The sequence below is a fragment of the Podarcis muralis genome, chromosome 6 (assembly GCF_964188315.1).
Source record: "Podarcis muralis chromosome 6, rPodMur119.hap1.1, whole genome shotgun sequence".
Classification (NCBI taxonomy): Eukaryota; Metazoa; Chordata; class Lepidosauria; order Squamata; family Lacertidae; genus Podarcis; species Podarcis muralis.
Window position 1 is genome coordinate 5,517,366 of NC_135660.1, and position 125,393 is coordinate 5,642,758.

Genomic DNA, 125,393 nt, shown 5'->3' on the forward strand with positions numbered 1-125,393 from the left:
GGAGGAAGTGCCTTTCTCTGGGGCACAGATCCCATTTCACAGGTGGCAGCTGAGGTTCCAGGAATGTGGACCACCAACAGCTGTGGCCTGAGGGGGGGCCAGGATCTCGTTGGGAGTGACTGGGATTGAAGGGCAGGCGTGAAGGCGTCAAGCTGAGGAGGATTCCTGCTCCCTTCAGTGACACCATCACTGGCTCAGTCGGGGGGGGGGGGGCGGCGTATTGTGGTTGCGCTCACTGATCCCCTCAGCTTCTCGATAGAAATGATAGAAATTTATTTGTTTAATTGGAAAGAAGAAGGAGCCCCTACCAGAGAGGAACGGCAAACTAAACTGATGGACTACGCCAAAATGGCAAAGCTGACTGAGAAACTCAGGAACCAAGAGGACAAAAAGTTTTTAAAGGAATGGGAAATTTTTAATAATTTATTTAGGAGACCACTGTAAGCAGATGAAAACATTAGCAGTGTATTTTTTTTAAAAAAAAATTAAATATATCTTTATTAATTTAAAATAAATACATTTATGAAAAAACAGGTGTACATACAAGTAAACAAACATACAATCAAACAAACAAATAACAGAAAAATCAAACAAACCACCACACTATAAGATACAAGAGGATTAATATAATTATCATCATATATACTCCTGATACTGAACTCAATTATAAAACTTATAGAGAAGAAATTTAAACATTAGCAGGGTTTTAATATCACTTGTAATGTAACAGGTATTATGGATAATATGGATGAATACAAAAGATAGATTAGGAAATAATATGTAGTTGAAAATGTTTACATTAGGACATGGTGGGGATGGGGGGAAGTCACAAGATTCAGAGAAATCTCTTTATATAGATACGTAAGTGGTACTGTTATAAACTCATTTTTGTAAAATCGAATAAAAAATGAATTTAAAAAACAAAATGTATTTATTTAAAAGCATTTATAAACTGCTTAATTATTTTTTTTCCTGAGAGGCATACAATGCTTTCTTTCTTTTTCTTTCTTTTTAAAGCACCATTAAAGAATAATAAAGCCTAAAGCCAATAAAAAGGCATTATAAAAGCATATAAAACAGGCCCCATACCAAGCAGGGGGGCTGCTGCTAGCAAAATCGGAAGTTGCCGGGAGGGTGGAAGAAGGACTGTGCTGTTTATAGGAGGCCTAGCGGAGCCTCCAGGGACCTCTCCCCCCCCCCCCCGGGGTAAAAAAAAATAAAATCCTAGGCTGGGTGGTATTTTTGCCACCAGGGTCAGAAGAGCGAGGCTGCTTCTACTACACACTGAACACATGCAGAGTGGCTTCCATCAGGCAGCTCCAATCTCCAGATGTCCAAGATTAGGGGTCAGGCTTCTAATACAAAGAACTTGAGCGAATACATGCCAGGCAAGTTTGAATTCTACTCTCCGCTTTCCCCAGAAATTAAATAATGATAAACACCGAAACAACTGGCAAGCACATTTCTCGGTGTCTCCTGTTGGCAGAATATGGCACTCAGATAAGGATGGATGAATCTGTCAATTTCAGTTCCCTTATTCCGTCCGTCCATCCGTCCCCTTTCCAGTCCTGAATTCAGTCCTCTACATTTCTGCAGCAATTTCCCCTGGTTCAACTCCTCTTTGTACCTTACTATGCATTTTATGCAACTCTCTCCCTAGTATGCACCCGTCTACCTACTGTTTAGGGACGCGGGTGGCGCTGTGGGTAAAAGCCTCAGCGCCTAGGGCTTGCCGATTGAAAGGTCGGCGGTTCGAATCCCCACGGCGGGGTGCGCTCCCGTTGTTCGGTCCCAGCGCCTGCCAACCTAGCAGTTCGAAAGCACTCCCGGGTGCAAGTAGATAAATAGGGACCGCTTACTAGCGGGAAGGTAAATGGCGTTTCCGTGTGCGGCTCTGGCTCGCCAGAGCAGCGATGTCACGTTGGCCACGTGACCCGGAAGTGTCTCCGGACAGCGCTGGCCCCCGGCCTCTTGAGTGAGATGGGCGCACAACCCTAGAGTCTGTCAAGACTGGCCCGTATGGGCAGGGGTACCTTTACCTTTACCTTACCTACTGTTTGGTTGGAGAACCGTTCTGCAAAAATTCAGAGATGTGTGAATTCCAAAGGGTAGCTTGTGTTTCAAGATGTGTGAATCAGGTAAAGGTAAAGGGACCCCTGACCATTAGGTCCAGTCGTGGCCGACTCTGGGGTTGCGACGCTCATCTCGCTTTACTGGCCAAGGGAGCCGGCGTACAGCTTCCGGGTCATGTGGCCAGCATGACTAAGCCGTTTCTGGCGAACCAGAGCAGCGCACGGAAACACCGTTTACCTTCCTACCAGAGCGGTACCTATTTATCTACTTGCACTTTGGTGTGCTTTCGAACTGCTAGGTTGGCAGGAGCTGGGACCGAGCAACAGGAGCTCACCCCGTCGCGGGGATTCGAACCGCTGACCTTCTGATCGGCAAGTCCTAGGCTCTGTGGTTTAACCCACAGCGCCACCCGCGTCCGGTAGTTTCTCATTAAAACGCAAACAAAATTGAATTTTCCCTCCATCCTTATACTCAGGTAGAATAGACGGGGTGGAAGGTGTCCTCAGCTAATCTGAGGAGTTCCTATCATGCAACATATAAGTCCTTCTCTTTGATCATCTATGGAGAAAAAGCCTTCTCTCATCTCACCTCTGTAGGCAAGCCTCTGTTCACTGCAATCTTTTGGTATGAAGCCCCTCTGAAGTGGGCAGAAATTTCTCGGAAATTCTGCTGCCGGAGGCTGGTCGTCCTCTTTGTTCCTATAAATAGGGGCCCTGACCGCTTCCCTGATCACACAATGCCCTGGGCACAGACATGTTCCTGGCACTGTCTCCTTGCTGCAGCTCTCCCCCAGCCCCATTGGGAAGAGATGACTGTGCTCAATGGCTCAGTTCGGCTTGCATGCCCAAGGGGGTTGGCAGGGACGGCCAGTCCCGTCCCCCCCGCAGCCTCACCTTCTCCACTCTGTTTTTCCAAAGGCAGTCGTCCATCACCATCAAGGAAACAGCTGACAATGCAAGCACTCGTGGGACAGCTGGCCTGCCAAGTGGCTGAAAAGGAGGGTGGGGGGGATAGGGGGGAGGAGGAGGATGGGAGAGGTGGGTTTCAGCTCAAAATAGCCCTCCCAGACCCTCCCAGACACACACACACACACACTGCTGCTTGGGGTTAGGAAGGGAGACTGATCTGCACCACTGGCATGGGTTGGTCTAGCCTGGTCCTCGCCTTCACCTTCCTCACAGGTAAGGAGGCTCAGCCCAGGTGGAACTCCTGGGCTCATGTTGATGCGCTAAAACGGAACTGGGAATCTTTTCCTTGGGAGCGGAGAAAGGGGAGGAATTGCTTGGAACTGAGATGAAATGCGAAAGCAGGAAACTCTTATGGGGAGTCAGATGGTTGGGAATGGTCTACACAGCTGGGCAGTGGGTCTCCATGGTTTCAGGCAGGGGACGGCCCCAGCTCAACCTGGAAGTGCAGGTGGGGGCTGATTCTGGGACCGTCTTAATGCAAAGCGGATTCTCTGCCCCTGAGCTATTGCCCTTCACTCATGAGCAGGCAAGGGATGTGCAGACCGGATGTCAGAGGGATTTGTCATGGACACAATGCAGTTGTGGGGAACTAGGCACAAAATTTCATGGACTGGAGATGATAGATGATAGATACATAGATGATAGATAGATAGATAGATGATAGATAGATAGATAGATGATAGATAGATAGATAGATAGATAGATAGATAGATAGATAGATAGATAGATGATAGATAGATAGATGATAGATAGATGATAGATAGATAGATAGATAGATAGATAGATGATAGATAGATAGATAGATAGATAGATAGATAGATAGATAGATAGATAAATAGATAGATAGATAGATAGATAGATAGATAGATAGATAGATAGATGATAGATATGAAACTGGAACACAGGTAAGTGACACTTAAGGAGCATTTACAACACCTTTGTCCCTTTCAGTTTTAAGCTGTTCCTACCACACTGTGGGTTAAACCACAGAGCCTAGGACTTGCCGATCAGAAGGTCGGCGGTTCGAATCCCCTCAACAGGGTGAGCTCCCGTTGCTCGGTCCCTGCTCCTGCCAACCTAGCAGTTCGAAAGCCCGCAGTGTAAGTAGATAAATAGGTACCACTCCGGTGGGAAGGTAAACGGCATTTCTGTGCGCTGCTCTGGTTTGCCAGAAGCAGCTTAGTCCTGCTGGCCACATAACCGGGAAGCTGTATGCCGTCTCCCTTGGCCAGTAAAGTGAGATGAGCACCACAACCCCAGAGTCGTCCGCGACTGGACCTAATGGTCAGGGGTCCCTTTACCTTTACCACACACACACACACACACACACACACACACACACAGCGCAAAATTGCATTTATATAGCACTTTTAGATGATCAAATATTTATTTATAATGTAACAATTAATTACATATACTCTGCCCATCCAGCTAAGTTGCCCCAGCCTCTCTGGGTGGCTTCCAACATTATACAAAAACACAGTATAAAATCATATTGTCTCTGCCTGAGTTATCTTTACAACAACCCTGTGTGGTAGGTTAGGCACAGAGTCTCAAGGCAATCTAGTGAACTTCCTGGCTGAGTGGGAATTTGAACCCTGGACTTCCAGGTCCCACTGCACAACCACATAGGAATGGGGCAGACACACAGGTGAAGAAGCATACAAGTTTGCCTCCTGCCACACACCTCTATCTTGGTCCTCCGACTCACTGCATGAGTTTTTATGAGGTCCTGCGATGTATTCTGTTTCAGCGACACAATCACGGAATTGTGGAGTTGGAAGGGATCCGTGGGTCATCTAGACCAACCCCCTGCAATGCCATGCTCCAGGGGTGCCCTCAGGGGCGAGGGTGGCAGGAGACCTATGCCTTCACCAAAGTGCTCACCAACGAGGGCCGGGTTGCAGAGGCAAGACAATCCAAACAGAGAACCAGCCTAAGCCCAAGAAGGATCCAGAGATAAAGTCAGGCACGAGTCTAAGGTCAAGATCGCAGGGAGGTTGTGCAAGGAACAGCACTGCAAGGCAGCAAAACCAGACTTGGGAGCAAGGAGCCAGAGAACGCCATCGTTTCCAGCAGCTGGAAATCTCAGGAGGGATGACTTAACTGGGCCAAACTTGGGCTTCCTATTGATCAGCCACCTGACATCACAATGGAACGAGGTGCGAGGTGCTTTGAAGTCCCAAAGTTGGGATTTCCCCTTGCAAGACCCTGATAAAAGGGAGGTCTTTCTCCTCCCTTCCTGAGTCCAGAACCATCCAATTATGGCAAGGGAATGACTATTCAACCGCTGCAGCATAGACAGGTCCTAAAATATCCTAGGTAGGAGCAAGGCCCCTCTGAGGAAAGGCTGTGAAGTTTGCCTTCCTCCCTCAAAGTCATTGTGGATGGAGAGTCCTGTTTGGGGGAGAGCAGCTGCTGGCCATGTCCATTAGCAAGCAGGGGGGTGGCAGGTGCCAGCCGACAGTCACGTTAAGAGTTTTCCAAAGTTCAGTCTCCCCTTGGAGCCGCCCACTCATCCTCTCGACCCTGCCTGGCTCTATAAACTCCTCAGTAGGCAGCTGCAATTACCCTAATGAAGGCAATTTGCCAGCACTTCTCCCACACACGTCCCTTTTAGATTTTATTGGGCAGTTATCGTGGGCTAATAATTTGATAATGTACGGGATTAAAAAATAGTTAGCAAGGTAACCATCTGTGGACTAGACTAGACAGGGATAGATGGCAGGCGGAGCTGAGGGGGCTTTAATATTAATCCATTATTATTTATGGAATGCATTCCACCTGCCTCATTAAATTCCCATTTCTGCCCAGGGATGGGAGTAAGTTTGGATTTGTGCAGGGGGCGGTTTTTCGCTTAGGGAGGTGGGGGAAGATAAAGGTGGAACGTGATAAAGGTGTATGCAAGTATGCTGGGTGTGGCGGAAGTAAAAAGGGAGAAGTCAGCCTGTCACTAAAAACTCAATTTGCTTTGCATTTAAAGGTGAACTCATCTAACCCAGGGGCATGCGGGTGGCGCTGTGGGTTAAACCACAGAGCCTAGGACTTGCCGATCAGAAGGTCGGTGGTTCGAATCCCCACGACAGGGTGAGCTTCTGTTGCTCAGTCCCTGCTCCTGCCAACCTAGCAGTTTGAAAGCACGTCAAAGTGCAAGTAGATAAATAGGTACCGCTCCTGCGGGAAGGTAAACGCTGCTCTGGTTCGCCAGAAGTGGCTTAGTCATACTGGCCACATGACCCGAAAGCTGTACTCCGGCTCCCTCGGCCAATAAAGAGAGATGAGCGCCACAACCCCAGAGTCGGCCACGACTGGACCTAATGGTCAGGGGTCCCTTTACCTTTACCATCTAACCCGCACTTTCTGAAAGAAGATTCAAACCGAAACACGGGCATCTTTCAGAATCCACACTTCTCCAGATTTTGCAATGCAATTTGCCAGTCAAGCAACGTTTACAAAAAAAGGCATGTAATAAACAGGGTAAAGCGTGCATGGCAATACATATATCACCATCCAAAAATGCATTATATGATGGGAAATTATTTGCAAAAAAAAATAAAAATGAATTGAATTGTAGAGTTGAAAGGGGTACCAAGTATCACCCAATCCCTGCAATGCAATAATTAGGTAACATCACATGCAGAAGTGTGTATATTAGGAGGAATTTACATTAAAATGCTGGTTTAGGGTTGTTGGTTTTTTTTTAAAAAAAGAATGCTGATGAAGAAATGCAGAGAACTGAAATTAGAAAAATGAGAAACTGAGAGAAACCAGAATTTTCAGATTTGTCTGTTCCTCCTCAGACGTTTCCTGATGAGATTGAACGGCAGTAAGCACTGCAGAAACAAAAGAAGGTGATTTTCCTCACTCAGGACACAATTCATTCCCAGAACTCTCAGAGCCGGCCCTACCGTTGGGTCGAGTGAGGCAGCCGCCACATTCAGTAGATGCCTGATGTCGGGGAACAGCCATGAGATGTTGGAGGACAGAGCTGGGTGCGCCACACAGCCAGCCCTGCACCCTGTGGCAACTGTCTGGTCCACACCTGGTCTTCTCTTGCCTTGACCACTATAACCTTCCGCTCTCAAGTCTCCCATTGTCCCACCTGGTTCCCCTCACAGCTACCCATCATTTAGCTGTCATTCACTCCTCTCATTACTCTGACGCCCCTCCTTAACCTGGCTTTCTGTCCACACCAAAATCCAGCACAAGCTCCTTCTCCTTATCTCCAGGGCCCTTGTCCCCTTCATTTCTCTGCTCTCATATCCTGACACATCTCTGCCTGGGGTCTTTGTTCTCAGGCTCCACCATCCTCAGGCCTCCTGCTCCCCTTGCAAGGACCCCCCCCCCCCCCGCTTTATTGCTTGCTGCTCCCCCTGTCTAGAGTCACTTTCCCAAACACCTGTGTGATGCCACCTCCTTCCCTTCAAATGCTTTCTCGAAACCCTCCTTTTGCGTGGTGAGTCCCCCCCCCCCCACAGTGGAAATAAAGACACATGACACAATTATTAAGTTTAATGGGCTAAATAAGGCCACAACATTTATTGGTTACAGGTGATGAGCGGTATTGGCTTAGGCATTGGTCCTAACCGACTATATCCGACTTCAGCCCGTCTGCTAGAAGTCTGGGAAGGGTTAACCACCAGTAGGGGGAGTCCTGCTGATGCACATCAACTAGGAACTCCCCTGGGGTCACTGATAGGGGGTGTGCCTTAGGTCCTCACCTCCTTTACCGGACTACCCTTCAATATGTGGGGCAAGTGATGGCGTTACCTCCCCTCTTCCATCTACAGTGCAATACCAATGCCTAACCGCCAATACCCAGAAAGTTGTGACGATTTGCTACAAGGTAGGTGGAAACCAAGTGGCTGGTGCCAATTTGCCAAGTGGAAAAATTCCTACCAGATCTCTCAACGGCGACCAACCAAGGTCCATAGCAAGGTCAAAGAATGAAAACCTTATAGGGCGGGGGGGGGAGCAGGAACAGCTGGTAAGCAGCAAAGAGGGAGATCCCTGGCTGCTCCTGCTTTAAATAAGGCAGGCCACACCCCCAGAGCCAGCTGATTGGCTGGCCAGGAGGTCATGTGGCCGGGAATCCCCCCAGTCGCGCGGGGACTGGGTTCCAGCCGCCGCATGCGTGGTGGGGCCGTGAAGCCTGCAACTCCACCTCCTCCGAAGGGCGGAAGTGGCTTTCCAAGGCACCTTTGGCTCTCCGTACATAACAAAGAGTTGCTTCTTCATTGTCTTTCTCCAGTGGTCCTGAGCCGAAACCAGGAGGAGAAGCTTCTCAATGACCTGATGGCCAACTATGACCGCAAATTCCGCCCAGCCAAGGACGAGAGGGACATTGTTGACGTTTCGGTCAAGCTAACCCTCACCAATCTCATCACACTGGTGAGGAAGGAAGGAAGGAAGGAAGGAAGGAAGGAAGGAAGGAAGGAAGGAAGGAAGGAAGGAAGGAAGGAAGGAAGGAAGGAAGGCTTTATTTCCTCTCCCCCATGCAACATATAGCTAAACTATGGAACTCCTTTCCACAGGACGCAGTGATGGCCATGAGCCTGGATGGCTTTAAAAAATTAAATTCATGGAGGAGAGGAATATTGATGGCTATTATTTAGGGCATGTGACTGATTCTTGGGGACACTGCAGAGGGCCCTACGACTGTCATGTAGAATGGAAAGTAAGAGGTGGATGCCGAATTTTGGCATTTCTTATGTTCTTAACATCTCATACCTAAAATGTACATTTCAGAATTCTGTTGCTCGCTAGCAAGGCTGCATGATCCAGTTCCTAAAGGAAGCACGCATGCATCTGCAGCAAGCTCCAGTAGCAGGTGGAGATTTAAGGCTCAAGACAGATATATCATTTAAAAAATCACAGCAGGCTCTTCACACATGATGTGAGCTTGGCTTCCCGACTTGCACAGCGAACACACATTATATCAAGCTGAATGTAGCATCAGCCTCCAGTCTTGCCTCTCCTTTTAGCTTTAAGTATGTTCTCCATCATTTTTATTGCTCAAAGCACCCAATGTACATTTATCGGCTCGTACATTCAACCTTAGCCTTGTTTTCAAAAATGAAAGGAGGGAAACGTTTATAAACAGTCGCAAAAGTGGCGGTGCCTTGAGGATGTCGTCATGGGTACAAGCCAACTGGCACCCTTATTTATTTATTTTATTTTATTAAACTTACATACTGCCCTTCATCCGAGGGTCACAGGGTGGTTTGAAGCCAGCTCTTGCTGCTTATTTCCACTGAAGTAGTCTCACTAAAGGCCAGGATGCAAAGATGACAGAGACTGCCTCTACAGCCCCCTGTTTGCTGTCAAAAGGTGTAGATTATAGAAGTTTGGGGTAAGTTGTAGCAAGACTGGATCAATGTTACAGTTGTCCAACTGTGAGGGTGTCTCCACCTCCATCGTTCAGCCTAGACACTGAGGGCCCGCCTTGTGGAACGCCCTCCCTGTGGATATCAAGGAGATAAAGAACTACACAACTTTTAGAAGACATCTGAAGGCAGCCCTGTATCAGGAAGTTTTTTATGTTTTATGCTGTTTGTATATCTGTTGAAAACCGCCCAGTGGCTGCAGCAACGCAGTTAGATGGGTGGGGTACAAATATAATACAGTGGTACCTCCAGTTGCGAATGGGATCTGCTCTGGAGGTCCGGCCAGATCCCAAGGTTTCTGCAACCCGAGGAGCACTGTTCTGCATATGCGCACAGGGCGGTAGACCGCTTCTGTGCATGCATGTGCGCGAGGCAAAACCCAGTCCAATACTTCCGGGTTTGCCACTTTTGTAACGTGAAGTTTATGTAACCAGAGGCTTACATAAGCCGAGGTGCTACTGTAATCATAATAACAGCAGCAGCAGCAACAATAACAACAACAACAACAACAACACTCACCTTTTCTCTGCTCTTTCCAGGCATGGCCCACTCTTTAAAGTTCTGTGTATGAGCATCATTCTCCTCCGCTCCAGAGCTTTCTCTGTGGAAACCTGCTCTTTGAAGCTCAATCGGAGCAAATGGCAATTGACAGAAAAACTGAATTAGCATTTGCTCCGATTTAGCATTAAAGAGTGGGTTTTCCTGGAGCAAAAAAACAAGTGTGCTCAATCATGGAACTTTTAAGCATGGACCTGTGCCTGGAAAGAGCAGGGCAAAAGTTAAGTGTGGATAAGACCTTAGATCGGTGTTTCCCTAACTTGGGACTCCAGCTGTTTTTGAACTACAATGTCCATCATCCCTAGCTAGCAGGACCAGCGGTCATGGATGATGGGAACTGTAGTCCAAAAACAGCTGGAGACCCAAGTTTGGGAAACACTGCCTTAGACGGTTTTCAAAGGAGGATTCATGGAGGATAAGGCTCCAAGGCACGACCTAGATGACTTTAAAAGGGAGAGAGGGCTCTTGTGCTCAGATCCTGTTGTGGGTTTCACACAGGCATCTGGCTGGCCACGGGGAGAACAGGATCCTGCACTAGATGGACCTGATCCAGCTACCGGGTTCCTCTTACATTCGAACTCTGTCTTCTCTCTTTTTCCAGAATGAGAGGGACGAGGCTCTCACCACCAACGTTTGGGTAGAACTGGTAAGAGAAGCAGCCCAAGCTTCACCTGTTATCTTTTATGTGTTGCAAATTATGGACCCTTTAACTCCGATTTTCCTCCCCTGGAAGTCTTAAGAGCTAGTAACTTAATTTTTAGGTAGGTGGGGGGTGGGAGACAAATCCAGGGACACTGATGATTTTCCTAGCATCCTGGATTCTGGGTTTGGGAACTCTAGTTGTGCCTCTACAGTGGTGCCTCGCAAGACGAAATTAATTCGTTCCGCGAGTTTTGTCGTCTTGCGATTTTTTTTGTCTTGCGAAGCACGGTGTCGGGAAAGTTTTGGAAAAGCTTCCAAAATCACCAAAGTCTTTAAAAACCTCAAAAAAGGCTACCACACCGCGTTCTATGAGTTGCTCCTCGAAGTCAAGTCGCAACTGTATTAACGGTGTTAAGAAAAAGGAAACAAACTTGCAAGACCATAGGGAAAATCGTCTTGCGAAGCAGCTCAAAAAACAAAAAACCCTTTCGTCTAGCGAGTTTTTTGTCTTGCGAGGCATTCGTCTTGCGAGGTACCACTGTAGTTGAAATTTACCCTGGATTCAAATTTACCAGGAAGGAAGTCAGCCTCAAGACAGTAGCATGTTCCATTGTGAAATATCCACCAGGCCGGCCAGTGTAATTAACTGATTTCTTTGTTGGCAGAAATGGCATGATTACCGCCTGCAGTGGGATGCGGCTGATTACGACAACATCAAGTGTTTACGAATCCCCTCCACCATGGTGTGGCTGCCAGACATTGTCCTGGAGAACAAGTCAGTATCCTAAAGGGTTGTTCTCTTCCTCCTCTTCCTCCTCTTCCTCCTCTTCCTCCTCCAGCTCATCTGCCAGCTGACTGCAGGTGAACTTGGGATTCCCCTTCTGTAGATAGGAGATGTGACCTAGCATGTCTCCTTGTAGCCAGGGAGCTTACTTGATCTTCGTGGGGTCCTCCTGGGCTCTTTCCACAAATTAGTTCCCAGAGAAATTGCTGAGTTTTTTGGGGGGAAGAGTAGCCTTCACCCAGAAGGAGGCAGTGTCTTTCTCTAGTTCAAAGAATCGTGAAATTGAAAAGTTGGAAACGACCTCAGGAATCATCTAGTCCAACCACTGGCAATGCATGAATCTTTTGCCAAACATGGGGCTTGAACCCACAAACCTGAGATTAAGAGTGTCAGGCTCTACCGACTGAGCCCTCCCTCATGAACTAATTAGTAGGAAGAACAATTAAAACAGAGCTTACACGCAGCATTTAAGATTGCATTATATGAGCTAGCAATGTCCTTCCTCATAGAAGATCCTTTTAATAATATTGGTTGGGAACCTTCAGCCCTTGAGCGTATTTTAGGTCCCAAAAACATCTGGATTTGGCCCACAAGGGCTTTTGGGGCAAACTATGCCCACCTGTCTGTTACCAAGCAGATGCCATATGACATTAGACCAACCTAGCGGTTCGAAAGCATGTCAAAGTACAAGTAGATAAATAGGTACCGTTCTGGCGGGAAGGTAAACAGCGTTTCCTTGTGCTGCTCTGGTTCACCAGAAGCGGCTTAGTCCTGCTGGCCACATGACCCGGAAGCTGTACGCCGGCTCCCTCGGCCAGTAAAGCGAGATAAGCACCGCAACCCCAGAGTTGGCCACGACTGGACCTAATGGCCAGGGGTCCCTTTACCTTTACCTTAAGCCCACCTGTCTGTTATCAGGCAGATGCTATACGACATTAGGTGCAGAGAGCTGTCACATCTTATCTAAGTATGCTGATCTTGGCACTAAGCACCACACAACTATGACTGGAGATAATCTTATCTCTGATCTTAGCGCTGTGGCACTTAGTGCTGAGATCAGAGACAACCCCATTTATTTGACTATAGACTGCCAAAAGGATCTTAAATAGTCTTAGAGAGCCAGGAAACAGAAAGGAATCACAAGGCTTTCTTGTAAAGGCCCCATAGCAGAGGGCAGAAGAGGCCCTTTTCCAAAATAAGAAGAGGGCTCCCCCCCCCTATTTTCCCACTCTGTGGCAGCTCTTAGCTAGAAGGTGAGACTGCTCTCCTCTGAGACCAGCGCTAGGATAGGGAAGGAAAAAATATGCCGAGTTGCCTCCCCACAGCAGCACTGGGGCCGAAGAGGAACATCTCCTATCTCAGCGCTGGTACAGAGAAGATGAAAACACTGTTTTCTCACTCTTTAGCAATGAGTACAAGAGGAGCATCTCCTCCTATCTCAGCGCAGGTGCAGAGCAGAGGGGGAAAAGTGTTTCCTCACTCCATAGCAGTGCTGGGGCAGGAGAGGAGAGTCTTCTGTGTGTGCCTGCCTGCCTGCCTGCTTGAATGTGCTTGTGTTGACCATGCCCACCTCTGCCAAGCATCCCTCTCAAGAGTGACCAACCTTCACTGCAGCCCTTGGGTCCCAAATGGCAGGAGAGCTCTGCTGCAAGAGGGTGGGGAAAGGGATCCTGGCTCTCCTGACCTCTTCCTGGAAGCAGTTGGATAGATGGCGGCTAACAGATTGAGGTTGAATCCTGACAAGACAGAAGTACTGTTTTTGGGAGACAGGAGGCGGGCAGATGTGGAGGATTCCCTGGTCCTGAATGGGGTAACTGTGCCCCTGAAGGACCAGGTGCGCAGCCTGGAGTCATTTTGGACTCACAGCTGTCCACGGAGGCGCAGGTCAATTCTGTGTCCAGGGCAGCTGTTTACCAGCTCCATCTGGTACACAGGATGAGACCCTACCTGCTGCGGACTGCCTTGCCAGAGTGGTGCATGCTCTGGTTATCTCCTGCTTGGACTACTGCAATGCGCTCTACGTGGGGCTACCTTTGAAGGTGACCTGGAAACTACAACTAATCCAGAACTCGGCAGCTAGACTGGTGACTGGGAGCGGCCGCCGAGACCATATAACACCGGTCTTGAAAGACCTACATTGGCTCCCAATATGTTTCCGAGCACAATTCAAAGTGTTGGTGCTGACCTTTAAAGCCCCAAACAGTCTTGGCCCAGTATACTTGAAGGAGCGTCTCCACCCCCATCGTTCAGTCCGGACACTGAGGTCCAGCTCCGAGGGCCTTCTGGTGGTTCACTCCCTACGAGAAGTGGTTACAGGAAACCAGGCAGAGGCCCTTCTCAGTGGTGGTGCCCTCCCTGTGGAACGCCCTCCCATCAGATGTCAAAGAGAACAACAACTACCAGACTTTTAGAAGACATCTGAAGGCAGCCCTCTTTAGGGGAGCATTTAATGTTTGATGAATTATTACAGTATTTTAATATTTTTTTTTGGAAGCCGCCCAGAGTGGCTGGGGAAGCCCAGCCAGATGGGCGGGGTATAAATAATAAATTATTATTATATTATTATTATTCCTCCCCTTGTTCCCCTCAGCATCGACGGGGTGTTTGAGGTCGCGCTGTACGTCAACGTCCTGGTGTCCCCCGACGGCAGCATCTCCTGGCTCCCCCCGGCCATCTACCGCAGCGTCTGCCCCATTGTGGTCACTTTCTTCCCCTTCGACTGGCAAAACTGCTCCATGGTGTTCCAGTGAGTACTAGTTGGAGCCTCCTGCACCCGTGACAGTTCCCTGAGTGATTTAGAGGGTGGAGGGGGGTGTCTCAGTGAGGGTGGAGAGGAAGGCAGTAGATGAAGGGGGACTTATCTTGCTCATTCATGTTCCCAGCCCCCCCCAAAAGAAAATGCTACTTGTGTTGGAAATTTTAATGTCTGAAGGGGACTAATAATATATATTCATTTCTAACTGTGGGCACATTTTCTTTCTGCATTTATATCATATTTTTAAAATTAATTTTTCATATGCCAACATATATTTGTTTGTGTTTACTTATTTAACGAAATGTATCTGTCGTTTGATTGTTAGCTCCCCACTTCTAAGCAGTTGTATAAATTCAAAGTATGCAGCCCTATACACTCGAATTACTTTAGAAAATACCTATATGCATTATAAAACATACACCGAAACAATATACATGATAATGAGAGGATAAACAGGTATTTTAAATAATCATTTTATCCGTTCGTACATTTACTTATATTAGCATGTAACCTGATATCTAAAGTTTTCTTTTTATATCTCACACAACCGGTTCCCAGCAGTCTAACATTTCTCTAAAATTTTCATATTTCTTTAACATGAATAATATCAATTTAACAATTGCCACCTGCTCCCATAAAGCACTAACTAATTCTTCCTTATTCAGTTTAAGGCCATCCTTCTAAGTCCTTCTTGCCAGAGCTGAAAATATCCAACACTTGAGTGTGGATATTCTTCTGTATCCTTTGATCATTCCCATTGCTCAAAAGGCATAAAGAGGGATCATTGGTCTACCTCAGTCCAAATATTTCATTTACAGCCGAAATCACAATATGCTGATAACATCTGGCCTTCCAACAACCCCACCAGATGTGAACCATGGTTACCGAGGACTCGGATCTGATGAACCTTGGTTATCTGTATATTGTAGCGCAGTAAGGGATTCTGCTCTGGTCTAGAGGCCTCTGGAAGTGATTGGCTGAATTGCGCTGGTGTCATAGAAGGCCTGGCAGTAGTTCTCTGGCAGGAATCATGGCTAAAGAATCCTTGACCAATGTAAACCAACTTCTAGTTGAAAGCCCTCAGTTGAAAGTCCCCCACTTTCCAAAGGAATCCATTCCACTGTTGAACAGCTCTTACCATCAGAAGGTTCCTCCTAGTGTTTAGTGGGAATCTCCTTTTTTTTGTAATTGGTTCGGCTCCTACCCTCTGGAGCAGCAGAAAAAAACCTTACTTGATTTGGCCTTACTGGGTGATTTTATGTTTAAGGTCACAGACCTACAATGCCCGTGAAATCAACCTGCTGTTGACCGTCGAAGATGAGCAGACAATAGAATGGATCTTTATTGATCCCGAAGCTTTCACAGGTAACCCCACCTGCATGCAAGCCGAGGGGGACAACGGGTGCAAGGAGGTAATGATGCTGTCCAAATCCTTATAAGAACATCAAAAAACATAAGACTAGTCTTGTTGCATTGCGTTGACTAAATTCAGCCTCCAGTTTCCTGCAGCAGTGAGTTCCATGCCTTCTCGAAACCTGCAAACTCTCAAAGGAAAAGGGACACCCTTCCCCTGTCGTTTGTTCCCATCATTTGATATTTACAGTTAAATTGCCCCTTAACATGGAGGCTCCATTTAATAGTAACTGATAGATATATCCTCAGTGTCAAGTTATTTTTTAAGGCTTTCTAAGCAACCATCCGTTGGCGCTGTGAGTAAAACCTCAGTGCCTAGGACTTGCCGATCGTATTGTCGGCGGTTCAAATCCCCGCGGCGGGGTGAGCTCCCATCGTTCAGTCCCAGCTCCTGCCCACCTAGCAGTTCGAAAGCACCCTTAAGTGCAAGTAGATAAATAGGTACCGCTTTATAGTGGGAAGGTAACAGCGTTTCCATGTGCTGCGCTGGTGCTGGCTCACCAGTGCAGCTTCGTCACGCTGGCCACGTGACCCGGAAGTGTCTCTGGACAGCGCTGGCTCCCGGCCTCTTAAGCGAGATGAGCACGCAACCCCAGAGTCGGTCACGACTGGCCCGTACGGGCAGGGGTACCTTTACCTTTACCTTTAAGCAACCGTCCGTACCTGCAATGAATCCCACGAGTTGAATAAAGAGGAAGCACATCTTTTTTTTTCTGGTCCTGATCCTACTGCCTGCCAGCTTTGCTGGCAAACTCCCCTGATTTCTAATGTTAGAAAATGTTCAAGGGATCTCTCTCTCTCTCTCTCTCTCTCTCTCTCTCTCCTTCCACCTGGCATCACACTTTAGGAAATGACAGGGCTGCCTGGAATCCTGAGGGCATTTGGAGGATTTAGAAAACAAAAGCATTTTTGGCACAGATACCACAAAGGCGAAGCATCATTTAGACCAGCGGTCCGCAAACTTTTTCAGCAGGGGGCCGGTCCACTGCCCCTCAGACCTTGTGGGGGGCAGGACTATATTTCAAAGATGAAAAAATGCCCCACAATTCCTATGCCCCAGAAATAACCCAGAGATGCATTTTAAATAAAAGCACACATTCTGCTCATGTAAAAACACACTGATTCCTGGACCGTCCATGGGCCGGATTTAGAAGGCGATTGGGCCGGATCCGGCCCCTGGGCCTTAGTTTGCCTACCCATGATTTAGATGCTCCTTGGCCCTGGCGGGGGCAAGGCAATCGAGTAGTTCTGAGTGGGCGAAACGATTTAGCAGGGAAACTGTTTAACTATAAACCATAGAATCATGGAAGCAGAGAACCTGAGGGCCATCTAAGCTCTGTCCATGAGGTGTAAGTCAGGGCATTTCGTATAATCAATTTGACGTACCAAACATGAGAAACAGATGGAATAAAGAACTGGAGGTTCCTATCTCACCCAATCAGTGGGATAATGTTTTTAACTTTGGTAGCTAATGTGTCGTTAGATTATGAATTATGTATTATGCAACAAAAAGTAATATTTAGAATTCATTGGGCTCTACTACACTTGCACAGAAAGGGATGATCTACGACAACATGCTGCACATAATAAGGAAATGTTTCTTTGAAACATGCTTATGCAGTATCCGACGCTTGCAAATTTCTGGAGGAAAGTATTAAGATGTATAAATACTACTTTGGGGGATATTTTAAAATTGTCATAGGATAATATTATCCTAAGCCACATACCAACCATATGAGGTTTGACTGCGTCAACATAAATTAGGGCTGGGTCAACATAAATTAGGGCTGCCCTATGTCCGGGTTTTCCTGGACGTATCCAGGATTCATCTGCCGGAAATAGCGTCCAGGCGGAATTTCGAAAATCACTAAAAATGTCTGGGGAAACCCAAATAATAATAATAATAAAATTTATTTATACCCCACCCTCCCCAGCCAAGACCGGGTTCAGGGTGGCTAACAACCGATAATAAAAACAAATTGATTAAAATGCAATTTAAAAAACAAGATTAAAATACATCATTAAAACATTAAGATGCAGCCTCTTCACAGGAGGAGAAAGGAAAAAGAAAGAGTGTCAACCCACGTCAGAAGTGGGCAAATTTCCTTAAAAGGTCAACAACTTTTGTGCCCAGGTTCCCACTTTTAGAAATATGGCAACCCTAATGTAAGTGGACTCTTCATGCCCTTATTTCTGCTAAAAGACTGATATCAAGACATTGGAAAGATAATACCATGGCCCCCCTTTTCCAGCTGGAATGGGTAACATTCCAGGGGCCACAATCCAGTGGTGAATGGGGCCACTGGCAAAAGGTGGGTGGAGCAATGCATGCAAATTTCCCCTTTCTAGAGTAGGGTAGTTTCTACACAAACTCACACATCCTCTCCTTCCTCCATCCAGACTGGCAGGAGACATTATCAGAACTCAAGGGCACATTCTAGCCAGGCACAAATCCTTGGGTTGGGTGTGAGGCAGGGCTGAGGAGGAGGTGTGGCTAAAGAAGGGGGTGGGGAGAGTCCTGAGGGCTTGGGGGGCTCCACTTGGGGTCCCTCTTCAGCTTTGCACCTGGGAATCACACCTGTCACCTGTTTGCATCCCCCTCTTAATGGCTTCCAAGGTTTGCCTCACTTTGCTCTCTGGCCATGTGTCGTCCCCCACCCTGCTTCTGTGGGTTATTAATAAGAATCACTGCAGGAGAATGTTTGGCATTTGTCATTCCCCCCCCCCTCCTTTGTTCTGCTGGCTCCTCTCCTTCCCTCCCAGCCACTCCTAAAGCTAACAGTTACATTTCAGCCAATTGATCCAGGAACGCAGCCGTCGCCAGCAGCTGCCGCCGCCATTCTCCATCATATTTTAATAGCATCTCGGAGGTGGAAAAGTTCCTCTTTGGAAGCGAGAGGCTTTCTTGTTTTTTCACGATGGGGGACAAGCCAGTTATTTTGCACGGTTAAAAATCTATCTCTCCCGCAGACGGCGGGGGGAATAAACAAGAAAACACCAGCTTAATAACGTGTCACGCTTGGCTTCGTGTTGCAGCCCAGAGAGAGAGAGAGAAAGAGAGAGAGAGAGATAAATGTGGGCTTTTATATGGCAGCAGGGCCACTGGAGGCCTTCGGGACCAAACACATGGCAGAATCAGCTCTCTCTCCATCAGATTCCAGCTTCTGGCAGAAGTCCCTCTGGGCTGCCAGGCAGTAAGCTGGCAGCTCCTGGCATCCTGGCCCAGATGATCGGATGAGTCTTGCTATTGTGGATATATCGTTCACACAGGGCTCTAAATCCTCATTCAGATCCAGGGCACTTTTCTCAGGGATTCTGTTGTGTCAGTTCTCTCTCTCTCTCTCTCTCTCTTTCTCTCTCTCTCTCTCTCTCTCTCTCTCTCTCTCTCTCTCTCTCTCTCACACACACACACACACACACACGCACACGCACACACACGCACACACACTCCAGGTAGGAAAGGGATTTCTCTCTGTACCTTTATTGTTTGCACTCGTTTCCCCAGCAGCTCCTTCGTCGCCAGCAGCTCCCTTCCCCCAGGCTCCGTTCCTCGTCTCAACGTGGCAGCCTGGCTTCAGATCGAGGTGGCCGCCAGGACCAGACTTGGGGACCCCCAAAACAGCGGCAGCTGGTGCCCACTGGGAATAGTGGGGGAGTTGGCAGGGAGGTCAACAGTAGGGGGCGCCAGAGCTAAGGACAGGCAGAGCAATTTAGACAGGTTTTGTCCCCTCCTCACCTTCCTCTCTCTTGATTTCTGCAAGGGCAACACTGAGACTGTGGAGAAGGGGGAAGCTGCTGGGCAAAGTGGGTGTGTCTGGGGCAAACTGAGGTTGGAGGGGCCTTAGTGAAACAGGCACTACTGCCCACAAATGTTTGGAAGATGGGGAGCTCAAGGTGGTCTGGAGGCAATGGGTGATGCTTTCTTTTCAGGTGCGTTATTAGTTGGGCAAAGGCAACCTTTCTCATCAAAGAATTATTTGATAGGCTTTTGAGATCTCCTGTTGGAGACTATCTCCGCTGGAGAATATTCTGCAGAATAGCCACTCCAGTTTGGCAAAGCAAGAATTTTGGGTGCTGCTGTGACCCAGAATTAATATCATTTACTGTTATTTCTGTATTGTTGAAGGAGGGCTTGAAACTTGGTGTGCATGTGTTTGTTTTAAAAGGTTGGGGTGTGAGAATTCATGGTGATGCCAAAAATAGGGAATTGCAGAAAAGTGTGACAGGGAGAGCTCTGAGCTGCTGGTCTCAGAAGCTCCATAGTTAATGTGACCGATACTTGTGTGTAGGAAAGCTCCTACCCACATGACGCTGCCTTCTCCCTACAGAGAACGGGGAATGGGCAATCAAGCACCGGCCAGCCAAGAAGGTTGTGAACGCTCACCACTTCACGCCAGATGACATAGGGTACCAGCAGATCATCTTCTTCCTCATCATCCAGAGGAAGCCACTCTTCTACATCATCAACATCATCATCCCTTGCGTGCTCATTTCCTCGGTTGCTGTGCTGGTGTACTTCCTCCCAGCGAAAGGTCAGCGCCAAAAGTATCGCTGTGGACTCAGCTATACAGCTTCAAATAAGTGTGTTGTAAAGTGCAATATACAAATGTGCCACCAGATGGCGACATTGAGCTATGGCAAATTCAATGTATTTTTCAAAACTTTTTTTAAAAAAGCATTTTCACAGCGTTTTTTAATATGTTTGTGGATTCCACCTGTGGTGCTTTGGTTGGCCTGGGTTAGGTCCTGTAGTCTGTGGCCCCCCAGGTGTTGATGGATGATGGGAACTGTAGTCTGGAAAGTCCAGCTTCCCCCACCCTGGGCTAATGATTCAGCACTCTGGACAGCTCCCAGACTTTGCTTCACAGAGAGGCAAGGAACCGGGTTGGTCAAGAGGAAGTGGAAATTGGTGGGTCTTCCGATGCGGCTGAACTCCAACTCCCATCAGTCCCAGCCAGCACAGTCAGTGGTCAAGGATGATGGGAATTGTAGTCCTGCAATAGCAGAAGACCATCCAGGACAGGGGGAATTAAGTGTGTGCCTGCTGGTTTTTGCAGCAGGCATGTGTTTAGCATGACACGGGCTACAATCACCTCCAAATTTGCACTATCGAAAGCCCTCTCACGATTTCCAGGCCTATTTATTCATTTCATCAGATATCTAAGTTGCCCCTTCATCCAAACAGACTGCAGGCAGGTGTAAATTAGTAAACACAGGGTAAACTATGCTTGGGTCTTTGGCTCCTGGGGTGTCCATTTTCAGGCCCCCCCCTTGCTTTCTATGACTGCATTTTTCTCAAGCTTCTAGTAAGAACCACCTCCACCTGACGATAAAATATAAAACCCGCATAAAAGGCGAAGTGCAGAAATGGAACATAAAGCATGAAACAGATCGTAAAACAGTATCAAAATCCTAAAACCATCGAGAATTAAAAACTGCAGGAATAAAATTTGGGAAGGCTTAGGAGAAAAGAAGCGTTTCAAAAACTGGTATAACAACAGCAAAGTGATGACAGAAGAAAAGCCTCCTGGATCAGGCCAATGATCCATCTAGTCCAAAGTCCTGCTTTCTCAATCCCATGTATAATTTTATAAACTTCTATCATGTCTCCAGGGACGCGGGTGGCGCTGTGGGTTAAACCACAGAGCCTAGGACTTGCCGATCAGAAGGTCGGCGGTTCAAATCCCCGTGACGGGGGGAGCTCCCGTTGCTCAGTCCCTGCTCCTGCCAACCTAACAGTTTGAAAGCACGTCAAAGTGCAAGTAGATAAATAGGTACTGCTCTGGCGGGAAGGTAAACGGCGTTTCCGTGCGCTGCTCTGGTTCGCCAGAAGCCGCTTAGTCATGCTGGTCACGTGACCCGGAAGCTGTACACCAGCTCCCTCGTCCAGTAAAGCGAGATGAGTGCAGTAACCCCAGAGTCGGCCACGACTGGACCTAATGGTCAGGGGTCCCTTTACCTTTACTACCATGTCTCCTCTAACTCAAAGGCCCCAAGGCTGCAACCTTTCCTCTTAAGAGAGTCACTCCCTGAATCTACAGGACCCTGAATTCCTCAGCACGATGAGAGAGGAGGAAAAACTTTTCTCCATCGAAACAATGTACAACAGCACACAGTGGCAGGTTGAGAATCCCTCCCTCTAACCTGATAGATCAACTATCTGGTTAGAATTTGCTGCCAAGGAGTGTGGTGGAGTCTCCTTCTTTGGAGGTCTTTAAGCAGAGGCTTGACAACCATACGTCAGGAGTGCTCTGATGGTGTTTCCTGCTTGGCAGGGGGTTGGACTCGATGGCCCTTGTGGTCTCTTCCAACTCTATGATTCTATGATTCTAACTACTGCCTGCCTTGCCACCTCTGTTTAGCAGAAAAGAGCTGAGAAAGTGCAGAGCAAAACTGGGTCCCATCTCAGCAGGAACAAGGCCAAGAGGCACCCATGTGGCCTAGTGGCAACTGGTAGTTTGATAGATGTTGTTGTTTAGTCGTTTAGTCGTGTCCAACTCTTCGTGACCCCCTGGACCAGAGTACGCCAGGCACTTCTGTCTTCCACTGCCTCCCGCAGTTTGGTCAATCTCATGCTGGTAGCTTCGAGAACACTGTCCCACCATCTCGTCCTCTGTCGTCCCCTTCTCCTTGTGCCCTCCATCTTTCCCAACATCAGGGTCTTTTCCAGGGAGTCTTCTCTTCTCATGAGGTGGCCAAAGTCTTGGAGCTTCAGCTTGATAGATAAAGCCCCTCATCCCCTAGCCTGCGATTAGGCAGTGGAAACACCTGCAGATGGGACTCACAGAGCATCCTGGTAGGACAGAGTTGTTTTTAGGGTTCAGAAGACACAGGGTGGAAGGTGCTTTGCATTTTGAGGGCTCTGCCTCTCCCATCTCTCATCCTGGTGCCGATGTGAGGGCTGGGGCAGGGCAGAAGCAAGATTGGGAGCAGTGCTGGCACACAAGTGAGAGGGGCCTGATCCAGCAGCAGCCCTGCTCTTCCTAATGTCTCCAGGACCAAGACTGGAATTGAGTTGGGGAGGCTCATAAGGAGCTCCTGTCTAATCAAGGTCAGCTTGGTGGGAGTCAATCATGACTTGGTCCAGAGGCTGAGGTCTCTTTCCCTGATAGTCTGGGGTTTTGACTGCTGAGAACCAATCAGCGAAGCATCCCTTTCTTTTAACCCTGTGGCAGTTGGAAGGGGGCATGGTCCTAAAGTTTAGAGAGGAAGCCCCTGGTACTGTTTCAGATGCAGTTAAGAACTTAATTCGTTCTGGAGGTCCATTCTTAACCTGAGACTGTACTTAACCAGAGGTACCACTTTAGCTAATGGGGCCTCCCGCTGCCACTGCACCTCCACCGAACAATTTCTGTTCTCATCCTGAAGCAAAGTTCTTAACTCGAGGTACTATTTCTGGGTTAGTGGAGTCTGTAACCTGAAGCATCTGTAACCTGAGGTACCACTGTATTCCCTGCCTGTCAACTGCTGAGAGGAGGACAATAAGTGATACTTCTGCATCCCAGGCCTCTATTTTCAGAGCAACTAGGCATTCCTTGGGTGGACCTTCTTGGGACGGGGCGTGAGAGCAGATGATGAAGCAAGACAGAAGCCTTATTGCGCCTCTCTCTCTCTCTCTCTCTCTCTCTCTCTGCAGCTGGTGGTCAGAAGTGCACAGTTTCGATCAACGTCCTCCTGGCCCAGACCGTCTTCCTCTTCCTGATTGCGAAAAAGGTCCCCGAAACCTCGCAGGCAGTGCCGCTCATTGAAAAGTAAGCAAACGATGTTTAGGGAAGCTTTTAATGTTTGATGCATTACTATATTTTAATATTTTGTTGGAAGCCGCCCAGAGTGGCTGGGGAAGCCCAGCCAGATGGGCGAGGTATAAATAAATTATTATTATTATTATTATTATTATTATTATTATTATTATTATTATTTGGTAGGTGACAGTGATGGCCTCCAGCTTGGGTGGCTTTAAAGGAGAATTAGACAATTAAATAGTTTCCAAAAAGCCACTCCTTTCATTTTAGCAAAGATTCCCCTGGATTGGGGCATCGGCATGTTCCTGATGTTATTACACCAGTTCATCACTGAAGTGGCAACTCTTTGCGAAAGGGAGTTGCGGAATTTATCTTCCCAACACTGTTGCGCGACAGATAATGGATAAATCCATTTTGCCGGTGGGGAATGAGGGAGAGGTAGCAGCTTGTCCAAGGTCCCCTGAGAAGCCTGCGAGAGTGGCAGGACGTGAGCTTTAGATGTTGGATTTGATCTCTGGCTGTTGGCATGGCTTTATTTGATTATGGTGGAAGCTCTTGTGGGCTAGCAGCCACTTCATCAGATGTTATCCTGATAGATGCATGACTAAGGCTGCCAAGGGGGCGGGGGGGGGGGGGCGGCTTCACAGAGCTGCTTGCTAAACCACTGGCTGAAGCACCTCCCTCCTCCATTAAACTTCACTACAGCCACGTTTGATGGGGAGGGGACTTTGCAGAGTGCTCTGTGAAGTGCTTCTCCCCCTCCATTCAGCAACTCAGAAGTACACATGGTTGGTGGTCAGGATAGAAGGGAAATTTGGTTCTGTTTGCATTTTTAGGTGGGCCTTCCTAATTTGCCCCCCCCCCAAAGACACAATAAGTTAAACACAGCTGTCCTTCAGAATTCAGAACTCTCTGAATTTTGTGGTGCATTTCTCTATAGACAGAAACTGGGTATACCAGGGGAAAGGTTGCCTACAAATGCATATATTCACAAATGCATTACAGTGGAACCTCAGTTTTCGAACGTCTCCATTGACGAACGTTTCGGAACCGAAACGCCATAAACCCAGAAATAAATGCTTCCATTTTCAAACGCACCTCAGAAGTCGAACTTCCAAGGCGGCCTCTGTTCTCAGTTTCCTTGGAGCCAGTGTGGTGTAGTGGTTAAGAGCGGTAGTCTGCTAATCTGGGGAACCGGGTTCGCGTCTCCGCTCCTCCACCTGCAGCTGCTGGGTGACCTTGGGCCAGTCACGCTTCCTTGAAGTCTCTCAGCCTCACTCACCTCACAGAGTGTTTGTTGTGGGGGAGGAAGGGAAAGGAGAATGTTAGCCGCTTTGAGACTCCTTAAAGGGAGTGAAAGGCGGGATATCAAATCCAAACTCTTCTTCTTCTTCTATTAAGGCTTTTGTATTCAGTTTCCAGTTTTCGAACATTTCAGAAGTCAAACAGTCTTCCGGAACAGATTATGTTCGAAAACTGAGGTTCCACTGTATATCCGCGTTTGGGGTTTTGGGGTTGTTGTTTTTTTGCAAAACTGTGCCTACAAATGCATATTATTAGTAAATGCATCATATATGGGGAAAGCGTAAAAATGCAAAAACATAGACAAATTTGCATACTGATATGTGTGCATTAAAGGGGAGGCATTTTCCAATTACTTAGAAGAACAAATTCTCAGACTGATGAAGAATATGAAATGGTTGATTTTGCCACTGATTAGGTTAGGTGACCAGTGTGCCATTTTCCTTTTTCTCCCCAAAGGTACTTAACTTTCCTCTTGGTGGTTACTATTGCCATTGTCGTGAACGCTGTCATTGTGCTCAACGTTTCCCTGAGGACCCCCAACACGCACTCCATGTCCGCACGGGTCCGGGAGGTAGGTCCAGCGGATGCTGCCCAGAAGCTCTGGGCTGGCCCCCTGCTCACGTTAGACCTCCTTGCACCGCTGAGCCCCAAGACTTGGCCTTTGCCTTACCAGGGAAACTGCCTTATCCTCAGACCACAGGTCCCTCTAGCTCAGCAATGACCACACTGATTGGCAACAGCTCTCTGGGGTTTTATGCAGGTGTCGTTCCCAGTCCTACCTGGAGATGCTGGGGATCAAACCTGAGACCTCCTGCACACAAGGCAAATCCTCTGCCACTGAGCTACGGCCCTGTCCCCTTCCTTCTTAAAGAGCCACAGCCCTAGCTCAAACTGAAGACCCTGCCCTTTCATGCAGCAACCCACTTGGAAACTGCCACAGACTGGTTGCGCACTAGGAGTGCCAGCTTGGCCCCGTGACCTCAGGTGCCCGGGGCCATGGGTGTCATGCAGTGTGCCTGGCCCTGGCATCGAAGTCTGTGGATGCCACAAACTCTCCGTGGGGAATTTTGTGGGTGCTTGGGCACCCAGGGCCCCAGGGAGATGGCAGAGGAATGGGCGGAGGGACCAGAGTCTGGGGAATGGTGGTGGGGTGGCAATGAGTGGTCAGGAGGAGGAGGTTGGGAGGAGGAGGTGTCAGAAGCTGAAGGGGTAACAGGGCTTAATAAGCAAGGAGAGAAGTTCAGGAACAGAAGCAGGAGAGGAGGGAGGAAAAGAGGCAGAGATGAGTCAGGCTGGTGAAGAGTCTTGGGTGTCTCCCCCTCCTGCTGCAACAAGCACCCCTCCCTGCTTGTCTCCCAGAACCAGGAGAGGCATGAAAAGAGCAGAGGAGAAGTTGGAGGCACAGTCTCCGATTGCTTGGGAAAAGCCATGGCGAGGAGGGGACTTAGGCAGCTGAGGGGAGGAAGGGACCTTCAATCTGGAGAGCCAGTGTGGTGTAGTGGTTAAGAGCGTTAGACTCGTAATCTGGGGAACCGGGTTCGCTTCCCCGCTCCTCCACATGCAGCTGCTGGGTGACCTTGGGCCAGTCACACTTCTCTGAAGTCTCAGCCCCACTCACCTCACAGAGTGTTTGTTGTGGGGGAGGAAGGGAAAGGAGAATGTTAGCCGCTTTGAGACTCCTTCGGGTAGTGATAAAGCAGGAGATCAAATCCAAACTCTTCTTCTCTTCTTCTTCATCTCAGCAAGAACTTCATGGAGGCAAGACCTGCCGGACATGAGTTGCTGTGCTCCTTAGGCCTGACACTCCTGTGCCGATCCTGTTTTGTCTGATAAAGCATTAACTCCAACTTGCTCTGTATGGTTTTCTGCCGGCTCACTGCTGTCAGAAACCCTCCTGGGTAGCCTCCCTATTTTCTTCCCCCATTTCCCAGGTGTTTCTGAGGCTGGTGCCACGCTACCTGGGCATGCACATGCGGCGTGTCGACGCGCCCGTGGGGAATCGTCTCGTCCGCCGGCGGAGCTCTCTGGGGCTCATGGCGAAAGCAGACGAGTACATGCTGTGGAAGGCGCGGAGTGAGCTCCTCTTTGAGAGGCAGAGGGAGCGCGACGGGTTGGTGAAGATGCTCCTGGCGCAGATAGGCAAGTCTTGGGCCGACCGCGAACAGCAGAGGGTGGTCTGTTGTGGAAGAGAGCAGATGGGGGGATGTTTCTTTTTTTATAATAATTTTTATTCATTTTAAAACATATTATTTATCGTACATACCACAAAATTTCACATCTTATACAATCTTTTTGGACTTCCATCAGCACCTCTGATGATCATTTTTATGATTTCTTCTGCACTTTTAAAATTTATATTGCCTTTAATTATCTTAACTAACATCTTCCTTTTTATCCAGTTATGCAATAATTCAAATTATTCACCTCACAAAATTTCTTGCAAACCTACAAATGTAATCTGATCATCACAATTGCTTTTCAAATAGTCCGTAAATTTACACTAATCTTCTGTGAATCTCTGGTCCTGCCGGTTTCGAATTCTTCCTGTTAATTTGTCTAATTCTGCGTAGCCCATCAATTTCATCCTCCAATCTTCTTTCGTCGGTAGTTCTTCTTGCTTCCATTTTTGTGCCAACAATATTCTTGCTGCCGTCATTGCATATAAAAACAGCTTACATTCTTTTCTATTTATATCATCTCCTACAATGCCCAGTAGAAATGCTTCTGGTTTCTTAATAAATGTATATTTCAACATTTTTTTCATCTCGTTATATATCATTTCCCAGAAGTTTTTCACCTTTTTACATTCCGGGGGGGGAGGGATGTTTCAAGTTCTTCCTCTTCCCCCACCCCTCAGCCTTCAGGAGCTCAGAGCCCTCTTCGAGTTGGACTGGGGAGCCTGTGTTCTCTTCCCACAGGTGTCAATAGACTACAACTCCCATCATTCCCTGAGCAATGCCCTTGCTGGCCAGGGCTGATGGGAGTTGGAGTCCAACAACAAACTCTTGTTTTAGAGTCCCAGTGCTTTCTTTCTGGGGTACTCAGTGGGATACAGGACTAGCACATTTCCTCCCAAATGTGTGGCACTTACTGTAACAACTTCATGGTGAGGACCAGCACCCTTTTTCCTAAAAAAAAGAAGGGGGGGGGGGGAGCAGAGCACTGCTAGAGACTTATAAGGTTTCTTTTTCTTTTATTGATTTATAATAAAAGCAAGGAAGACTAAGCCACAAATTGCAAGAGCAGGGCAGGAGTATAGCGAAAAAGAACATAAGACTTACAGTATTTTTAAAAGTGCATTTTAGCACACAGCAGGCGGTGCTAATCCGCAAACAGCATCAGTCCCCTTTAAATCCCCAGAGCTGCTTCTGCCAGCTCGCTGTCCTCCTCTTCCTTGCTCTTTCTGGGCAGTTCTTCTGAGCTAGGCCACGCCCTGCAGGCGGATTGCCTCTTCATCATGTGGAGGAGACTTTAAAAATGCTATTAAAACCCATCCTTCTCTATTATTTCAACTGCAGTTTACTCATACCAGGGGCTGCCAGAAGACTTTAACTTTTTAAAACCAGCATCTTAGTGTTATGCAGCCCTCTGTCTTTCCTGCATGCTCTTGGGTCAAGTGTGGAAGCTGTTTCGGCCCCCAACTAGATCTCCCCTGTTCAGATTCTTCCTCTACAATCTTCACAATTCCCCATTCCCAGGAGGCAGCTTAGAGAACGGAAGTCCCCAGGAGATTTGCAACAGTCTGCGCCGTGCTGCTCCGGAGATCCAGGCCTGTGTCGATGCCTGCAACCACATTGCTAAGACTTTGGAAGAGAAGAAGGACTTTGACAGTGTAAGTTGGCATCTCGGGTGTACGGCTGTTTAGGGACCTGTTCACACAGGCAGGTTCGTCTCTTGCTGACTGTGGCATCAAGCAATGTTTTGCATGTGTGAATGCGCAGTCATAGGAGAAGATTGATTGATTGATTGATTGATTGATTGATTTGTGCTCTGCCTTTCTCCCTGATATCATTTCAAACGTATTTTTAAGCAGAGGCAATTAACACATTGTTTAGGTATGCATTCATTCATTTAATTAATTATTTTATGTAACACTTAATGCCGAAACAGGTTTCTAAGCGGTTTACCATTATTGTTTATGGTTATTTATTAATTTATGTACTGCTTAATGCCAAAAAATAAGGCTTTTGAGTGGATTGCAAAGCATGAAATCCCAGCTACTCACACGTTGAAACATCCCTTGTTAAAATACGCCATAAAATAATTCTGCTACAATATTTAAATAAAAGCATAACCCATAATCGAAAAGGGCAATAAAACAATCCCATTAAAACAGCACGGCGATTGAAACGGGAGGCCTGGGTCGGGAGATCAAGGGAATGCTTGTGCGAACAGGTGCGATTTCAAAAGCCGTCGGCATGCCAATGCAGATGGCGCCTCTCGTATTTCATTCAGCTGCGAGCTTTCATCTTGTCTAACCAAAGCCCTCTTCAGGCATTTCTCTCCACACTTCTTCTTGTGCTCTTCAGTGCATCTCCGGGGTATGTGGTGCTCCCAGCGTTGCCCAACTGAGGAGGGCATATGCCAAGCGGGGATCTATGGGGTGTGGCAGGCCCTTAGGTAACCTGGTCCCTAGTCATTCAGGGCTTGTAAGTGCTAAGAGTAAAGCCTTGAATTGTGCCCAGTAACATATCAGCAGCCAGTAAAGCGGCTCCTTGGCAGGGGTGTTATCTATGGCATTGACAGACTGTGCAAGTCAACAACCCAGTTGCTAAAATCTGCACCAGCTGCAGCTTCCGAGTGAAACCCGACCGAATAATGAGCAGGCCTTCCGCTGCCCCAAATGGTGGGGAGAACCAGGAGATGAAGGGGTTGTGGCCGCAGCATAAGCCAGAGGGCTGAAAGAATGAGCTAAGGAGGCAACCTAACCATCCCCAGGAAACCCATACCAGGGGGCCATGAATCAGTGGAGACAGTGGCGTAGCATGGGGGGTGCAGGGGGGGCCGGCCGCACCGGGCGCAACATCTGGGGTTAGGGCAAATCCACAGGTTAGGGGGCGCAAATCCACGGGTTAGGGGGCGCAAATTACTTGCCTTGCCCCGGGTGCTGACAACCCACGCTACGCCACTGAGTGGAGAAGGAACACCAAGACCCCAACGTTGTGCTTTGGAACTGATAGAGGACTTACAAATCAGTGGGCAAGACAAGAGCTTTATTGTCCCTAAAGAAAAAGAATGGAACAGACACAGGAAACTCCACCCAGGTACAACTAAATCCAGCGCCACCCAGTGACTAAGCTGTATAATGACACCATTCTTATTTTTATTAATTAAATTTCTATGCAGCCCTTCATCCAAGGATCACAGGGCGGCTCACAGTATAAAAACACAAAATCAGAAACCAAACAAGACCGCCCCATACTGTCCACACACAAACACACTCTCTCCTCTGTTCAGAGGCTCCAGGCAAAGACTGTGTTGAGAATCCTCCATTGGGAATGTTCGCCATGAAATTGGTTGGGGAGAGAGGGGGTAACTGTTCCTCCTCACCCCTGGTTTCACCTCTTTCCACCACTACAACAGTCCCCTGGGTAATTTAATGCTAGTTTTAATTTCCCACAGGTCCCGTGGGCAAGGGTGCTGCAGCGTCCTTCCCGGTAGGATTCTGAGAAAATAAGCTTTGGCTGCCTGTGGTTGGGGTGACAGGCAAAAGGGGACGGCTTTGTTTCAGCCCTGCTCCTGTCTGTCAGGCTTCAGAAAATCCGATCTCTCCCATGGTGGGCAACCAAGAATTAGATAAACAAGAAGAGTTCTTACCAAGTCTTTTATTCAATATTAACAGAAAGAGGCTTTGAAAAGTGCCTCTCTTGCAGTAATGGTTTTGCTCTGAGTAAAACTCCACACCTTCCATCTCTCCTATTATATGTCATCCCTACGTATATAGAGCCAGTGTGGTGTAGTGGTTAAGAGCAGTAGACTTGTAATCTGGTGAACCGGGTTCGCTTCCCTGCTCCTCCACATGCAGCTGCTGGCTGACCTTGGGCCAGTCACACTTCTCTGAAGTGTCTCAGCCCCACTCACCTCACAGAGTGTTTGTTGTGTGGGTGGAAGGGAAAGGAGAATGTTAGCTGCTTTGAGACTCCTGAAGGGGAGTGATAAAGTGGGATATCAAATCCAAACTCTTCTTTTTCTTCTCTTCTACGGTGGCTGATCTGTGCCTTCTGCCTTTGAGCTTTCTCTTCTCCTACTCTCAATGCCTGCCAGGTCCTGGGAGAGGGGGGATCTGGTATGCTTTCTAAAGACACTGAGTCTGTCAGCTGTCTCTCCTCCTCCTCTCCCAATATTTCCCAGCTTCTCCCCTCTGCAGCCTCTGAGCTAAGACCGTCTGCAAACAACTGTTGTAAATCTATGCTGTCTCCCTCTTCTCTGAGAAGTGCCAGAGGAGGTGGGGGACGGACTCCACCATTCCTCCTCAGTCCCGTCCCTCACACTGTCAGGCCCGAAGGACCCCTGTGGCAGCCTCCACGCCCTCTTCCGCTGGACAACTTGCACACCTCCGAGCCACCGAAAACAATTCTAACGTGCATCCTGTCTGGTGTCTTCTTCTTTGCAGGAGAATGAAGAGTGGATCTTGGTGGGCCGGGTCATTGACCGCGTCTGCTTCCTCTTCATGGCCTCCATCTTCATTTGTGGGACGCTGGGCGTCTTCCTGATGGCGCAGTTCAACCAGGCTCCCGCAGAGCCCTTCCCAGGGGACCCCAAGCTGTACCTCCCCTAGGAATGAGGTGTAGGGGTGGCGGCAGCAGTGGCAGCAGCAGCGGCAACCCCTCAACGGCCACGTGTCGGCGCCGTCTCTCGACTGAAACCTCTGTGCTTGGTGGACTTCTGTGCTGGGGGCCAATTATGTCCAATAGGAATGCAAGAAGACTCCATATCCATTGGTCCATCTATCTCAATATGGTCTACACTGGCAGGCAGCAGCTCTCCAGGGTTTCAGGCAGGAGTCTCCTCCAACCCCACCTTTGAAAGGGGATCTTCTGCATGCAAACCATGTTCTTTATCACTGAGCTCTGGCCCTCCCTCAAAGCCACAAAGCCTTCTTGTTTAGGTTAGTGTCTGCTAACGTGTTCTAGCAGGTGGGCACACCAGGACTGCCTATTTGGGTGGGTTGCAGGTTTGCCCGTCAGTGCTTTCCCAGGTTCCTCAGCCAACAGCTGAAGCTAAGAGAGGCAGACAGTCCTGTCCCATCCCTGTGAGACCGTTGGAAAAGCTGCAGCCTTAAAGGTAGTCCATTACCTGGGGCTCGTCCATTAATCAGATATTTGACTGCCTTCAGGCAGCACTTCATTCCTCTTCCCCAACATTTACTTACCTGATAATTTCTGCGTTTTATGTGCTCTTTCACACGACGTGAAAGCTACTTCTGGAAACCTAGCAAAAACTATAGCCCTCATTTCCATGTCCATTGCTTTTGGAAGCAACCAGTTCGCAACCCCTTTGCAGCTGTTTCTAAAAGAAACCAACATGGAAATGAATATCACAGGAGTTTTGCATTGTCATTTTTTCCGGACTTTGTGGAGGGAATTTGGGGTAGGGATCTGGCAGAGCATTCCCTCCTGCCGTTTTCATGAATGGATTGCACACATAAAGAGTGGCAACGTGTCCAATGGCAGGTGCAAACAGAATTGAGGCACAGTGGCACCAAATGTCCAAAGGCCGCAGTTCCACAAGGCAATGTGAAAGGAATGTGAGAAACTCATGCAGATGCCCAGTGGAATTGCCAGCAGGAAAATAAACAGGATGGACCCCCCCCACACACACACACACATCTGAAGGTGGCCTTTGTCTCCCAGCAAGGGCTGGGGCTGGGAAATAAAAGTAAGATGGTTGTTTATTGCCTTGACATCTGGTGGGAGGGTGTTCCACAGGGCAGGTGCCACTACTGAGAAGGCCCTCTGCCTGGTTCCCTGTAACCTCACTTCTTGCAGTGAGGGAACCGCCAGGAGGCCCTCGGAGGTGGACCTCAGTGTCCAGGCTGAACGATGGGTGGGCTCCTTCAGGTATACTGGGCTGAGGCCATTTAGGGCTTTCAAGGTCAGCACCAACACTTTGAATTGTGCTCGGAAACGTACTGGGAGCCATTGAAATCCTTTAGGACCGGTGTTATATGGTCTTGGCGGCCACTCCCAGTCACCAGTCTAGCTGCTGCATTCTGGATTAATTGCAGTTTTTGAGTGACCTTCAAAGGTAGCCCCATGTAGAGAGAATGGCAGTAGTCCAAGCGGGAGATAACCATAGCATGCACCACTCTGGCAAGACTGCTGCAGGCAAGGAGGGTCTCAGCCTGCGTACCAGATGGAGCTGGTAAACAGCTGCCCTGGACACAGAATTAACCCGCGCCTCCATGGACAGCTGTGAGTCCAAAATCAGTTGTATGTCCCTAGGTCCAGCTTTACTTCAAATGCTCTGTGTTTCTTTCTTGCCTGGGATGCGTCCTTAACCCGGATGCGATAAGAACACAAGGTGAGGCCTGCTATAGGAGCAAGGAGGGGCTGTGGTTCTTGGGCAGAGCAAACTCTTGGACAGATCAAGGCCTGCAGCCCTGGCTTCCTTGTCCTCTGCATAGCTGTTTGCAGAGGCAGGAGAGACAAATTGCATTGCCGCTTGCTCCTTCAGTCCCCAGCTCCTGTTCCTCTCCAGTCAATAGCGAAAGACGATTAGCCATCTCTCAAACCCTGCTCCAGTCCAATGAGAGGCCTCCTCCTTTTATCCCCGCACCCTGCAGTTAACGCCACTTCCCTCGCTTGGGCCCAAAGCTTATTTTCCCCGTTGCTCTATCTCGCTCCTGCAGCCCCCGACTGGGGCTCCTCAAACACGGCCATTTGGACAGGTTGGCGTTGCTGCTGTCAGAACAAGGCCCCAAGGCCAGAGCAGCTCTGTTTCCCGCTGCCCCCGTGCCGCTATATTGTCCTGGCCCCTCTCCAGGCCTTGTCAAAACAGCCGTCTCACAGGCCCTCTCTGCGGATAACTCTTCCGAGGACCTGCCAAATCGCCTGCCTGCCGCTCCCCGGAGCTGTGGCAGGTGCAGCAGGCCCGCAGCGGTAATGACAGCGAGCGAACGAGAGGCAAAGAGAAGGGTTTAGATAAAGTCCCCGTCATTAATCCAGACTGATCCTGGGATTTGTTGCTCCCGCGTTCTTGAAAGGTGGGCTGCTGTCGTTTCCTGAGAGGGAAAGAGCGTTTAGAAACTGACTCTCTCTCTCTCTCTCTCTCTCTCTCTCTCCAGTCCGCTTAAACTTTAACTGAGTTCCCTGCATTTGCAGGGGTCCCTACAATTCTATGATTCTATGAAACCACAGAATTCGCAGAGGGCAAGATGGTGTTGTAGCCATGGGGGCTTCAGGACACGGACAATACAGCAGTGGCAACTGGTGACCACTGAGGCTGGTGGGGCGGCTAACGGTAGGCGGAGTCTGCTGGGGTAGGCGGAGCCCTAGATCTTAGGAGGAGGAGCCAACCAATCAAGGTTTTCCCTCCACCTTCCTTTTCAAGGACAGCAAGGGAAAGAAATTCAGATCACGTTTAAAGACACATCTATCGGTTTTGTTGCCAGTGTGGGAATAATAATAATAATAATAATAATAATAATAATAATAATTTATTTATATGCTGCCCATCTAACTGGGTGGCTTCCAGGAAATGAAAACATCAAACACTGTAAAGCACCAAACGTTAAAAACTTACCTGTACATCGTTATACAAAGCAATCTGAAATGCACACTAATTGAATTTTGCAGTGCTTACAAAGATGCATATTATTACGAAAGTTGCACATTCTGAATCTCTGCCGAACAGTAGCAAAATTCCAGGGGGTTCCAGGCTCTCACCCAGGGTTGTGTTTCCGTTGGGAAGTTGAGGCACAGCAGAGGCTAGTGTCTTTAAGAAATATGGTTTACTTTACACATATTTACACCTAAAACCTTCAGTGCAGGGGGTACAGAACCTTACGCCCCAAGAGTGTCTCTCATTGCTCCTCCCAGAGCTTCAGGAAGGTTGGGTCCAATGCAGTGGTCAGTCATGGCCCCCGGTCTCCCTGTGCAGCCTCTTCCAGCCAGCGCTGCATGGGCATCTCCCCAGAGCCTCCTTCTTCTTCCCAGAAACCATCATTATAATGTCATGAGAGAGGAAGAAAAGCATCTCTCCGTCCACTTTCTACACACCATGCATAAATTTATACACCTCTAATATGTCTCCTCTCACCTTTTCTCTAAATGGAAGAGCCCTAATTTTTGTAATCTTCCTTCACCCTTTCCTGCACTATTTTTTGAGGGACATCCTATGTTGTCAACATGGCTGGGAGCTAGACTAGAGGACCTCTGGGTTCCCCTTCCAACATGGTGGTTTTGGGGTTTGCTAAGGACTGGGACAAGATAAAGAGAATGGGGCCTAGGAAGCAGGGAGCAATAGAATGCGTGGAATATGTGAGGATTCAACACCCCCACAAATAATAACTCCCCACCATCATAGACAAGCTGGAAGGTATGCAGAGGAGGGCGACCAAGATGACCAAGGGTTTGAAAACCAAGCCTGATGAGGAACGGTTGAAGGAGTCGGTTATGTTTAGCCTGGAGAAGCTTATATGGGAGCCGTCTTCAAGTATCTCAAGGGCTATCACATCAAAGATGGAGCAAGCTTGTTTTCTCCTGCTCGGGAGGGTAGACTTGAACCAATGACTTCAAGTTACAAGAAAGGAGATTCCAATTAAACATTAGGTGCGTCTCCACCCCCATTGTTCTGCCTGGACACTGAGGTCCAGCTCCGAGGGCCTTCTGGCGGTTCCCTCGCTGTGAGAAGCCAAGTTACAGGGAACCAGGCAGAGGGCCTTCTCGGTGGTGGCACCCACCCTGTGGAACGTCCTCCCACCAGATGTCAAAGGGAACAACAACTACCAGACTTTTAGAAGACATCTGAAGGCGCCCTGTTTGGGGAACCTTTAATGTTTAATAGGTTATTGTATTTTAATATTCTGTTGGAAGCCGCCCAGATGGGTGGGGTATAAATAATAAATTGTTGTTGTTGTTTTTGTTGTTATAAGAACTTTCTGGCTCAAAGAACTGTCTGACAGTGGCATGGACTGCCTTGTAAGGTGGTGGACTCTCCTTCATTTGTGGTTTTTAAAGAGAGGTTGGGTGGCCACCTACCAGGGAGGCTTTAGCTGGGATCCCTGCATTTCAGAGGGTTGGACTAGATGACCCCCAGGGTCCCTTACAGCTCTACAATTCTATGATCTCCCTGCCGGGGCGGAATTTGGTAATCTTTCATAATACGGCGCCCTGTGCGAGGCCAAAATGTGGTGCCTCAAAACAGATCTTCTGAGTTATGGATCTTCCCGATTTTGAGTACCCTTGGCACACTAGCCTGTGTGGTGGAACCGCCCACACTGCCCAAATCCGGTGCTGTCCCTACCTCTGGAAAGTTTCCTTTTGCCGTTCATGCCCTCTGCTAGCTGACCTCCTCATCTGATGCATATGCCCTTCTGCGCTCCAGTGACGCCATTGTCCCCGCACAACAGGGCAGATCCGGGTAGTTGGCATGGGAACACTAGGAGGAATGGGGATGGAGATTAGAGGCTGGGTTTGCTGGAGGTGGCAGTCTCCGTCCTAGGCTGGGCCAACCGTCTGGGTTTCTGCGGTCTATGTTTCTTCTTTCCTTCTGCCTCCTCCTCCTCCCTGGTCCGGGGCTGTTGCTTCCAGAGCCCCACATCTCCTCGAGATGTCTGTGATAAACTCCCAGCCTTCCCCCTTTGGACACCTGACACGGGAGAGACACATTGAATCCATGGCCAAGCCACTGAAGTGGGACGATGGCCCAGAGCTCCTGGCTGGGGAGGCATCTCAGGGCTGCACCAGTGACGTCTCGGCTACTGGGTCAGATTCAACACGGCTTCAGAGGCACCCCCTGCAGGTAGTCAACACATGGGGCATCAAGGGGTACAACTGCAGCACAGAGGCTTGGATGTGCTATGAAACAGCGCCCTCCAGAACAAAGTGCCAGGGTGCCCTGGGTTTACCTCTGGTGCCACCAGCCTACGGAGGGGGTCAAGGAGGAGAGCTGGGTCCCTCGTGGCACCGAGAGGCTGGCCCTCATCCTGGACTGCAGTTACTGGCCGGGGCCCAAGAGCTCTGCATCACCTCCAAGGCTGAGCGCCACGGTAAGTACCCGTTCTGATGCCCAAGGAGACTCGAGCAGGGGGTGGGGGATTTGAAGCCCAGGGGGTGGGTCAAGTGGCCCTCCCAGCCACACTATCTGGCCCTCGGGTGTCTCTCCTGGTCACACCCCTTCCCAAAGCCACACCCCTTACTGTCTCAGTGCTTTCAACTGGCTGAGATAGAATAATAGGGTAAAGCTAAAGGGTCATTGAAATGTAGTCTTGATTGCTTGCTTGCCTGGGTGAAGATAGGTGTGTGTGTTTGTGTAGAAACCTATGGTTTGTGCATGGCTGGAATGTATCCTTCTGTACAAAGGCAAGAGTCACGCCCATTGCTCCACCTACTTTTGCCTCTGGCCCCGCCCACTGCAGGCATGTGGCCCCCAGAGAGGAAATATGGACCTCAGATTGAAAAACTGAACCCTCGCCTAGAGTTAACGGTCACCGCCTGATAGGACGGCTTCCCTGTTTAAGCATTCCTTTATAGCATAGGGTTACTAGACGTCCCCAGTTCCCGGGGACAGTCCCCGGATTTGCAAATCTGCCCCTGGACAAATTCCGTCTCTGGAATGTCCCCAGATTTGCAAATCTGTCCCCGGAAACATGGAAGCAGCAGCCTCAGCAGCCCAGAGCCAGCCTGGTAGCGCAGTTGGCTCTGGCTGGCTTCAGGATCTGCTCGCTGCCGTGGCGCCTGCCATTGTTCCTGCACCACAGCAGCGAGCAGCTTCTGAAGCCAGCCAGAGCCAACTGCGCTACCAGGCTGGCCCCTCCTGGGCAACGGCCGCCCGCCCGTGACTCCCAAGCCTCCCCTGATCTGTCAAAACAAAGGGGGAAGGGGGAAGGAGATCGGGGAAGGCTCAGGAGTTGCATGTGTGTGGTGTGCCGTTGCCCAGTTTTTTTAAAAAAAAACTCTGCGCATTTATGTTTCACAGGGTGCGAAAGAAGGGCATTGCACCTTTATACAATATGCATGTGTGCTTGGGCCCAGGGTCTTTTGCCTCGCCATCCCCACTACTGACTCCCTGTTGCTATTCAGCTAAAAAAAAAAAAAAAGGCTCCCCAGATTCATTGAAAAAAATCTGGTAACCATATTATAGCAGGGATGCCAAAGGGAAATGACTAGGGCGGGGTGTTGTCTTCCTCTGTCGGCAAATGCTCTGGGGGTGATCCCACAAGTCAGAAGGACATTTGTCCTGCAAAGCCTAGGATGACCGGTTCCTTGACCCTGAAAATGACTGACTTCAGAGCCCCCAGAAAGCCTGGCAAGGACCCAGAACTGCTGGTTAATTTTTTCTAACGCATTGTGTGAGCACGAGAACGTGAGCAAGAACCTGGCTGTGGAATCAGGACAAAGGTCCATTTAGTCCGGTATTCCGGCCCAGTCTGGAGAACTGCTGCCAGTCAGTGTAGGAAGTACTGAGTTAGATGGACCAATGGTCTGTCTCGGCCTAAGGCAGCTTCACGGTGTCTTTGTGCCCCCTTCTTGCTGCAGGACTTGTCAGCAGCTCCCAAAGAAGCAGCTACATCATCAGAGGCGCAGCTGGTGAAAGGGGACTCCTGCTGTTGGCCACTGAAGGTTAAGTACAGACTCTGAATTTCTGGGAGTTCCCACATCAGAAAGAGACAGAGAGGAGGTTCAGCCCCCGGGCAAAGCAGCAGCAACAGCAGTAGTAATAGTAATGATAACAGTGTAGAATCATTGAATTGCAGAGTTGGGAGCCCAAGGGTCATCTAGTCCAACCCCCCTGCAATGCAGGAATCTCAGCCAGAGCATCCCTGACAGGTGGCCATCCAAACTCTGCTTAAAAACCTCCAAGGAAGGAAAACCCACCAGCTCTTGGGAGAGTCTGTTCCACTGTCAAACAGCTCTTACCGTCAGAAAGTTCTTCCGGAGTCTGAGTCGGAATCTTCTTCCTTGTAACTTGAAGCCATTTTCTTCAAGCAGGAGAAAACAGTAGTTGTAATAACAAATAATAATTTGCTTCAATCCTAGTATCATTCTGTTTATTGCCTGTGTCCATTTTGCAAGAGTTCATTCATAAATCCATCCCACACACACACCCCTTTCTGTATTAATCAGTGGTTTATTTATTTTTTAAACAACCCTGCAAAAAATTATACTTAAATACCGGTAATGTTATGCCAAAATACAGACAACAACCACTACAGTTCTGGTATTTAATATTTTTATTGATTGTGTTAAAAAGTGCAAACATAACAAAGAAGAGAAGAAAAGAGAGAGAGAGAGAGAGAGAGAGAGCCCGGAAAGACCTAAGTACAAATTGCAGTGCAGTATCTGTTCATACAAATATTCCCTTTACAAATAACAAAGATCTGTAAAAGTAAATAAGGAGATGAAATAGAATGGATAATTATAATTATATGCAAGAAAAGAGGGTAAAATATGGAATGGGGGGGAGTCTGAGGGCTTTGTATAATCCCAGTATTATATATATGGAAAATGTTTGGAGTGTATGGAAATAATGTTAACATAAAAAACTGCAAATAAAAAATTAAAAAAACAAAGAAACAAAGATATGTAAAAATATTCTCCTCCCATGAGTCCCATCATTACTGAGAATAAAGCCAATGCTTTTTTCTGGGGGTACGTAGGGCTACGCATACCCCTAAACATCTTGTGAATCTTCGTACTTTGGTCCATTTACCGTATTTATTTTTCCTGATTTGAGCTATAAAATGGTGGTTTTCTTGAGTCAAAATGAGAGTACCCTGAAACATTTTTAATTTTTTAAGCACTGGAATAAAGGTTCTGTAAAGTCTTAGGTGCTCTGGCGTGCTCTGGTCCATGGGGTCACGAAGAGTCGGACACGACTAAACGACTAAACAACAAAGTCTTAGGTGAGCCAGACGTTTGCAGGTAGGGGTGGCCCTGAGAGTTTGTGTGTCTCGATATCCATATAAGAAATCGGTACAATTCTGTCAGCAGCAGCAGCAGCGGCAGAGCCATCAGCTGAAAAGGCAACCAGCCTCTCTTGCCCAACACATAGCAGTCCCTGCAGAACAGCACCCCCTTTGGGGCAGGAGGGAAATAGGTTCCATGCCTAAGCCGTGACCGTGCACCTCTCTCCTTCCCTCTAAGAATGCAACAACTGCTGCTTTCACCTGTGTGGCCCTGCCCGCCCCTGCCACCTTTGCCTCCAAGATGAGGAAGGCCACGTCGTCCTGTGGTTCTGCAGACCTTTCCGACTGGGCCTCAGCTGTCTCCGTTGCTGCCAGATGGAGATGGTGGCTTTCACCGGCGATAACCAGCTTATCGGCACCGTGCGCCAGAGGTGTGTGTGTCTGTGTGTCTGTGTGCAGCCAGTTCAGACAAGGACGGCGGGAGGGTACAGAGGTGAGCGGTTCTCCATTGCCATTGGAACATGCATGAGATGCCCAAATATTCTCGGCTTTTACATACCCCGAGCCTAACTTTTAAGGCAGCCCTGTTCTCCCATCATCCTTGATTACTGTCCCATCTGGATCAGGGTGAGTCCAACAATATCTGGTGGCTCTGCTCTGATTTGAAAATGCAGGGCCTGATCCTTGGGCCTGATCCGGAAGCTCCAGCTGGAGCAAAACTCTGCATCTGGACTGTTGATGGGGACAAACCATTCCAGCACATTAACCCGGTGCTCAAAAGCTTGCACTGGCTGCCCGTACGCCAGCAGGTGAGATTCAAGGCCCTGGACAACTGAGTTCCTGGATTCTTTGGGGACCGCCTGATCTCTTATGTTCTTTATTGATCTCCTGAGGTTTACAGGTGATTCAATGTTAGGGGTCCCCCATGGCTCGGATAAGGAGATTTGCATTTGCTATTGTGGGTCCAGTTTTGTGGACTTCCCTTCCAGTTGATTTCTGAGAGGCAGGGGTGCTAACTTGAATAAAATATTGCAGGGGCCCAAATAAGCCCTGCCCTCAATCACAGGATGCAATGCATACGCACTATTTGAATGGGAATGCCCATCAGCTTTCTTGGGGTCCGGCCCCCTCAAATATTTTATTATGCCTCCACGACCCCTATGAGTTGACTCCTATGCTGACAAGACTCCTCCATTTTGAACTTCAGGCATCGCTGAAGACTATTTATTCCAGCAGGCTTTTGACGGAATTCTAATTTTAATCATTCTAACTCTTTTATTCCACAGTGGAACCTGGGTTTTCGAATGTAATGCATTCCGGAAGACCGTTCGACTTCCGAAACGTTCGAAAACCAAGGCACAATGGGCAGTCGGCAAAATCCATTGAGAAAATAGAAAAGCACGCAGCGGAAACTGTTTGACTTCTGAGGCACGTTTGAAAAGGGAAGCAATTACTTCGGGTATTTGGCGCTCGAAAACCAAAACGTTTGGCTTCCAAGATGCTCGAAAACCGAGGTTCCACTGCACTGGGTCTTAGAGACCACTGTAAATTAAGCAGGATATAAATTATCAAAATATACCAATGAAATGAAATGTCTTGGGGTGTGGCTATGGACCTGAAAGGGTGGACCTTGTAGACAAGGCCAATCTCAGTTCCCCAGGTCTGTGTTATCGTCGACATTTGAACAAAGCAGTATGAACTGACCCCCTGTTGGAGGTGGGTGGGCTTCCTCTATCCTGTTGGCTTGGAGATTTATCCCAATCCCCACCCCACAGCTGCTCCCCTCTACTGTCTCTGTGCCTCCCCCAAGACTCACCCGCTGATGTGCTTAGGTGCGGCACCTTCTCCCATTTCCTGGAAGTCAGTGATGCCTGTGGTTTTGCCACCATGAAGATCTATGGCTCCTGCATTCCTAGACGGTGCTTCTCCGAACAGGAGTTCCAGGTAGGGAAAGAGGTCGAGGGGCCCATGACAGATGGGAAACAAGGCATCTCAGAAGGGGAAAGTAAGTTTTGCTTTGTCAGAGAGATCAACACTCCTTCCAGGGCGGAAGGTGGCGGCCCAGGGATGGAAATCATCATCATCATCATCATCATCATCATCACAGAAATTTACCATGGGCCACAGGGTGCAGCTGAACCAGGTTCCACAATAAAGGATCCCATAATAAATTACACACACACACACACACACACACACACACACACACACACACACACAATAATAAAATAGTAATAATAGAGATTAATTATATGTACGTGTAAAAACAAGATTCAGCCATGCTGAACTTTATAAAGTAATTGTAAAAGACAATATTGAGTATGCCTTTCCAAATGTAGACGTTTGCTTTCATACATTTTTTAACGTTAATGGTCACAAATTGCTCAGCTGAGTGTTCGTTTTCTTAGCTGAAGTATATTAAAAATCCTAACAGAACAGCTGTGCCACAAGGCAGGCTGGGTGCCTTATCTCTACTAAGCATAGAAACAGATGTGTGACATTAGGTTAGTTTTAAGGATCAGGTCAAAGAACTTCACAATTACAAAAAGTAGGAGAATTTTTTTCATGTACAAAGTATACAGACATAAACAATATCTTCCATCTTACGGCAGGTTTCGTTTTGTTTCAAAAAGTAGAAAATTATTATACAGTTTATTATGGTTCATATTTTGAATCATATTTTGAATTTGATATACAGTGGTGCCCCGCAAGACGAAATTAATTCGTTCCGCAATTTTTGTCGTCTAGCGAATTTTTCGTCTTGCGAAGCACGAAATCCCATAGGAATGCATTGAAAATCAATTAATGCGTTCCTATGGTCAAAAAAAGTCCAAACAAAGCCAAATTTGGTACAACAACAGTTTATTAACTGCTCTTTAAAGTCACACATACTGTAAAGAGCAGTTCAAAAATTGAAGGGAAAATAAATTAACTTTATAAACAAAACATGTCTTTGTTTTTAGACAAAGAAAACAAAGTCGCGAGACGTTTTCGTCTTGCGAAGCAAGCCCATAGGGGAAATTCGTCTTGCGAGGCAAATCGAAAACGGAAAAACCTTTCGTCTAGCGAGTTTTTTGTCTTGCGAGACATTCGTCTTGCGAGGTACAACTGTATATGGGGGCACCAGAATCCTTTCAGTGCTTATAAGGGTGTTAATCCGGCCCTGAGAAGGCCCCTTCCACTCATCCAAGTCCCAGCGGTGCTGTTGGAAATAAGCCACCACATCAACCTTTGCCAACCCGGTGCCCGCCAGATGTTGTAGTCCAAAACATCTGGAGGGCACCAGGTTGGCGAAGGCTGCCTGAAAGCAAGGGCAGGGAACACTCCATTCGCTCTCATTATCTTCCCAATGACACTTCATCATCACCACAGCTCTGCTGACTTGATGTGATCATTCACCCATGGATGACAGAGTGTCACTTCAATTCAAGAGCCCTGTGATCTTGCCATGGGCTGTTGACGCCTTTCAAAGTTAGCTCCACACCCTTGACTTGCTCCTTCGATGAAAGCCCGGCTGGAGCACCCTTGTCTCAAGAAGGGAGAGCCCAGGGTGCTTGCTCACAATGACATCATTGTGGGGAGATGGTTTCCTGTAGGTCCGGCCCTACCGTTTGGCAAGGTCGGGCATCTGTCTCAGGCGGTACATAATGGGCAGTGGCACTGAGTTTTTGGAAGACAGAGCAGTCTTTCCAGAGCTTTGAAAGCTAGCCTGCTTCCATCAGGTGTGGAGGACTTTCTCCCACTACCATTGCCGATGTGAGGGTCAGCAGCCATCTGAGGCATCTTGTTCTCTGCCTCAGGTAGCAAAGTGTCTTGGCTCCCAGCTCAGCGCAGCGTTCAAGGAAAGCTTCTTCCATGTTGATAATTGAGCATGACCTTTGCTCCTCCAGGTCCTCTCCTCCACTGACAGCGTAGTAGCCACTATTTGGAAGAAGTGGCCGGGATTCAAGGAGGAACGCAACATGGATCATGAGTCCTTTGGAGTGGACTTGGGTAGGAGAATTCCCGTCCTCTTTTGGGCAGAGCACAAAACATTGTGACCTGATTGTCAGCTGCGACATCTACTTGCTGTCTACCTATATTATGCTAATATCCTTTAAAAAATCAGAGTCCTTAGTTTAGCATTTGCAGAAGTGCTCAGGGTGCCTCTAAAATGTTGTTAGCATGCTAATGTGGCGAGGAGAGGGGAGAGAAGAAGGGTGAACACTTCTTACCTCTGATGCACGTATCACAGAAACAAAACACTGGAGGGAACTTTGTAGGGCAGAGATGGGGTAAAGGTAAAGGGACCCCTGACCATTAGGTCCAGTTGTGGCCAACTCTGGGGTTGCGGCGCTTTACTGGCCGAGGGAGCCGGCGTACAGCTTCCGGGTCATGTGGCCAGCATGACTAAGCCGCTTCTGGCGAACCAGAGCAGCGCACGGAAACGCCGTTTACCTTCCTGCCAGAGCGGTACCTATTTATCTACTTGCACTTTGACGTGCTTTCAAACTGCTAGGTGGGCAGGAGCAGGGACTGAGCAACGGGAGCTCACCCTGTCACGGGGATTCGAACCGCTGATCGGCAAGCCCTAGGCTCAGTGGTTTAACCCATAGCGCCACCCGCTGGGCATAATCAGGCAAGCCAGACCTCTCCATCTGGACCATGAGGCTGATTCAGGGAGGCTATGCCCACCCGCCCTACACGTGACATCCGACACCTGGGGGGAGGCAAGTGAGGGTGGGGCTTGTTCAAATGGACCTTGTGGGTGCTGATGATTAGCTGTGCCTGCAAAGCCTCCTTGTGCAGAGGATTTTCCCACCTCTCCTCTGGCCCTGTGTCCCTCATGTAATCCCCAAATCAACATCTTTGGGGGGGGCACCCCACAACAAATTTAGGGGGTGCCCTTAGGCAAGGCATTTTTGCATGCCTGTTTCCACTAATATGTGTTTTAATGCACGCTTTATGTCTTTATACACAACGCTTGGCTGGAGAACTGTACTGCAAAATTCGGAGTAGTGCAAATGGCGGTGTTTCAGTTGGCATATTGATTCAGAAAGTGTTCACCTGTCGGATTCCCTCCCCTCTACATAGAAGTACAGTGGTGCCTCGCAAGACGAAATTAATCCATTCCGCGAGTCTCTTCGTCTTGCGGTTTTTTTCGTCTTGCGAAGCACGGCTATTAGCGGCTTAGCGGCTTAGCAGCTATTAACGGCTTAGCGGCTATTAACGGCTTAACGGCTTTAAGAAAAAGGAAACAAACTCGCAAGAACTCGCAAGACGTTTCGTCTTTCGAAGCAAGCCCATAGGGAAATTCGTCTTGCGGAACGACTCAAAAAACGGAAAACCCTTTCGTCTAGCGAGTTTTTCGTCTTGCGAGGCATTCGTCTTGCGGGGCACCACTGTAAACCCCTTATTCAGTGGAGCTCAGTAGCAAGCAAGCGGGCAGTTTATGCCTGCACCAGCTCCCCAGAGAGAACCCCCACATTCTGAGGTGCCCAGCCAACAGAGCATGAGACTCTTAAATGTCAGGGTTGTGGGTTCGAGCCCCAGGTTAGGCAAAAGATTCTTGCATTGCAGGAGGTTGGACTAGATGACCCTCGGGGTCCCTTCCAACTCTACAGTTTCTATGATCCAGCCACCTCACAGTTTTCTGCCTCTGCGACAGATTTCTCCTGTTATCTAAGCGGCAAAACTGACTCCAGCAAGTTCCTCTAGCCCAGCTCTTAGCTTTGAAGGATGTTGCCTTTCTCGGACTCTGATGGGTATTCCATTCCAATAGCAGGAGAAACATTCCCAGCTCTTATCCGTCAATCCTTTGATGCATGTCCACTCGCTCTTTGTCATCCAAATGCCTTTTGCTGGGCTTTGAGCGTTCTTCATTTATGCTGCAGCACTCAGAAGGCAGCTTCGCGGAGCTCAGGGACACTTACTCCTCTTGGGCAAAGGACAGGAGATATTCAATTTCGCTTCTGCTTGTAAGGGTGAACCGTCCTAATTCGCACTTCCAGAAACAACACACAAGCTTCAACAACAAAACAGGGCTGTCTTTCGACATGCACACTTGTCTGAATTTCACAATGAGTTCCTCTGGCCAAGTAATGCGTACCAAGACGCATAGGGTGTGCACAGAATGCATACATTGGTGAAGATAACATTTAAAATGTGCTATATTGGGAGAAATGGCTATGCAGAATGTATACATTGGGGGAAATTGCATAGGAACTTATATACATTAGGAGAGTTTTGCTGGTGGGGTTTAATGAGGATTTTAAAAAATAATGGAGACTGATTTGGAAATTTGGCAAATGTAACTTAAGACTGGGGAACAGAGAAACTGAGAACCGGCCTTCACTAGATAGGATTTGGCTGCAGGCTTTAACCTCCAAGGGAGAAAGTCGTCTGAGCTCTAGGTGATTTCCTTATGGGGGAAAAAACATGCACAGGAGTGACTGTGAAAGTGGCAGAAGAGAGCTCTAAATTTCTACTAGACCGGGAGAAGGTGTGCAACTCTAGGAAAATGTAGAAGCCTCCATATTGTCAATCAGTATGGAAATGGGAGCGCTTGATTCCTAGCCTTGCACTGATAAAAAAGGAGAGAATGGCATCTCTTGAACCCAACAAAACACAAATGTTGGAAGTTGGAAGAGAGGTTTCTCTTCCCAGTGCTTAGAACCGACCCATTCCACAACACAGCGAGACCAATTTCACACTTTGAAAACATTAGATCTAGCTCAATGCAGGCTCCCTCTTCAGAAGAAAGGCTCTTTGTGCATGCTCAGAGATAACTTCTACCTTTAACTTCACCCCACTCTTGAAAAAGATCCCCCCCCCCCCCCGCTTCTCAGGGGTCAGGCCATCTGCGCATGGTCAAAGCTATTGGAAAACAAAAGTTGGCCTTAGCAACCCCATCCCAGGAGTGAGCAGGGAAGTGTCCTTGGTGTGGCAATATTCTGTCCTCTTGTGAATAATACCCAGTTCTCTTTCCGGCAGTTGCAGCAGACCTGAGCACTGAGGAGAGGGCTTTGCTCCTGGCTGCAGCATTCCTGCTGGTAAGTGGTGAAGCTGCGGATCGTTGCCACTGTGTGTCCTCGGTGAGTCAGTATCCCAGCCAGGCAAAAACACTTGGGGGGCAAAGCAGAGTCAGTGAGGAGTGTGGCCCCCCCCAGAGACTTCTAAGAGCCAGGTGGAGAAGACTAGAGGGCAGCATCTAGAGACCCTGGGACTGAGGTTCTCTAGTCTGGATTCAACAGTGTTATGATACTGGCTTTCCCCCCAAATTTATTCCTTTAAACCCCTTTCCTAACAACAGGGAAGAAACTCCTGCATCGTCAGCCAAATATTGGCTATGGGTATGTATCTTCCCTGACCCATCCTGCATAACAGGCTCATAGCGCCCTCTGCTGGCTGCCTTTTGCAGCCACAGATGCACAATCAGAGTCAAGAACAGCTTGGCACCTTTTTTGCACTGACTCGCTTTCCCTTTTCCCCTGAGAACTGGACCCAAGCTGGTCACCCTTCCCCAATGAAATGTGTATGCCCATTTATGTTACTCTAGCTCATGCCTCTCGGTTTATGACGAAAAAGAAGACTGCAACCTCCTTTTTGTGTTTTGTGTCCCAGAACTTCATGTTCTTTGAAGTGAGCTGACGGGCGGCGCTAAGAGAAGACGGAAAGGAACTTTTGTGGCTCAACCCCGTTCTGAACCCAGACTACTCCCAATTGTAACGTCTTGCCGTGGAGAAGCTCCCACAGTGCCTCCGACTAAGAAGGGGGTGCGAACTTTGTACTGAAATGCCTGCACCTTTCACAGCTGCCTGGGATCCAGGCATCCAACAGGAGACGCTACAAGAGGAAGCCTCACCTACTAAAGATCTGTGTGTCAGGCAGTTGTGAAAGGCCCAAGAGCCAGTGCAGAGAGAAAAAAGTTGGCAGCCCGGTCACAGAGGCACCCTGTTTCACTTTGGGGCGAGGACATTCGTCCCCCACCTTCTCCTTATGCAGAGGATGGCCATGGAATTATAGAATTGTCAAGTTGGAAGGGAACCCAAGGGTCATCTAGTCCAACCCCCCTGCAGCGTGGGAATCTTTTGCCCAAGGTGGGGCTCGAACCCACAACCCTGACATTTAGAGGCTTGTGCTCCAGCCTTGTGCATCCCAGGTGGTGATCTGCAATTCTTTAGCTGCAATTCCTGCTTTGCGGTGGGCTGGAATAAATGGGCCTTGGGCCCTTTTCAATTCTGCAATACTATGACTTGATGCCAGTGGAGGCTGCTGGTTCATGAGAGAGAATGGGGCAGTGCCCAATGAACCCGTTTGCCCTCACTCGGCCCCAACTCCCCGTTTACCTTGCTATTCAACCAGTCCAGGGAGTGGGGGCACTGCCTTTCTTCCCGTCTCAGAATTGCCCTTGTAGAGTTCAGCAGGGAGGGAGAGAAGCAAGGGGACAAAACTGGAATGAGTTGGCTCTGCCTGTTCTTGGCTTTGGCGCCACCTGCTGTTGGGCTCCCTGCCATCCATCCTACTAGCCTCAATGGGCAGCATGAGCCGCCATTGCATTCGGCTCCTTGAAAACAAGATTCCTCGCAGAGACCAGGAAAGGTGGATCAAGAGCCATGAGGCCAGAATTCAGCAATTTGCAGTCCCCATGTTCTCAGGCTTTTGGCACCAAGGATAACTACTGAACTTCCTTCTGGAGCTCCTTAGAAGCCAATTTGCAATATAAATGGCCTATAAGTTGTAATTAAAATAATGTTTAGCATGGCATCTGCTATTTGAGGATAGTTGGGTGGCTTTTAAAAACTTTTTCATGGTAGCTTTTGTTGCGTAAAATAATTTGTGCTGGATACTTGCTTCAGTCTTCAGCTTCTAGTGGGAGTTTTGTAGTTTTGAAAGCTGCTTTATGTAACTTGTACATTGCCCCTAGAGAATCTTTATTAGGATGCGGCTAATAAATTTAAATGCACAGCATGTGAGGATTATGCTGCAAACCTTTTTGATGAAACTTGCTGATGAGTTTGTTTGGTGAAAGTGTCCACTCAGACAGAAAGTGATGCTTCCTCAAAGAACTGACTTTGCTCGTGGCAGTGTCAGCTCATAACCAAATCTGGGTGGCTAGGCAGCATCATGGCATAACCCCCATGACATCACCAGGTAGCGAGATATGCTTTGCTGTGTGGTGTCATCATATAACCTCATTCGCCGCCTGACCTCCGACTGCCTGGAATTTCCCTTGACTAATCGAGGAAGATGATGTAGGAATAAGAAGTTTGTTTGTGGTAGCAGCACGGAGGTTAAAAACGGCAGTGAGCCTCCTCAAAAGAAAAATAATCGTATATTGGGATGATGATTACTAGCCCCCAATCCTCTGGGATGGTAGCCGATTGATCTATGCTGGTGAACAAGGCAGCAAGCACTGGGGCCTACCAATCAACATTGGCCTTAAGAAGCTCGGGTGAAATATTGTCTGCACCAGGAGCTTTGCTAGGTTTAAGAGACAAGGAGGTTAAAAAACAGCAGTGAGCCTCATCAAAGGAAAAATAAACATTCATAGAGTTTAGGATTTCACCCCCAGAAAATGCTTTGGAAGTTAGCTACCTGCATGGGGGACGGCATGGAACTCAGGGCTGGCGTTAGAAGTGGGATTTTTAAAAGGTGCATTTGGTCCTTGGCTGCTGCTCTCTGAGGATACCGAGTGTTGAAAGTTATGCACTCTCCTGAGTTTTAGACGGAGGCCCTTTCCTATCCCCAAGATGCAGCAACAGGAGGTGCCCAACTTGGGCCCGCTTGGCATCGAGACAGCCAAGCTGTACTGCTTCAGACTACCAGTGGGGACTTGCATGGCTGAATGCTCCTCCCATATAAAAATGACCCGGCACAAAGAAAGCTGAGATGTCAGGGGGAAGCTAGGCTAGAGCTCTTCTCTCCAACATCTAGGTTTACATTGTAATGGGCAGAGATGATGTTGTATGAACACGCGATTGTGTGAACCTGCACCAGCAGCCTGAAGTGGTACAGGTCGGGCAGAGGCTGCCCTCCCCAGTGACAACTGGGCCCAGGAGGACCTTCTGCATGCCAAACATGTGCTCTGCCATCAAGCTGCGCCTCCTCCCCAAAGTCGCCAGCCGACTGATCCATCACCAGGGGCCCATTTTCACTCCAGGGTGGCTTGCGTTCCAGCTTTGTTACAGATGGGAGGAACCACCACCAAACATACTTCAGTGCTGCTTAAAAAATCAAAACAAAGAGGCAGCAAATTATTAAAGCGGTTCTGAATGGAAACCAGAGGGTGAGCAGAGAGAGAGAGAGACACCTCTGAACCCCATATTGTCATGGTAGGCGCTGGAGGGAGTCTGCGTTTTCAGATTGAACAGCAGGCCTCGTCTCTTAAAGCGGAGCTCACGAGCAGACGAAGCAACAGCAACTTCTTTGGCACACAGCTGGGACCTCGAGCGAGACTAAATCCTTAAGTGCCATCATTTGCAGAACAATTAAGGCAACATGGTGGGCAGGAAGCGGCATCTGGCGGCTTAAGCTCCCCTTCCGTGGGTATTTTGCTGGCTTACTGCGCCCAAGTGCTATTAGGATGGAAATCAAATCCCACTCCTGTAACCAATATCGGAAGCGGCAGGGGTCGCGTGTTTATCTGAATAATAAATGTCGAAATGCGGCGGCTGTGCCGACTCATGATCCCGTAAGTAGCAGGAAAACCACAAGCCGCGTCTAGATGGGATGCGATGTGCGCCTAGGAATGCAGATTGCCCCGTGGGAAGAGAACAGGGGGGCCTGGGCCAGAGGAGGAACCGACCCTGATGGTCGGAGGCAGCAATGCGTCTGAACGCCATTTGCTGGAAGCCACAGGAGAGGAGAGGGCTGTTGCGTTCTCACGTCCTGCTTGCACGTTATCTGGCCGGCCCCTGCGAGAACAGGGTGCTGGATTGATCCAGCGGCCTCTTCTTAGGAAGGGCGAAGTGGAAAGAGAGAAACACACCAGGGCTGAATGAAGACACACCAAGATTCTAGGTCATGTCAACATTCAGAGGAGAGGAGGCCCCACACCACAAAAATAAAGAGAAAACAGTGCCCTCTTCTCTGCAAAGACAAAATGCACCTCTGTTAAAGGAGCTGCTAAACCACAGGCAGCCTCTCCAGCACTCCCTTCTGAAAATTCCTCATTTTTTTAAAGACCCCTCCCATAAATGTCCCCACTGTGAGGACTGTGGAGTTGTTTTCTGCCACCCTAAAAAATAAAAAAAACCCCGACTCCCATAGGTCCTGAGCTATGATAATGATGCCGTGTCTTTTCCTTGTGGTCTCTGAGGTCCGCCCCCCACCAAATATCCCCATTTATTGTGGTTTCACTATTTGTTGGAAGCTGCCAGAGCGGCTTCGCCCCACGGACACCGCTTTCCAATAATAGCTCAGTGACAGGTGTCATACGTAGCCCTGGTTTCCAAGCTAGCAGAACCAGAAGAGGTGCTTGCTGATTGTCCCTGGTCTGTTTTCTTAATAACCCTTGAATTCTTGCTCCTGTTCTATTGCACTGCCATGGCCAAGAGACCTTAAACACCTGTCATGTTTGACTGATTTATTAGCTCAATTAACCTTGCAACTGGGGCAGCTTGAAGAGAACCTGCACAGCCCCCCCCCCCGAGTGTAAATGCGCGGTCATGCACACATGCACATTTAACCTGCTTATAGCCCCAGCCCCAGCCTGTGGTCTCCCAGAAGTCAAAGAGAGAGCTCAACTCCTCCCCTTATGGTCTTCCAAGCAGGTCGCCCTCTCAGATACCTGTTAAGCAGACACGACGACAAGGAGGAGGGAGTAGAGGCCTAATCGTTTATTGGCAGAGGTGAAATGGGGGCACCTGCCAATCGCCGGACTGCCTCCGCCTCTGCAGCAGACATCCGGTTAATACTGGAAATCCCTGGGCAGGAAGAGCCACTTAGCAGGAGGACCCTCCACATCGAAGAGAAACGAGGCGGTAGGGCACCCGGGCTCCGGTGTGGAATGCAAAGTACGGTCACCCACTGGGCTGGACCAAGATGCTTGGGTGCCGGAAGGTCAGTCTTTGGCACAGGGGTGAAAGCCATTGTGTGTCAAAATGCCCAGGCCATCCTGCGAGCCTCCTCAGCCAGCGGACACATGCACACAGAAAAACCCTCCTCTCCCCCTGCCCCCCTTTTCTGGGCCAGGCTGAGGAGGAGCTGAGTGCTGTATCCCCTCCTCCTTCTGCTCCTCACAGTGCAATCTTGGTATTTCGGAAGCTTGAGTTATCCCTGAAAGACAGAGGAGGGAAGGCGGTTAGCAAATGTATTCTGTCCAGGGAAAGCAGCTGCAGTTTGGTCTACGATGCTCAGGGGCAATTCAGTAGTCAAACATGTTCAAGTTGTGTCGTCCCCCGTCCCCCCCGATGCAGCAAAAACAAAAAAAGTTGCTGAGTGAACAAGTGCAGGGCATGAATTTCGGCCACAGGTAGGCCCAGGAAATCCAATAATAATAATAATTTTTAAAAGGCAGCCTGAGACCCTGTCTATCACAAGGAACTGCATTGCTTGAGATATCCCCCAACTCTTCACTGATGGGAAGAGTGACTCCCATGCACGTAAAGACAAAAAGTGAACAGAGCAGCTTGTGACCCGTAGTATCAGCAGAACTGCAGGTAGGTGGATCAAGGAAGAAAAATTGGATTCTGAACAGCCCTTCCTTCAATCGAATGGTTGGTGCTGTTAGCCACATGCATCCAATATGATTCAATTCCCTATCAAAGTGTACATTATCCTCCCAACTGCATTTCCAACACAACCCCACTCCCCCAGCAACCATTTCTGCTTCTGTTCAAAACGTTGCCCCCTAAACAGGCCATCGCTCCCCTAACAACAGTAAAGGGGGTGGCCTGTGTGTCTGGGAAAGGCGAGCCTAAGAATCTGATCTGGGAAGACGCAGCTCTGCTAGATCAGGGGAGGGAAAATGAGATGACCCAGAAGTGGAAGGGGAGGTAAAAGATCTCCCCACCAGCAGCCACGTAGGATGCCACAAAAAGCCTGGAATGGGCTTGGTAAGATGCTCAGGGAGCAAACTCCACTGGGCAAGCCGACCCAAACGGGGACAAGGGCGACTGGAGAAACCCACAGGGGGGAAATACAGGATTGGCCTGGCCTGCAAAACTATTGCAAGGCTGTCAAAAGCAAGGCAGTGTGAGAAGATATGGAGGACCTGGGACAAGAGGCAAAGGTAAATGTGCCAGGTCCTTCAGGCGCAACCTTGCACCATGCTTGATAAACAGGTGCATGTAAAGGGGGCCTCTGAACATAACACTCTTGCTGCTCTGCAGGCCGCACTGCAGAGTGGCGAGGAATGCACATCTCCTCCCCAGGAACCAGCGGGCCCCAGCCACTGTGCGTCAGGGCAGCAAGCTCACATCTGCCTGTGGAAGGAGACACAAATCTCCACCTCTTGTGTTTGTGCTTTGTGACACGTGGCTTAGACTGTGTAAAATGTTTGCAGGACTGGGGGGCCCTCGCTCTGCTCCCTGCTCTAACAGCTGGCATCCACCCAACACAAGCAAGTGGGAGACGTACCTCTCAGCCTCACAAGGCCTCCCCCCTCTGGCACAGCGACCTTTGCAAACAGGCAAAGGGGCTGTCTGGAAGTGGGCAGCTAACACACAGACATTAAGAGAACCCGGTTTCCACTGTTGGCCTAGGCTCATAAAGAGCTGATATTACTGAGTGGAAGACTGACCACAGCAGATGCAGGGAACCTTTGGCCCTCCAGATGTTGCTCAACTACAACTCCCATCAGCCCCAGCAAGCATGGCCAATGGCCAGGGATGAAGGGAGTTGGGCAGGTTGCTTTTCATTCTTCTTCTTTAAATTTCCCCAGAAACACCCCCCCCCCCAAATTACATTAGGAAAACTTGGATTCTTGTACACGCAATACAACTTATAACAGTACGCATCTCTCCTACACATCCTTATTAAGTGATCCACAAGCTATTTCAAACCTTTGGAACTGGTCTTTAGTTTTACTGGAGAACAAACTAAAGCTCCACCGTTCTCCCGCCAAGGTGTCGTTGTGCTTTGTTTCTCTCGCCAGCCTTAATTAGTGAGATAATTTTCCCATAAGGGCTATACGCCACACACTATTGTACCAAGCATTCAAGTTCGTGCCTCTTACATCCTTCCAGGATGTGGCTATAACCATATGAGAGAAATCCGATTTATCCACCAAGTCCTGATTCTCATTTAAAGACAGACTCCATAATGGGATGATGGGAGTTGTAGAGCTGAGCGACACCTGGTAGGCCAAAGTTTCTCCAGACCTTGTCTACAGGTAACGTTGACAAAGGTCTGTTTTGTTTCCTTTTTTCCCCTTGGAGACCAGAACTGGCTTCACGTAGGTCAGCCAAGGCGAGCAACACTTTGTGGTCTGCTCTGCAAGGCTGCTGTGGAGCAGTGTTAAGAATCGCAGCAAATCTTGTCGACAGAGAAAGGCCAATGGGTTGTCCCGGCAGTGGGACAAGGGAGGCTCAGGCTGAGAGTGACCAAGAGTCTATGCTGGGGAGGGAGAGAGGGGAGGGGAGGGGGGGCTCTGGCTGAGAGGTGCATCTCGCAATCGTGTAAGAAGAAATATGAGGCCCTACCCTGGGTGTGTGAGAGAGGGAGGAAGAGCCCCCGTTCAGCGACCGCCGCTGTTCACCAGCCCATGAAACTCCTCCCAGGCCCTGGCAAGCCAGAGGGGGTGGGGGGACGAAAATGGGAAGGGGGGGGGAGAAGAGAAGGGGATAAAACAATGATGACAACACACACACACACAGAGGAGAGGAAAAGAAAAGAAAACGAGCACTTCAAACCAAAGGCTTTAACTCTGAACAAGAGCAAAAGAGCAATCGTGTGCAGTTTTAAAGTGCTTGCCCAGAAGGCGCGAAGCAGGCTCCTAACAAGGGAAGACGATTTGAAAATGCAGGCCGGGCATCTCAGGGGGTCAGAAGGCAGGTCAGGAGCTCCTCACCGTGTGCCCCAGCCCCACGACACCCGAGTAGGTGGCCTTTCATCCATTTGCCCCTGGCCTCGCCCACTCCTCCCCTCCCTCTGTTGGAAGCGAGATTGGGGGGGGGGGCTCTTGAGACAAAGATCCGTGCTGTTTTTAATCTTCTGTTTCTCTGTAAAGTTCCACGCATACCGAACATGGCGCAAATAATGGTATTCAGAGACACAAAGAAGTACATCGAGCTACCTTGTATGGATACAGACCATCAATCCATCCAGCCCCTTGTTTTCTGTCTGGGAGCGGCTCCCCACAGCTTTCTGGGATGTGTGCCTCTCTTTCCCAGCCCTGATAGCTCTGATCGCTAGAGGGGGCAGGGTTTGAACCCAGGACCTCCAATAAGCAGCCCTGTGCTATTGAGCCATGGTCCCTCTCCACCAACTTTCACTGAGCCACCTGGCAATTGGTCTGGCTGGCTCACAAGTGGAGAACCTCTTTCCAGCAGAGGGCCGCTTTCTCTTCTAGGCAACTTCCCAGGGGCCACAAGCCAGTGGGGGCCAGCAGGGCCAGAGGCAAAAGTGGGGGCAGCAACACGTGTTAATTTGCTCACACTCTCCTTCCTCTCCCCTATCCAGGCACGTCTCGTGGCCAGATCAAAGGAAGTAATAGCACTGCTCTATTCTGCCTTGGTTTGATGACACCTGGAATACTGGGCACCCTAGTTTAAGAAAGATATTGACAAGCTGGAAGGTGTGCAGAGGAGGGAGACCAAGGTGATCAAGGGCCTGGAAACCAAGCCTTATGAGGAACGGTTGAAGGAATTGGGTATGTTTAGCCTGGAAAAGAGGAGACAGAGAGGAGGCATGATAGCCCTGTTCAAATATCTGAAGAGCTGTCCCATGGAAGATGGAGAAAGCTTGTTTTCTCCTGCTCTGGAAGGTAGTACTCGAACCAATTGCTTCAAGTTACAAGAAAGGAGATTCAGACTAAACATCAGGAAGAACTTTCTGAAAGGAAGAGCTGTTCAGCAATGGAACAGACTCCCTCAGAAAGTGATGGGCTCTCCTTCCTTGGAGGTTTCTAAGCAGAGGTTGGGTGACCATCTGCCCTGGATGCTTTAGCTGAGATTCCTACATTGCAGGGGGTTGGACTAGGTCTCTCCCGATTCTATTATTCCAAGACAAGAATCCTTATCGGAGATCTAGGGCACATTACAGCCAGGCAAAAGAACTATCGGAGACTATAAAGCAGAGCAGGGGAGGGTTGCAGCCCAGGTAGAGTCCTGGTGGTCACACACGAGTTTTGGATGCCCACATGCAACTGAGGTTGCCCAACACTAATCTAGCTCAATATGGTCTGTTTACTGACCACCACCACCTCTCAGTGCTACATGAGGTCCTTAACTGGAGATGCCAGGGAGACAGCATAAAGCATGGATGCAAAGCATGTGCTCCTCTACTGAGCTATGCTCCTCCCTTCCTACCCTATGGTCCATGGGTTCGAACCCCACGTTGGGCTAAAGATTCCTGGGTTTCAGGGGGCTTGACTAGATGAACCCCATGGTCGCTTCCACTCTACTATTCCACATTTCTGTACAGGCCTTGCCATGCTCACCTTATTTCCAATAGCTCTTCTCCCTGCCCCACTATTCCAGGATATATAAGAAACCGCATCTCATTGTCTCAGAGCAACTGAACACCTAGTCTAGCATGGCCAACAGAGGCCTCAAAATCCAAAGGCTCCAGCTGGGAGATCTCTGAACCCCTAAAACCTGAAGCCCTTTAACTGGGAGAGAGACTCCCCAGCAAGCTGATATCTTGCTTTCACTGCCTAAAACCTCTTCCCCTCCTCCTCCCCCCCCCCCCGCCGAAAACATGGGAGAGCTTACAAGCGATGAAATTTCTCCACCACACTCAGGCCTGAGAAGAACCCTGGGCAATGCATCACGCTGCATGCTGAACACAAGTCCGTTAATAGAGCCATTTTTTGATTGGAAAGCGGAAGCCAATTGTTGCCAGTCACGTCCTGCCTTAAATCTGCTTAGCTAATGACACCCACAATAAACATAAAAGCGCGATCACTATCTGCAGCAAAAGTGCTTTCAGATAAATCTCGGGGAATGGGCCTAATGTTGCCTCCTCTGGCGCTATTTTTCTCACTGATGGGCCAAGTGAGCAGGAATTGGGGGGGGGGGGACCTGCTTGCTTTGCGGAGTCAGACAAATGGAGGCGGAATTGGGAGAGAAGACGATTACCTTAACGACTGCCCCTTCGCGAGGCTTTCTGCTGCCAGAAATACTCTCTTCTCTGAAACTCTTCTACAGCAACACAGTTTTCATAATCTCTACACCCCTTCACTTGTTTCTCCCCTGTAACGCTACTTTTCAGGCTGGAGAGCAAGCTTTACCGAGTCACGACACATTGGTTCACCTAGCTCAAAAATATCTGCACTGGCTGATGGTGGTTTTCCAGGGTTGGTTCAAGCCAAACTACGGATTTTCTCCAAACCCCTCGCTCCTAGATCTCAACAGATCTGCTGCCTCACAACTTGCCCGCAATCCCGCCTAGGAGTCACCAGTGTTGCTCCCTCATGACCAAAAGAGGTGCAGATTTTGTCATCACGATCTGTCTACATCACATGGTTTTTCTAAATCACAACCCTTACTTCTATTGCTTTGAGATTTGCCTGGAGAACCCCAGAGGCTTGTGTGGGGTGAGTTCCTTCTATCAAATGGCAGACCCTTCTCCCAAGTCCGCTTTCCTTCCATATAAGATGAGCGTGGGATGAGCGTGTTCCTAGTAATCCTGCAGCCAGAATCCCAGGGAGTGTCTTTAGGAGGGGGAATGTTTCTGTGGGACCAAGGGAGAAGGCCGCTCGCTTTCTGTCAGCTGGAGCTGCAGAAGCTGCCACGGGGGCCATTTAATGCCTTGCTGTGAAAGGGCTCAATTAAGAAGCATTGTTGACTCAAGCTGGAACAACTTCAGTCAATTCGCTTCTCCCCTGCCTGCCCCACGAGCTGGCCTTTCCTGTCCCTCTGGCTCCATGCAATGTGGACGGGAAAGAGATCAATCCCGCTGCCCCACAGGACCACTTTGGTGCAGAAGCAAAATCCCCAGCCCTGCTGCCATGCTCAGGATCAACTGGAACGGGTCCTTTTGCCGGAGCCTCCTGGAGACAAAGAAGGATTTGCGCTGCAGGGAGGACCGAGAGTGCAAAGCGATTCCAGAGCTCAGACACTTCTGACTCCCGGGGCTGAACTCTCTTCGAGCTGAAAGTGGTGTGAGAGAAGGGAGGTGGGAGCCTTCAGTTTAAAGCTGTTAGGCCCAGCCTGAGAAGCCCTGCAATGGCCACCAAGAGCAAACTGGCATTTCTAAGTTTCTCATGGGGGGGCAGAGGGCTGGGAGGAAAGAGGGCATGGAGGGATGGCGACCACTGACTTGGAACAGAGGTGGGGAAGTGGTGGCCTCCCAGCTGTTATTGGATTCCAACGCCCATCGCTGGCCATGGAAGGTGAGGCTGATGGGAGATGCAGTCCGAAACCATCAAGATCAGCGGCTCCCAAAGTGGGCAGCACTTGTTGGTGTAACGTGAACAATGGGTTAAATTGCACAGTGCTTGGTCTGACATCCCCCATGACCAGATGTTTGGAGATAAGGTGCCAGGTGCACTGGGTTACCATAGCAACATCACCGAGGTCAAGTGTATGGCTTGTTGAGCCATGCACCCTCCCCACTGGTTCAGGAACGCAGAGACGAGTCCAATAGTCTCTAGGGTGTTGCTTTTGTTATGTCCTGGCAGGTCCTTATTCTGAAGTCCTGTCCTGTTTGCTGTTCAGGGTCTGACTCTGAATATGCAAGAGTTAGGGGAAGAGGCTGTGGCTTTGACACAGCAACATTAGCTAGCATGGTGAGTTTTTGTGGCCCTGTGATATGTATCTTGACTTCAAAGCCCTGAAGAACTGTAAATATTAGACAGTAAGGTTTAGCTTTGTCTTGCACCAGAAGACAGTAAACACTTTGTTGCTTTGAGCTGTGCGGGAGAGGAGTTTTTCCCTTAACCGGGAACTCTGGAAGAAGCTACTCTGATGGGAGCAGGAAATCTCTGAAGACTCTGCTGGGGCTCCCCATACTCAGCTGATGCGTCACATGGCTCAGTACCACCCCGTGGGGAGCCACAAAGAGCCAAGCGGATGGAAACAGGGCGCAGAAGGTGCAAATGACTATCACTGGAACTCGCTCATGAATTTTGTAGATATAATTAAACTAAATAGGTTTAACTGGATTTTGAATAGACGTGCAATTAATTGCCCATTTCGAATTTTACTGTGATGTTACCTTCCTTAGCGGGTTGTGAAAACTGCTCATCCAAGTAAGGCTTTTTTATAGGGTAGGGGGGCATTGGAGAGGTATTTATGGAACCAAGGGGGCAGGGACCCCAAAAGTTTGGGAACTACTGATCTATTTAGTCACCGGCATGCTACCCCAGGCTTGGGAAGTGCCACATGACTTGTTTCTGTGGCTCTGGAAGAGAGCCTTGCACCCTCACCACAAATGATTGTGGCAAGGGGTCTGTTTCTTCCACAGTGAGACTGCATGGTTTTGGAGGAACGCCCTTGCAAACAGGGGTTGATGGAGGCACAGGAAAGTGTGCTCGCATGAAGAGAAGACTCAGGCAGCCCCCTGCGCCAGCTTACCTCTTCATTTTGATATTCAAATCCTTTTAGTTTGTGTTTTTAATCACAAACCACCGGGGGAGCTCTAATGGCTGGAAGGCAGCCGGCAGTCAGCTAACACTGCCAGTAAATGAGCAAAACAGTCAGCGCAGGGCAAACTTCTGTGGATTGCTATCTCCTGAGTCACCTTCGCAATGCAAGGAAGGGTTCAGAGCTGAGCCCGCCAGAGGGGGTTATAAGCGGCAGCTCAGCTGCCCTGAGAGGGAAGGCTGTGAGACCCGGGAATTCACATTATCCCAAACTGGGCTCAGGGCATAAATAATGAAGTGATGGGAACACAAATTACCCCCCGAGCGAGCAAAGGTACCGTAAAGCAGGCAGTGAAGGCTCCATTAAAGCAAAGACCAACAGGCACACTTCCTTGCTGCATGATGCATTTTCCATCAATCTGATAATAAAATTCAGGAGATTTCTCTCCCCTGCAGTGCCTGGTGAATCAGAGGCCTTAAGTCCTTATATGCTGGAGTTCCAGGAAACTGATGGGGATCCGCTACTGTGCAGCGGATACTGGAAAATTTGCCTCATCTATTCTGCTGCTCTCTAAAACTCAGCTGTCACCTGTTTGTGACGAAATTCATTCCCTGTCTACCCTAGCTAGTCTGCATATGTCTATACATACATTTGTGGGGGGGGAGGGAGGGGGGGACTCTGGAATTACCAGTTTCGCAGCTTCATTTGTACTGACTACAAGGGGGGTGCAGAATCAAAATCTGATTTATTTTAGAGCTGTGATTCACTGAATTTATTCTATTAGCATTGCATTTTGTTGAACTATTTTACAGTATTGAGTGTGGTGCACTGTGTGTTGGGTCTTTATTCTTAACCCCCACTAAATGTGCCCCAACTTCAGTTGATTATAAGCCTGCAGAGTAAGTCTATGCTATCTTTTCATTATCAAAAAAAAATAAACCAACATGCAATTTAGAGGCACATTTTTACAAATAATGGATCAACACCTGAGCAACGACTACTCAATGCAGAAACAAAAGCAGATGGGTGATGGGCAGAACAGTATCAGAATCCTCCCCCCCCCCCAAAAAAACCCCTTTTGTTCTATATTGATTGCAAAGTTAAATAGCCACCCATGCAATCGCAACACACTCACATCCAGAAATACCATCATGGACACCAGGGACTCTCGATGAAAACTGGCAACCATCTCAACATGAGGTGCTCCCCCGCTCCCTGATTTTTCTTGTGCAACAGTCCCAACATGAATCACTTTCTCCAAAAATAAAAGGACTCCACAAACTTCCCTAGATAAGCTGCACCATCAAGAAAAGACTCTGCCTCCCATCACCCCACACAAACACAATATTTCACCCAAGCCAAGGTGGGGGACCTCTGGCCTTCCTAATATTGCTGGACTCCAACTTCCATCGGTCCTAACCACTGGCCATGCCGGATGGAGCTGAGCAGAGGCTCCCATCCCAGATTTGAAACGGTAGTGTTCAATAGGTGGGTCTCATCGTGATCCGAAGCAAGCTGCACCAGGAATGCTACCACTGGTTTTCCAGTGTCACTTGGGGGTTTTCATTGGGGTGGCGGAGAGGGAGAGAGAGAAACGAGGTGGGGGCGAAATAGGAGAATTACAGAGAGACAGACATAGGGAGAAAAAGAGGGAGGAGAAAGATGGACATATGGTAAATAACGAGAAATGGGTCCTACATTGCAGGATGCAATTACAACGCAAGTCTGAAAAGGGTCAAAGTTGCCAGTCTAAATGAATCCTCCTGCACTTAAACTCATTACTAATTGCCCTCTTCTCACTAGATACAGGGTGGGAAATGTTTCTTCATCTTTCCCCATATTTGAAAACCATCAAATTCATCACCTCCTTCAAAGATCCGAAAAGAAAAGCCCCCTCCCAATAGGGAGCAGCTGCCTTGGCTCTTAGCCGCCATCTGACTTGTCCTGCGCGAAGTTGCCAATGATGCACTGGCTTGGGATGGGCAAGTTCAAGATTCTACTACCTGGCAGCTCCATCAGGGCAGAGAGTACCTAGCTTAGGACTGGATGTGGAATTGCTCCTGCCTTCCAACCCGCTTCCTAACAGCCTACAGCTCAGGCAACTTGCAAATGAAGTCTGCCAACCTCCCGGCATTAATGGATGTCCTCCATGATCAGGGACAGTATACCTTGGAGAACCGGAAGTTGAAGGACAAGTAACAGAAGGGATGGCTGTCTCCATCCCTGCTCATGAGTTTTCAGAGGCAGCTGGTTGGACACTTGTAAACACAGTGCTGAACGAAAGAAACCTTAGGTCTCATCTAGCCAGGCAATTCTCTCTCTCATTCTCTCTCTCTCTCTCTCTCTCTCTCTCTCTCTCTCTCTCTCTCTCACACACACACACACACACACACACACACACACACACACACACACTGTTGGCATCTGTCAGTCTCAAGAGACAACGGAGTGTGCCTCCCAGGGTGAAGTCAAACTGCCTCCCTGGGGCGCAAGCCTGGGCAGTGTGTCTGGAGGTCCCGGGCTACCCAGACAACAAAACCCCCCTCCTCTTGGCCTCAATGATGTGATCCAAATACGTTTGGCCCCAGTGTGGCTGCAGTTGTTGCCTGAAGGAGGTGTACCAGATGCCACCCAACCGCCTTAGGGACTCCACTCCGGATATGTGTAGAGTTTACTCCTAACCCTTTTCTCCTCCCAAAGATATCCTGCAAAGCAGCAGAGGTTTAGGATGAGTTTTCCTCCTCCTTGATGGGTTACCTTCCCAGGACGAGTTCTGTCTGCCCCTCGCTTCCCTCTACAGCATATGCAGAAACCGCCTTATTGACTGCTGGAAACACTATTGGTCTCACTCGCTCAATCCGCTGGAACCTGTCTTTGCATGGAGGGGAAGTCCCTAACTCACTGATGGGTTTCGAACCCATTGACTACCGTTACCTGGTTTAGCCAGCCGGTCAAAGCCGTTTCCCGGGGTGTAGCCACTGTTGCATGCTGACAGCTTCTGAGAACCACAGGTGAGAGCGGAGTGCAAGATGGGGACCAAAGGTGGACAAACTACCCCAGAAGGAGCCCACCAGTGGTACTACCCCTCCTTTAACGCCCTCCTCTGGGATGGTCTTCCTTCCTTTCCTCCCTGGGATTCTGGTAGCCAGGGGAAAAGAACCAGGTGCCATTGCTGCATCCTTGCTCACTCACTGGACCAGAAAACCCTCTTACTGCTGAGTTCTACTTCTGCATTTTATTCATCTGTCCTCCCTCTTCCTTGGCTACGTTAATCTTCCAGCCTCAGCCCACGCGCCCCAACCTGCATCTTTGCTTATAGTGCACTTAAGTGAAAAGGGTTTTTCACATTTTTCACCCCCAATCTGAAAGCTCTTAAATATGCAGCGATCCTTCATCACTTTGCGGGAGAATAAAAGTCATCTTGAATGGCCTGGCCTGGTAAACTATAACGGTCTCATTTAAAATACAGCTGTCCTCTCCGTGTACTATAATCCTCTGTTCTAGTTAAAGGGCCTCTGTCACCAGGGGGGCTGGGAGGATTTAATATACAGCATTTATTATGATTAGAAATCATTTGTACAGCACAGTAAATTTACATAGCGCCTTCCTGAGAACATTTATAAATCTAATGGGTCTATAAATCCCCGTTAGTCTCTGTGTTTTATGTCTCCAGGAATGCAGTGCACTCAAATCACACCCCCTCCCCTCCTGCCACCTTGGCTTGGAAAAGGGGGAGACCCACAATCCCAGCCCACTCTACCAAGCAGCTACTGGAGGGCCAAGGCAGGTTTTGGGGAACGCTGGCATTCCTTGAAAGCTTACTGACAGTCAAGCCACCTTCAAACTCACCACTAGCGAGCTGACTCCGCAGGGCGGTGCTAAAGGAGGCACTCTCAGTTCCTGGCCAGAATCCTAAGTGAAGCAGATGAGAATCTTTCCCAGAATCCTCCAGGGAGAGGAGCCCATCTGTTGCCGGACTCCCAACTCCCATCATCCCCAATCAGCTTGGCCAATGAGTTACGAGATCACAGTCTTTGTACTTTGCAGCACCTGGAGAGGACAAGGGTGGCTGCCCCTGCTCTGGAGGATGCTGGGACCCCTGTGGCAGATGCCCAAGGGTTCCTTAGCGGACCAAGCTCCATCGGGCCTCCTGTTCCCACAACTGCCACCTGGGAAGCAGAGCTTATTCCACCAGCTCTGCTGCAAAACACTAGCTCCAACAGTCACCTCCTGCCCTGAACTGTGCCAGATGGTAGGAGCAACTATTCAGAAACTGGTGCCTGAGCTTTGATTCCGATTTTCCTCTTCCCTCCCTGTTCCTTTTCCTTGTGTGCTGTGCTTGTGGGTAGGTACTGTTTTGCTCCGATTGAACGCAAGCTGCCCTGGGAGCCTTTTCTGGCTGAAGAGTGAGGTACAAATGCTCTACATAAATGAACAGGGTCCCTTGAAGGTGGAGAGCACTGAAGCCGGTGAGCTAGGCCAGCAGGCAGCAAGAAGGCTGTGCGTAGCCCTCAAGGCAACACATGCCAGAACAGAAGAAGCTATGTGAGACACCAGAAGTGTCCCAGTGTGGTGACAGCACTCACAGCTCTACAGGACAAGGAATGGCTCCCTGCGTTAACACGGCAGACACAGAGGCAAGCCCATTACAGCCAGTGCTCCCCTCCCCCCTCGCCGCACGTACTTGATGCTGTCCGTGTGGGTTTTGTATTCCATGATGGTGTTGGGGGGCAGGTTCAGCACTCGCCGGAGCGTGTCCCGTATCCGGGCCGTGGTCGCTTGGTCGCTGGCCGTCTTGTTCCATATGGAGATGATGTCCTCCTGCAGGGCGAATGCCGGGAGGTGAGCAAAAGGGGATCTCCCACGCCTCAAGACGGCAAGGCTGGTCCCGCGACACCCAGAACGCGCCTTACCTGGAAGCGGACGGAGACGACCGCCCCGCAGATTTCTTCGCCCACCATGAACTGCTCTCCCAGCATTGCCAAGATGAGGTTCTCCCAACACCGAGACGCTAAGCCCTTCCGGAGACGGATGATCCACTTGCCGCCGTTCTTGTTGGCGTCATCCTGTGAAGACGAAAAGGAAGAAAATGAGGCCAACTTTCTCACTGCCCCAAACCAGGGAGGGCTTTTCTTGCCCCAGCTACCTCTGCAAAAGCAGTCCTTGCAATCTTTTAGGCTGTACCCAGTAAAAGCAGCAGGTTGGGCCAAACAAGAGCAATACGGCACCTAGGATATAGGGGAAGGACAAGGCCTCAGACCATTTCTTTTTCCTGAACAAAATCATATATTGAGAAAAGGGATTATTTCAATGTCATATTAGCTATGTTAATAGTGATAAAGTTTCTCTTAGACCCCCCAACGACTCTATTGGCACCTGCCCTGGGATTTTAGGGTGAAGGCTGGGAAATAAAGTAGAGGGGATATCTCAGTTGAATGGCATGAAGATTGCAGGACTTTATTTCTGTATTCTGGCATTTTGTCTCTTCCAGCAGGCCTGTTTAATATCTGGTTTCTTTTCTTGCATTTAAACCTCTTAGGTACAACTTAGGTAAAGGTAAAGGTACCCCTGCCCATACGGGCCAGTCTTGACAGACTCTAGGGTTGTGCGCCCATCTCACTCAAGAGGCCGGAGGCCAGCGCTGTCCGGAGACACTTCCGGGTCACGTGGCCAGCGTGACATCGCTGCTCTGGCGAGCCAGAGCCGCACACGGAAACGCCGTTTACCTTCCCGCTGGTAAGCGGTCCCTATTTATCTACTTGCACCCAGGGGTGCTTTCGAACTGCTAGGTTGGCAGGCGCTGGGACCGAGTAGCGGGAGCGCACCCCGCCGCGGGGATTCGAACCGCCGACCTTTCGATCGGCAAGCCCTAGGCGCTGAGGCTTTTACCCACAGCGCCACCCGCGTCCCTAGGTACAACTTAGAAAGCTATATTTTTACTTAAATGAAAGGAGTTAAAAGTTTTAGACGAAATAGTCTTAGGAAACAGTAACTGATTTCCTAGTTTGAACAATTACCCACTAACAGCAAATAAAAAATTAACAGATGTAAGTGCAGCCAGTGAGACCTATTACAGACCCATCTACACCCCTCAGCTCAGCTTCTGCGTCCTTTTTGTGATCGTCTCCTGTTTCCTTCCTACTGCAGCACCTGTCAGGACTCACCTCCCACATGGGTTTAATTCCTTCTTTGAAAAGGTGGAAGTCGCTGTGGCCCGTCAGGTCCCCGGGACGAACCATGTGGCTATAAAATCTCCAAAACTGCTCCACCTGCAACAAGAGGAGAAGCACAACCAATTCAGACAAATCTTCCAGGAGCCAAGACAGGTCTTCCTTTTCAGATTCTGGCTATGGGTGGTTGTAAGACAGCCAAGTCAGGAAAGCGTGACAGCAGCATCTCTTGTAATACTGTAAATGTCCAAGGGTAGGTTAAAAAAGCAAACAGTGACAGGCAAGACCCCCTTCCTTATTCTAACTCCCACTCTCTGCTAAATGTGTCTGTCCCTTTGCACTTATTTTGCCTCCACATTTCCAGAGAACAGCAACCAGCCCTACCACTCCCTGACTCACTTGAGCCACTGCCTCTTTCTTGGAACTCAGGCAACACTTGAGGCAGGTGACCAAATCACAGCATCATTGTGTGGTTGCTGTTTCCAATGCAGCTCCCCACCAGCGACTGAAGCTGGCTTGGCATCAGACCAACCAAATATAGGTTACATAGCAGAAGTGTGTAACAGACCGTTGACTGGTAGTATTGTGAATGACTAACTGGCCACTGGAACCCCCACCTTCATGTTGCGGGTGCAAGTTCAGGAAGAATGGGAGCAGGAGTAGTGGCAAAATGGGTGCCACTTGTAACAACAACAACAACCACATGGCAAGTCCAGGGGCCTCGCAGGCGCTAGTGATCATACGGGGCACTTAATAGTGTCCAAGAAACTGAGGAGGAGGAAGAGAAGGAAAGCACCACTTCTCTGTTCTGCAGCAAACTGCTTTGCATCTCAGACTATTAAAAAAAAAATGCCCAAAGCTGCGGCAAATTTTAAAAGAAGTCCCCTTTGCCAGAATGGAATTCAGATACAGCTCACGTCCCTTAAAATTCCACACCTACAAAGCATTTTGTGGTGCTATATAACATGCATTATTACATCATTTGCAGAAAGGGGTTTTGAGCTTTTAGGAACTAGATGGGGAGTTACACATCTTAGGCAAATGAATAAATATGCCACCCCTGGAGATCAATTCATGGCAATAACTGCATGCCAGCGGTTCTGGAGTGCGCTGCTGCCCTCCAGTGGCCCAGACACAAGCAACTGCAGGCTTGCAGAAACTGTGCTGAATTATGCAGAGTAGAACTTGTCAGACGAGCAAGGCAATCTTCTGCATCATCTACTAGGAAGAAAGTTCCACCATGTTCACAGAGGCTTACTCTCAAGTAAGGGCGCCAAGGACTGCTGGCTAAGGCTCAGGTTATATGCAATAGTACCAGAACTACTGGTGCAACACATAAAGTACTAGGTGGATGCAAGGTTCTCAGTGGGTCACTCAAATGACAGTAATGGGGAAAGGAAAACGGGTCACATGCTTACTATCAGCTCATGGCTTCTGTTCTGAACAGAGCTACTGAGAAACAAGAGGATGGTATCAGGAAGGTTGGGGAAAGCTATGCAAAAGCACAATAAATCATTAGTAATTAAAATTATTAATAATTATAATACAGTTTCTTATGGTCCCAGGGTCGGTTGCACCAATTTAAAAACACAATGTTAAGCACAGTTTTAGACAATTTACTGCCACAAGAATAGAGAGGGCCTTATCTACCTATCTATCTGTCTATCTTAGGAAAAGACAGCCCCAAAACAGCCTATTGAGGACTGAGCATGCTCAGCGGTCACAGAAATGCTGGATGTCAGCCTGGAGAGGAAACAGAAAAATTGATTTTGGGGGGAAGAAGAATGGGATGGGTTGGAGTATCCTGAAAAGAAGACATGTCTGCCTGGCACACTAAACAGGAGCACTCCTCACCGCAAAACTTTCCCACTTGTGGCTTCTACTGCAATCTTCCCATTTGCTCATATACTACAGTAATTCCAGCTGCTCATTATTTTTGGTTTAGGGCATTGGCTAGGCAGTCATGAAAGGGAGGTGGGCTGGGCACAAGTGTCCCATTTGATTGGTTAAACAAGAAAGCCAGAGAGGAGGGCCAGTAAAATTCTCTCCTCACCACCCCTCCCCTTGGCTACAAAACAATCCAGGCACCTGCGGTGCCACCCAAAGAGTTTCGGCACTGCAAACCTGCTCAGCCAGCTTCTTTCCAGGGCTGAGCATATGCTGGAAGTCCTGCTCCCTGCCTTGCAGGCCTTTTCCCATCCGACCTGGGAGGATGAGGCCTGGACTGACTCCACCTACAAAAGCTAAGGCTGCTAACAGCTGCCTTTTGCATCTTTATTTTAGATATTGTTGTGATTTATGCAGAAACTGTTCAGTTTGGTTTTGTCTTTTTTAATGTTTTATTTACTGTTTATGACTACTATTGTTCTGTTGTAGCTATGTGTAGTTTTTTCATGTTGTAAGCAACCTTGAACATGCCCTGAACTGTGGAAAGGTAGCATACAAACAGAATTATATATGTATGTCAAGATTTTAAAATGAGACACACAACCACACAAGAGAAGGCCTTCTTTCAGAACCACGCCCTGCCTTTGACACAGGGGCATGTTGGGCGCTTTAGACCAGGGGTTGTCAACCTGGTCCCTACCGCCCACTAGTGGGCGTTCCAGGATTCTAGGTGGGCGGGAGGGGGTTCTACAGCACAAGCTGAATCCTCCTTCCATCAAGCACTGGTGGGCGGTAAGGAAATTTTACCACCAAGAAAGATGCATTAGTGGGCAGTAGGTATAAAAAGGTTGACTATCCCTGCTTTAGAGAAAAAGGAACCCCCTTTCTCTGGTGGGGCAATGAGTACAGGAAGCGCTTAGGCTAGGACACAGGATAGCGGGGGGCATTTTGAGACGCCTGGAAGTTGCCTGTGTGGCTGTTGAAAAAGGAGGGTGGGACCTAATATCAGATCAAGAGGCCCATAAACTCCAGCATCCTGCCTCCAAAAGTGGCCAGCTAGATGTCCCTCGGAAGACTGGAGGCAACTGCTCCAACCCATATTCACAAAGCACCTGGTATCTACCAGTGAAGCTCCATTTAGCTGCCATGGCTACCTAGCATAAAGAGATGTGTCCCCCATGAATTTGTCTTTTTAAAAGCTATCTAAACCATTGGTCAATCCCTGTGGCAGTGATTTCCACAGGGTGATGAGAGAGGAGGAAAAACTTTTCTCCATCCGTACAACGTAAAACTGCACACGGTGGCAGGTTCAGAATTCCTACGTACAAGATGCAAGGGAGCCACTGCCACTCTGAACCCCCTATCGGTCCAGCCTAACTCTAAACATGACGCTGCACACATACTCACTGCGAACGTAAGAGATATACAAAGCTGCCCTTGGCCCCACTACCCCGATGCTGCCTGCTTGGACCGTCAGCCGCCCTCTAGGGTTTCAGAACAGGAGATTGCACCAGGGATCTTATCCATGCTGAGAATGTGCCCGATGGCTGAGCTGTGGCCCCTCCCTGTTTGCTTCTCATGCGCAGATAACACCTGCCCCCCAAGCTGCACTGAATCCAGTTAAACGAGCGACAAGACAGAAATGCAACTCACGGAGGCGAAGGTGCCAATTTGCTTGATGTTCTGTTCGTAGCTCTGAGAGCTGGTGGGCCTCCCGGGGGTCCGCCTGGAGTACCAGAAGGTGTAATTATACTGCAGGGGGTGCTCAGCCGGCCCTGGAACCACAGCCTGTGTGCGGAATTGAAACAACTCATTTGTCCTTACGCATTTCTCTAAAGAGAAGGCTGAAAGATGTTTGCAGCATTAGAAGCCTGCCTGTTCCTGCCATCACGGAGCGTGAAAGAACATTTTAGCCTCATTTTCTTCCTGAAATTCCATCTCTGCTAATAGCTTGAAACACACCATTAGTCTGGCAGGAATTGACTATACTTCAAACGAGAGATTAGCAATCCTCAGCATGCTTGAGCTTCTCCAAGCTGGCAGAGGACGAGCCCCATGAGGGACGTTTTGTGTTTCTCAAAAGCAACTCATCAGACGAGGCCAGTTCATGAACTCCGCCTACATGCCTTTATAGGTCTCCAATTGTTAGGATAACGGATCTTAACGGGGGCGGGCAGTGGGGGACTCCTCTGTGAGGCAATGGAGAAATCTATCCCCGTTCCAAGCAGGGGAAACAGATGGAATTGAACATTTCAAGCGAACCAAGAAAACCAAATGTCGGCAACACATACATTAGAACCAATGTGCTCGTCTTTACAGCTTTCCAGGGCCAAAACATCATCCAACTCAGCTCCCAGCTAACAAAAGGCAAGCCAGCAAAACCTGGGCTTCATCTCTCTCCCACCCCAGAAACAGCTGCACTGAAATAACCCCAGGTATGAAATAGCCCAGCTCCTTCCTGCCAGGTACACAACTTTTGAACACAGGATGGGCTGGAGTGGGAAACTCTCATTTCCTTCAAAATGCCCACTACTTTGGCTTGGGGGGGAGGGGGCTTGTTTGCTGAAGGGAGCCCAGGAGGAATTCAAGGTGTCTCTAGCAGGTTTTTGCACCTCCCCAGCCCCCAGCCAAAAGGGATCAATGCAAATGAGGACCAGAAGACAGCATCTCTCTTTCACTGTCAATAGTATGATCAGGTTCAGCAATTTGAAACTGGAGAACACCTCTGTTAGAGGATAATGCTGCTCCCTGGCTTGGGTTCAGCTATTTGGTGTCAGAATCTCGGCCGTGGGGTTCTATATATAACAAGCAAAATGCTGGTTATTCTGACAGGGAGAGGAAGAGTACACCTATACCGCAGAAGTTGGGTGTGCTTGATTTTGCTGGGTGTCCACCCCCCTTTTTTCTTCCCAACTGCAACATGTTTCCTTCGCCCCTTATAATTTGAAGGAGTTCACCAACATTCAAACCTACTTCCACCTTTTGGTCCATTTGATCATGCTAGAGTGGGATGCAATTTCTACACAAAGGTTCTTTTTAAAAGGATGATGTGCCTTCCTCAAGGCCTGCACACACCTTACGTTCCAAGCTCATGGCTGTTGTGCCAAAGGGACACAAGGCACCTTTACCTTGCAGTAATTGGAAGCTTAAGGGGTGAGTACAGACCGTTCCCTACAGGTGTGGGCCTCAACCACAGCAGCTCTCTAATGCAAAGGGGAGGGCAGGAACAGATGGGCTAAACTACACAAAAAGCATTCTCAAGCCCAGAGAAGAATCTCTGCCAGAAAAGAAAAGGTATTCTATTAGGTTACATTTAATCAAAGGAACTTTGGGCAGTGGAAACCTTACAGAAAAGAACAGACCCAAAGTCCACAAATGAGTTTGCTTGAAAGGCAGGCAAGTGCCCCCTTTCCAAAGCAGAGAGGGGCACCAGTCCTGCTGCCTCTGTAACAAAAACACCTCTAAACCAGGGGTGGTGACCTGCAATTCACAGCTAGGAATAACCCCTTTCCTATCTCACTGGGTGCCATCTGCTTTCACTGCTGCTGGTGAAGGCAGGAGAGAGCTGAGGAAGCACAGGCAACAGGCTGGATAGGGAGGGAAGGTGGGCAGCCACTTCTGCAGGTTCATGTGCGCTTGCGCCAGATGGAGTCAAGGAGGAGCGCAGTTCTAATATCAAATTTATCTACAGCTAAATGTCTGCCATTATTGTCAGGTAGCATGTTCTTGCAGAAAGAGGGATTATCTATTGCAAGGGACTTTGGCAAGGAGAGGATACAGACTTCCTGTAAGTGCCGCCCAAGGTTTCAGTTGGTATTAGGAGTGTTAGGAAACTTTGCCTTCATGACATGTTCCTAGCCTCAAGGAACAAATGGCAGCCATTTGCTTAGATAGGAGAACATAATGGGTTGTCCACGTGGAAAGTCATTAATGCTTTAGGGCTGAATTTGTTCCCAACTCCAGAACTGTACGGATGAATGGAATTGTTTGTTATCAGTCAATTCTGCTTTCAAAATAAACATTTTCAAATAATTCATATTTTCTTTAACAAAGGAAAGGCATGGAAACTAGGGAGGGTCTTAGTCAAAGTTAACCATAGATATTCTCTGGACACCGGAGCTATAGGCTAATGCCCCCACTCCCTCAGAATCATCAACCGAACACTCCAGTCTGGTCTAGAAGGAAGAGGAAAGAACGTACCTTCCTCTTGCTGCTACTTTGGGGTTTGTCTCTATCATTTTTTTCCTTCTCACCATCTTTCTGTGTGCTGTTCTCTTCATTCTGGTCATGATCTCCACTGTCATCATCCTTCAGACTGGCAAAGAAGTAAATAAAATAATGAGTTTGAAAGCTCATGACTGCTGTTGCTTCTGTTAAAAAAAAAGTCTCAGTGTCCTCACATCAGCAAGCAATTGAGGAAAATGTTTTTCTTTTTTTTTTAAAAAAGAGAGGTAATGATCCCACACTGCAGGTACCTGTAAACGTAATGCCATCTTGGAATAAAAGGAAGAACAAAAGACTTGCACTTCCTTTTTTTCCTGCCCTTTTTTGTATTGTCCGAAGAACTTTTGTAGCACATCCCTGGAAACCAATCCTATAGGAAACGGTTTTAAAAGCTGGATATGTTTAGCCTGCCCTATATTTGCCATCTTTTAAAATAAATAAATAAATAAATAAATAAATAAATCCCTGACACCAGTTTAAAACTGTAAACTTATTGGGGCTAGAGACCTGTTTACACAGTTTATCAAGAAAAATAAAACATCACACGCATTGATGGTCATGTGAAATGGAGTTCCTCTTGCCTTAAACAGTCTCTAGCCTATCATCCAGCAAGGTCCCAGTCTCTTTCTTTCAGAGTTATTTTTCAAAGTGTTATTGTACGCCACTAGTTCACTACGAATTCAGCGCTTTCTTCTACCACATCTGCACACCCTACTACATCCCCCATGATACTTCTTTCCTGTGTCCTGATACATGCCACCATACCGGGGAAAGTATGTCAACAGTGCTAAATAAACAGTGGCAGTTACATCAGGTCTTAGTGGAGTATTTGCTTATAGATGAGAACTGATTGTCTGCAATAAGAAACAAGTGGGTATCTTGAGGCTGGACCCAAAGATGACAGTTGGGGGTTTGAACAGACAGGTGACGATCTCTTTGCCAGTTACAGGTGCATATCAGGCAGATACACCTGAGGTACAGTGGGGGAGAAACCCACCTCTTGATTTTTGCCTCTTAAAGACAGTGCCTGTGTCTGTTGGAAAAGTGGCAAGACTTGTGAACGTCAACAGTGAGATACAGCCCCTTTCTAAACAAATGCAAACTGTCACTCAACCACATTTTTTCTTTACCAAAGGGCAACACAGCTCAGTGACAGAGCGCCTGCTTTGCATGCAGAAGGTCCCAGGCCCAATGCACAGCATTTCCCGGTGGGTCTAGGAAAGCTTCTTGTATGAAACCCAGGAGAGCCACCACCAGTCTGTGTGGACTGGGGTTGGGCAGAAGGCAGAATGGGATTGATTGACAGATGGTTTTCGGTAGCTCAGTAAAGGGCTCTCTCAACAAGACAGATAAATTTTAAAGAATAAAAACAAAAGGCTTCCTCTTCCCCTGTTTGGCTGTCAAAATTCCTGATCCGCAGTGAATTTACACACAACTGCAAGGTGGCAGACTTTGAGATCCTTGCAATAAACCCAAGTAGTTCCCACAGGCTTGAAGACTGCCCTTGCCCTCATTACTGAGCTCTGCCCCACATAGGAAGAGACCATACCTGCGGTAGCTCACAGGATCCAGCTGCAGGAAGGCCCTAGTTCAATCCCCAGCATCTCCAGATAAGGCAGGGAAAGGCTTCATCCTGAAGCCACTGTGCCTGCTACATCTTTTCCGCTGGACTCCAACTCCCATCATCCCATGCCACTGGGAGCCAGAGTCCAGCAACAACCTGAGGGCACCACTCCAGCTCTCCCTGCAGAGATGGCTGACTTGGAACGAGGCAAGCAGCTTCATTTTTGCTCTGGCCACTGATGACTCTCACCCTGCAGCCTGCACTGTGCTCAGAATGCAGAGAGGCTGTGAACAGCCTCTGCTGGATCAGGCCAACAGCCCATCCAGTCCAGCACCCAGGGCCAGCCCAAAGCGCTTCAGCACTTAAGGTGGACCCCAAAACGGCTCCCCTACCCCAGCCAGGGAAGCAGGGGTAAGGGAAGATCTACACCGCGAACAAGGAGGGCGGGGTGGGGTGAGAGAAATATCTACCTCGGGATCTGCTGCCGCTTCACCTTGCCTCATGCCTGTCCTCCACAGGGGCCAACCAGGGGCCCATTACAGTGGTACCTCTGGTTACGTACTTAATTCGTTCCAGAGGTCTGTTCTTAACCTGAAACTATTCTTAACCTGGAGCACCACTTTAGCTAATGGGGCCTCCCACTGCCACTGTGCCACCACCGCACAATTTCTGTTCTCATCCTGAAGCAAAGTTCTTAACCTGAGGTACTATTTCTGGGTTAGCGGAGTCTGTAACCTGAAGCGTCTGTAACCTGAAGCGTCTGTAACCTGAGGTACCACTGTACAGGGAAACCCTCACGCGGGGTCCCACCACAAGAGTGACTCTCTCCCCTCCCGAGTCTTCCAGTACCGGCAACTGCCATTCAGGACCATTCATAGGAGCCAAATCATCGGGCTGAGATCCCTTCAGCACCACCAACCCAGTAAAAAACTAATGGGCATTGCCATTCAAAGGGTGTGTGATCTTGTGATCAACTGTGCAGGGTGGTACTTACCTGCTCCTACCCGCCCCGCCCCCCACCAACACAGTGGTACCTCGGGTTAAGAATTCGTTCTGGAGGTCTGTTCTTAACCTGAAACTGTCCTTAACCTGAAGCACCACTTTAGCTAATGGGGCCTCCTGCTGCTGCCGCACCGCTGGAGCACGATTTCTGAAGCAAAGTTCTTAACCCGAGGTACTATTTCTGGGTCAGCGGAGTCTGTAACCTGAAGCGTGTGTAACCTGAAGCATCAGTAACCTGAGGTACCACTGTATTTTATTCAGAATGGAAGCATTCACGGCCTCCAGCTCTGAGGGCAGAGCAGCAGCCCCGTCCTCCGTGAAGGGAGACCCCAACCCTCTTTCTGCTGGCCGAGGGGGGATTTCGCAGGCGCAGCTTCTCCCCCCCTGCAGCCCCGGGCGCCCCACTTGCCGTCACGGAGGGCGGCCTGCCTCTCCGCCCATCTCCGGCCCCCTCCGCGAGCGCAACGGCGGTTGGGGGCCGGGCCGAGGGCGACGGGGAGCCGCTTTGCACGGGGACCCCCCTCCGACTAGGCCTCAGCCGCGGCGCCTCCGACTCACGCGTCGAATTTGTTGTTCATCCTCCTCGGTGACTCTCTCGCCGCCGCCGCTTCGCCTCGCCTCCTGCCGCCCGCCCGGCTACTTCCGCTCAGCCGCCGCTTCCATAGACACGCCGCCTACGCCGCCCTCCTTTTGCTTCCGGCGGAACCTGCTTCCCCTCGGCCCACCGCTCCCGGCCGGCTTCGCTGAGGCTGGTGCGCGCGGCATCCGGTCATGTGACCGGCAAGCGGCCTTTGGGACTATGGTTTTCGACGAGCGTCTAGGGGTGGCGCTCTACCTTTAGGCATCTCTATGGTGGAAGCGCGGACGCGGCTTTGAATCTAGAGGTAGGAAAAGGAGAGAGGAGCGCCTTCGTTTTCCGGATGGGCATTTCCTGGTTCACATCGAAAAGCAGGTTTTTTTTAAACGTCCTCAGGGAGAGAGAGAGACGAGGAATCAGTGGGAAATCTGAGGTCTTGACGTGGTGTGAGGGGGCACCAGCATATGTCACCTGAGGGTCTTCTCCATGCACCCTCTCAGAGGGAGCTGGGGAGAGCGGGGCCTTCTCAGTGGTGGCTCCCCTTTATGGAATTCACCTGTGTGTTTGTGTGTAAAACCTGTGTATTTTAGGTTGTTTTATCCTAGTTTTCAGTGTTTGTTTTCCCCCAGTGGCTTAGGGTTTCATTTTTTAAAAAGTGACCCAGAATGCAAATACAGTGGTACCTCAGGTTACGTACTTAATTCATCTGGAGGTCTGTTCTTAACCTGAAACTGTTCTTAACCTGAAGCACCACTTTAGCTAATGGGGCCTCCTGCTGCTGCTGCGCCGCCAGAGCCCGATTTCTGTTCTCATACTGAAGCAAAGTTCTTAACCCGCAAAGGTACTATTTCTGGGTTAGCGGAGTCTGAAGCATATGTAACCTGAAGCTTATGTAACCCGAGGTCCCACTGTATACAATAACAATTCTGTGACAATTCCAACACCACTTTCGGCTGGTTGATGGCACTCGAAAGAGAAGGACTTGCAATCGTCATAGACTATTTTCTGATGCTTGGATACCTGGCCAGTGTACACATTCATGGCAGGGGAGTGGCTAATCCATGTGCCGTCATGGCCCCTATGGCAGCAGGGCATAGCTGGTGGGCACGACCCCATGTATTGCACAATGCAGTTTTCTGTCCAAACAGGCGCATCATACAAAAAATGTGTTCTGTCAAGGAAATGACTTCTTTACAGTGAAACATGAAATTAATATTCCCTATAAAGGGGTCGCAGCCTCGTAGGGAGGACCGAAACCCTCGGAAGAGCACCGTTGGTTAGGCTCCACTCCAGTCGGGAAATGACAAAGACCAACACCAGGATTCAGGAAAGCAAAGTCTGATCTTTATTGAAAGAACGGGGGGGGGGGGGCTGTTGCAACAGGATCCCCCTGTCGCCTTATGAGGCTTTGCCCTTGGGTGGGAAAAATATTGCACCCGGGAAAGGGAAGTGGGAGTTGTTTTACTGCTTTTTCTCCATGACCCTGGGACCCTGGAACACTTGGACACTGGGATACTGGGACACTCCCTCCTCCTAACGTAATTTCTCACTCAGTCACCTCCTCACGTCTTATCAGTGGCCTGTACGGACTTGCCAAAGACTACACACCGCTCCGCCAGGGACTCTGAGTCCCAACGTCTCATTCACTCAAAACATTCACTGGAGTGTCCCCACACGCACATTCAGAAAAACCCATGCACCTCCCCCAATCCCCTTTTTTACCAACACCAACAACCAACCACAACCGGCAGCGCTTAGACTTCGACCGGGGCCCAGCAGCACCTTTACTGCTTCCTTCTGGGCGAAACCAAAACTAGTGGCACTTTTTCTGCCCTACTGGTGGAGCTGATCAAACTCTCTTTGCTCCCACCTATCCCTGTGGAGCCTTACCTTTTTCCTCGAGGTACCTTCTTTCGGCCGTTGCTTTTTCTCCGGTCCTTGCAGTGTCTCCACTCAGGAACGGGTGGCAATTCCTCCCACGAACTTAGCAGGATGTGCACTGGAACTGCGGACACCGATCCGAGCTGTTCACCACAGGGACGCCTTGGACCCAACATCCCTTATCCTCGGGGAATGCTGTTTTTCCCGGCCAACGCACCAAGAAATGTAGCCTTATGAGGCTTTGCCCTCGGGTGGGAAAAATATTGCGCCCAGGAAAGGGAAGTGGGAGTCAACAGACAATCAAGGAATAGTTTCAGAGAAAAAGCTTTATTTCTACCATCCATGAACTGGTAGAAGGAGCAAGTGTGATAACTCACAAAAAGCATGCACGGGTTCACAGAGTATATATTCCCCTTCCTGTTCCCTCCCCTTTCTCCTCCCTCAGGAGTCCTGCCCTGAGTTCCCCTGAGCATGAACAGAAAGCTGTCTTGGGACTATTGGACTCTTGGCACCCTTCCCAGGAAAGGGGAGTGAGAGCCAAGGGGTCGAGGAGCCCTGGTGGTTCAGCATGTCCAAGATGTTGCAACCGAATGAGATAAGATTCAGTTCTCAGGCCTGCTTTGAACAGAGCCTATTCATTTGCTTTTTGAAGCCTTCTTGTACTGATAAAAAGTAACGGTTTGCCTATGCACATCATCTTGTGAGAAAAAGCAGAGGAAAACTTTAGCTGTGGATTTTTAGAAGACAAAAGGAATTTTGGACAGTTTTGAGGCCTGGGGTGATTATTGAGGGGGCGTGACTTTGGGCCTAGGTGGGGTCACCTATCCTCACCTTCCTTCACCCCCTCACGTAACAAGGACGGAGTGAGAACCTCGAACAAAAGAGCTGCCTTGGTTTTTATATCTTTTGGTTTCCATTGTTGTTGTTTAGTCGTTTAGTCGTGTCCGACTCTTCGTGACCCCCTGGACCAGAGCACGCCAGGCACCTCTGTCCTCCACTACCTCCCGCAGTTTGGTCAAACTCATGCTGGTAACCTCGAAAACACTATCCAACCATCTCGTCCTCTGTCGTCCCCTTCTCCTTGTTACCCTCCATCTTTCCCAGCATCAGTGTCTTCTCCAGGGAGTCTTCTCTTCTCATGAGGTGGCCAAAGTACTAGAGCCTCAGCTTCACGATCTGTCCTTCCAGTGAGCACTCAGGGCTGATTTCCTTAAGAATGGATGCGTTTGATCTTCTTGCAGTCCATGGGACTCTCAAGAGTCTCCTCCAGCACCATAACTCAAAAGCATCAATTCTTTGGCGATCAGCCTTCTTTATGGTCCAGCTCTCACTTCCATACATCACTACTGGGAAAACCATGGCTTTAACTATACGGACCTTTGTTGGCAAGGTGATGTCTCTGCTTTTTAAGATGCTGTCTAGGTTACAGATCTATGACAAAGAACAGCGGAGGTGGCAGAAAGTGTGAAGAGAGGATTAACATAAGGTAAGTAGGAGTTTGTAAGATCTTGGGAGGTGTCAATTTTGCTGGAGGGCTGAAATGATATCTGTTGAGCTTTTTATTTATCTTGGATCTGGTTAATGGCTTTTTCCTTTATCTACAGGAAAAACCAGTTATGCAGATCGTGAGGCTGGATGTTCGGGAAATAGTTTCAATGTTAGTGTGAAATCCTGTTCTGCATAGCTATCAATTCAGGTGTGATAATCTCATGTTTGCATACTTATTGGAAAATAAAACTAAGAGCTTGTATTCATGGTATTGTTTGCAGACCCAGTAGATGGCAGTGTGGGTATAAATAAGTTGTTCTTTTATTGATGACTCTTTGGGGGGGGGTGTCCCTTCCAATTCTACAGTTCTACGATCCTATGATTCTGCGTGGTCAACCTTCCAGGGACAGGACCCGACTTGGACATAAGAACATAGGAAGAGCTTCCTGGATCAGGCCAATGGCCCATCTAGTCCAGCATCCTGTTCTTGCAGTGGCCAAGCAGATGTCTGTGGGAAGCCAGCAAGCAGGATCTGACCACAAGAGCCCTCTTCCCTCCTGTGGTTTCCATGAACTTGCATTCAGCAGCAAACTGTGGAGGCAGAGCAGAGCCAACATGGCTAGAGCGTCCATCGATAGCCCTCTCCTCCATGAATTTATCCCATCCTCTTTATAAGCCATTCAGGTTGGGGGCCACCACTGCCTCCTGTGGAAGCTCAAGTCCCACCGTTTCTCTACGTGCTGCGTGAAGAAGGACTGTCATTTATCTGTCCTAAATTATCCAACATTCAGCTTCATTGGAACGAAACTCTGGTGTTACGAGACAGGGAGAAAATCTTCTCTCTATTCCGCTTTCTCTAGGCCAGGCACAAAATATATATATATATATATATATATATATATATATATATTCATTTTTCTTTTTCATTCATCACATACATCTCAAATTCTTAACATTTGCTAGAAAGTGTTATTAATAACATAACTTCAAGCCTAAAGACATAAAAATAACAGTAAATACACCATCATCTTTCACTATCTTCTAAACATTTTCTAATGCTAATAATGTGAATGTTTCTTTGTTTCTGCAAATATAATATGAATGGTTCCCAATCTTTTTCAAAGTCTCTGTTGTCTTTCTCTCTTAGTCTATCTGTCATTTTCGGTATTTCTCCAGTCTTCCAATTTTGTGCAATCAACATTCTTGCTGCTGTAGCGGCACACATAAATAAAGTCCTCATTTCCTTTGGTATGTCTTGACCTAAAATACCTGACAAAAAGGTTTCTGGTTTTTTTACATGTCAGGAACAATTTTATAAGCTTCTTTCGTGTCGCCACTTACTCACCTTTTATCTGAACCAGAGTTTTCCCACACTTGGGTCTCCAGCTCTTTCTGGGCTACAATTCCCATCATCCCTGACCATTGTTCCTGCTAGTGAGGGGTGATGGGAGTTGTTTTCCAAAAACAGCTGGAGACCTAAGTTTGGGAAACCCTGATCTAAACCCGAAAGTCCCAAACGCTGCAACCTTTCTTCATAGGGGAGTCACTCCACCCCCTTGATGACTAACCAGAACCTTCCCCAGAATCTAACCCTGTCTCTTGATCATTGGCCCCACTCCTCCAGCTCAGCCATTCCTTAAGAATGTGTGTGTGTGTGTGTGTGTGTGTGTGAGAGAGAGAGAGAGAGAGAGAGAGAGAGAAGTGAGAGTGAATGTGTCACTTAAGCTGATAGTAGGAATGTTGTAGCTTCACACAATGTGTAATTAACTTGGGGAATTTTTTTACCGCAGGATGTGGCAAGCTCAGTACTTTAGATTTACAAGGGGATCTGAGAGATGAATGGGAGATACGGTTTGTCAGTATTAATGGACAGCTAAATAGAAACTTAACCTCAAAAGTTAGGACCAAGATTCAAATCCTGACTGGGTAACTTTGCTCACTAGTAACATTGAACCACGAGGACGAGATGGTTGGACAGTGTTCTCGAAGCTAGCAGCATGAGTTTGACCAAACTGTGGGAGGCAGTGGAAAACAGGAGTGCCTGGGACAGGTGAGGCTGCTGATCCCTTATTTTGGCTGCTGATCCCTTATTTTCAAATCTGAAAGTTGACAGCTATGGTGCTGGGGCAACTGCCTGTTTCCTCTTCTTCATCCTCCTCCTCCTCCAAGCTCCCAGCCTCCAGTACTTCCCAGCTCCTCTCCTCCTCTGGGGTGTGTCCGGTTTCCCACCACCAGGAGCCAAGATCCAAATCCCTCTGTGGTTTCCCTGGGGGTCCCTTGTCCAGGTGTCCTCCACCATCCCTCCACATCTAGCCTGTCCCTGACAGTGCGATACTGCTTTTAAAAATGTAATGCAGATGGGGCCTATGATAAGTCATTCGGGGGCAAGGTATATTATTATAGGAATGTCACAAATGGGTATGTGAACCTATTAACGGGGGTCCTTGGGTAAAAGAATACCCACCTGGATGAAATTAGGAATATTTGTTTCTTTATTCAATTTATAATACATTGTGGCGAGTTCCTGCTCCCCGCCCCAGTGGAAATCATGACACATGACACAATTATTGAGGTTAATGGGCTAAAAAAGGCCACAACTTTATTGGTTACAGGTGATGAGCGGTATTGGCTTAGACATTGGTCCTAACCGACTATATCCGACTTCAGCCCGTGCGCTTGAAGTCCAGGAAGGGTTAACCACCATTATAATAAATAATAATAATAATACATTTTTATTTATACCCTGCCCTTCCTGGTTCAGGAAACTTCAGGAAACTGAGCTCAGGGCAACTAACAACAAATTTAAAACACTTAATGCTACAGTGGTACCTCAGGTTACATACGCTTCAGGTTACAGTCTCCGCAAACCCAGAAATAGTGCTTCAGGTTAAGAACTTTGCTTCAGGATGAGAACAGAAATGGTGCTCCGGCGGCATGGCAGCAGCAGGAGGCCCCATTAGCTAAAGTGGTGCTTCAGGTTAAGAACAGTTTCAGGTTAAGTACGGACCTCCGGAACCAATTAAGTACTTAACCTGAGGTACCACTGTACCAAGAAAACAGCATAAAATACGGTATAAAGCGTAAATAACAATAAAATCAAAAATCAATTTAGGGGGGAAATCCATCCAATAGACATTAGATGATCACCAGGGCTAGCTGGCTAAATTAGTCCCACTTGGGCCAGCGAGGAGACCAGGGGAGAACCAGCTGTGGGATCCCAGAGCGGGCAATCTTCACAAAAAGGGGAGGGGGAGGGAAGGAAGGAAGGCGAATAAAAGATCAGGCCAGGTTCAAATTGAAAGCCAGGTGGAATAGTTCTGTCTTACTGTCTTAGAGGGAGTCCTGCTGATGCACATCAAATAGGAGCTCCCCTAGGGTCACTGATAGGGGGCGTGCCTTAGGCCCTCACCTCCCTAGGCTTCAGACAGGGCCACGCCTCCCTGAATCCTTTATCGGACCACCCTTCAATATGCGGGGCAGGTGATGGCGTTACCTCCCCTCTTCCAACTACAGAATTATACCAATGCCTAACCACCAATACCCAAAAAGTTGTGACAATTTGCTATGAGCTAGGTGAAAACCAAGTGGCTGATGCCAATTTGCCAAGTGGAAAAATTCCTACCAGGCCCCTCAACGGCGACCAACCAAGGTCCATAGCAAGGTCAAAGGCAAAACCTTATAGGGTGGGAGGGTGGGAAAACAGAACAGCTGAGGAGCGGCAAAGAGGGAGATCCCCGGCCACATCCTGCCTTAAATAGGGCAGGCCACGCCCCCAGAACCAGCCGCTTGGCTGGCCAGGGGGTGACACAGCTGGGAATCCCCCCAATCACGCGGGGGCTGGGCTCCAGCCTCCGCACGCATGGTGGGGCCATGACACCTGCAACCCCACCTCCTTGGAAGGGTGGAAGTGGCTTTCGTTCTCCCAGAGGAGTCCTGGGCAGCAGAAAGCTGTCAACGTTCCCCCTTTTTTAAGGGAAATTCCCTTAATCCGAATAGGATTCCTCGCAAGAAAAGGGAAAAGTTGACAGTTATGGCGGAAACATAACCATCAGTGGCAACATTTAAATATTCTAAATATTCTAAAACCAGTTTAAAACCTGTAGATATGAAAGGGGCAATTCAGCTGTCGGGAAGATAGCCCATCTCTGCAGCCCACCCACCACCGCTCTATGTGCAGAAATAGCCCCCCTTCCCCTCTGGAACTTAGTAAGGAATAGCACAGAGCTTAAAGGGTTGTGGCACCATGGCCAATCCTCCAGTTATAGGCTTGATGCTGACGCTCTTCACTCCTTCTGGAAGCTGTAATTTAAAAGCCCGCAGAAGTTTGGTGAAGACAATGAAGAGTTCGGTCCGCGCCAAGCGCTCCCCCACACAAATGCGATGCCCTGCACGGGGAGGAACATTGAGATCCAGGTTAGTTAGTCAGTCTTGCTTAATCCTCGCTGACCAGGAAAAGGTGACACTATTCCATAAGGCTCACACAGCCATTGTATGTGACACACACAATGTAACATACATTGTGGGGCATCTGCGGGCATTTTTCTGGGCTGGGGTGGGAGAGAGGGCACACTTACCTACTGCAAAGGGCATGAAGGCTTCCTTGCAGAAGAATTTTCCATCTTTGTCCAGGAAGTGATTTGGGTTGAACTGATGAGGCGTCTCCCAGTGGTCAGGGTCATACAAGACAGAAGCTACATCGGGGATGACGACGGTGCCCTGCAAAACCATTAAGTAATGATTATAATCAACTCCTCAGTTCCAATGTATCCACATATGGACAGATCAAAGTAAGATCCTGGACAGATCTGCTTTGGGTGATTTCCTCCCCTTGCTGCTGTGGGTGTCAAGAGAAAGGGGTGCATATTTCCTCCTGCTGGACAGATGATAAGAAATCAGAGTGGGAATGGAATCTTAAGTACAGTGGTACCTTACTTGTTGAACTTAATCCATTCTGGGGTCCGTTTGACTCCCAAAACCACTCAAAAACCAAGGCGCTGCTTCCGCTTGGCTTCAGGAGCTTCCTGCACTCAATCGGAAGCCACGTCAGACGTTCGGCTTCCAAAAAACGTTCGCAAACCGTAACACTCACTTCCGGGTTTGCGGCATTTGGGAGTTGATTTGTTTGGGAGCCGGGGACGTGGGTGGCGCTGTGGGTAAAACCTCAGCACCTAGGACTTGCCGATCGCATGGTCGGCGGTTCGAATCCCCGTGGCGGGGTGCGCTCCCGTCGTTCGGTCCCAGCGCCTGCCAACCTAGCAGTTCGAAAGCACCCCCAGGTGCAAGTAGATAAATAGGGACCGCTTACCAGCGGGAAGGTAAACGGCGTTTCCGTGTGCTGCGCTGGCTCGCCAGATGCAGCTTGTCACGCTGGCCACGTGACCCGGAAGTGTCTGCGGACAGCGCTGGCTCCCGGCCTATAGAGTGAGATGAGCGCACAACCCCAGAGTCTGTCAAGACTGGCCCGTACGGGCAGGGGTACCTTTACCTTTACCTTTTGTTTGGGAGCCAAGCCATTCAACAACCAAGGTACCACTGTACTTCTGTATGATATTTGCATAACTCAAATACGTTGGGTGGTATTTTACTGAGGTTTTCCTCATTTGCCTGCTGAAATTAATGAACACGACCAAGTTAGGTCCGTAAATTTCAATGGGTCTACTTAGTGCTAAGGCCACTCTGAAGCAGAGCCGGGAACCTGTGGCCCTCCAGATGGTCTGGCTTAATATTCCCGCGTTCCATGGGAATTTAAGGTATAACAGAAGGAAGAGAATCGGTATACCTTTTTAAGACGATAGCCTTGCAGGGTTATGTCTGTTGTGCATTCTCTGAAGGACCCAACCAGCAGGACATTGCAGAGGCGCTGGGTCTCATGAATGACGGCATTGGTGTACGGCAACCTCTTCCGATCCTCGTAACAGACCTCTTTGGAAGGATCCAGAACGGCATGTAGCTCCTCCCGGACTTTTTCTGGTGAAATATACACACGTATGCATACAAATCACCATGTCATATCAGATTAGCGGAGGAACCTCTGGCAGTCCTTCGGATAAATTTATACTTGATCCATGTCAGGACTAGGAAACCCCAAAGATCACACTGCCTTCCGTGAAACTTTTTGGGGACCATATCCTAGCCGGGGGTGGGGGTGGGGGGAGGCAGAAGCAAAAGTGCATGGAGCAATGACGGAAAATTTCACTTTTGTGCAGCAGGCTAGTTTCTGCACACATCCCCTGACGCCTCTCCGTCTTCTATCAAGGGAAGGAAGAAGCATGATCAGTCGGTGGCGTAGGGTGAGTTTCTGATGCGCAGGGCATGTGCATGCATGCCCAGAGCAGGCACACATGTGCACGTCGGGGATGGGGTGCGGAGGGTGAACAGAGCCCTCCAGTGCCAATCAATGCCACTGGATTCTGAGAGGGTGCAAGCTGCACCGGGGCTGGGCCTCCTCCTACAGAGACAGGAGAGCATGCGTGGGTGCTGGGCAGGCAGGTGGTGCAACGAGGTCCTTCTTAGTTCCAGTGAGGTGGGGGGGGGGAGCCTGGATGGCCAATGCAGAGCCACGCTCTCCTCTCTCTCTAGGAGAGGAGATGCTGTCCCTGTGCGGCTTGCCTCCTTGCAGGGCACCTAGGAGCGGCGTCAGAGGTCAGTGACAGTGTCGTGTCAAATGAAATGTCTGTGCAGAGGGGGAAAGGGCTGGCTGGTGGGCAGGCAACTTGGGCAGGGGCAGTGTGGGGCCCGTCCCAGCCCCAAAGATCCGGCCCTGGGGCAGCTTGCCTCCCCGCTGGGTGCCTGCGGTGGGGGCACCTGTTTGTGTCCTCTCATCACACCCTCAGAATCACAAGTCTGGGGTCGCCCCCGCCACAGCCCCAGTCAGGCTATGCCAACGATCAGAGTTCAGGAGCACATCTCAGCCAGGCAAAAAGACTGTATTTTTCCGTGTATAATACGCCCCCATGTATAAGACGACCCCTATTTTTTTGGACCGCAACAAAGCTATTTTTTTTTTTGGGGGGGGGAGATTGCCCAGAGTTCTACAGTCTGCCCGCCAATGAAAATTGCACCCATAGCCGCAGCCACCAATCATCTGCATGCTCGTTGCCAAAAGCCCACCTGCACACTCGACACAACCACAGCCAATTGCAGGCACACGGCCATAAATAGCCAGCCCAATTGCACCAGCAGCAGCCAATCGTCAGCAGGTCTTGCCAAAGCAACCAATCACAAGCTCAATCGCCGCTGCCAATCTCCTGCTGGCTGTTGCCACCAATCGCCCATTCCCCCTCTGCTATCCGTGTATTAGACGACCTGCAATTTTTGCCTATTATTACTAAGGAAAAAATATCGTCTTATAGACGGGAAAATACAGTATTTGTGCTATGAAGTGGAAGCTGTGAGCGCTGTGACCAGGTGAGCGCTGTGACCAGGGGAGAGTTCTGAAGGCCAGGTAGCGTTACCTGCAGGGCCACATCCAGCCCCAGGCTTGCAGTTCACCCACCCTGACCAATTGGGTGAGTATGTTAAGGATAAACTAACGTTGATAGTTCAGAGGGAAATTCCCAAGTGTCAAACAGACTATTTATATATGCTACTACTATGGCCCGTGTCTTGTTAGTCTCAAAATGGAATACGAGCGAGGTCCCAACCAAAGAATAATGGCAACTTAAACTGGTGGAATACGCGCAACTTGCAGATTTAACATATAGAATAAGTGAACAAGAAGAATATACATTTGAAGAAGACTGGAAGATGTTTACTGAATATATGGGTGAAAATTGTGTTCATTTGAAAACACTGGTAGCATTAAGATAAATTCAACAGTGTCAATAAGCTTCGATGGATATAACAATGGTTTGCTGAATGGTTTAGTTCATGTTGTAAAATATGCAGGGATGCTTGGTAAGTAAAATGAACCACAGAAAGAGAAGAAGGGAAGTCATTGATTTAAGGTTGTTAAAATGAATATTTCGAAATGCAAATTAGAAATTTTTATTAAAATTATATATGTGTGTGTGTGTGTTAAACGTTAAGAGAAATGGTGGAGGTGGTATATGCGCTGGCGAATTAGGTGCACAGCAACCAGCTTTCAAAACCAACTCTTTGCCTCAGGCTGCAAAGTCCCGCCCCCGCCCCCGCCTGTTCAGCCAGCTTGTGTTTGTGCTCGTGCCGATCTTCCCACACGATGCTTTCTACGTGTAAAACGTATCTGGACTTGTTACGGAGGCCTCACCTTGGATGTCTTGAAAGGCTAGCATGTAGAGGATAGCCCAGAGAAGGGTGACGGAGGTCGTCTCGGTCCCCGCTGCAAAGAAGTCGGTGATGACGTGGATCATGTTTTCCTCGTCAAAGGTGCTGTTGGGGTCGTCTTTACTCTGTTGGTGCCCAAAAGAGTAAGGTCAAAGGGTTTAGTGGCGTTCCGTTCTTTGTGTGGCCCCTGGATAGGGTAGCATTCTGAACTATGCCACAATACAGTGTGAAACAAATGGCAGGTGGGCAGAGAGCAGAGCAGGAGTGGGAGGACATTTCAGCCTGCGGACCGACTTCCCGTCTAGGCAACCTTCTGAAGGACCATGGTAGGTGGGGCCAGAGACAACTCTCAGGACCCTTAACAAAATGCAGCCCCCAGAATTCTTTGAGAAAAGCCATGACTATGTGAGATGGCCTGGAAAGTGTGCAGAGGAGGGCAACTAAGATGATGAAGGATCTAACAGCCAAGCCTTATGAAGAGCAGTTGAAGGAACTGAGTATGGAAAAGAGATGTTCAAATGTTCAAATGTTTTAGGGGCTGTCACAGGCCTGTTTTTTCCTGCTTCTGTTGGAATGAAATCACGACAGACGAGTAGCAGGTGTCATGTGAGAGGTGTCTGCCGGGGCAAGCCCCGGGAACTCTCTTTTATTGAATATTACAAACATTGCCACAGGTGTGCTTGTGGCTGATTGGTTAATACAAACACCAAGCAACTTGTTGCTGATTGGTTAACATAAGTACAAGGCGGGAATTACATATAAACATTAATCACCAATAGATTAAAGGCTGGGAAACGGAGCTGGAACTAGAGAGGCATGAAACCTCCTAATTAAATTATAACTGAAGATTGATATAGCATGACTAAAACAATTACTAATGATTGATCATAACATGAAAGAATATAATAATCGAGTTCCGTAGATGTGGTCAGCTATGCATTGAGAACAGGTCATCATGAACTTAAGATGAACTGAGCAATGAGGGCATGTCTTGGTATTTGGAACAGGTTTGTACAGTGTGTGCAGAAGCAGAGAAAAGATTATAAGCGAGACTTCCCAGAATGCCAGAGAAAAGAAGCAATACTTCCCATAGCAAGACTTCCCAGAATGCCACAGTTATGTGCAGAAAGAGAACTTCCCTTTATGCTTCAGAGTGTAGGACTCGGACCAATGGCTTCAAGTTACAAGAAAGGCGATTCCGACTAAGCATCAGGAAGAACTTTCTGACAGTAAGGCTGGATCTACACTCACCTTTAAAAACGTTGCTAGAACGATATTAGAAAACGTTGAGACAGTCCTGTTTGGTTTCGCTTTGCTTCCTTTCCACGAGGTCTGCCTAAGTTTATGATAGCTAGTTGTTCTGCAGAACCCTCTGGTGTCACATTTTAATAACACATTATTAACATTAAAAAAGAACGTAATATGGCTATGGTTATCAGAACCACTGCTTAACTCTTTTTTAGTGTTAAATGAGCTGTTTGACAGTGGAAATGTCTCCTTTAGGAGGTTGTGGACCCTGCTTCCTTGGAGGCTTTTAAGCAAAGGTTGGATAGCCATCGTTCATAGATGGTTTAGCTGCATTTCTTACATTGCAGGGGGTGGACCAGGTGATCCTCAGGGTCCCTTCCAACTCTTCGATTCTATGATTTACCAGCATTTCCACCATCTCTTCAGATGAGCTCCAGCTGTACAGAAAGCAGCCCCTTACCTTTTCAATCTGATTCAGATAGTAGTCAATTAAATCCTGTGGGTCAATTGGGTCCCTGGTCTTCTCGTGGCTTCTGATCTCGTCCCTTATAATTGCATGCCCTTTCGCCAAGCATTCGAAGGCCTTCTGGTGAGGTCCCGGCAAATGGCGCATCAGCCCAGGGAAAAGATCATATGCCTGGAGATGGAGAGAAAGAGGAGACGATTGGCTATCTGCCCTCGCCGTGTTAATCGTAGCTCTTTGAAGGGCACGCGGGCATACCCTCCGATATTTTGAGTCCCAAAACCACAACACACATCTTCCCGCCCGTACTCCTGTGCAAGTCACTGGACCCACGTGAGATCACGGAGCCCAAAAAATGCACTTCCCCCAGAGCTATGCTTGCACGGTGTGCCAAAGCATGCCTTTTTTGGGCACCACACTGAGATCGGGCCACTTTTCGGGGTGAGAGCTCGGAGCAAAATTGCGCGAGATCGTGACACCCAAAATGGCTGCCCTGCCCTCACGTGAGAAAACGGGGTGTCCCATTTTTTCTGGGACAGTTGTGGGGCATGTGTGGGGGGTAAATTATGGGTCCTTGGGTAATATGCTTATGAGGGATAATTGTCTGAAACTACATTGCTGTTTTTGGAATACTACTGCTCCCCGTCTCTCCTCAGACCCTCGCTTTCTTCTCCTTTCTTGCTTTTATCGTCTCTCTTCCTCGCTTTATGGTTGTTATTATTGCTCTTTGTGTGAAAGTGAAAAAATAAAAACAGTTACAAAAAAAGAGAGAGAGATTATGGGCCTGACATTGTCTTTGAAGCACCAACATTTTAATGAGGGATGCCAAGACGACGTAGCATCACATAAAACTACCCATGGCTGCTAGTCAGCTCTGTCTTCACTGTTGGAGGCTGTGATGCTTCTGAAATGGCAGGTGCTGGAAGCCACAGCAGGGGAGAGGGCTCTTGTGCACAAAAAAAAGGATGCTGGACTAGAGGGACCTTTGGCCTGATCCAGCAGGACTCTTCTTAGGCTCACCCCTTTCCCTTTTCATCCTCACAACAACCATGTGAGTTAGGTTAGGCCAGGCATAGGCACACTCGGCCCTCCAGATTGGAACTACAATTCCCATCATCCCTGACTACTGGTCCTGATAGCTAGGGTTCATGGGAGTTGTAGGCCAAAAACATCTGGAGGGCCAAGTTTGCCTGTGCCTGGGTTAGGCTAAGAGACTGTGTCTAGCTAAATGTTGCCCAATGAATTTTGTGGTTGAATCCTGGTCTTTGAGGCCCTAGTTCAAAACCTTGCAGGATACTTTTGGGAGAAGAAAAAACGAAGGAGTAAACCCTACACAAATCCAGAGTGGCGTCCCTAAGACAGTTGGATGACGCCTTGTTCGCCTCCTTCTGGCAATTCCTGCAGCAAAGATGGTGCCAAACACCTTGCTCTGCTTTCCTTTGGACCACCTCAGTGAGGACAAGAGTGGAGTCCCAGCTACCCTTCTGACACAGCTACCCTTCTGACAGAGCTACCCTTCTGACACAGAACATTCACTTAATTTTGTTTTTCAAAATCTTTCGGAACACGCACAATTCGAAACGGGCTGGGCAAAAAATGGAACATGAAATCGACAGCCTTGACCATCTCTTGGAAGACCTCGTCATCGTAGGAGAAGCGATGCCCGAACACCACGGACGAGATCACGTTGGAGACCGCAGGGAAGATGGCGAGAGCAGGGTTCATGGGCTTCCCTGAAAGGGCAGGTGTGATAAACTGTCATCATTTAACATTCAGACCAACATTTAGACCTGCCTAATATGAAGCCAAATGTTTTCACCTGAGAGGCCAGGAGCAAATCTAGTAGGAGGGGGAGGGCTGGGTCTGCCACGAAAAGTGGCTGCATTCATTATTGCTTTTGTGCTTGTCTTTCATTTCATTCTTTCAGTGTATGATTTTGCCTGACTCAGGGCTGGGAAACTTTTGGCCTGCCACACGTTATTGTACTACAACTCCCATCATTCCTGGCCTTGGTCCATACTTGCTCAGGGTGATGGGAGATGGAGTCACTTCCTGCAGGTAGAAGCATCTCCTCCTCCTCACAGACTGTTCCTTGCCGCATGCTAGAAGAGTGAGACTGAACCCAAAAGTGGCCTTCTCTTTGCAGACGATCCTGCACAAGACCCAGACTAAATCCCTCGGGGCAAGTTAGGTAGGATTGCACCAAGGTTATTTTTGTGTGGTGTTTTTCCAGAGTGCAAGAGCAAATAAACACATCAGTGAAACACTGCACAAAATCAGTCTCAACCCTGGAGCCCTGCCAAGAATCAGGGCAGGAGTTCAGAACTCCTCCTCCAGTCAGCTCCCATTGGAGTCAACACCAAAGGCTCTATGCAAGGAGCAGGCAATGATGTTGCTTCAGCAGCAGCTGTCAGTCAAGTGGGGCCCTAAAGAGTCCTGCAGCCAAGCAATTGCCTCTAGCTCTGCCCTCTTGGAAGGAAGCTGTTGCATTTAAAGAGGCTGTGCTCTGTTTTTTAGTTGTTGGTTCCAAAGGAGCCAGGGAGCCTCTGGTGGCAGCTACAGAGTGTCTTCCTTCATTGAGGGTGATTCTGGAGGGGAGAGGGAAAGGGCAGTCTCCGTGTGGCTTCATGGATCATAGAACTGTAGAATTGGAAGGGGCCCTGAAGGTCACTGCAGATGCAGGAATCTCAACTAAAGCATTTATGAGCTGCATAAATTCCAGCGCTTCAACAGACACAACCTAGGCATGCCTATGCTTTTCAGTCTTACACCCATGAGGCCTAGAAGCTTAAATAGTCACACTAGAAGAAACTGATCCTATAAATGCATTGGGCACTTAAACCTTGCATTTCTGCATTGTTAGCCCCGACCAGAAGTGCTGATCAATTCACAAGCTTGAAACTGCACAGCATTCAGTCTATATAATAATGGTGGTGTTTCTGACCTCCCTCGTTTCGAAATAGTTCAAGGAGATAGTTCGACTCCTGTTGAACGCGGTACTCCACGCCCTTCTTCCCCATGCCTAAATTCCGCAGGGTCGTCAGGCTAAAGCGCCTCTGCTGCTTCCAGATGTGGCCAGTTGCAAACAGAACTCCTGTAAAGCAGATCAGCAATACGTTATAGAAGCATTGGAGTGGGGTGGGGAGAAATGCGTCAAAGAACTGTATATGGTATGCCTTACAGGAAAAAAGTTTGTATGTTTTTAGCTGTTGGTATTTTATCTGGAGGGACACAGGTGGCGCTGTGGGTTAAAGCCTCAGCGCCTAGGACTTGCCGATCGAAAGGTCGGCGGTTCGAATCCCCGCGGCGGGGTGCGCTCCCGTCATTCGGTCCCAGCGCCTGCCAACCTAGCAGTTCGAAAGCACCCCCGGGTGCAAGTAGATAAATAGGGACCGCTTACTGGCGGGAAGGTAAACGGCGTTTCCGTGTGCTGTGCTGGCTCGCCAGATGCAGCTTTGTCACGCTGGCCACGTGACCCGGAAGTGTCTCCGGACAGCGCTGGCCCCCGGCCTCTTGAGTGAGATGAGCGCACAACCCTAGAGTCTGGCAAGACTGGCCCGTATGGGCAGGGGTACCTTTACCTTTACCTTTTATTTTATCTGGATTGCTTTAAATTGTGTGAGCTGCCTTGAGCCCTGGTCCAGGAAAAGGAAGGATATAAACAACAACAACAACAACAACAACAACAACAACAACAACAACAACAACCTGGATAAGCCAGAGATGGAGCCTAGGATTTTCAATGGGCAATCCAAGTGCTGTGCAATTGAGCCACAGACAATCCTTCACCCAACTCTAGTTGTGTGTTCATTATGCATAGCTGGCAGGGCAAAATGTGAAGGGAAGTGGAAGGCATATGTGCAGCTTATTCCAATTATTATTTTTATTTATTTTACATCCATACACAAATTTGGTACATAAAGGTAAAAAGGTTACATAAAGGTAAAAAGGCCCGTACGGGCCAGTCTTGACAGACTCTAGGGTTGTGCGCCCATCTCACTCAAGAGGCCGGGGGCCAGCGCTGTCCGGAGACACTTCCGGGTCACGTGGCCAGCGTGACATCGCTGCTCTGGCGAGCCAGAGCCGCACACGGAAACACCGTTTACCTTCCCGCTAGCAAGCGGTCCCTATTTATCTACTTGCACCCAGGAGTGCTTTCGAACTGCTAGGTTGGCAGGCGCTGGGACCGAACAACGGGAGCGCACCCCGCCGCGGGGATTCGAACCGCCGACCTTTCGATCGGCAAGCCCTAGGCGCTGAGGCTTTTACCCACAGCGCCACCCGCGTCCCATTTTGGTACATGTACAGCCTTAAATAATTATACCATTAAATATGGATTAAAACTTGTATTTGTACATGCTCTTTTCTTATAATTTCTAACTAAACAAAAATAAACCAAAGTAAAAAAAAAATCCAATAAACTAAATTCCAATAAACTAAATTATATGAAAACAGACGTCATTTTCCAATGTAAGTTACCTTTACGACATTGAATGTACTTATACTTCTTACCTTACTCTTACTATAGTTTCTAGTACTTTCTTATAACATATCATACCGTTTTTCCGTGCTTAGTAGTATTTAATTTACACAAGGGTTATTCAAACACTGCCATAGATGTTATGTCGTTGTTATATTTTTGTAGGTATTTCTTGAACACATCCCATTTTTGCGTGAATGATTGTTTTGCATTTCCCCTTTATCTGTCAATTGAGCCAATTCTACATAGTCTAATAACTTGTTCTGCCATTCCCTCACTGTTGGTACTGTTTCCCCTTTCCAGTTTGATGCAATTAATAACCGGGCAGTGGCTGTTGCATATAAAAAGATTTCTCTTATATTTTTTGGGATATCACTGCCTAAAATTCCAAGTAGAAATGCCTCTGGTGTGTGCAGCTCATTCCTATTGAGGAAGTATGGATGGATGCCATTTGGATCCACTGGGTATGAATTTTGATGGTGTGTGCGCTTGTATGTAGAAGCTCATCCACATTCTGCCATGGCTACTCGAATATCTGCCAGGAGCCACTCATGCACTGTGGATTTTTGAAGGGGTCAGTTACTGAGAACATTTGTGGGTGCCACAGGAGGTACTCGTGGACACCCCAATGCCTGCAGGTGTCACAGCGGGGTCCTCTGGAGTAGCAGATTCTGAGCTAGGTGGACTCATATTTTTACTTTGTAGAAAATAGCATCCTATATCCCCACATCATATGCAAAAACAAGAGGGCCTGGAAATAGACTGATTTCTGATTTCTGATTTGTCCATTTCAATTTGTCCATTTCTGATTTGTCCATTTCAATATGCAGTGGTACCTCGGGTTACAGACACCTCGGGTTGCAGACGCTTCAGGTTACAGACTCCTCTAACCCAGAAATAGTACCTCGGGTTAAGAACTTTGCTACAGGATGAGAACAGAAATCGCACCCTGGCAGCGTAGTGGCAGCGGGAGGACTCATTAGCTAAAGTGGTACCTCAGGTTAAGAACGGTTTCAGGTTAAGAACGGTACCACTAGTTACGCAGGTCCGGCTTACCAAACACAATGCGTTCCCTGGAAATCATTTGTTAGGCAAGTGTTCGCATAATGAGTCCACAATTTCTATTGATTCCTATGGGAACATTTCTAAATGGGGATTTGATTGATTACCCCCCCTCCATGGTTTGTTCCTAGGAATTGCTGCAACCAACTCGCAAAAGAGAGACAAAGGGGAAATTTATTTGTCTGGACTCCCTCCATCCCTGCATGGTTTCTGCCTGAAATTGGCTGTTACCATCTAACGAAACACAAGCAAGCAATGAAGTAAGGAAGTGGGCAAACTCTGGCTGTTTGGATATCTGAATCTGTGGAGGTAATAATTTTGTACATTCAGATAAGTGAATTTTCACATGGCGAGCGGATCGACAGCGGAACCTGCATGTATTGGGAATTCAATTAACATTTTCGATGGACATTGGCTTTTTTCTGTATCCCCCCCCCCCCCCGCCATTTGAGTGCATTTTGTTGCATTTGATCAAGGTAGAGCCCAGAAATCTCAACACTCTTAAACAGTAAGGAGGTTGACTTACCTTTTCCCTTCATTGTATCAATCACGAAAGGGGTCATGGGCCGGCCCGTCATCTGTTCGGAATGCGTGATCAGCGCCTCTTTCACAGCATCGAACCCATTCAGGAGAATCATGGGTTTGTGTCCCACCCACATGGTGAAGATCCTCCCATAATCCTTTGATATCTGCAATTTAGGCAAATAAAATAAAATAACTTTTCTTGCAATTATTTATTTAATATTTTTTTTTGAAACAACTTTGTAGGCAACTCTAGCAAAAGCAACTTCCTCCCAATATGCTTTGCTGCCTGAAATGAACAACAAGTTGGCACCTCCTTCCCGTTCCACATACTGTCAAAACGCAAACAGGCAGTAAATCACACAGTTCAGAGTTTGCTCTTCACAGTATTAGCAAAAACACAATTTCCGCAGACTTGGCCGAGTGTCAGGCCTAATGGGCAGAGCAGCTCGTTCTCTGTGATCTTAACTCCATGAAAATCCGTTGCTGAGACTGAAAGTCCTCGGCTCCTCGCAGTCGTCTGTCCCCTCTTCTCCAGTGCTTTCTCCAAGCAATCTGAAATTGTGCCTGTGTGAAGCCAACCTCTCCTCCGCCATTTTGATGCTTTTTCTGGTTCTGGGAGTCAAGGGGGGCGGGGAGCATGTCACAACGGGGGTGGGGGGAGATACCCGCGACTCTTCACCAGGCTGATTCATCTCTGCCTCTTGGACTCTCCTGCTTCAGCTTCTGCCTCCAATTCTGGACTTCTCTCTGCCACCAACTCTCCCTGCTCACTAAGCCCTGTTACCTCCTCAGCTTCTGACACCTCCCCTACCCTCTCCTCCCTCTAACCATCCATCATCCCACCATTGCTCCCTGGACTCTGAGCCGCCAACCCCAGCTGGTTCCTCCCACCATTCCTCTGCATCCAACCAGTCCATGGCACATACAAAAGCTGACTGGACTGGTAGCTGAACCTTACTTCAGCGCTGCTGCTGGAGCATCCTCCTTCTCCATACCTAAGGGTATCTTAGGGACCACCTGGACCCTTAAATCCCAGCTGAATCACTGAGATCATCTGCAGGAATGTTGTTGGTTGTCCCCTGAGTTGGTGAGGCTCATTTGACGTCAATGCAAAATAGAGGGTGGAATTCAACATTGCATTCTTCCACTTGTTCCATCTGTCAAAGCCTTTCAGCTTGCCAGGTGGAACAATCCCCCTTCTCCCCCCACCCGGTGCTGTTCTAGGGGGTTCTACCAACCATCCATAGCAATTGGGGGGGTGCATGGGATGCAGAGAGGGAGAAAGCCACATTTTGCAAGTGTAGTTCCTCACACAGGGCTTCCATTGACAGGCCTAGTTGGCTAAATCCTCCTCTAACCCGAGACCTTAGTGTCACTGGTCCAGTCCTGTGGAATGTTCTGCAAATAGACACTCAAGAAGTCATGTTCTGAGACTTTTATTTACCACCAGACATGCAGGAAAGTGGGAAAACAGACACCCATAAAACTGAATGCAGCCCATCAGCTAAGTACAGGGGCATATTTTTCAGCCACATTTGCTTGTGGGGAATTTTCTGGGAGGTCTCATGCCATTGGTGGTTTGGTCCAGAGTTTAAAGAGGGCCACTCAACTAGGGATGTCAGAGAATTCCAATAAAGGCGAAATGAGAGTGGAAATTTCCCATGCCGGTTTATTCATCCTATATATACAATTTAATAATGTTTTATTATGCCTACGCCCCTTGACCAATGACTTTATTTAAATCATCATTGGACTGGATCAGGAGTGTAAGGGAGCAACTCAGAGTAAGAAGATGAACAGCTGCCAATAAAATCTGGCAAGAGGCTGCATTTGTGAAAAGTTTTTGGTTTTTTAACTGCGCGCCGAGGAAAAACCCCAGAGTGGAATTTTAATGGCAGAGATTGGGCGTGTTGTCTGGGAGTTATTTATAGCAGCAGCCTATATGCAAGTTGGTGGACGGTGGAAGGTATGAGATCAAAGGAATAAAGTGTGATTTTGTAAACATAGAAGCGAAGCGAACAAAGGAGGATGGCAATTAACTCTCCCAGCACACCAGGTCTGAGAACAACATTTATGAAGGACTACTCATGTGAAATGGATTTTATATTTATGAAAAACAACAGAGGTGCAGCTGTAAGGAAACAAGAAGGCCAGCTGTGAGAATGGACTAACATCAAGAGAAGGATAAAGAGGAGATTTAAGAAGAATGAAGTGGCTACATGAGGAAGAAATGGACATAAATTTGCAACAGGAGCGGGAAACCTGATTTTTTAATATAAGAAATTGTATTAAATTAATGTAGACTGATTTGTAATCATTTGGAAAACCGATAGAAAATAATAATAATGGAATTCTTCCTTGGCACACGGTTAAAAGCAAAATCTTTTCTCAAACTTGGCCTCTTGCCAGATCCATTCGGCAGCCGTTCATTCTTCTTGCTCTGTATTGCTCCCTCACACTCCTGTTTGAATCCAAAGGCAATTTTAAATAAAGTCCCTTCAACCTTAGCTGAGGGGGGGGGGCAGTGTTGAGATTTGTGAGAAACTGCAGCTTTGAAGTGGACAATTAGTGAGTTGGCAAGAAGCCAAGTTAAGCAAGAGTACGTGAGAAAGTCTGGCTAAAAGTTTTCCCTTATAAACAGTATGACACGGCAGTTTGATGTTGAAGTTCAGAGGTTGGTGTGTAGAGTTTGAATTGAGTCTGTGTATATAGTAACTTGTACAAAGCTGTGCTATACTTGGTATATAATAAAAGCAAATACAAATTGTTACTGTTCAGCAAGTTATGTTCCTGAGATGTCATCCTGGACTACAGGGACTAAGCAGCAGGTAGCAGAGAGTTTTGGTTGAGATCCATCAACAGGTCACAATGCACAGGTTATGGTGTCCAAGTTGCGGAGTCCAGGTTGCGGAGCCTTGCTTGTTTGCCAGGTGCTAGCCAAGTCGTGGACGCAAGGGTCGGAAGTCTCCCAGATTCCTAGCAAAGGAGTTGGTGAGGACATGCCGGTGGTGATCATTGGCAGAGTGTCGTGGAGTCGATGCTAAGAGCTGATCGACAGCAGACCTGAGTCTACAGGATGGCTGGATGCCAACTTTCAAGTTCTGCCTTTCAAGTTGGCAGACACGGGCTTGAGTGGCACAGCGGAATGCAGTGAACTCCCCAGACCACACTGGGGAGCATTGCCACGATTTTTGCCTCATAAATCCTGGTTTTCCTGCCTGTGGAGGGCAGCAGGGAGTGATCGCCATTGACTCGTGACGTAGCAGGTAAGAATTACCACAACCCACAGATGCCAGAGGTTCTCCTCCTCTGGACTAGTCTTGCAACCAATATGTCCCTTTGGTTTCAGATAGTACATGGGCAGGCGGGTCTAAAAAGCCTGGGACACAATTTTTCATGGCCCACTAGCAGCTATGGTGGTTCATTGACTGGAATTAATGTATTTAGTATTAACTCTGGAGGTGTATATTCAACTTTGACCAAACTACGCACCCTAGAGCAAAATATACATCAGAATTAAACACCGCCCGCCCCCGCCCCATCATAGAACCATAGAATCATGGACTTGTGGAATTGGAAGCATCTTCAAAGGTCATATTGTCCACCTCTGCAAATATAACCATAAAACTGTCATCGTCCCTTACTTGATTTAAGAGCATCAAACATGAAAGAAAAGAACATGCTCAGAGTGTACTTCATGTTTCAGAGACAGAAACACCCCTCCCACTATATATAGGGTTCATGATTCACACTGTCACTAAAGAAAACAATTATAGGTAAACTGTCTCATCTGGGCCCAGGTATTACTTATAATCGAGTACAAGAAGTATCAGCCACAGCAACAAGTGTATTATGTAAGCAATGTATGGGAAATGGTGTGTCCTGCCCAAATTGTTTCTTCTTCTTCTTCTTCTTCTTCTTCTTCTTCTTCTTCTTCTTCTTCTTCTTCTTCTTCATTTTATTATTTATACCCTGCCCACCTTACTGGGTTGCCTCAGCCACTCTGGGCAGCTTCCAACACAGTATATAAACATAATAAAATATCAGTTATTAAAAGCTTCCCAATACATGGCTGCCTTCAGATGTCTTCTAAAAGCTGTATAGTTATTTATCTCCTTGACATCTGATGGAAGGGCATTCAAAAGGGTGTGTTTAATATTTTGTCAGGAGGCTTCCAGAGTGGCTGGGGCAACCCAGTGAGGTGGGCAGCATAGAAATAATAATAATAATAATAATAATAATAATAATAATAATAATAATAATAATAATGGAGGGGGTTCACATGAACACCACATCTTCCTGGCTGCAAAAATGTTGGGGAGACGTACTCTTCTCTCAGTAAAACATAAACAAAAACCTGTCTCATTTACAAGAAGCATCAACAATTATTTGCTTGAGACTTCTAAATACATACCTTCTTGAGCATTTCATTTTTTTCATTTCACTTTTAATTTGCATGCTGCCTTTCTATATTGCTTTACACAAGTTGGTTTACAAGCAGAAGAAACCACAATTTATACAACGAAGGTGATACACCAGGGGTCGTTTAACTGGCCCATGGACACCCGCTGCCCGCTCAGGGACCCCTGCCGCCCGCTCGGCCGACTCCCGTGCGCTGTTCTAACCCATCTTTATTTGTTACAAGTCGCCAAAGTATTCTGACCCCCTTCCCTTCTGCTGCTGCAATCTTAAATAAGTTTCATTTCAACAATATGGCAAATCACGCCAGCAAAAATAAATACCTTGGTGTATGTTTCCTGGTTGAGTCTCAAGTCCAAGCGCCACAGACCTCCAATGATGGGAAAGGGGGTTGGCCCAGGTGGGTACTGCCGACTCAGCCATTGCAGTTTTAGGAACTGCACGATCAGGAGAGTTACAATGGCAATGGCAATGAGCCCGCTCACTCCCAACATTGCCCTGCTTGCTTTATCCCTCGGTTTTAGGATCAGCTTGTGCCTTTGAATGGTCTGGAAACATCTGCTTCCTTCTTCATCTTCAAGGCTGCCTGACAGTTTTTGTGAAGGCTGCCTCAGCTTCCTCATTTGTTACTGCATGGTGGCAATTAGATAAGGAGGTAATAATCATGTTGAAATTGTCATCAATATGATGATTTAATAACAGGGTGAGGAGATTGTGGGGGAACAGGCCGTGCTCTTTCTTCATGACAAAGGGCCTCTCCCTGGTCTTGCAACTATTGCATTAAGGCCGTGCTGCAATAGCATCCAGCTAGAACTAGCTGCATCCAATCATTCGGAGCAGGCATGCAGAACCTGTGGCCCTCCAGAGGTTGTTGGACCACCTGGTGGAGTGTGACATCGGAAGCTGGAGTGTGACATCAGAAGGAGACCAAGGCATTTGGAAACTATGCAATAAGGAGTGAGGCAACAGGAGCTGTAGCAAGATGAAGAGGACAGGGTAGTTCTAGATGACATGTAGATGACATAATCCTAGTCTTGCGCTACTGCTAAGCAACTTAGGCACCACCTATAAGCAGAAAGTGTTCATTCATTCCTGCTCTCAAAACAATGTTACAAAAGTTGGGTGCCACCCCCTCTCTCTGCCAAGCTGTGGCAGGGTTCCAATGGGTTCCAGTCTGTGTTCCTTTGGAGAATTGAGATATGGTGGAGCATGCCCTAGCTTTACGAAATATGGTTTATTCGCCTATTTATACCTTCTGTCTGCATGGAGGGGGTCCAGATCTTACAGTATGGTCATTTCAAGAGGGGCTTGTGCCCCAAAGCAGTGCAGCCCTGGAGTCGAAGGCATTTCTCCCAGCCAGCAAGCGGCCAGCCTGCCCAAGATGGATCCCAGTCTTCCCTCCCTCCCTCCCTCCCTTCCTCTTCTTCCCAGCAACCCTTCCTCAAGACTCTCTTTTCCTGTCACCTCGCACCCAGCTAGGCTGGTTTCCTTCCAAACCCCCAGTCTGTGTCCACACCTCAGGGCAAAGGGCCAGAGCAGTTCTCTTGCACTGCCAATTGTCCTCAATGGCCCTGTATTCTGTTTTATCATATCATCAATGCATAGTACGGTATGTTACAGTCAAACACATGGTAATAAGAAACGGGGGCGGGGGGTGGGAATAACATAAGTATATGACACATATCTGTAAATAATAATAGTAACATATTATAACTCTTATAAGCCTTCATTTTAACTCCCCTTCCACTTTTTATCTGGTTTCCTATCTGTTCTCTTTTTGACTGCATTTTCTTATTTTACTAAATTATTTTCAGTATCTTACACTGTCCCACTTTGTCACATCTGCTGCTGAGTATTCCCACCCCCAGTCGGTTACACTTACTTTCTTGTTATACTATTCCCCCCCTATTGTTTCTATATAATGTCCAGCCCTCTTTTAAATTCTTATCGTCATTATTTCCTAATCTATTTGTCTTGCTGGCAAGTTCTATATATCCTAATATTTTTAGGTGCCATTCTTCTCTTGCTGGTACTACATCTTTTCTCCACTTTTGTGCTACCAGAATTCAGGCAGGTGTAGTCACATACATCCATAGAGTAGTTTGGGTTTTTTGGTTTTCCCATTGTTATTCTTCCCAGAAGGAAAGCTCCTGGGTTTTTAGGAAACGTTCTTTTAAACATTTTCTTAAGTTCATTACGGACTATCTCCCCTATTTCTTTTATTATTCTATTATTATTGTTTCTTAATGTCCCTAGCTTGGCCAGGTTGTTTTGCATAGACTAGCCCAGGAATTCCTCTACCGCTTGTATTTCTCCACACCCCAAATAACCAAAATCCTATCATTTATTAATTTCTATGGTTTGGGGGGAATTCCCCCTCCCAAATCCATAACAATAATTTCCCACAACCAAATCTTTTGGTGCTTAGCTTCTCGAAGTTCCCAGAACTTACTTGACCATGATTATATTATATTCTGCCCTTTAGCTGAGGGTCACATGGTGGTTTAAAATAGAAAAACACAAAAATATGTAACATAATAATAAGTGAGAACACAGTAATCCCCCCCCCAACCCCCAACCCCCCACAGTTTATAAGGCCATGGACTGTCTAACTGGCCAAAGGTCGGGGAGAAGAGGAATGTTTTTGCCTGGGGAGGGTGGTTACATGAGACACTGTTCTCTCTCTTTTTTAAAAAAGATATTTATTGAAGTTTCAAAAGTATATAAAAGAAAAAACAATAATACAAACAAAACACAGACAAAACAAGTATAATTTCAATCCCTTATTTTCTTATAACTTACTTCCCCGACCTCCTCATACCTCCCCTTTCTGTATTCCAATTTCTAATTATTAGTTCAGCAAATCCTCTCCCTTGTTTTTTATTTAATTTTTAACCTTTCTTTTCTTTTTACTTAATCATTACAGCTGGAAACCACTTAATTTCTAAATCGACATCGTTCTAGCATTCATTAATTTTGCAATGTTTCCTAAGATAGTCCTTAAATTTCTTCCAATCTTCTTCCGCCGTCTCTCTTCCCTGGTCTCGGATTCTGCCAGTCATTTCTGCCAGTCCCATATAGTCTATCACCTTCATCTGCCATTCTTCCAAGGTGGGTAAATCTTGTGTCTTCCAATGCTTTGCAATGAGAATTCTTGCTGCTGTTGTAGCATACATAAAGAATGTTCTATCCTTCTTTGGCACCAATTGGCCAACCATCCCCAGGAGAAAGGCCTCTGGTTTCTTCAAGAAGGTATATTTAAATACCTTTTTCATTTCATTATATATCATTTCCCAGAAAGCCTTAATCCTTGGGCATGTCCACCAAAGGTGAAAGAATGTACCTTCAGTCTCTTTACATTTCCAGCATTTATTGTCAGACAAGTGGTAAATTTTTGCAAGCTTGACTGGGGTCATGTACCACCTATAAATCATTTTCATAATATTTTCTTTTAGGGCATTACATGCCGTAAATTTCATACCGGTGGTCCACAACTGTTCCCAATCAGCAAACATAATGTTATGACCAATATCTTGTGCCCACTTGATCATAGCTGATTTAACCATTTCATCCTGCGTATTCCATTTCAACAGCAAGTTATACATTTTTGACAGATTCTTAGTTTTGGGTTCTAACAGTTCTGTTTCCAATTTTGATTTTTCCACCTGGAAGCCAATTTTTTTGTCCAGATTGTAGGCCTCTCTTATCTGATAGTAGTGAAGCCAGTCTCGCACTTTGTCTTTTAATTTCTCAAAACTCTGCAATTTCAGTTTATCCCCTTCTTGTTCCAAAATTTCCCAATATTTCGGCCATTTGGACTCCATATTGAGTCTTTTCCCAGCCTTTGCCTCCATTGGCGACAACCACCTTGGGGTTTTATTTTTCAACAAATCTTTATATTTAATCCAGACATTATACAATGCTTTCCTGACAATATGGTTTTTAAAAGCTTTATGAGCTTTAACCTTGTCATACCACAAATATGCATGCCACCCAAAAGTATTGTTAAAACCTTCTAAATCCAAAATGTCTGTATTCTCAAGAAGCAGCCAGTCTTTCAACCAGCAGAAAGCTGCTGATTCATAATAAAGTTTAAAGTCTGGCAGGGCAAATCCCCCCCTTTCTTTTGCATCAGTTAAAATCTTAAATTTTATTCTGGGTTTCTTGCCCTGCCAGACAAATTTAGAAATGTCTTTCTGCCACTTCTTGAAACAGTCCATCTTGTCCACAATTTGCAATGTTTGGAATAAAAACAACATTCTAGGCAATACATTCATCTTTATGGCTGCAATTCGACCAGACAAGGAAAGCTTCAAATTTGACCAAATTTCTAAATCTTTTTTCACTTCTGTCCAACATTTCTCATAGTTATCTTTAAACAAATTCACATTTTTCGCTGTCATGTTAATCCCCAAATACTTCACTTGCTTAACCACAGTTAAACCTGTCTCATTCTGAAACCTCTCCCTTTCGATAGGTGTTAAATTTTTCTCTAATACCTTAGCTTTTAATTTGTTCAGTTTAAATCCTGCTACTTGACCAAACTCTTGAATTAAATCTAAGGCCCTTTTAGTACTAGATTCTGGCTCTTGTAATGTAAGTACCAGATCATCTGCAAATGCTCTCAATTTGGACTGTTTAACTCCGACCTGTACCCCTTTAGCCAGCTGATCCCTTCTAATCATGTTCAGCAAGACCTCCAGGACTTATATAAAAAGTAATGGGGAGATTGGGCACCCCTGACGTGTCCCTTTTTCTATCTTAAATTCTTCCGTAACCACATTATTTACAATTAGCTTTGCTTTTTGCTCTGAATATATTGCATCTATACCGTTTTCAAATCCTTGGCCTACCCCCATCCCCTGGAGATTCTTCTTCATAAAACTACAAGAAATATTGTCAAAGGCTTTCTCCGCGTCCACAAATATCAAAACTGCTTTAGTGTTTATATTCACTTCTAACTTTTCCAAAATGTCAATTATATTCCTTACGTTATCTGACAGATGTCTTCCCGGAAGAAAGCCCGTTTGGTCTCTATGGATCTCCTCCATCAAGACTTTTTTCAGTCTCTTAGCCAGAATGTCAGCAATCCACATTTAATAACGAAATAGGGCGGTAGTTCTTAAGTTGAGTCTTTTCAGTCTCTGTCTTCGGTATAAGTGTAATATAAGCCTCTTTCCACAATTCTGGTGCCCTTTTCCCTTCCAAGATTTCATTGCAGACTTCCTTCAAAGGTTGTAATAGCCACTCCTTCAATGCTTTATAGTATCTGGAAGTCAGCCCACCCGGTCCCGGAGATTTGCCCAATTGCATGTTTTGAACGGCACCTTCTATTTCCTGTTCAGTTATTTTCTGATTCAACACTATTTTGCTTTCATGAGAGATTTTTTGTAGTCCATGTGTCTCAAGAAATTGGTCTATGTCCATTTCTTTCTGCGGCCCTTGTGTGTATAATTGTTTAAAGTATCTCTGGAAGCAATTTCTAATCTCAATTGGGTTGTAGATGTTCTTTCCTTCCACTTCTAAATTTGTAACCTTGTTTAATTTTTGTCTCTTCCTCATTTGCCAAGCCAGTAGTTTACTACATTTATCTGCTGATTCAAATGTCTTTTGTCTCATTTGTTTAATTTTCCATTCTATTTCTTGGTTCATCAGTTCCATGTATTGTGTTTGATATAACTTGATTTCTCTCAAAATCTCTTGGGACTTTGGTTTTGATCTTAATTTCCTTTCCCCTTCTTTTATCTTCTCCAAAATCTTATCTTTTTTCTCATTTTGGCTTCTCTTTTTTATTGCATTTTGTTGTATCAGAAATCCTCGCATGACAGCTTTACTTGCGTCCCAGATTACTCTTTTTTCCACATTAGTCTTCATGTTTATTTCAAAATAATCTCTCAAAGTTTTTTGGGCCTTTTTATACACTTCTTCATCTCTAAATAGGGTGTCATTCATCCTCCATCTGAAGGAGCCAGCTGTTATTTGCTTCATCTCCATCCTTACAGCATTATGGTCGGAGCAAGTTTTTGGACAGATTTCCACTTTCTTTATCTTTGGTGCCATTCCTCTAGTAATCCATATTTGGTCAATTCTAGTCCATGTCATTTTTGCTTCAGAAAAGAAGGTTCCCTCTCTCTCAAGAGGGTTCTTTGTTCTCCAAATATCAATCAAGTCCATATTATCAGTCATTTCAAAAAAAGTTTTTGGTAGTCTTCCATCTTTAGTAACTACCTGTCTTTGTGATTTGTCCATATTTGTAGATACTACTCCATTCATATCTCCCATCAAAATTAAGTTATAATCCAAATAGTCCAGCAAAGTCTCATGCAACTTCTTAAAAAATTCAGATTTCCCCTCATTCGGTGCATAAATTCCCACGATCAAAAATTTCTCTCCTTGAACTTGAATTTCAATTGCCAAGAATCTTCCTTGTTCGTCTTTAAACATTAATTTCGGTAGCAGTTTTTCCTTTGCATATATCACCACTCCTCTTTTTTTAACTTTATCAGATGAAATGAATTCTTGTCCCAATCTTTTATTAATAAGTATTTTCCTATGTGACCTCATCAAATGTGTTTCTTGTAAACAAATCAAGTCCAATTGCTCTTTCTTCAGTATATGAAAGACACTTTTTCTCTTCCGGGGCATATTCAAACCATTACAATTCCAGCTTAGAAGTTGCAGAGCCATGATGGAATTATTTACTTCCCCCTCCTACTGCTCCGAGTAGTTGTTCTTCTTCTGTCGGTGGTTTCAATCCAAATGATAGATTTGCTATGTCCAGTATTCCTTTTCCTGATGGAATTGGCTCCTCTCCAGATTCCACTTCTTTCTGAAGATCCTCTTCGTGGTCTCTCAGAAACTTGTCTTTATCACTCACTGTCCTTATTCTTATTTTCCTTCCTTTGTATTTAAAAGATAAGCCTTGGGGAAATTCCCACCTGCAAAATATGTTGTTTCTTCTCAGTAGAACAACCAGATCTCTGTAGTAGGTTCTTATGTCCAAAATATGCTTCGGTATATCCTTAAAGATCTCCACGTAAGAGTCTTCAATTACCAAAGTTTTTTGGTAGTGCAGATTCAGAATTTTATCTCTTTCTTCTTTTGATCTTAAAGTTATCAAACAGTCTCTTGCCTTATTCTTTCTTTGTCTTGTGCCAAGTCTAAATGCACTCACTATCTTGAATTCTTCCTTCTCCAGGCCCTGTTGCCAAAAATCCAAGAATGCTTTTGTTAGGAAGTCCACCAGATTGTCCTTCTCACTTTCAGGTACTGATCTGATTCTTAAATTTCTCTCTTTTCTTTGCAATTCAATCATGGACAATGTCAGATCATGAGCCTCTAATTTCTTAAAGACCGGTGGTATCTTCTCCTGGGTGGCGGTGGCAATTTCCCTTGCCTCCTCTGCAATCTTTCGAGTTGTGGCCAATTCCTCTAGAAGTTTTTCGATAGTCTGTGTATTAGAGTTCACCTTCTTTCCCAATTCGTTGATACTTGTAGTGTTCAAATCAATTTTTGCTGAGACCTCAGCTACTTGTTTGTTAGTTTCTGCAACTTGTTTATTTGTCTCTGCCCCGTTTCGTTAAATATTCCAAAGATTCATTAATTTTGCCAAGTGCCTGTGCCAAAGCGTCTTCAGATGACATAGCTTTTGATTTTATTTGCGAGGCAGCAGCTGCTCCTGTGCCCAGTGGCGTAGCGTGGGGGGTGCGGGGGGGGGCCGGCCACACCGGGCGCAACATCTGGGGTTAGGGCAAATCCACAGGTTAGGGGGCGCAAATCCACGGGTTAGGGGGCGCAAATTACTTGCCTTGCCCCAGGTGCTGACAACCCACGCTACGCCACTGCCTGTGCCTCCGGATGTTGAAGCCCTTTGCTGGTGTAAAATATCAGTCTTGTATTGTTTACCAGACCTGAGGCCTTTTTCCTGTACCAGCTCTATTTTCCCTTTACCATTTGCCATAACACTCTCATGCAAAGCCAAGGTCACTCTCACGCCTGTAGATTTGTTTTGAGAAGGAAATTTCTAGTGGCTCTGCTGCTAGTGGCTTAGTTGTTATTGTTGCAACAAAGTCTCCTCTAGGGGGAGAAACTTCCAACTTCACTTTACAGTTTTTGAAACAAATATATTCTTTAAAAGTCCCCCATTTCTCCTAAAAAGCCACAGTTTCAATTTACCTTCAGGGTTATTTTATATACAAAACAATCCAGAGACACTGTATCTTTTCACAGAGTTAATTCAGAAGTCAGTTCCAAATTCTTTCCTTAATGTGCTGACAGCCCACTAATCGGCTTCCCTGTCAAGGCAGTCCGTCCCCAGGGTTTAAGACAGCGGATATATTTTGATTCTCTCCTTTTCATGCAGGTGTATAAAGTACAATTTCCTCCTCCACCGCTCCTGCAAACGGGGGGAGGGCTACTTTTTTAATGATGGATTTACTGTTTTTCAAGAGAAGATTCTCCCAAAGTTGCAGCTTTACAGTCTCTTTGCTTTAGTCTATCTGCAGAACGGAAAGGCAGACTTCCTTTTTATACCTTTCCCGTGTCAGTGCCAAAATTCTTCAAAATTTAGTCCCAATTAAATCCTTTAAACCTACTCACGAGTAGTTGCTTTTAAGTCCAATTTTCAGAAAGAAATCAGTGCTCTCCGATAATGGCGATGCGACTTCACTCCACGGACTGGGTAAACAACTCTCAGCACTGCGCCGCTCACCCGCTGCCATTCCGAAGCCTTTAAAAAGGCTCCTTCACAGTTTTGGGGGGGCGCAAAGGTGCCCGCCGAGTCTCCTCGCCCACAGGCTTCACCACCTGTGATTTTTGGGGGTCCCCGCTTCGCCGTAGCGTCAGGACCCAAACCCGCGGAGCAGACTCCCTCCAGAGCTCAGAGGGAAATCCGCCATTAATCGCTGGCGCTGACCGGAAGCGAGACACTGTTCTCTTGGTGGTGGCCCCTTGCCAATGGAATTCCTTTCCAAATGATATGTGATCTGCCCACACTCTTGAAGGCATTTTTCTTTGGATCCTGAAGTATTATTTGATTTGCAGTTCTACAGTGAGTTTTCTCACTGTGGTTCCTTGCATTTTATTTGATCTGTTCGTTTTGGGAACTGTCTCTTTGACTGATTGTGTTTTGCTATGGTGCTCCATTTTGGAATAAGGGCAAGATATAAATGTATCAAAGCAACCAATTAAAGAACCCAGTCCCACAGAAGGCTTGGGTAAGTTAAATAAGAATAAAAGATATAAAGGTGGGAACTTTTGCATCGCCAGAAAAGAAAAAACAAATAATTGAAAACAGGACAAAATAAGGCTCGGATTTGCATAAAATGTGCATATATTCATAGCTGCAAACTGAGAAATAATTTTTCTAACTGCTGCCCAGGAGCTAACAGTTGATGAACCACTTCAAACCCTTTACTCCCACTTTGTAGGGTTCTTTCTCTTTATTTCATTCCTCTTTATTTTATTTATTCCATTTTTAAAATTTCTATTTTGTTTTATATTTTTAAGAAAAATCTCAGAGCGGTTTTCAGCATATTAAATCAATAAAATAATCTGAAGAAAGTCAAACATAGAGTATACAGTCAAAGGAACATAACAGAAAAATAAAATATTATCTTAAATATTTCAAAATAAAACATTACAAAGGAGGTCAACTACAGAATTCATATTTAACATAGCAGGGCTGGGAGAGTCTGGGCCCTGCCCCCTAGGCCAGGTGGAAAGGGCCTTGCGGGGAGTGGCCTTCATGCCCCACAGCCGGGCAATGTGCCTCTCGCCTCATGAGGAGCCTCTTCAGTGGGGCTGGTGAGTCTGGGACCCGCCCCCTAGGCCAGGTGGAAAGGGCCTTGCAGGGAGCGGCCTTCATGCCCCACAGCTGGGCAATGTGCCTCTCGCCTCATGAGGAGCCTCTTCAGTGGGGCTGGTGAGTGTGGGCCCAGCCCCCTAGGCCAGGTGGAAAGGGCCTTGCGGGGAGCAGCCTTCATGCCCCACAGCTGGGCAATGTGCCTCTGGCCTCATGAGGAGCCTCTTCAGTGGGGCTGGTGAGTCTGGGCCCTGCCCCCTAGGCCAGGTGGAAAGGGCCTTGCGGGGAGCGGCCTTCATGCCCCACAGCCAGGCGATCTTCCTCCGGCCTCATGAGGAGCCTCTTCAGTGGGGCTGGTGAGTCTGGGCCCAGCCCCCTAGGCCAGGTGGAAAGGGCCTTGCGGGTAGCGGCCTTCATGCCCCACAGCCAGGCAATGTGCCTCTGGCCTCATGAGGAGCCTCTTCAGTGGGGCTGGTGAGTCTGGGCCCAGCCCCCTAGGCCAGGTGGAAAGGGCCTTGCGGGGAGCGGCCTTCATGCCCCACAGCCAGGCAATGTTCCTCCGGCCTCATGAGGAGCCTCTTCAGTGGGGCTGGTGAGTCTGGGCCCTGCCCCCTAGGCCAGGTGGAAAGGGCCTTGCGGGGAGCGGCCTTCATGCCCCACAGCCAGGCGATCTTCCTCCGGCCTCATGAGGAGCCTCTTCAGTGGGGCTGGTGAGTCTGGGACCCGCCCCCTAGGCCAGGTGGAAAGGGCCTTGCGGGGAGCGGCCTTCATGCCCCACAGCCAGGCGATGTTCCTACGGCCTCATGAGGAGCCTCTTCAATGGGGCTGGTGAGTCTGGGCCCAGCCCCCTAGGCCAGGTGGAAAGGGCCTTGCGGGGAGCGGCCTTCATGCCCCACAGCCAGGCGATGTTCCTACGGCCTCATGAGGAGCCTCTTCAATGGGGCTGGTGAGTCTGGGCCCAGCCCCTAGGCCAGGTGGAAAGGGCCTTGCGGGGAGCGGCCTTCATGCCCCACAGCTGGGCAATGTGCCTCTGGCCTCATGAGGAGCCTCTTCAGTGGGGCTGGTGAGTCTGGGCCCAGCCCCCTAGGCCAGGTGGAAAGGGCCTTGCGGGGAGCGGCCTTCATGCCCCACAGCCAGGCAATGTTCCTCCGGCCTCATGAGGAGCCTCTTCAATGGGGCTGGTGAGTCTGGGCCCAGCCCCCTAGGCCAGGTGGAAAGGGCCTTGCGGGTAGCGGCCTTCATGCCCCACAGCCAGGCAATGTGCCTCTGGCCTCATGAGGAGCCTCTTCAGTGGGGCTGGTGAGTCTGGGCCCAGCCCCCTAGGCCAGGTGGAAAGGGCCTTGCGGGGAGCAGCTTTCACGCCCCACAGCCGGGCAATGTGCCTCTGGCCTCATGAGGAGCCTCTTCAGTGGGGCTGGTGAGTCTGGGCCCAGCCCCCTAGGCCAGGTGGAAAGGGCCTTGCGGGGTGCGGCCTTCACACCCCACAGCCTGTCAATGTTCCTCCAGCCTAATGAGGAGCCTCTTCAATGGGGCTGGTGAGTCTGGGCCCAGCCCCCTAGGCCAGGTGGAAAGGGCCTTGCGGGGTGCGGCCTTCATGCCCCACAGCCGGGCAATGTGCCTCTGGCCTCATGAGGAGCCTCTTCAGTGGGGCTAGTGAGTCTGGGACCCGCCCCCTAGGCCAGGTGGAAAGGGCCTTGCTGGGCGATGTTCCTCCGGCCTCATGAGGAGCCTTTTCTGTGGGGCTGGTGAGTGTGGGCCCAGCCCCCTAGGCCAGGTAGAAAGGGCCTTGCGGGGAGCAGCCTTCACACCTCACAGCTGGACTTTGCCCTGACAGCTGTTCCAACATGTGATGTTGATGGGCAACCATAAAAAACGTTTTTCTCCTTAACCATTCGTATTATTTTATTTATGCAGGGGGTTGGACTAGATGGCCCTTCCAACGCTACATTTCTATGATTCTATTATTCTATATATTGGAAGAACATGCACCACAGCCCCTTGTGGACAGCAGCTTCATGCTGCAATGTTCAGGCAAAGTTTTTAAAAGTTTCACAAATCTTCTTGCATCATCTCTCACTGGGCTACTGAGTTAATAACCAGCTCATAAACTTACTTCAACAGTGGATGGCAATTTCCCTGGAAAACTAAGCAATGCTGTTCCCAATAAAGATTTGAAAGACTATGGGGGAGTTGATTTGGCGTCAGGGGTGTTTCAGTTGTAAGAAGTCTGAAATAGCTGGCAGTATGGTGTAATGGTTAATGTGTGGGGCAGGGCTAGCCTCACAATTGTTCTTTGTTAAGTGTGATTTATAATAAGCAGTTGATGCTCCACACACACCCAAAACAGTGCTGATCTTCGCTCCCCACTTCTTCCTGATGCTGATATTTATCTCCCCACCCCCACCCCATTTCAGATGCTGATCTTCACTTGGGGAATATCGGAAATGTGGAGGGGGGAGTCGGTCTAGTCCTGCTGTGTTGGATGAGTTTCAGTTAGGTAAGGCCCAGGCATGTGGACAAGGTGTTTGGATTGGTCTGGGTGACCACTTGTGCCCTGGAGACTCTTGGCTTATAAAAACTAGCAAGGAGGGGGCAGCTGGCTGGGCCAGTGAGGTGATTAATTCCTCCTTGCGAGAGAAAGTGGCCCCTGTCACCTCAGCAAACTCTTCCTTAACTCAGAAAATCTACCAGCCAGTTGCTAATCTCCCCTTCATCAGCAACGTTCTTGAGCAGGTGGTTGTAGACCAGATCCAGGTGCTCTTGGAGGAAACTGATTTTCTAGATCCTTTTCAGTCGGGGTTTTGGCCCAGTTTTGGCCCAGAAACTACTTGGGCAGCCTTGTACAATGATCTCTGTTGGGAGAGAGACAAGGGAAAGGTGTCCCTTTTAATTCTCCTTGACCTCTCAGTAACTTTCGATACCATCAACCATAATATCCTTCTGGGCTCCCTCTGGACTGTCCAGAAACTTCAGCTGGTGCAGAAGCATATTATCACTGGGGCAAGCATATTACACCAATCCTGGCCTGACTGCACTGGCTGAAAATTAGTTTTAGGGCCCAGTTCAAAGTGCTGGTTTTGACCTATAAAGGCTTAAACAGCTCAGAACTGCAGTACCTCAAGGACTTCCTCTCTCCATATGAACCTACCCAGACCCTGAGATCATCCTCTGAGGTCCTTCTTCATGCGTCTCTTCCACGAGAGGTCAGAAAAGTGGCAAAGCGAGAATGGGCCTTTTTTGCAGTGGCTCCCCATTTGTGGAATGTTCTCCCCAGGGAGGTGTGGCTGGCGCCTTCATTATATACATTTAGGCTCCTGGCAAAAGAATTCCTCTTCAACCAGGCTTTTGACATTCTTGGCAGGTGGTGCGTAAGGCACTGTACAAGTGTCCTGATCCACACGGATTCAGACCACTGCAAATAAGTAAATAGTCCAGGCAAGGGGGAGATCAGCAGTCCCAGGAAGCCAAAGCACGAGAGGGAATTAGCTGTGGGTTTTCAGGACCACGGCCAGTGATCCTGCTGCTAAGACAGACCATGTAAATTTCAAATCTAGGTACCCACCAGTAACAGTAACAACAAAACCAGTAACAACAAAAAAGAACTAACCAGTAACAACAAAAAAGAAGTGTTGGTACTGCATACCCTCAAGTATCCCCTGGGGAAAAGCATTGTTGTTGTTGTTGTTGTTGTTGTTGTTGTTGTTGTTGTCGTCCCCCAATTTGGAGCCTTCCAGCTGTTGTTGATCTCAGATTCTCACCACCCCTGGCAACTGGCCAAGCCGGCTGGAGCTGATGGGAGCTGCAACAACTTCTGGAGGGCAGAAGGTTGGAAAATGCTGGTGGGAGAGATGGGCTGGCTACTCTGCACCAGAACACTACACCTTGATGAGCCATTTCTTGGTAAATTCAGGATAAAGCAAGATGGGTGTGATAATTGCACCCTGCAGATTGAAGTAACTGTGTCAGTGTTTAAATCCTGGCTTCACTGGCATTTACTGGGGATTAAGGGAATAGGAAAGCAACAGCCGTAAGGCAATCTCAAGACTCTGAAAGGAAAACAGCCATAAGGAAGTGATCCATGTGGCAAGATCTGCCAAGAACAACATCTTAGGATGCAACTTAGGGGACTTTCCCAGGGGAGTTGAAGGAAGCAGTGGTGCGTCAGCTCTTAAAGAAAACATCTCTAGATCCCGTAAAGGTAAAGGGACCCCTGACCATTAGGTCTAGTTGTGGCCGACTCTGGGGTTGTGGTGCTCATCTCGCTTTACTGGCCAAGGGAGCCGGCATACAGCTTCCAGGTCATGTGGCCAGCATGACTAAACCACTTCTGGTGAACCAGATCAGCACACGGAAACACTGTTTACCTTCCCGCCGGAGCGGTACCTATTTATCTACTTGCACTTTGACGTGCTTTCGAACTGCTGGTTGGCAGGAGCAGGGACCGAGCAACGGGAGCTCACCCCATCGCGGGGATTCAAACTACCGTCCTTCTGATCGGCAAGTCCTAGGCTCTGTGGTTTAACCCACAGCACCACCCACGTCCCTCCTAGATCCTTTAGATCTATCCAATTACCACCCGGTTTCAAATCTTCCGTACCTGGGTAAGGTAATTGAGAGAGAGGTTGCCGAACAGTTTGGTAGGTTTCTGGATGAAACATCAGCTCTGGACCCATTTCAGTCCGGCTTTCGCCCTGGTTATGGGACCGAGACGGCTTTGGTCGCCCTAACAGATTATCTCCGTAGACAGCTGGATCAAGGCGGGTCGGGAGTGCTGATTCTCTTAGATCTATCAGCAGCCTTCGACATGGTTGATCATGAACTTTTGGACCACCGCCTTGCCGACATGGGGATTGAGGGCACAGTCCAACAATGGCTGTGCTCCTTTATCTCAGGTCGGGGACAGAGGGTGGTGCTAGGGAGGGAGTTGTCACCGCAGCACTCCTTGGTGTGTGAAATCCCTCAGGGTGCAATCCTTTCCCTGATGCTTTTTAATATCTTTATGCGCCCAGATTGTCCGGAGCTTTGGACTGGGTTCTCATCAATATGCGGATGACACCCAGCTTTATCTGATGATGGACGGCCACCCTGACTCAGCCCTGGACACACTGACCAGATGCTTGGAAGCTGTGGTTGGATGGCTGTGTGGGAGCCGGTTGAAGTTAAATCCTTTGAAGACAGAGGTCCTCTGGTTGGGTCGGGACGACATGGGGTTGGGGGGCCAACTCACCTCTTGCGGGGGCTCAATTAGTGCCAGCGCCTTCTGTCAAGAGCTTGGGTGTAACCTTCGACACCTCCCTTTCCATGGAGGTGCAGGTTGCAGCCACAGCAAAGGTGGCATTTTCCCATCTCTGCCATATTAAGATGTGGTCCCTTAGCTTTCTCGCCCTGATCTGGCCACAGTCATCCATGCGACGGTCACCTCCATGTTTGATTATTGTAACTCACTCTACACGGGGCTGCCCTTGAAGCTGATCCAGAAACTCCAGCGGGTGCAGAATGCCACGGCGAGGCTCCTTACAGGGTCCTTGCCACGGGATCACATTCATCCAGCGCTTTACCAACTGCACTGGCTCCCGGTGGAGTACAGGGTCAGGTTTAAGGTGCTGGTTTTGACCTTTAAAGCCCTATGCGGTCTAGGACCCACGTACCTACGGGACCATCTCTCCTGGTATGCTCCACAGAGGACCTTAAGGTCCACAAATGACAATATTTTGGAGGTCCCAGGTTGCAAGGTGGTTAGATTGGTCTCAGCTAGGGCCAGGGCCTTTTCAGTAATGGCCCCGACTTGGTGGAACGCTCTTTCACAAGAGACTAGGGCCCTGCGGGACTTGACAATTTTCCGCAGGGCCTGGAAGACAGAGCTATTCCGCCTGGCCTTTGGTTTGGACTCAGTCTGACTCTTATGTTTCCCTCCCCTTATGGTCTTGATTTATCGGCTACTTTTAAAATGAGGCTGCATTTTAAATTGTGTTTTTAACTTGTATTTTAAATTGGTGTTTTGTTTTGTTTCCCTCCTTTTATGTTTTTACTTTGATTTTATTGGTGTTAGCAGCCCTGAGCCTAATAATTTTATTATTATTAATAATAATTATTATTTATTATTATTTATTATTATTATTTATTATTATTATTATTATTATTATTATTAACAGATCTCTATCTCTAGTCTGTCCCAACACGATAGAAGATAGGGCTGTCAATGGCTGCCCCACTTCTAGCACTGAAGGCAATATGCCCCTGAATATCAGCTGCTGGGAAACACAACTGGAGGGGAGAGTGCAGTTGCACCTGTGTCCTGCTTGTTGGCTTCTGATAGGCATCTGGTGAGAACAGGATGCTGGACTAGGTGAGCCTTTGACCTGATCCAGCAGGAGTCCATCTAGATGTCAGGGACTGGACTGAATAGGAATGGTTTAGGCTGCCCCCTAGTCCTCCTGAATCTTCCCGAGAAGAGAAGGGCAGTATCGAATTACAACAGTGGTTTGCAGAAGGTCATGACTCTCAGACAGAAGAAAGACAGAGATGGGAGATAATGGAAGGGTAGGAGGGAGATGCAACAGAGCCAGAACAGCTGGCTGACACATTATCATTACAAGCATTGCAGACCTCGCCTTCCCCCAGAACTAGGACAGCTGATAGAGTGGAAGAGCAGAAAGCAAACCCACAAAGGGCTTTACGTAGCCACAGTAAGGGGACTGAAGCTGCTGCTGACGACAGAGGGAAAGGAGGGAGATTACTCAGAGCAATGACAGTGATGGATAGGGACTGCATTCCTTTGTCTCTCTCTGTAAATCCTGAATAAATTACATGGTAAGGACTCTTCTTGTTAGCTGTTTCTTCTTGCCGCTCATAATGCAAGCTCATGGGAGAGTTATGTACAGCTATTAACCAAATGAAAAACAACAAAGCCAGTGGATCTGATGGGATACCTGCTGAAATCTTCAAAGTGGGTGGAATTGAACTTATACAACAACTTCACAAGCTCGTTCAAAAAATCTGGGAAAGAGAAGAGATCCCAGCAGACTTTAAGGATGCCAAAATTATCAATCTCTTTAAAAAAAAGGTTATAGAACTGATTGTGGAAACTATCAAGGCATCTCTCTATTAGCTGCAGCCAGCAAATTCTTGCAAGGATCTTAGCAAACCGTCTCTTAACAATATCCAAGGCGACCCTTCCTGAATCCCAAAATGGTTTTCGGTCTTCTAGGGCAGTGTTTCCCAACCTTTTTTGGGCAAAGGCACACTTCTTTCATGAAAAAAATCTCGAGGCACACCACCATTAGAAAATGTTAAAAAATTTAACTCTGTGCCTATATTGACTATATAAAAAGTACAGTGGTGCCTCGCAAGACGAAATTAATTCATTCCGCAAGTCTCTTCGTCTTGTGAGTTTTTCGTCTTGCGATGCACGGTTTCCCATAGGAATGCATTGAAAATCAATTAATGCGTTCCTAGGGAAACCGCCTTCAGACCAGGTCCGGGGACAGTCTGTCCCCCGACCTCTTCTGAAGGCTGGGGGGGGGGACAAGGGCTTTTCTTCCCACTGCCAGCCTTCAGAAGGCTGTTCTGAAGGCTGGCGGTGGGAAGAAAAGCCCTTCTTCCCACCTCCCGCCCCGCAAGCTCCGGGGACAGGAGGGCTTTGCTGCCGACCGCCAGCATTTTAAAAGCCCCTGCTGTCCCGGGGCGATTTTAAAATGCTGGCGGGCGGGAGCGAAGTCTCCGCTGCCCCGAGGAGATTTTAAAATGCTGGGGGTCGGCAGCGAACGCTTCGCTCCCGCCCGCCAGCATTTTAAGATCGCCCGGGGCAGCGGAGAAGTCTCCGCTGTCCCAGGAAGGCAGGCGGGGGGAGCAAAGACTTTTGCCCCCGCCTGCCTTCAGAAGAGGTCCAGGACCTCGTTCCAATGCCCGGCGGCAGGGTCCGAGGTTCCCGCCCCACCGCCCCGCTTCGGAGCAGCGTTCCGAAGCGGGGCGGCTGGGGCAGGTGTTCCCGCCCCCCGCCCCGCTTCGGAGCAGCGTTCCGAAGCGGGGCGGCTGGGGCAGGTGTTCCCGCCCTCCCGCCCCGCTTCGGAGCAGCGTTCCGAAGCGGGGCGGCTGGGGCAGGTGTTCCCGCCCTCCCGCCCCGCTTCGGAGCAGCATTCCGAAGCGGGGCGGCTGGGGCAGGTGTTCCCGCCCTCCCGCCCCGCTTCGGAGCACCGGGAGAAGCGATCTCCCCGCAGCCCCTTGCTTCAAAAGAGGTCCGGGGGCAGCGGGGAAGAAGCGCTGCGCTTCCCGCTGCCCCCGGACCTCTTTTGAAGCAAGGGGCTGCGGGGAGATCGCTTCTCCCCGCAAAGCCTTGCTTCAAAAGAGGTCCGGGGGCAGCGCAAAGCGCTTCCCGCTGTCCCCAGACCTCTTTTGAAGCAAGGGGCGGTGGGGAGAAGCGATCTCGGGCGCCGCGGCGCGCAGGCGCACTGCTCGCTCCTCTTTCCGCGCAGGCGCCTTCTCTCGCTCTTTCGCCTCCTTTTCTTTCTCTCTCGATGGTCCACCTACAAAGGAGCGAGGGAGGAGCCCGCCATGTTTGGATTTGCATCCAGCAGGAGATGCCGCCGCCGCCCCGCCTCTCCCGCCTCCCTCCCACGGCACACCAGGCAAGGTCTCACGGCACACCAGTGTGCCGCGGAACACCGGTTGGGAAACACTGTTCTAGGGGGACAGTGGACATGATTTTCACCGCTCGGCAGATTCAAGAAAAATGCAGAGAGCATTTATTGACCTGACTAAGGCTTTCAACACTGTAAATCATAATGCCCTGTGGACTGTCCTTCTGAAAATTGGCTGCCCAGATAAATTTGTAAACATATTTCGGCTCCTCCATGATAATATGACAGCAACAATAGCAGATAACAATGGCTCTCAAAGTGAACCATTCTCAGTGGAATCAGGTGTTAAACAGGGTTGTGTTATTGCCCCAACTCTGTTCATTATTTTCATTGCCATGATCCTACACTTTGTCGAAGGGAAACTCCCCACTGGAGTAGAAATCATATATCGAACAGATGGAAAGCTCTTCAATCTGAGCAGGCTGAAAGCAAAGAGTAAGGTTACCGTAACTTCCGTCATAGAGCTTCAGTATGCTGATGACAACGTAGTGTGCGCCCACTCAGAGGATGACCTCCAAACCATCCTAAATATATTTGCAGAAGCTTACATAAAGCTTGGCCTATCACTCAACATCCAAAAAACCAAAGTGCTGCACCAACAAGTACAAAATAACCCCTCTGCAGTGCCACAAATCCAACTCAATGGTGTAACATTAGAAAATGTCAATCACTTCTCCTACCTAGGCAGTTATCTTTCCACAAGGGCCAGCATTGATGCCGAAATCCAGCATCGCCTGAGCTCTGCGAGTGCGGCTTTCTCCCGATTGAAGTGCAGAGTGTTTGAGGACCAGGACATTCGCAGGGAAATAAAAATGCTTGTTTACAAACTATTGTACTACCAACCTTACTGTATGCCTGTGAAAACATGGACAACTTATAAACACCATCTCCAACTTCTTGAAAGATTCCATCAACGGTGTCTCCGAAAAATTTTACACATCACTTGGGAAGACAGGGGAACTAATATCAGTGTACTGCAGGAAGCAAAGATCACCAGTGTTGAAGCAATGATTCTTCAACATCAGCTTTGTTAGACTGGTCATGTTGTGAATAAAACGACCTGGGCCGAGGGGCAGGGAGAGATTATTATACGCACCGTTCCCAGAGTCTTGCTGGTTCAAGCCTCTGTGTATATTCTTATTAATCAGAGTTCAATCCTTCCTTTACTTTGGGAACACCTCAGAGAGAAATGTGGAATCTTTCTAGAGCACAGGTAATGCCCAGCTGCCATAGAAACATATGGTTAGGAGTTTGAATGTGTTCCATACACCTCTAATCCTTGGATCCAGTAAGTGTTAGGATTTAATTACCGTAAGACTTCTAATTCTTGGACTAGCCAGGCCAGCCCCTGATGAAGAGATAGGCTGGGTGAAGAGTCATTATATGGCTCGGTGTGTGAACGAGGCCTCCTCCCTAAACAGACAAAGCCAAAGTTTGGAGCAGAGCTGAGCTCCAGTGATGGGACTGAGAGGCAAGAGAGAGAAAGCCATGCCAGGACCTCTGCTTGAATCCAAGGCTTTGGCTCTGGGAGAGACAAGACCCTCTTGAGGTGTTAGTGCTGTGAAGCCCTCTAATGTTTTTAATATTTAATGCTGTATTGTTTTTAATACTTGATTGGAAGCCGCCCAGAGTGGCTGGGGAAACTCAGCCAGATGGGCGGGGTATAAATAATAAATTATTAATATTATTATTATTAATGTAGGCTCAGGTTTCATATATGGGTAAATATGGCATAGCTGAGCAAGAATAACTTCTTCACCAAGTTAATTTTATATCACAGTTTCAGTGATCAAAAGGCTGGTTGATTTGAAGTGAATGTGTTTATCTTTGCCCACAGATTTAACTACTGTTCCTGGCAGAAAGGAAAGGGTGCGCTGATTTATATATTTGCATAGTGATTCCAGGAAAGGTTTTCAGGATGAAGCAGGTGAACAGAAGCATTTCCTCCTGATGACTAAGGGCAAAGGCTTAAAATAAGAAGGCAGATAAAATCCAAACCATGCAGTATAACAACTTTACGGCATAATACTTGAAGTAGTTCGGGACGCGGGTGGCGCTGTGGGTAAAAGCCTCAGCGCCTAGGGCTTGCCGATCGAAAGGTCGGCGGTTCGAATCCCCGCGGCGGGGTGCGCTCCCGTTGTTCGGTCCCAGGGCCTGCCAACCTAGCAGTTCGAAAGCACCCCCGGGTGCAAGTAGATAAATAGGGAACGCTTACTGGCGGGAAGGTAAACGGCGTTTCCGTGTGCTGCGCTGGCTCTCCAGATGCAGCTTTGTCACGCTGGCCACGTGACCCGGAAAGTGTCTCCGGACAGCGCTGGCCCCCGGCCTCTTAAGTGAGATGGGCGCACAACCCTAGAGTCTGTCAAGACTGGCCCATACGGGCAGGGGTACCTTTACCTTTACCTTTACTTGAAGTAGTTAACTGTTGTTTGAGTTTCAGGTAGTGCTAAAGCGGGATATCAAATTCAAACTCTCTTCTTCTTTCACGGAATTCTCCCTCTTTCTGGATCATGACATTTTTTATCATGAGGGAGACAATTCTTACTGTCAGAAAGTTCTTCCTGATGTTTAGCTGGAATCTCCTTTCTTGTAACTTAAAGCCACTGGATCGAATCCTACCCTCCGGAAAAATGAGCTTGCAAAGTGGAAGTGCATTCAGTGTCCAGAAAGTAAAATCTTTGCACAGGTTAATGGAACATTTTTAAGAATTGAAAGAGTTGACCTCGGTAATAGTCATGCTTTTTTTTTTAAAATCATATTTATTAAATTTTCCAACAATCAAAGAAAAAAAAGTCCAAAAAAGGAAAACAGTAAAAAATAAAAATAAAAAACATTTACATTTCAAGCCTTAATTTCAATAACATTTTTCCCGGACTTCCCCACCCCTCCCCTTCTTGTATTCCATTTCTATTTATTTAATTCAACAAGTTCCTATCCCACATTTTTGACCTTATCATATTTGACCCATTATTCAATTTAGCTCATTTTACCTACCCTCTTTCATAATCCACCGTCTTTAAACATAAACCTCTTTTTCCTAAGATCGACCCCTGTTCCCTTCCACGAATTCCCCTTTTTTATATTCACTTCAAAGCATCATATGAAAAAAAGAAAGATTCAGAATATAATTGTACACCCTTTGGATTCCCATTCTCCCTCCCCTCTTTCCCGGTTTCAATCCCCAAAACCCATCGGTCTATCTAATGTCAGCCTGGCGATCTCACGTCCGAGGCTCTTAATTCTCTCTCTGCTCCTCTTTGCCGGTTTTTTTGATAGTCTTTTATGTCAGGCACCAGATCTCGTAGAAGTTCTGTCCCCAAAATGTCCATTTTTCTTGCATCCAGGCCTCTATAGTTAAAAATATAACTCCAATCTTGTTTCTTAATCCTTTTGAGCCTGAATGTCCCAAATAGTCCCACTTCCATCTTGCTCAGGTTGATACTCCATAGATCTTCTAGTCCCTCCATCAGGAGGTCTCTCCGGTTTTCAATGTCCAGTTCACGCCAAATTTCCATATTCCAATTCCTGTTTTCTTTTATGTCCTTCCTGACAGGCCCTTGGCCTTCCTTAGTCTTCTGCGATGGTGAAACTCCTCCTTCATTCCCTTCCCATTCGTCATAAATCTCCTGTTCCTTTCCATCACATTCTTCAGATTTCTTTTCCTGTTCAGTTGTAAATGTTTCCAGTTTCGCTACAGAAGCTATTTGTTCAGGAACCAAACCTTGCGTCAGGTCCCTTCCATTTTCAATAGATGCCTCTATTGTTTCCTTCAGTTTAGCTACTTCTGTAGACAAAACAGTACTCTGGTCATGCAGTTCTCCCAGGAGATAAAAAGTCCTGTTCAACTCCATCAGTATTTTTCCACTTGCAGCCATACTTGTAATGTCCCGAGACCCCCTCTAGAGGGGTTATATTTACTTAGTTTCCTTCCAAATCCAAGCCAAAAGTCAAATTAACTTGTTATTCCTTGTTTTCAATACATTGTGTCCAAATTGTAACGAATCTAGCCAGCAAAGTCACCAGAACAAAGTTCTCTTTTTTATACTTCACTTTGACAGCTACTTTGACAGCTGTCAAAATCTCAATCTCTCTTCCCCAGGCTTTCTCGCAGTTTACTCCCGGTTCCGAGGGGGGGTTGCACTTTAAATCTCAGTCCACTCTTATCCTCCAGCACAATTGCTTGTAATTTAAACTCGTGGAATTTATAACTTTTTCTCAATGAAGAGAAGGCTCTTTTTTTTTTTTTGACCTTAATTGTTAAATCCTTGCTTTAAATTGTCTACAATGGGGGGGAGACGGACTTCCTCTTTGCACCTCCCCCGCTCGTGCCGAATTTAAAAAAAAAGACGAAGAATTTCCCTTTTAAGTCCAATTTCCGTATTACTCATGGGTTGTTGATTTTAATCCAAATGTTCAGAAGAAGAAGTCAGTGCTCTCCACCGAATGGCATGCGGCTTCGCTCAGCAGGGGAAGCAGAGGACTCTCAGCACCGCGCCACTCCCCGTCCCCCGTTCCGTAGCTTTAAAAAGGCTCCTTCATGGGTCGGGAAGGGCGCTAACGGTGCCCGCCGAGTCACCAAGTCCACGGGCATCCGCTCCTGTGGTTTTTATGGGTCCCCGCGTCGCCGGCGCGGTAGAACCCGATCCCTACTGAGCAGATTCCCTCCGGAGCTCGGAGGGAATCCGCCATTCGGCAATGGCGCCAACCTGGAAGTCTATTTTTGTATTTTTTAGGCTGTGAGGTTGCCAGCAGAAGTCGTCGTTATTGTTGTGATTTATCCTTAAGAAACAACTGTTCACCCTAAGGTACCAGTGAAAACAATTCAAAATACATTAAAAAGATTTTGAAACAAATAACAGTCAGAACAGAGTGGGTCCTAAAACTATATTGTTTTACAGTGTGGTGTAGTGGTTAAGAGCGGTAGCCTCGTAATCTGGGGAACTGGGTTCGTGTCTCCGCTCCTCCACATGCAGCTGCTGGGTGACCTTGGGCCAGTCACACTTCTCTGAAGTCTCTCAGCCCCACTCACCTCACAGAGTGTTTGTTGTGGGGGAGGAAGGGAAAGGAGAATGTGAGCCGCTTTGAGACTCCTTCGGGTAGTGATAAAGCGGGATATCAAATCCAAACTCTTCTTCTTATATAAACATGTTGAAGGGTGGGGTAATGAGTTGTATCTTCAGCAAACAATGTAAACTGATTAATGAAGGTGCTGGATGTACCTTTGTGGGAAGACAATTGCATAGCTTAGGAACTGCGACAGAGCATGGCCTCTCTTCCGTTATCTGTTGGGACTACCACCATTTTAGCACCTGAGAGGGTCTGTACTGAAGGATGTAGCCTTTCAGATATTTCAGGGCATCGTCCCCCTGATCTTGACAGCTCTCCCATTTGTGCTGAAGCAATGGCTTTCTTGGAAACACTTAATTGACTCTTTCACAATTGCACAATGGGTGTGTGGCCTAGATGGACAGATAAACAGCTGGGTCGCAATTGTTGTCAAGGCTCTGTCAAGACTTCAGGGAATTACGATCCCTCCCCCGGTGGCAGTCAAAAGGCAGATAGCTAAAAGAGTTCTCACCACATAATTTATTCGGTATTCACAAAGAGATAGAAAAGAACGCTGTCTCTACAACAATGGTGTTGCTCCAACTGAGCTCCTCCGCCCTCCCTTCCTAGCAACAGCACTTCCTCTTACCGTGGGCGCCAGGGGCTAATTGTCTCTGAGTCCTTTGCTCTTCCACTTGCAATGCACATCGAGTTCTGGGAGAAGGGGTGTCAGAAATGCAAACCCTCTTGTGTTTCTGCTCAATGAACAATAGTCCAAATGTGGAAAGAAGCCTTCAACTCGCCTTAACATCTGGTTCAAGAAGGTCATGTGCATAGCTGGAGTTGTTTCCAGTTCTGGGCACCACAGTTCAAGAAGGATGTTGACAAGATGGAATGTGTGCAGAGGAGGGTGACCAAGATGATCCATGGTCTGGGAACCAAGACTGGTGAGGGAGCTGGTTATGTTTAGCCAGGATAAGAGGAAAATGAGAGGAGATATGATAGCCATCTTCAAATATGTTGATCGGAAGGTCGACGGTTCGAATCCATGCAATGGGTTAAGCTCCCATTGCTCTGTCCCAGCTTCTGCCAACCTAGCAGCCCAAAAGCACACCAGTGCAAGCAGATAAATAGGTACCACTGTGCTGGGAAGGTGAACGGCATTTCCGTGCGTTCTGGTTTCCATCACAGCGTCCCATTGCACCAGAAGCGGTTTAGTCATGCTGGCCACATGACCAAGAAAATTGTCTGTGGACAAATGCCGGCTCCCTCAGCCTGAAAGCGAGATGAGCACCGCAACCCCAGAGTCGCCTTTGACTGGACTTAACCATCCAGCGGTCCTTTAACTTTACCTTTTTACCTTACACAGAGGATGGAGCAAGCTTGTTTTCCCCTGCTCTGGAGGGTAGGATCTGTACCAATGGATTCAAGTTACAAGAAATGTAACAGTAAGAGCTGTACAACAGCAGAATGGACTCCTTTGGGAGGTGGTGGAATCTCCTTCACTGGAAGTTGTGGTTGTTTTTTAAAGATATTTATTAAAGTTTTTAAAAGTTTGTATAAAATAGACAAAACAGAAAACAGAAAAAGCGAAAATACATACAAAACACGTACAACAACAAGTATAATTTCAATCCCTTCTATTCATAAAACTTACTTTCCCGACGTCCTCATACCTCCCCTTTCTGTATTCCAATCTCTAATTAATTCAATTCAGCAAATCCTTCCCCTAATTTCTATTTAATTTTTGACCTTTCTTTTCTTGATTACATAATCATTACAGCTAAAAACCACTTAATTTCTCTTCACTGGAAGTTTTTAAGGGGAGTTTGGATGGCCATCTGTCATGAATGCTTTAGTGGCAATTCTTGCATCACAGATGGTTGGTTTGGATGACCCTTGGGGTTACTTCCAACTCCGCAATTCTATGATTCTATGACTCATTGGAAATTGTAATAAATGCCCATCTTTAACTTCTGGGTTGGCGCCATTGCCGAATGGCGGATTCCCTCCGAGCTCCGGAGGGAATCTGCTCAGTAGGGATCGGGTTCTACCACGCCGGCGACGCGGGGACCCTTAAAAACCACAGGAGCGGATGCCCGTGGACTTGGTGACTCGGCGGGCACCGTTAGCACCCTTCCCGACCCGTGAAGGAGCCTTTTTAAAGGCTACAGAACGGGGGACGGGGAGCGGCGCGGTACTGAAAGTCCTCTGCTTCCCCTGCTGAGCGAAGCCGCATGCCATTCGGTGGAGAGCGCTGACTTCTTCTTCTGAACATTTGGCTTAAAACAACAACCCATGAGTAATACGGAAATTGGACTTAAAAGGGAAATTCTTCGTCTTTTTTTGAAATTTGGCACGAGCGGGAGAGGTGCAAAGAGGAAGTCCGTCTCCCCCCCCATTGAAGACAATTTAAAGCAAGGATTTAACAATTAAGGTCAAAAAAAAAAGAGCCTTCTCTTCATTGAGAAAAAGTTATAAATTCCACGAGTTTAAATTACAAGTAATTGTGCTGGAGGATAAGAGTGGACTGAGATTTAAAGTGCAACCCCCCCTCGGAACCGGGAGTAAACTGCGAGAAAGCCTGGGGAAGAGAGATTGAGATTTTGACAGCTGTCAAAGTAGCTGTCAAAGTGAAGTATAAAAAAGAGAACTTTGTTCTGGTGACTTTGCTGGCTAGATTCGTTACAATTTGGACACAATGTATTGAAAACAAGGAACAACAAGTTAATTTGACTTTTGGCTTGGATTTGGAAGGAAACTAAGTAAATATAACCCCTCTAGAGGGGGTCTCGGGACATTACAAGTATGGCTGCAAGTGGAAAAATACTGATGGAGTTGAACAGGACTTTTTATCTCCTGGGAGAACTGCATGACCAGAGTACTGTTTTGTCTACAGAAGTAGCTAAACTGAAGGAAACAATAGAGGCATCTATTGAAAATGGAAGGGCCTTGACGCAAGTTTTGGTTCCTGAACAAATAGCTTCTGTAGCGAAACTGGAAACACTTACAACTGAACAGGAAAAGAAATCTGAAGAATGTGATGGAAAGGAACAGGAGATTTATGCCGAATGGGAAGGGAATGAAGGAGGATTTTCACCATCGCAGAAGACTAAGGAAGGCCAAGGGCCTGTCAGGAAGGACATAAAAGAAAACAGGAATTGGATTATGGAAATTTGGCGTGAACTGGACATTGAAAACCGGAGAGACCTCCTGATGGAGGGACTAGAAGATCTATGGAGTATCAACCTGAGCAAGATGGAAGTGGGACTATTTGGGACATTCAGGCTCAAAAGGATTAAGAAACAA

The 125,393-nt window shown here is 47.9% G+C and overlaps 4 protein-coding genes and 1 long non-coding RNA gene across 10 annotated transcripts; 3 read left to right on the forward strand and 2 right to left on the reverse strand.

The window, feature by feature from the left end:
* Positions 1-3,134: 3,134 nt before the first annotated feature.
* Positions 3,135-35,723, forward strand: CHRNG (cholinergic receptor nicotinic gamma subunit). Of its 2 annotated transcripts, XM_028731787.2 has the most exons (13): positions 3,155-3,254; positions 6,842-6,892; positions 8,293-8,432; positions 10,587-10,631; positions 11,293-11,402; positions 14,002-14,157; positions 15,434-15,531; positions 19,908-20,111; positions 23,216-23,330; positions 25,083-25,197; positions 26,558-26,765; positions 28,325-28,458; positions 31,240-35,723. In XM_028731787.2, exons 3-13 carry the CDS (start codon positions 8,337-8,339, stop codon positions 31,402-31,404), a joined length of 1,446 nt encoding a protein of 481 aa, XP_028587620.1. In that variant the 5' UTR covers positions 3,155-3,254; positions 6,842-6,892; positions 8,293-8,336; the 3' UTR covers positions 31,405-35,723. The 2 variants fall into 2 exon arrangements, with proteins under 2 accessions (XP_028587619.1, XP_028587620.1); XM_028731786.2 differs by lacking the exon at positions 6,842-6,892 and having other exon boundaries at positions 3,135-3,254.
* An 80-nt stretch (positions 35,724-35,803) lies between these two features.
* Positions 35,804-48,669, forward strand: LOC114598099 (phospholipid scramblase family member 5-like). Its single transcript, XM_028731781.2, has 7 exons — positions 35,804-36,837; positions 38,327-38,410; positions 39,935-40,127; positions 41,529-41,640; positions 43,587-43,689; positions 46,669-46,727; positions 47,299-48,669. Exons 1-7 carry the CDS (start codon positions 36,399-36,401, stop codon positions 47,323-47,325), a joined length of 1,017 nt encoding a protein of 338 aa, XP_028587614.2. The 5' UTR covers positions 35,804-36,398; the 3' UTR covers positions 47,326-48,669.
* A 2,826-nt stretch (positions 48,670-51,495) lies between these two features.
* On the reverse strand, positions 51,496-74,910 carry EIF4E2 (eukaryotic translation initiation factor 4E family member 2). 4 transcript variants are annotated; one of them, XM_028731784.2, is made up of 8 exons: positions 74,772-74,910; positions 71,677-71,738; positions 69,077-69,211; positions 65,531-65,635; positions 64,280-64,432; positions 64,051-64,187; positions 54,321-54,401; positions 51,496-51,954 (listed from the first exon to the last, which is right to left on the reverse strand). In XM_028731784.2, exons 2-7 carry the CDS (start codon positions 71,728-71,730, stop codon positions 54,356-54,358), a joined length of 630 nt encoding a protein of 209 aa, XP_028587617.1. In that variant the 5' UTR covers positions 71,731-71,738; positions 74,772-74,910; the 3' UTR covers positions 51,496-51,954; positions 54,321-54,355. The 4 variants fall into 4 exon arrangements, with proteins under 4 accessions (XP_028587617.1, XP_028587615.2, XP_028587618.2 ...); XM_028731782.2 differs by having other exon boundaries at positions 71,624-71,738; XM_028731785.2 differs by lacking the exon at positions 69,077-69,211 and having other exon boundaries at positions 71,624-71,738.
* A 59-nt stretch (positions 74,911-74,969) lies between these two features.
* LOC114598102 (uncharacterized) lies at positions 74,970-78,537 on the forward strand. 2 transcript variants are annotated; one of them, XR_003706966.2, is made up of 4 exons: positions 74,970-75,097; positions 78,101-78,157; positions 78,276-78,328; positions 78,441-78,537. It is a non-coding gene; the product is annotated as an uncharacterized LOC114598102 (long non-coding RNA). The 2 variants fall into 2 exon arrangements; XR_013393095.1 differs by lacking the exon at positions 78,441-78,537 and having other exon boundaries at positions 78,276-78,421.
* A 2,219-nt stretch (positions 78,538-80,756) lies between these two features.
* Positions 80,757-99,209, reverse strand: LOC114598098 (cytochrome P450 2J5-like). Its single transcript, XM_028731780.2, has 9 exons — positions 98,924-99,209; positions 94,183-94,345; positions 91,059-91,208; positions 89,687-89,847; positions 88,112-88,288; positions 86,387-86,528; positions 83,939-84,126; positions 82,734-82,875; positions 80,757-82,544 (listed from the first exon to the last, which is right to left on the reverse strand). Exons 1-9 carry the CDS (start codon positions 99,092-99,094, stop codon positions 82,363-82,365), a joined length of 1,476 nt encoding a protein of 491 aa, XP_028587613.2. The 5' UTR covers positions 99,095-99,209; the 3' UTR covers positions 80,757-82,362.
* Between the last annotated feature and the right edge of the window lie 26,184 nt (positions 99,210-125,393).

Bases quoted from the DNA above. Each gene is read 5' to 3' on its own strand.
- CHRNG (XM_028731786.2), top strand. From the start codon at position 3,212: ATGGGTTGGTCTAGCCTGGTCCTCGCCTTCACCTTCCTCACAG. The intron at 25,198-26,557 runs GTAGGTCCAGCG...CCCATTTCCCAG, and splicing joins TGTCCGCACGGGTCCGGGAG to GTGTTTCTGAGGCTGGTGCC. The intron at 28,459-31,239 runs GTAAGTTGGCAT...TCTTCTTTGCAG, and splicing joins AGAAGAAGGACTTTGACAGT to GAGAATGAAGAGTGGATCTT.
- LOC114598099 (XM_028731781.2), top strand. From the start codon at position 36,399: ATGTCTGTGATAAACTCCCAGCCTTCCCCCTTTGGACACCTGACACGG. The intron at 36,838-38,326 runs GTAAGTACCCGT...TTCTTGCTGCAG, and splicing joins CTCCAAGGCTGAGCGCCACG to GACTTGTCAGCAGCTCCCAA. The intron at 40,128-41,528 runs GTGTGTGTGTCT...TGATGTGCTTAG, and splicing joins ATCGGCACCGTGCGCCAGAG to GTGCGGCACCTTCTCCCATT.
- EIF4E2 (XM_028731782.2), bottom strand. From the start codon at position 74,791: ATGAACAACAAATTCGACGC. The intron at 71,739-74,771 runs GTGAGTCGGAGG...CTTCTTTGCCAG, and splicing joins ATGAACAACAAATTCGACGC to TCTGAAGGATGATGACAGTG. The intron at 65,636-69,076 runs GTGAGTTGCATT...CTCTTGTTGCAG, and splicing joins AAATTGGCACCTTCGCCTCC to GTGGAGCAGTTTTGGAGATT.
- LOC114598098 (XM_028731780.2), bottom strand. From the start codon at position 99,094: ATGTTGGGAGTGAGCGGGCTCATTGCCATTGCCATTGTAACTCTCCTG. The intron at 88,289-89,686 runs GTGCGTGTTCCG...CTCCATCTCCAG, and splicing joins TGCCCAGCCCGTTTCGAATT to GCATATGATCTTTTCCCTGG. The intron at 82,876-83,938 runs GTATACCGATTC...ATGGTTTTGCAG, and splicing joins AAGGCTATCGTCTTAAAAAG to GGCACCGTCGTCATCCCCGA.